The 138,004-nt window shown below is 40.3% G+C and overlaps 4 protein-coding genes and 2 long non-coding RNA genes across 6 annotated transcripts; all 6 read left to right on the top strand.

The window, feature by feature from the left end:
* The first annotated feature begins 29,902 nt into the window (after positions 1 to 29,902).
* map1b (microtubule-associated protein 1B) lies at positions 29,903 to 49,732 on the top strand. Its single transcript, XM_070850770.1, has 7 exons — positions 29,903 to 30,156; positions 32,302 to 32,403; positions 39,912 to 39,994; positions 40,876 to 41,016; positions 41,320 to 46,486; positions 46,599 to 46,837; positions 47,343 to 49,732. Exons 1-7 carry the CDS (start codon positions 29,973 to 29,975, stop codon positions 47,496 to 47,498), a joined length of 6,072 nt encoding a protein of 2,023 aa, XP_070706871.1. The 5' UTR covers positions 29,903 to 29,972; the 3' UTR covers positions 47,499 to 49,732.
* Positions 49,733 to 53,300: 3,568 nt separating this feature from the next.
* ptcd2 (pentatricopeptide repeat domain 2) lies at positions 53,301 to 56,407 on the top strand. Its single transcript, XM_070850852.1, has 10 exons — positions 53,301 to 53,409; positions 53,690 to 53,782; positions 53,878 to 54,007; positions 54,534 to 54,651; positions 54,762 to 54,840; positions 54,940 to 55,031; positions 55,143 to 55,256; positions 55,347 to 55,421; positions 55,509 to 55,622; positions 55,848 to 56,407. The coding sequence occupies exons 1-10, from the start codon at positions 53,301 to 53,303 to the stop codon at positions 56,061 to 56,063; spliced, it is 1,140 nt and encodes a 379-aa protein (XP_070706953.1). The 3' UTR covers positions 56,064 to 56,407.
* Positions 56,408 to 57,572: 1,165 nt separating this feature from the next.
* cacfd1 (calcium channel flower domain containing 1) lies at positions 57,573 to 63,135 on the top strand. Its single transcript, XM_070850802.1, has 5 exons — positions 57,573 to 58,147; positions 60,206 to 60,278; positions 61,485 to 61,610; positions 61,837 to 61,944; positions 62,373 to 63,135. Exons 1-5 carry the CDS (start codon positions 58,039 to 58,041, stop codon positions 62,461 to 62,463), a joined length of 507 nt encoding a protein of 168 aa, XP_070706903.1. The 5' UTR covers positions 57,573 to 58,038; the 3' UTR covers positions 62,464 to 63,135.
* Positions 63,136 to 63,378: 243 nt separating this feature from the next.
* LOC139219069 (uncharacterized) lies at positions 63,379 to 64,797 on the top strand. Its single transcript, XR_011585690.1, has 2 exons — positions 63,379 to 64,419; positions 64,451 to 64,797. It is a non-coding gene; the product is annotated as an uncharacterized lncRNA (long non-coding RNA).
* A 1,009-nt stretch (positions 64,798 to 65,806) lies between these two features.
* On the top strand, positions 65,807 to 66,154 carry LOC139218419 (uncharacterized). Its single transcript, XR_011585671.1, has 3 exons — positions 65,807 to 65,836; positions 65,870 to 66,001; positions 66,070 to 66,154. It is a non-coding gene; the product is annotated as an uncharacterized lncRNA (long non-coding RNA).
* A 4,397-nt stretch (positions 66,155 to 70,551) lies between these two features.
* On the top strand, positions 70,552 to 118,160 carry LOC139218855 (carboxyl-terminal PDZ ligand of neuronal nitric oxide synthase protein). The gene is made up of 11 exons (XM_070850577.1): positions 70,552 to 71,015; positions 72,374 to 72,445; positions 94,060 to 94,152; positions 94,356 to 94,414; positions 95,784 to 95,892; positions 97,113 to 97,254; positions 99,046 to 99,218; positions 101,876 to 102,037; positions 103,283 to 103,487; positions 104,841 to 105,171; positions 116,056 to 118,160. Exons 1-11 carry the CDS (start codon positions 70,911 to 70,913, stop codon positions 116,621 to 116,623), a joined length of 2,019 nt encoding a protein of 672 aa, XP_070706678.1. The 5' UTR covers positions 70,552 to 70,910; the 3' UTR covers positions 116,624 to 118,160.
* The last annotated feature ends 19,844 nt before the right edge of the window (positions 118,161 to 138,004 follow it).

Raw genomic sequence — 138,004 nt, 5'->3', positions numbered from 1 at the left:
CCTTAGCCCGTTATTTTACCAAAATATGCTATAAGAACATCTCAGCCTAAATTGTAAATTCAAGTTTTATTTTTCTTAATTGTAGTGCAACGACAGGCCTTATACTTACCATCCAGTCAGTTCCACAATTTAATGTGAATCAAAACCAAAGTGAAACATTCTCAACACGTCAATACAGACAACTTGTTAAGAAAATAAGGTTTCCAGGAACCAGTTGTATCCAGAAGTGTCCTTTTAAGATTGGGGCTTTTGTACTGTTAAACACTGAACTGCCCAACAGTACATGAAGCAGTTAGAATAGTAGTTAAAACCAGCTTGAGCAGTAACAACCATAAAATACTACCTACAAACGAATGCATCAGTGACATCAACTTTTACTTCAGTGAAGGATGAGGACCACAGGCTGTACCACATAACCTTCTTGATCTAGCTTGATCCTCGCTTTAAGCATTAAGGTGAAGAATGAACAAACTCTGCATGTGCCTGGAAAACATGATGAGGAAACAGAGGACTGCAGAAGAGTTGGACCTCTGGAAAAATGTGTCCAATCAGCAGCAAAATGAGATGCTTGTGATTCATCATGTGTTGGCCAATGCTTGTTCTGCTCTGACAGTAAAAAAAAATCCTGCCTTTATTAGAGCGATTCCAGAGTATTTCTGAGTATCTCTGTTCATCGTGCAGACTTTGGTCATGATTCATATAGAAACAATCCTCAGTAGCGAAGTAAACGCTTTGAAATGCTTCAACACGGTTTTGAGTCTTTCCTTTTCCTTTTACTCCAAATCAGTTTGACAGCTATACTTTGTTACTGTGCTGCAGTGGTGGAAGTTTTCAGATACTTAATTCCACAGTGAAAAAACACTCAATCTCAATGACTGTACAAGTCCTGCATTTTAAGTTTTAGACAAGGAAGAAAACTGTAATATTATCTGAATCAATATTTGACCTACATAATTACCTTCATTATACATAAACATATTATCAACATTTTGCTATTGTATATTTTCTATTTATAGTGCCACGAAACGTGAAAAAAATGTAATGAAAGGTTAGCAGGCAGTCAAGAATATAAGTGAATCCTTCAATAAATAATATTGTTAGACAATTAAAGTATAGGTGGAGCTAATTTTGACTGCTTTATATACTGCTGAGTAGTTTAGTCTGTGACACTGCATCATATTTTATAGGCTAATATGTTTTGCACTTTGTGGAGTAAAAAGTACAACATTTCCAAAATTTTGTTACAGTACTTGCATTTATACCTGGTTACTGTCTTTGCAGATGAAGATTTTACTTTGAAAGAATATGATCAATTTAAAATGCAAGATGGATTGTTAAAGATTACATTTTCAATTAGTAGATAAAGTAGTGAAACGTAAGTAGTTGAGACAAAAATGCATTGAGACAAGGCAAACAAAATAATGTAAAAAGACACATAAATAGGATTGCAGGTTATTCGACTGTCTTTATATAACATCAGAGATCAAAGCTGCACTTCACAATGCTTTTTTTTGTTTTTTTACAGTTGTTTCTCAAGCTTATTAAACTGCTGGGGAAAAAAAACAGACATCAGAATGAGTCAGAAAAACCATGATGATGAAAGGTGTGATCCCTTGAAGATATCACTGACACACATATTTTTTTGCTGCTTACATTGCTGCAAATGTACTTCAAAACAAGAACAATAAACACCTGTAGGAATGACTACGAACTATATGAGAGATTCAGTGTATGTACATGATTGATTCATGTTGTTTATCACAAACACACACAAAAATAGTCTGCAGTCTGCGAACAGCATCATCTAAATGTACTCTTGGCTTGTGGTAACAGCGCCTTATAACCACCGTCTCCCATCGTGTAAACACTCCACTGAGTCAGTTCACGACTTTGCAAAGTTGCAGAGCAAAACTTCAATTGATTCTAAGTCGACTCCAAATAATTTTTACCCAAACATTTGGCGAAGAAACAGAAACATCTATCTAAAAGGAAATCAAGTTATTAATTTTAAGTGGTATGCAAACGCCTTAAAAACATGAACATTGCATCATCTTCAGCGTATGCCTGAGACTCTTTTTGATGCTATATCTCAATAAACCAAGACATTCTTTTTTATTAGTGTGCCCTCTGTTGTGCTCACCAACAACAGCTGCAGGAGATAAATATCCAAATGTTTGTTAGGGCACTGGTCAGGAAGTTGATAGTGTGTCCACTGAATCAAACAGAGAATGACAGACGAATCAATTCTGTTATTTATGGTACGTAAACAAAATGTTTTAGAGCAGGATGTTAGTGTTTGTACACTATTTCAAAACGGTAGAGTGGTCTGCGGTGCCTGGTGAAAATGTGTCACGTACTCCACCAAACGCTGGTGAAACCTTGACAGAAGTACGACTTCCTCTGACCTTGGGGTGAAGTTTTTGTCTTTCACAAAGAGGAAGCGAATTAATGCAGTGGAAAGTCCCTTAATGCTGGGTTACTTTGCCCTTATTATCATATACGATAGAATAAATTGTGAATCATATTCTTAGAAGTGGGGTACCTAGTACCAACCAATAATAAAATATAAAAAAAAAGCATATTGGCCAGAATGTAGAACAATATTTTAGTGCACATGTGAATTTCCCCCTATGGGGGATCAATAAAGTAAAGTCTAAGTCTGAGTCTAGTCTAAGTCTTTATGGAAACTTCATTTAAATAGAGGGGGTTGTGCTATTTTTGAGGCCTAAACAATCACATGCTCAAAAACATCTGATATTCTTTTTGAGTGGGAAGAATGTCTCCTGCAGAGAGTGTTGCATTATGGGTTTTTTTGTAGGCTTTATGTTGCTGGGACAGCGAGTGTCCTCAAGTTTGTTTAGATTGTGTCTATAGGGTTAGTTTGACGTAAAAAAATATTTTTTCTAGCCCACTTTAACCTACAGGACTTTCTGGAGGGTTGTGTAACATGTTTTACTACATCTGAGGAAATAAACTCATGTGTTTCCCAACGTCTTTACTGCAGAAACACACAGGGAACTGAACCATCTGTCAAGCAGCCAAGAATTACTGCTGTTACAGGAGATGGGTAGATCAAAAATGCAAAAATAAGTCTGAAAGATGCTGTCTGTTAGAGAAAATAATTTTGACTTCTTCCAAGTCAAGAGCCTGAAAGGGAAGCACTTAATAGGAAACTAACTCTGCCGCTTTATACTTTTTAATCCTCTTTTAGCTCCTTGTTTCGGCTGCGTAGTTCAGTCTCAGTGCTTCAGTCAGCCTTGTTTTCAGCCATTTCTAGGAACAAAATCTCCACTCCAACACCCACTTTATGTTACCTTAGCAGCATCAAACGCCAAATAGGTAGAGTTAGTGTCTAGCTAGACAAGAAACCTACACATTTAGCAGTTAAAGAGGTTTCTCAGGAGTGTTGGACTTATGTTTCTCTTATGATCAGAAACATGACTCCAAATGAATTCTGATGTTGCCATATAGTAGTATAAATAAGTAGGCCATTCTTTGCTAACATGTTAGCGCAATCAACTTTATTAGCTTCTGGCATACGGTGACTGTTATCTGTCAATCATTTAATGCAGCTTTAAGGTAAAATATCATCCTCATCACCTTCCTTAAGACAACCCAAAACCCACTTTTTTTCCAGCAAAAAGTAGCTCCTAGATTCTGAATCATTGAAATAAGCACTTTGGTCTAGTGTCATTATTTGCAACAGGCAATTAGATTACTGTGCATATATAAAGAGAACACTGACCCATTGGCATCTGTTTTCCTTTCATGAAAAGGGGAGCCACATCATAAGAACATGGTTGGAGTTTTTTTTTTTTATTACTTTATTGTTAGTGAAATGGGAACCAGGACTGATAATATCATTCCTCTCAAAAATCAACCTCCCTCTATAATGTATTTCATATTTGCATTCTATGGCCTCTCTTTAGCACCTGTACAATGTAAAAGTATTACAACGACCAAATACCGTTTTTATACACATGAGTTTTAAGATAGACTTGAAAAAATGAAGCCACTAATCAGACTTCAAGTTGCCAAACAAGGCCATGTGCTAAATGCTGAGGTTGGATCAGAGTAAGGAAAGTCATCTTTTAAATTGTGTTCAAGTAAACAGAATGGAGTCATGTTAAAAGGAGTTTGCTTCATTCAATCAGAACTCTTACTTGAAATCATGCCTATACATGACCAATGTAGGACTATTTATACAATGTTTGCATAACATGTTTTTCATTAGTCATAGTTCTATTTTTACAATAGCGGTTTCTTAGGTTGCACTTGTCTTTCCCTTAAGGGCAGCAGCTGTCTTACTCCCCCAGGAAAATGGCCAACCAGGTAGTGCCGTCTGGTTTACACTTGATGTGGCTTTGGCACAATGATAGAGTGACAACACAATATTTAACTGTTAAGGAGCAATGATTGGCAGCAGTGAGGAAAATTCATAAACACCCTAGGGTGCAAAACAATATGCAAAACAAGAACAATGATATAAGGTCAGGGACATGTTTGCTGTATCTCTATCACTAGTTAGTCAAATATTTTAGCTATGGTAAAAGCTTTACATGCTAAAGGCATATAGATTAGGGAGGTTACACTGATGGATGATTGGAGCAAGCTTTAAAAAAAGTTTTCCTGTCTAACTTTCCAGTGTTTGGTCACTACATTGATGATGTGCTAGCATCTGGGGCAGGAGCATGACCTGTGGATGATTTCACAGCCACTTGTGTGTGGATTTTGCAAAGTAAAGATAGATCTACATGGCAGGCACCAAAAAAAAGAGAGATTAGCAAAGAGAGAGGTCATCAGACACCGCAACCTGAGAGGAAGGAAGTGTGCTCCCATCACAGAGCACAAAACAATGCAGATGTGTTAGTACACGTTGTACCACAATGCACCTGCAGAGTCCCAACAACAGGTTTAGTGAACCAATTAAGCTCCTAAAAACCAGCGTTCACTGGAGCAAATGACAGATGCACACTGTAGGTAAAAAAAAAAAGATAGTTTGCCTTTCCTACCTTTTGCAAACAAAATGGCTTCGAGGACTGAACATAAAAATGGGGAGACTCAAATGACTCAGCTCTCTGGTCAACTTCCAGTAACTGGACATTACCATGAATTAGAGTCATTCCCAGTATAACACTGCATTGCATTCCTATTTCATGATACACTTCATTTCTGTTCCCAGACGTGAAAGCGAAGAACTCCATCTGTTGGGAGCTGATAAAACAACTTGTGGTCACAGCTGAATTTTCAAACGTTATTGCAAGTATCTTTTCTGATTTTGGAAATTTGAGAATGTGGAACACATTGAATTTCTAAGTCTGAGGCATGTCTGTAGAATTATGTGACAGTCTGAAGAGCGTTTATTTTCATATCTTACACTCAAAGCGCATTAACTAATGGGTGAACTTATTCTGCCTTGTATTTGTCCAGAGGAAGAACTGATTCTACAGGAGGAAAACTTCAACTAAAAAGAAGTCCTATCCCAGCCTGGGAAAACCAGAGACATTTTTTAGCTCCTCAGGGAGTTATAAGCACCAAGTTTAATAGTCCTCACAACCTCCCCCACCTCAGTCCACTGCCCTATATCCACTCAGGTCCATTTTGTGGGGTAGGGTCACGTATGAGGCAGGTCATGTGACAAAGCCTCAGATTCTCTGGTAGCTCTATCTACCCTGGGGAACTAATCAAAACATAATAAAAAAAAAGTGTATTGGCTGCTGAAGTGCACTTGCACCTCAAACATGTGAGCTTACTTAGATTTCCATTTATGACATTTATTATCATTTTTTGGATTAAAAAGAAAAATAATTAATCGGTTCAATAATCAGTCTGTTTTCAAGTGGGAATGTGCCAGTGTACATTCTCCTTTTCTCCCCTACAAGTGCAGATCTGTATTTTGTTTATTTTACTGTTGCGCTTTATGATTATGCAAGTTTTGTTCTCACACGGTGATGAGTGCCAACAGTCTGAAAGGCTTGCAAAAACTAAAAATCCTCTTTGTTCTAAATAAGGGAACAGATCACTGAAAGGCAAGTCCTGATTTGTCCCTACTCTGTCAATTTTCGCATTCCTTCAATCAAATACAACAATATTAATGGTTCTAAAATAAGCGACTGCACAAAACTGCCAAGCAGGCAGCAGTTTTCAAATAGGAGAAGCCTAGCGCCATACATGGCTGTGGCTATGTTTGTGTGTTTACTCCAGAGAAAGTCCAACTAACAACACATCCCACACAAACTTCCCATGTCATTAGAAAGGAGTAACCCCCCCCCCCCAGGGAGTGAGGTTACTCCCCCAGCTCTATTAAGCACAGCGCAGATTGAAGGTGGAACTTTTGATATGGGTATTCTGGATTGAATCCCAATAAACATTCCAAAAATGATAACAGCAGTGGGATCAGTTGCCGTTCAAGTGATCAAAAGAGGGTCTATAAACACTGAGAGACAGCTGACGGCATAAAGTGGAGGCTGCCAGCACGCTTAAATCTTTGCTGATAATGGGTGAAACACTCCAGATTTATCAGAGATAAAGCTTTTGCAACAATAGGGTCCACCCTGGTGGATAATAAAGATATTCTGCTTTATAACAGACTGTAATTCAGTTGTTAACAGATGTAAGTGATTATTAATGTATTTGTCAAGAACTATAACCCCTCCTATGGGCATCCGTGGGATGAGGCTAGTGTATGCACAAATAATGAATGACAATGAGGCAACATATGAAAATGTTTTACTCTCATTTCTGCAGGCAATTTATATACTAATTTATCTTATATAACTTATATACTAATGTTCATATGGGGCTTATACATGAAATCAGTAGGTAAAAGTGTTACCGTTAAGTGTGGGTGATCCAAGCCACCAGTAACTACTGATGACATGCCAACATTCAGATGTGTTTGCAAGTGAAAGCATGTGACCACATAAGTAAAGTGAAGACCTACACAGACAATTGTGTCATCTGCATACGCAAACATGCACGCCTCACCCACATTACAGCGTTGCCATCAAAGTGCTGATGAAATAATGACATAACATTATTGATCTCTGAGGATGTATCATACACACAACAGGTTGCCTAATTTCTTTTGTCAACAGAATTAGAAGTTACCCAAATGATTCAGATTTTCATTTGTATATTTAGGCAATACAATGAAGATAAATAAAGGAATGATGTGAACAGTATCAAAGGAGGTTTAACTGTGAGCTCACCCATTCCTACATTTAACTTTCTTGGTGTCTTTAGACAGTCCCCTGTAGGTTTTGACCACTCAGGCTGTTGCAAAGTATAGTGTATATATATATACATATATATATATATATATATATTCAAGTTCAAGTATATATTTGGTGAATCCCAGTCAATCTTGAATTTTCTGCACTGATTAGTTTCTTATCATCATTCCTTTATAGAAGTAAATATCTTGTTGTTTGTTTTTTTAAATGAATGGTTAATGATTAACCCATAGCAGTCTGATAAAAAAAATCTAAATCCACAGTTTTTCGGTTTTTATTATACAAGTAATGCCAATTGTGTGACTATAACTAAAGGAGCAACCTGTACAAGCTGTGATATTAATGTTTAACCACCTGGAAGGAGAAGAATGCCTGCTAAAAGGATGTAATTTACCAATAATTAACCCAAAGAGTTGTCTGTAGAAAACATGTTTGATTAAAAGTGATGACAAATGCAGTTACCAAGCTGTTTTTGAGAATATTTGCTTTTTTTATTATCTTTTGAGTTGGGAAGACATAAAATGAAAAGCACTAAGTGGGACTGAAGCCAGCTGACTTGTTTTCACTGACTTGGCTTCACATTTGTTCACTGTAAGTTTTAGTCTCAAATGCTCACAGAAATCTTGTAAAATCTGCAGTTTTGGTTAAGAAAATCTAAAAGTAAGCCTACAAACCTGCCCTTCAAATGATAGAGAAACAGAAACAAGAATAAATGTAATTAGTTATTCCCACTTGTGAACAGATGTAACGTTTCTGAGTCATGACTCATTGCCCAACAACAGTGTCTCTGTGGAAGGAACATACAGCCTGTTCTGTACTATCTCGGCCACACATACTTAAAACGGAGGCGGCAGAGTTTTATCATTGCCTGCTGCAGTATGGACAAGTGGTGTGTGTGTGTTAAAAGATAAGACCCAGGAGTCCTGCAGGAGGCAAACCAAACTGTCACACAGATGTTACTTTTTTCTCGGAGAGGGACTCCTTACTGACTTCCTGGATAAATGGGAAATATGTGATAAGCACTGAGCTTTCTCTGACATCATTTTCTGCACATGTGTCTCTCTACTTCTGCTTGCTTTTAGACATTGTTTTTAATCTCCCCCAAAGTTTTTCCTCTCAATCAGTACATTCATAAAGAACCTCAGACACTTATGGCTATAATTATGTTTATCGGCTCAACACTCAGGTGCGGTTTTAACATAAGCTTTAGAGGAACAAGTCTCAACAGTTGCAAACTATTTCCCTCTGGCAGCTTGAGGAGCAATCAAGTACTTCACGTCCCACAGCTTTTACAGTATTTGTGTATGTGTGAGACAGAGATGGGGAGATGCAATATATAATTACCAATTCAAGATCTATGCCCAAACCTTTCATGTACCTTTTGTCCTATACACAGCTAAAAGTTATATGTCTGTATCATAACCTAAATTGACCCAGAATCCAACAGGCCTCAGCAGACACCAATTGTGTGAACAGCTGACCTTCTCTGACCCAACTGTTTACACTGCTGAAGCTTGGGCATCATTTTGCATGTCTTATGAGCGATGAAGCATATGGCTTTGAGCAAACATTTAAGAGGAAATCCACCCTAAGAGTAGAATTTAAATGTTATGTTTGTCATATAGTGCGGCCTTTCCCTTCGGCTAAACAGCAGAGAAACCATGGTGATGATCATGTGTGCATCTGGTGGCGATGGTGGTGGGGAATGGTTGCTAGAGGTGCTACCCCACCCGCCCACCCAGGTTAGGAAAGAATGATGGGCAAGTTGAATGCATATCTCGGCAATGTGACCATGATGGCTTGAATATTATCCCACAATGGAAAATGTAAAAAATAAATAGTTTAAAATAAGTAATAAGTAACAGAAAAAGCTAACAAAGTTAGCTAGCAACTAAGACAAAACATGTAAATGAGACAACTTTTAATTTACCGTGAAGCACCTTCTCCGTGTTTTTAGTACAAATTAACCTCCCAATTTTTGTTGCTGGGTATCGACTTAAAAATTATTACAACAGGCTGTATTTTTTTGGGGTCTATTCCTCCTCTAAATCCAGCAACAGATGTTATTTCTGAGAAAGAGTGAAGGATTTACTTAGTTGTGTTTCATATCAAAGTTTAATGAGTCAATCATTAATCTTGAGCAGCGAGTGCTGGCATCTGTTATGTTACCACAGTGCCACACCTGTCCTTTTCTGCATTCCTTGACAATAAATGCGCTCTGATGATGACGGTTGGAGTGCAAAACTCTGCTCTACATGCCAGGTAGAAATGTGTGCATGCATGTGGATAAGCGTGTTCATGTCAGCACACTTTTGCTTGTTTCATGTTCTCAGCAATTTCTCTCCCTTTCTCTTTCTCTCACTCACTAAAGTCTCGCTAAAAACTATGGAAATGTTTTCTTTTGGCTGCTTGCACCACTTAATTCCTCAGGCATGCCACCATTATTTTATCCCTCGGGCATCCTACAGGTTTCAAAACAAAATAAAATAGCTGCTGCTACCTACAAGGAACCTTTGTCTAAATAAACTGGCACTCAGACATTTCTGCATGCCAGCTATACCTTATAAAGTAATCACTTTAATTTCAGATTCTTCCCCTGGGTTTCCCGAGGCACTTGTCTTTTCACACATTCATAAACCAGTGAATACAAATAAGCGTTGTTTATCGGCCAACAAGCAGCATAAATGCAAGAACATCATTCTAGCCCATTTTATTTGACTGTTACACTCAATTTTGTAGCAAGTAAAGTAAGTAAGTAAATGTACTCAGGGGAAAAAAGAGTAGTCGTACACTATCTTTGAATCCACAAATAAGATTTTCCCCCTTGAAGCCCCACTTTTGATTACCAAGTTACTGTTAAATTATCTTAACAAAGCAACAAAAAGCTTGTTATAATGCTATTATTTTGGCATTTGCATGAATATAAAATTTAACCCAAAGTGAAGAGTTGAGACTATTTGGGTTTCTATTTGCTCAGATTTCAGTTGTGATACATAAAGATGCAGTAATATGAAATGTATGTCACAATAACAAACTTAGATATTTATTCTGCAGATAGACAGACAGATAAGGACTGCGGCCTGATAGTGACACTGGATAAAAGGTCAGAGTGCTTCCCCTGGAGACCATGAATATCCAGAGCTAATTTCATGGAATTCTGGCCATTAGTTTTCAGAAGACTTTGTTGTAAATACACTGCAGATAAAGGGGACATTTTGCTGAGAACAGCTGCCTGAGTATGGGGTTTATGAGAGCAATTCCAAGGTATTCCAAGGACAGGATATATCTGTATAGAGAGTTTTGCCCTGTCTGATCATAAAAAGTTGTATATTGGAATGAGGAGAAAGGTTTTGCCACTTTGACCTTCTGACCTCACATCCTGACATGCAGGTATGGTTCCTATTTATCTGTTCAAAGCCACGGCTCCCTGGGCCGACATTCATCTTTGACACCCATTCAAACTAAAGGAAAAGGATGTAAGTACAGAGTGTCAAGAGCAGTATGTTTTGAGGACTGTCTGAGGGCATCATACCCTATCAGTCGCTCATTTTTTCAGCTGTATTGTATTCCGGCCTTAATTCCACTTGCGGCAGTTTTCAGAGGCAGGGTATGACGTGCGAATTGTACAAATATGATTAATTATTTCAGGGGAACTTATCTGGTAAAATAGATGTGAGACAGAACTCAAACAAACATCTCGAAACCTTTTAGATTTCCTTGCTTAAAAGTTTAAGTTTAGATATTTTAGATGTTTTAGCAGGTTTTTTTGCAGATCCTGCTGCTAAACAGCGATGATTGATTCTGCGTTGTTTAGTTTTATTGCACAGTCCATCAAAATCTGGGGCCACTATCAGTGAAAAGTATGAGGAAAGAGAGGTAGGTAGGAGGAGATAGATTGAGAAGCTGGAGTGAAAATGCGGGAAGCCAAAGGACAAATCACTCTCTGCTTACATTTGTCTGGATTTAACTGAGCTTTGCAGGAATAGTCAGCAAAAAAAATTACTTTGTGCCAAAGAGAAACATTTCTCAGACAGCGTTGTGTTTTGATGTACCATGTACAAGAAGAACTAAAGTCCATACCCTTAAAAGGCCACTGGTCTTAATCCTGTTATGGTGCTTGTTATTGGTATAGTGACATCCAGAAAGCACACAGTGATTTTAATCAACACAGTAATAAAGGAGCTAATTTAAAGAAACATCTATATTACTCAGAAAACTTCAAATTTTGAATGTATGTATCAACCTGTTTTTGACTTCAGCCACGATGGCTAAAGCTTCATGCTAACCAACCATTTAGTAGTTTGTTTTCATATTTGGTGGCTATAGAAATGAATCTGGGATTTTGTTACTTTGAGTACCAACTTGTAGTCTTCTGATACAGCAATATTGATTATTGCAGCTTTAAAGAGAAGCAAAGTATCATACAGCAAAATGATGATGTGGCTGTGCTGCTGTTTGCCATTTTTTATTGCACATGGCTTCATCTGTAGCTTTAATGAGAATGTCTAGTTTTAATGAAAGATCAAAGTCAACAATCAATTTAAAGACATTTTTTATGAATATATTTTTTACTTTCTTTTACTTCCTTATATGAATTATGTAGATAAGATATTGCTCAATACAAGACAGCCATTTCATGTTCTTCGTGTATATTTTTCCCAAGGCAAGTAAGTAAGTGAGTAAGTGAAGTTTTTCATCTACAATTACAGTAAACCAACAACTCAGAACAAAACTAGCGAGGCAAAATAAGACAGATAGAGAGTGGCTACAGAACACCCACAGTGTGAGAAAGATATAGCACTACATCATATAAGGCAAATGTGTGTGTATTTCCTTGTGTCCTTTTCAGAATTGCAGGGGCCGTTGGGGCCTGCAGGCAGGGTGATGAAATATTAGCAGAGAAAAACAAAGCACTTCCTGTTTGAGGCGGCTAGCTTGCACGGGCAGCTTCCTTAGTGTCAGACCAGCTCGGCCAGGTTTAGCACGAAACTGACAGGAACGTGATGGAGGGAAAGGCAGAGCAGTATGCATTATATCTTCATCACAGATCTCTTACGCGTTGTTACAAAAACAAGCACTGGAATCATGAAAACACAGGGAGAGTGTGGTCCTGCTTCAGTGAAAGTGGACTGTGTGGCTGGCATCCATGTGTCTGTGACTGGCAGTTGAGCAGTGTGCTTTCATGGTCCATCAAGAATCTCTGGTGCTCTTTCAAAACATGGCCGCCCCCCTCTTGATTATGATTGCAACATCATTGCAAAGCTTATTTCTTAGATTTCTTGTTTTAAAAGTATCTTGATGCAAATCACCCTACTGTTCCTCCTGCTCCTGTACATGCAGCTCATGTGACTAATCATGCCTGACTTTAGATTTTTAAAAAAGCTGTTGGACTTGGCTGACCTCCAGTCATCTCATGTTGGAGTGAATGTCTAAAGAGCCCACCTGCTTGTTCTCACACTCTTTCACTCTGTTAGATTAAAGCCAGCAGACTGAGACTGTAAGACAAGTTTGTTTAAAGTTACCACACTTGCCACATGCTGATGTTTACTTAAGGGAGTAATAACGTAGATGTATCATATCTCTTCTTACATATATGTACCATGCTATGTTTTCCTGTAGTAACTTTACAACATATACATCTCGACATAAAAGTACTTTGACATTTGTAATTGTCAAACACAGGTGTAACTAACAAGCAGTATTCTGCACCCTGGCAACAGGGACATCATTCATGTCAGTGGTTACACCCATACTTTCCCTTCTTTGACAAGTCACAGTCTTGACAGTGAGAAAAGTCTTTATGAGCTCAATGCAATGGTGACAAGAGGAAATGTCAAAGAATCAATCAAAATACTGATGTTTCTACACATTCTGCTGATATTTTTTTGTAGATTTTTGAATGTTTTAAGCTAAAACTATGGCCTTATCTTACACATTGCTTCTTTAAACACCATGAGGATATTAAAGCCATGAAAAGGCTGGAAAAAACACATTAAGAAAAGATGTGAGGTAGTTTGTTTAGTTCATTCATGTGGAACTTCAAGGACATAAAAGATCTTATGTAGGTGAAATTTGATTGTGAAATTTTTGACGTGAAATGACGTCTGATTTGCAACGTGATTATGGACTTTTCATCTTTATAAATATTCAAAATCATACGGATCTGTTAAAACTACAAAAGCATAAAGAAAGACTCAATTACTGAAAAAACATGTTGGTCTGTTAATCTGCTCATTTTTTGAAGATCTAAATAGCACAGGTGAATCTAATCAGCAGGCTGATTAAATGCCAAGTTTAGGTGAGTCACTTTCATATGTGTGGATTCAGTGTTTGGCAAAATATTGTGAAGGTAGTGGGAATTATGTTCTTGCATGATTATTTGGTCCTACTTGATGGTGAGATATTGAGCCTTGACATAATTTCCTTAACCCCAAAAATTCCAATAAGAAAACTCACAAGCTGAAGAAGTAAGTGCTTAATTCAAAAAACTAAAAAGACCTTTTTTTTTTGGTAATTTAGAGCTTCTTCTTCATGATTTTATCATCTCACTCAATCCTTGTCTCTATCCTTGTCCCCCAAATGACATCCTTGTTCCAAGCAAGTTTCCTTGTGCAAATACTATTTACACAAGATCATCCTCAAGTCATACTTTACCTTCTCCCTTCCACATGGCTGCTTGTGTGTACTCTGTCCACCATCACAGTGAAACAAGTTAAATCAACAGTGTAGGTGCATCTAAATGGGTCAATATATGCCATTTGACCTGGATGACTGGTCCACTATAGTTACAGGGATGACTAGAGATTGTGAAAGCTGTATACACACACACACACACACACACACACACACACACACACCTAGGATCACATATATGGGAGCTCAAAATGACACTGGAAATTGAATTAATTGATAGAAAGCATGATAGATTAAAATGACATCCAAATAAATCACACACAAAATATAATGAATAGATTAATCGGCAATTGATTCATTTCAATGAATTAAGTCAATCTAATAATGTGAAATAAATTAAGAAAAATATTATTACGTATTTATAGCCCATTACTCTATTTACATTTTTTTGTTCCGTGAACCAAAGTTTGTCGACACGTATCAACTTATTCTGTTGCAACCCCAAATTCCTCATTTTGAGATTCATGTTAGACCATTTTTTAACATCATTGGACATGGGTCAGTTTCAGGTAAAAGGCTCTTCTTACCGGCAAAGATGCTCTTGGTTGTATCATTTGTCAACTCATTCCCCTTTTATAAATGATTTCCACCTTGCTAACCTTGTTCCCATGACCGGCTTTCTTTATCATTAATGAATTCTACGGGAAAGATTGTTGACCCTGCCAAGACTTTTATATCTTGGCAGTTTGGAGTTGTGGTTTGTTCCAGGGCACTGGAGCTACATTTCCTACTTCCCTACATAGCATGATTGACTATTGCAGCCATTATTTAAGTTTTTTTTTTTTTTTACAACATACAATCAACTCACTGGCAGTTGTGATATTGTGAGGTGCTGAGGGCATCCCTGCTTGCACATTTTGTTGAATTTTTTAAACACTAACTATTTCAATTGCTAATGAATATACCTGTAATTTTGCATAATTTAACTGCGTTTGTCTTCACTTTTGCCTAATGTACTCCCTCTCAGCTCCACCATTCCTCTTTCCCTCGTACGATTTCACCTGCGCTGCCATTTTTCTTTCCACCCTTCTCGACCACGCACACTCCACGCAGTAACTGAGCGTTGTTGCTTTTGCTTTTATTCCCTAATGTCATTTAGCATTTAGTCCTGGCATTTTTGGCCAGGACACTGGGAACTATGTCCAGGCCTCACGGACACACGACCACCCACTATTATCTCTTTGTGTGAATTGTTTCAAGGAATGTGCATGTTTATTAGCAAGAGTGGAATGGAAAGAACTGCCCCCCAATAGGGCTTTTAAAAAGATTAATTGATAAGCCAGACTTTATAAATGCTACAAACATGATGAGATGAGATAATGGTTTGTTTGCATATTTTTTATCGACAAATAATTATGACATTCATGTCTTAGGTGACGATGGGTACAGGCCTGAATGTTTCAGGTGAACAATGCTTCAAAGTTATTGAAGGTACACTTTTAGGCCACAGTGTGTTGTCCTCATTGACATCCTGAAAGTTGCTATGACTATATCACACTATATGTTTATTTCAGACTCCAGACTTCAGATTCCTGTAGTCTCAATCCCCTGGTGATACATCTACATCTGCAGAACACTGGTGCCTTCAAAGTTTTCCATCGTGAAAATCTGTCACTGTTGAAAAGTATGATAACTGATGCAAGCTTCATACAACCAAAGTGAAATCCGACCAGCATTGTCGTCCCTTGAGCCAGGCAGCTAGAATGGCTAAAAATATTGGAAAGGATTGAAGTATGAAGAAATTAGTCAAGTAGACATAAGGAAGCCTATTTTCATGGTGGCCACATCAGCTGAATACTTGATTAGATACTGTCCAGCGCTAATAGTAATTACTAGCATGGATCTTATCACCAAGAACGCTTTTATACTCAAACCATGTCACTTGGAAGTGCAAGTGCTGAAATGTCTGTGATGGTTGAGATCCTCAGAAAACTGCTGATTTGAAAAAAACATTTCAGCAGCTCCCAATTGTATTAGCAAACAGACGGAAACCACAGGGGAAGAATTGCTTTGAGTTCAGGAAAGGGTAAGATAAGAAAGATAAGAGAATGTAGAGAAGGAGGAGGAATGAATGCATGGATCATTAGCCTGGGGTAAGTTATATTGGACAAAGCTGACATACAGCCTGAGCAAGTCAACTTAGCAGAAAATAGTAGCTTTAATTGAGGAACCATGGGAAATTCTCCCAGTCCACCAGCAGTTATTCTTGATTTCTTTCCTGAGTAACATGAAAATGGTCAGCATCGTATCTTTCCGGTAACTTTTCTGTTAAAAACATGAATGCAAGTTTTATCTTCAATCATTAAGGCAAGCGGTTCGGTAAATGGGCGATAAAATACTTGACTGATCATCAGCAGACATCTTTACCAATGCTGAACCTTTTACAGATGTGGACGCGCCACAAATCTTTGAATGCTATTTGCAACAATAACCAGTCGAGACATGAAAGGGAATGTATGCCTTAGATAAATGGGGCACATTTGTGATGTGTAAGTAGAAAGGTATGTTCTGTAGATGATCTACATAATGGAATGTAGTTCAGAGATCAACAGATAAAACCACTTTCTGTAGCCCTCTATAGCCTATATGATAGAAAAGACTACAGAGGTCCAAATTGAAACTTGGACAGCATGCATCATAATCCTAAAACACAGTTTGCACAACAGCTGTATTTTGGTTATGTTTAAACTTGAAAGCAAATTCTGATGACCTGAAATGCAGAAATATTAAGGTAGTAGAAACATGCAGTTGATTTGTCTTGAACCATGAAATTTGAGGAATAAACATGTCCAGCACACAGTTTAAAGCTGCTTATTACAGCAGTACCACATGAGTAGTAGCATTACTGCTTCTGCACTCTAAAGCATTGGATGGAGGGAAGGAATCAAAAGCTAAATCGCACCATTAACAGTAGAGAAAGCAAATAAGCATTTCCCCACAAATGTCAAACTATCCGTAACTGCATTACCACAATATTGTATCGCCAGGACATCAGTAGGTATTTTGGTGACATTTTATACATTCTTGTATAAAAATCACAAAAATGTTCATTATTGCAAAATCTTGCCATAGATTGCGTCTGCCTCCTGAACTACTGTGCCTGGTTTCCATGGGAAAACAGTCAGAGCTATGCAGCACTTTGAGTGACCCCTGGCTGCACTACGTCTGTGATCAGGATGCAAGCTCTGGCGTCCCCTCCCAACCTGGGACTCCAGGCCAAACAATTAGTGTGTGATCTGTTGAAAATAAATGCTTTCCCTGAGAAAATGGATTTTCTCTGGGAAAGGTTTTCTTTGTTTCATCTGCATCTCAGTCTCAGAGGTGTGAAAATCTGTGTGGGATTCCTTCATGAGATTGCAGAGCGAACATTTAATTCCACCTCTGCAGAGGTGTGAGAGGCTCTTGGCTATGTGTAATGCCCCTGGAATGACAGATCAGGAGACAGCTGTATTGTTGCTACTGTTACTGTGCACCATATGCTATTTCTGTTCATGGAAAATACTAAACCAGTACCTAGTTGTATTGGAATATGTTTTATTCTCATAAATCCTCAAGCACAAACACATGCCGTTTCTTCCAGCTAGAGGTGTTTCAAAACAAAGAAATCCAGGGGTCTGCCTGCCATCATCTGTGAGTTCATCTCTGGGCACTAAACAGTACATGTCGCTAGGATAAACTTACTAAAAAACATCAAACAGCCTTTTCTTGCGTTTAATACAGAAGCTCCAACAATATTGTTGTCATCCATATTGCTTATTTTGGTTTTTTAAAGGTCTTGTCTCCCCAAATGAATAATAGCTGTATCAAACATTTTCTTGAGAAGATGCCCACAGCTAAATCATTGTTTATTATAATAACCTAAGACATTACTAGTAATTGTTTCTGTGGCTACGCTAATGGACACAAGTAGACCAGATGAGATGATAAATTAGGCAATTTGGTGGCTCTTTTTGGGATCAACTTGACTTAATTGTACTTAGCAGTCACTTGGTCCCATGTGACCCCAATGTGCGTGTTTGATTTTGCCCTGACGATTTCAAAAAACATTCCCAAGGATGCCTGTCCAATGGCTGTTTAAAAGCTGGCCTTACTTGGTTTTGTAAACACTCTGCCAAAAAAACGCTGTGGGTTCAGAGGGAGGATCAGTACAGTAACAGGCTGGCATCCGCGTTGGCAGAAGACAACAACACTGACCAGGCCTTACCACTTCTGCCACACAGACCAGAATACACTTAACAGACACACCACATCTGGTTCTGTCGAGACCGAAGGAAAGACAAGAGAGAATAAAGACAGAAACACAGAAATTGACCTTTGACATTTACAAACTGAAACGCTGAGAGACTGAAAGGCTATGTGACACATTAAAAACAGTTCTCTTGACACTGGGGAGTATTATTAACCACAATATCAAATAAAGCTTGCATGATACACTATGAGGACCAGGGCTGTAGCTACCACAGGATTCAGGGGACATGACTTCTTTTTTCTTGAAAGTTCTAAGAGGCTGCATGCATTTTATAATTTAGAAATATTTATAATCAGTGAATCAACTATGTGTTAATGTGAAAGGTGTCTCTTTCAGTGACAACCCCACAGATAATTATTCTAGTTCCACTTTGCCCCAGATATACTTATGGACTACTGGTGCATTATGTGCTAAATATCCCAATATTTTCCTCAGGAGTTGGTGGAGACCAAAACAGAGCTAAAAGTCGGGTGAATATTGGGAGGATATTGGTGTTACTGCGTATTGGCTGCATGTGTAAATAAGTTAAATAAGTTTTGTTTTTATGGTAATAATGTGTCAGTGTTGTATTTAAAGTATGTTTCTGTCAGCTAATGCAGGTTAAACAGATACATTAAATTACATAAATTTAAAGTTGCGTTGTGAGGAATTTAGTGGCATTCAGTGGTGACGTTACAGATTTCAACCAATTGAATACCTCTCGACAAAAGATCCCCCTAAATGCTACATTTTACACCTTTAGAGCATCTAAAGATATATTGGGCTGTATTTAAATAAAGAAAGAAAAAAGTAATAATTAAACATGGAAAAATATAATGTAATAATACAATAATAAAATATAATTTAACAAAAATACAGAATTGGTTTTGTGGGGGTGAAGGAGCTGCGGGACTTATCGGCTACAGCCCTGGAGAACCCACTGAGCAAGCAATTATTTTTCTTTCCTCATGACAAGCAAGACTTTGAACTTTGAACAGAGTCACAAGCTCAAACATCCGCTTTTTGATTTAGCTGTGTGTTGTATCGTTAGCAAGTTTTGCTTGGCAAAGGGAGAAATCAAGAGAGTTATTTCCCTCAATTGGTCTTCTGGGAATAAGGAACTGAAAACACAGAAAGACCGTGATATAACCAATATGACAAGGGAGGTACACAGTCACATAAAAACTAGTGTCACAGTTATGTCAGAAAATTGACAAAAAAAACGAGTCCTCGAACTCAACATATCATCATGATTTGAACACATTTACAAACCATCAATGTGTTTTTAATTAAACATGATTACTGCTATGTTATACTGTGTTATTAAACATTAATTACCTATTTATATGCCAGACACAGATGCTGCACAAGATGAGTAATAGTTGTTGACTATTAATAAACACTGAACTACACAACTATCTCATAAATACATTATAATAGGTTACCCTGGCTCAGATTATAGGAAAGTGTATGACTGAAGTACAAGTGAATTACAGTACTTAAAATGAGTCTTTGTGTTTCTTTTTACTCATTTAAGACTTTGAATATGCTGCACATTTTAACAGGATGATTTTGGATGTATGAAAATAATTGTTCGCCTGTTAATGTGATGCATGTGTGATGCATGTCCAGGTCTCTCAATGACCCTCTCAAGGGCAACATTACCAGTAAAGGCCGTTTGCACAGAGAGTTGTCCAGCGTTGCTTCGGTGTGACTGGGTCTGATCCAGATATTAGGCCTGAACTGCGTACTCTCACTGCATATACAAATGAAACAAACAGGCTTGTGAATCTCTAACCTGGTCTGTTACAGATTCAGCAGTACACAGGTTTGTCAATGTGTTCAAGAATCGCTTAATGTTTGTCAGACTTAAAAATGCAAGTTCTGGGAAATGTCTAATTACTGTACAGTATGTGCCTCAAATACCTGGAGAAAAACTAATTACTGTAGACTGATTTCTGTTGCCATCACAACCTGCGTTCACAAGTCTGTTCACAAGCTTTTTGTACTGTAAATATCGTCTGTCCTTCCACATTTCCAGACTGGCTCAAACTCTCCATAAACCATTCCAAATTATGCTTCTGTGACCCTGACCTATTAGAAGAACCCCAAGAATTGATGATAGTGATAAATATGTCTTCCTGTTTTTAAACTCAACCATCAGCTGCCCTGAGCATGGGAAAACTCATTAACATTTCAGTATGAACACACTTCTTAGTGAAAGCCTTCTTGAGGAGTTTTAAAGCATGTTCAAATAGAGTAACCAGAGTTTTCCATAGCAGGATAACTGTAGGCTATTTTGCAGTTCCTGCTTTTTCAAATATGTAGTGTTATATTGACAAAAAAATACTGTAGTCAAACAGTACAAGTAAAAAGGTATCCAATAGCCATCCTTAGTGGTGAGTCCAGTAGCCATCATACCACACTCATACCCATAGGTGTAGAGGTGCTTCTAATGTTTAGTTGTCCATTACTAACATTTGAGTAGAATATTAAAAATACCCCTAAGTACAAATCATAACAATTCAATAGCACCACTCGCTACAGCACCCACAACAACCATGAGTTTGAAACAACACTTCAACCAGTATTGTAGGGTGGTTGCATTATACAGCTGTGTGTGCATTGCTAATTGCCACACAAACATCTGGAGCATAAAGTAACATTGGAATGAAATTGGCAAGCAGCGCAGAACATAAAAGTTAATGTTGATTTTATTTTGATGAATATTAGCCGTAACAGCCGTAACAACCTACCAGTCCCATTGACTTTGTGTGATTTTGTGTGTGTGTGTGTGTGGTTTTGGATGAACATCAGTCGACCCGTTGTTGGATAACATACAGCAAAGGAGTCAGATAAGATGTGATTGAGCCCTTAAACTGACAGGAACCAGGACAAAGAACGACAGAGCAGAGAACAGCACAGTATGGACATGTGAGAGTTTCCACAGCAGAGTAACATATTTTAACATTCTGTTCTGGTCACAGGAAGGACCGGCCTGATAAAACGAGAAGCTTTTGCTTTTCCTTGGAAGCTAGAAGTTGTAATGCAAAAGTGAGGTCTTTATTCCAACATTTTCCTTTTATGGAAAATATTGATTGTTGATTTATGGTATTCATACGAGAATATTCAAAGGTGCAATGAGGGATATTTTCATGACTTTAATGCAAGTTAATGATACATTCCACCATTTATACAGATTATGGCAAATAAAATGCATTAATGGGTTTTATAGTGATACCCAGCTAAGAGCACCTGTCAGTATATTTTCTCCTTCTGTGCTTTGGTCCAGTGTTGGTTGAGAAAACTCTGGCAGGCAGTGCGTTTTCCTCCGGTTTATTAACAGTACATCACTAAGCCAGGTTGCCGCTATTAGCCACTCCAGCACACTGTGAGATGTCGGGAAGGGTGCTGCCATATGGGATATTGCGCTGCTGGTGCCAAGTGTTTCCACTGAGTTGGTGTCAGTGGATTTAATGTTAACCACTGTTGTCTTAAGGCTCTTGTTGAAATGGAAACAGCTAGCACACAAAGCAGAGTGCACATGTGTTGATGAAGACGCAGTAGGCAAACACATTCCCCAAGCCAAGACTTAATCATCAGCACTAAATGCTAGATATGAATATAATCTTAATTCTTTAGCTTTAGGGAAATACACTCTATGGCTTAGTAAGATGAAAAGACTATTATCACTCTCATGTCTGTTCGCTTAATATGAAGTTAACGCCAGTTAGCAGTGACTTCTTGGAGTCTTGTTGCACATAATCCCCCCCATAAAATCTAACCCCCTACACTTTGGTTTTTGTAAGGATTATACAAACTTCGTGCAATATGCTAAATACTGGGCTTTAGGGGTGTTGACAGGCAGATTTAGTTACTTTTGAATAGCTGTTTCCAGCTGTTTCCTTTCATATGTAGTGTATAACGTATTTAGTGTAGTGTAAATCATTCCTTTAACTCTCATTACCTTAAAAGTAATGTAGAATCTTAAAATGTCATTTTTCATTTGCTCAAAACCTCAAACTGAATCTCCCTCACAGATAGATGTACAGAGAGACATTCTGACAGGATACAGTAGTTTCCTTTCCTTCCTTCTTCCTGTTATGGCTCCACAGCCCCACTCTCTGGTTGCACCTTAACAAATATTGGTTCACTACAGAAATTCTGATAATTAGCACGCTGACTTTGCAGTTTAGCCTCCCTCCAATTGCTCCTGTGGAAAAAGAGCTGACATACAGTTGGCTGATAATAAAAGTCAAGTGTGGTGCAAAAACAAGACCTCACAGACTGTTCTCTACGTTTTCTGTAATTTATGTAGAGGTCACTGCCAAAATCTCTGCTCTGTGTGATTTTCAGGTAACGACAAGTTTGAGCAGTTTAAGCAGGAATCAGAGAGGAAGTGCATGTTGTAATGATTAAGTTATCAGGGTGAGGCCAGTGACATATCGGTGACTCAGAGAGATCACACATATAGATAGTTGGATAGTTATTTCGTGGGTGGCTATGAAATGCTATCCTCTGTTAAAAGCTTTAGCTGCTCACTCAAACGCAGTTTAGTCATCAGAATTTATGCTTATGAAATATCAAGATAAACTGGAAATTTGGGTGAAGCTGTACCAGTAATAACCTAGTGGTTTATAGTGGGATCAGCTCAGTGACATATGTCAGCATTTTAACAGCTAGAGAAGGAAAAAGGAAAAATAACAACATAACACGTAATTAAATAATGAGCATTACTATATATGTCATAGTTTTCATTCTTAAACAAGCACTATTCATTTACTTGATGCTGACGATGTACATTTATAGAACAATTCTCAAGTACAAATTTGTGGTACTTATATTTTTCTTGAGCATTTCAGTTTCATACTACGTTATACTTTGAAATACTGTTCTTTTTACTGCGCTTCCTTTATTTGAAAGCTGTAGTTACTACTTTACAAATATGTATATGATATAATATGTATAATACAGATCTTTTAAAAACCCATGCATTATAAAAATCTATATTCACATGGCTAAGGGGATGTAAAATGACTACTTAAATGATCTCAATCTTTGGTATTTTTGCCAAAGATTATCATTGTCACTATGTCATCACAAGAGGGAGCTGTCCATCTAATTATAGCATAGCCTCTCCTTCACTCTCATCTGCAGGATAGTGAGCCGCTGCCCACGGGGTCTAAAACTAAAAGCAATCTCCTTCACTGTATATTAAAAACAGACAACACTATGAAACTCCCTTGTTTTGCTGTGTCATCCCAGAATTTCAAAGCAATTTCACACCATCCTCACCACTGCAATACACTGACTATTTTGAACTTATGAAACCTCTGTGACAGCTGGATATTGCTCTGCTCCTTAAATCAGAGCTAATGCCTCCTGGGATTGTTACCAAATGCCATTTTACCTCTCTGCAGCCAATAATACCTTTCCTCTCTCGGTCTCAGCAGGAGATCACTTAGCAAAGTGCAGATTAGAGGGCCATGGAGGGAGTCTATTGACTTTGCAGTGACTCCCAATCTCTTCAACTGTGAGTGAAAGCCTAAAAAATAATAAAAAAAAAAAAAAGCCAAACTAACAAAGAAAACAGAAAAGCTACTAGTAAGAAAACAGCAATGTTCTTAATAGGACTTACAGAGAGATGTCTGTATGGGGAGAACAAACTGTGCTTTTCATTTGTATTGACTTCAAATTTGCTGCAAGAGGTGTGATTATTACAATAAGGCTAACTGAAATTCTAACCTGATGTTGGAACATTAACGTCTGTGCCAAATGTCATGGCACATTTAATATTTGTTGAGAAATTTCACTTAGAACCACAAGTGTCAAACTCATGGTGGGATTAAAGCCAGGGATCACAAACGTAATAGGATACATCAGATGGGAACTATCAATGTCTGTACAAGACTTTGTGCCATATTTTACTGGATATGGGAAAGTTTTAATCTGCTGGTGGCCTTCATGGAAAAATACTATGTGTATTTGATGGAAATCCATCCAATCGCTGTTGAGATATTTCAGTCTGGATCAAAGTGGTGAACAAACAGACTAACAGACATGCTAGTAGCTTGGCTATTAATCTTTAGTTAGCCGGCTGGTTAGCCAGCCTGATATCTAGGCAGCCATGTCCCTTGCCCAGCAGTCGTCCAACACAGGCACAGCATGGTTCAGCTGGTTCAGACAGACAGACACACACACACACACACACACACACATTTACACATTGCTGCTGTGCACTGTTAGGTTGTCTTTGGGAGTCATGTCCAGAAAAACAGGTCAGACATTATTATTTTCTGGCTGGCATTTTTAACTATTTCAGTGCGAGGACACACAGATGAACAGGGCACAGAGAGGTAAATCCTAGTTCTGATATACTGAATACTGCATGTCAGAACTAAGCGATATAAAACTCTCAGTGTGCTACTATGAACATTGATTGATTTGACTCTGCCTCACTTCCCCTCTGCATCTCAGTTTCTATCTCTCTCAGTCGATTGTATGTTCAGACCCACCCCCTCCCCCCAACACACACGCACACACACAAACATACACTCACACAATGGCTCGACACATTAGTGTTGTCAGCTCAGCAGAATGTGGACTGGCCCAGAGACATACCGCAGAGATACCAGAGTAAAGGACTCCTCAGTGATGGAGTTTAGTCTGTGCACCTGTGTTTTCCTCTCCAGGATAATATGTTGTCCCTGTGTTTGCTTCAGGACCTATATTCCCGAACCAATGCAGCATCTACTGGCCATTTTGCTGTTCTCTCTTGAGATGTGTACCAATTGCTGTAAAATATATTACTATGTTACTTTGCTTTTTATAGAATTTTGCAGTGACAATACCAGTATCTGTGATGTAAGTAGGTTATAATTTAAACAAAAGACTGGCTGGTATAGCTGTTGGAGAGAGGAACATGGATGTGATGGAGGAGTCAATGTCAGTGTTAAGAAATAAGATCCTTTACTAATGTAAAAGTAGCAATACTTCATTACAAGTTAAATGTCCTGAATTGAAAATCTTACTTTTTAGACACTACAAGTGAATAGGGTAAAGATTTTAACTAATACATATCACCAGGAAATGTCACAAGTTGATTACTTACATTAAAAGTATTACTCTTAGTTTTGCAAATTTCTGAAATTTTATGTTGAAATATACAATTGAGGCATTATCTAATGCAATATGTGCTCATTTGCAAACATTTCCACAACATAAATCTGAACATTGGATAAAGCCAATTCTTGTTGCATGTTTTTGGCTCAAAGTATGAGAAAAAAAAAAAAAACTCATACAGAAAATTTTGTGGAAATCAACAGATGCAAATAGACATATAACAACACTATAACAATGCGTCATATTTTAGATATTTTTCAAGCTGATCATATGTTTTGTATGTGAAATCTTCAACTCCTCCTCGACAAATAAATAGTTACATTTCACTACAAGTGCAACCCAAAGTTCCTTCATTGAATAATAAATACTTTATATTTGGGGATGTTACCGGTGTAAATTAAACCACATGTGATACCTGTGATATTAATATGCATTGCACATCAACCTTTCTCAAGGTGAACAGTTTCACTTGTCAAACATGGCGGCTGTTGGCTGTGTCAGTGTTGTATGTTGGCACTCGTATGACTTATTGGGACAGCGAAATGATAGTTACATAGTTACACTTGTGATTTTCCTGCTATGTTAAAGGTCTGTGGTTGTTTATAGAAAAATAAGGCTTAAAGTGTAGGACTACAGTAAATGTATTTAATATTGTAATTAAAATAAATGTTAATGACTGATTTGCACATACCAAATGTGCCATTATAAACATTATGTGCCAACTCTGCTCAGGAGGAGCCAGCGAGATGCAGCCAGTGAAAAGGTGTTTTACCCACAAACCCACTCTCTCTCTTGAGCAACACCATGGCAATAAGGTCTTACAGTAATTATGGCCCCATGCCAAGTCAGGGCAGATGGCTGTCTCCATGCCAACAAATCATGAAAATAAATCCTGTCATATGAGATGTTATTATGTAGCTTTACAGGTATTTATCATTAACACATTTGATTTAGGGATATTTGTGTCTCACTTACAGTTTGTGCACATACAGAACACATAATGTGTGTTTTGAAGCAATATAGTGAAGTAAGAACTTTGTTTTCATTTTCATTTACTTTAGAAAAGAAAGTGTTAAACAGTAAAACAAACAACAAACATGAAAATATGTTAAATTAAAGGTAGAACATAGCAATGAAAAGCACAAATCAGTAGAACAATGGGGAGCATACACAAATTAAATATAGCAAAATGAAAGAATATGCTTTCCAGTCCAAATTAGTTTTTTTTAAGCAATTAAAAACTGGCTATCCTAACATGGACAAATGATATATTTTGTTGATTAATGTTGAGTAGAGGTGGACCTCATGAATCACTTTGCTGATTTTAGTCGTTTTATTCAGTTCTGTTTGTAAATTCATAGTCAGTGACCATGTAGTTCAGTCACATTTTTTCAATTCAATGCATTTCAAATGTACTTCAGTACAATAGCTGAAAGCATTCAGGTCAGTGCAAAACTAGCCTATACAAGAACTGTGCATAAGATTAAGCTCAGCAGCCTTTTATGTACAACAGAGTTTTCGGATTCAGATTGTTTCTCTGGCTTTTGTGGCCTTTTATAATGCTTTTAAGAATAAAGTTAAAAGACAGTGAATTGGTCACCTGCGAGGGAAGCTCCACTGCTTAAAGCTACTGATTCAGCCAGTGACAACAGTGTATTAGTATGGTTGGTTCACTGTGAAAGAGATTTGTTGGTACATGTGCTTTTTATTCCTAATTTGTAGGAAAATAAAACCCTAATTTGACCCTTGGGGGACACCGCAGGGGAAGCCCTCCCAATTTCAACAGTGAAATCTGTATCACAAAGGTAGCGAAAGCCATGCTGAGCAGTAGACAAATCACTCTTAAAAACACTGCTACTAAGATGTGCTATGTTAGGTCAAATGCCAATCAGCAGCGTTTTCTAGCTGAGAGAGGCATGGCAAAGCAGGACTTTGATATGTGAATTTTCAAAGCAACATGAGAGAACAAAGAGAGAGCTCTAACAGAGCAGGTGCATTGCTAACAAAAGGGCAAAAGTATTTGATATTAAAAGAACAACATAACACAACACTTCCAATCAGACAAAAAAACAACAATGTGAAAAAGCAATGCAGTGTATAGGGGGTTGAAAATTATCATTAAATTTCATTAAACCATCTGTAATACAATCTACTTTGGTAAACTCAACTTTCATTAATGGTTCACATCATTCTGTCCCAATGAATACTGTTGTCTGTACGTGTATATGTGGTCTTTTGTTTCTTTTATTGAATAAATCTCTTTGGTTTCCAGATTCACCCAATGCATCATACAGTGAATCTGACCTCTTTGTTGTTTTTATAAGTGACCCGAGGCATCGCAGGATTTAATGTTTTGTAAGACCCATAAGGGTTTAGGGTTTTTGAATGATTAAAATCCATCCATGTTCATGTTTGAACTCCTGTCAACACATAGCACCATAACAACAAATCCTATGGTGATCTATCTTATCCATCAATGCCCCTCCCCAAAACAACACACACACACATTCATCCCATCCATGTATGTGTCTGGGAGACTTTTGGTGGCAGCCTGTTGTATTTTTAATGCCTCCCTTCTTTCCCAGCTGTGTGTGATGAATGTTTGATTCGTCCTCCGATGGCCCTAGGAGAATATGACCAAGCCCAGCCCACCAGGCAGGCCACAAAGGCACTGAAATATTCACATTCAAGAGCTGCTGAGTGGACTCCTGTTCCTGATAGCCTTGTTAAAGCCAATAATGCACCTGCAGTGACCCCATCCATGAGACCAAATCACATCAATGAGGCTTGCCGGAGGGAAATCCAGCATGAAAGTCAGAGTTTGCGTGTGTGTGTGTCTGTGCATCCTGTGCAGTCTCTGTCAATGTGTGACGTTTGTTCTTGCAAACGTTCTTGTTCTGTAGTTCTGAAGCCTGCAGTTTCAGCTGCTACTTTAGATTATTCTTCTGGAGACAACTGAGCACCTTTTATGTTTGTATCATAAGATAGAAGAGCTTATTATTCACTGCAAACTGCAGTTAACATCTACACATACCATAAACACACACTCACACTCACACACACGCACTGTTTCCCTTCTGATAAAGTATGACAGACTGGAATCCTATCATCTTCGTTCTTTTCATTTGCCATGCATTTGTCCATCTTTAACCCCCCTCTGATCATTTATTTAAAATGAAAAATTGCTTTTTCTCAGATGGGAGGCTTCCACAGTCAAAGAGGTTTTTGAATCTCTTGAAACTCCCTATTAGACTTTGAAGGACCAGCCTGAGTGAGATCTAAGATGGATACTGTGATCAGACATCTATGTCTACCATCTCTACATATGAAGGATGCTGATAGGGTTGGAAGACAAACACTTTATCCATATGAGGGTAAGTAAATAAATAATAATTACTCTTCTAAATTTTCTGTGTTTAAGGTTTAAAAATACAATGTGTGTTCTGTATTTTCAAACTAATTAACCAAACGTGCAAAACACTCCGATTAAGCCAACAAGAAAACAAAAATGTACAATTTCAGTTTCATCCTTATATTAGTAGTGATGTTTTGCAGCCATTAACCCCATCTACTGACCCTGAAATACACTGAATGTTCAAATTATTCTTACTAAAATTATATTAAATTAAATTATATCTATCTATAGTGTTTAGGGAGATGGTGCTGACCATTTCCTCTCATCTCTGGACTTACGTCTACTGTGAACTCTAATAAAGGCATAAAATGTCACCTTACAAATTCATTTTATGCCACTACAACACATTTCATGCAATAATCACTTCATTGTATTTGCATAATGGCACTGTATGAACAATACTGTATCATTAAAGAAAACTAAAAAAGCAGCAGTGCAGTATCACCCAGAATTAGACTAAACCTAACTTATGAACTTTTGTGTCCACCTTATTAAAATAAAGCAATCATCACATCAGAGCATTCAGTTGTAAACGGAGAGAATCGTTTCCACAGGAGCATCACCTCCTTTTAATTATGTCCTCAGAAAACAAAGCTTAAAGCCGTTTTAATGCCAAACACCAATGAAATCGGAGACTCCAGCAATTTAACATTACGCTGCCATGAAATTAAGGTACTCATAAGAGAGAGAATGAAAAAAGATACAATTGTCCAAATTGTCTGAGGACTCACAACCATTCTGCTCCTCTTGAAGCCTTTTCAGAGTCACACACCTTTAGCTTGTGTTTCAATCTATGGGATAAGAAAGAGGAAGGCCTTTACTGAGTGGAGCATACTCAGGCACAGACCAATATTATACCTCTTAAAATGTTAAAATCTAGTCAGGGGTTTTAAACTGCTCTTGGTCTTATTTTAAGTGAAAGTACCCCACATCACAATACACTTGTAGCTGTCTAAACAAGTATTTGTAACAAGGAGTCCAACACTGATGAATATATACAATGCAAAGCATCACATCTCGGTGACTTCCGGAGGCGTTTGATTCGTTGCGGATGACATCAGCTGTGGAGTGAGTGTGCGAAAACACCCCGGCGCCCTCTTCTCTCCCCGGTTACCGAATATGACACAATGTCTGCTGGTATAAAAAGCTAGGGCCACTCCTATCAAGGCTCCACTTGCATGTCTGGAGACCACTCCGGTGCTCTGCAGCGACGAAAGGGAGGAGGCTGCTGTCTGGATCCTGCGCGCGTGCGGGAGATACGAGAGAGACAGAAGAGAGGATGGCCACCCTGGTAGAATCCGCAGAAATGGAGGCTTTAGGCGGCCAAAGCAACACAGGGACGTCCCCGACATCCACCGGCGCTCCGCAGCACTTCAACGATGGCAAATTTTACCTGCTGGTTGTTATCGGGGAGATCATAACGGAGGATCACCTCAAGTGTGCCATTGCGGACATAGAGAAAGGTAAGATGGGGCTTCGTGGGGTGGGTGTAGGCCAGCGGGAGCACAACTTATCATCTTCACTACAACTTGAACAAAGATGTATACATTGGAAGTTCGTCCTATAGCTCTACAGTCATGTAGGCTGCCCATGCACCTGTTTGTGACGCCGGATTTTACGCACCGTACATTAAACCTGCGCAAATTACGCACATTAATTGGTCCTCAGTACCACCTGAACCTTATTTCTTGAGTGACTATTTCAACTACATGTGTTGTTGTTCATAATAGAGATACTGAACAGCCCCTCCCAGTAGCATCACCATGAGATGTCGCCAAATCTAGCCTGCAAAACGCATCTTTTAACCCACAGCCACCTTCCATGCCAGCCGCCCACTGCGTTTAGGCGCAGTTTAGTTCTATATGATCGTTTTACTGACACGTTAATGCCACTAGGCCCAAGTGTTGTCATTCCCACACGTGAGCTAGGCAATGAAGCTGACAGCAATGATTCAGCATAGAATCTGGACTATGCGTCAATAGTCCAACATATCGCATTTCTTTAGGATCCTGTGCAGCTGCGGTTTTTTTTCTCCCGCAGCACCTTGTCAGGCTTTATTCAGGTGCGTCAGGCTTTTGTTTGAGCACAGCGGAGGGTTCCATCCATCACTTTACAGCCAAGCAGAGACAAAGTGTGTTACAGCAGCTTTCTCCCTTTTTGTGTTGCCGTGGGAGAAAGCCTGCCTGCGCTGACAAAGCTGAATAAACGCGCCGTGTGTGTTGAGACTGAAATGGCCGCTCGGCTATGATAACAAACTAGTAATAAAAGAAACTCCCCCGTTCATCCTGTGGGAACATCTCTCCATTATCATCATCACATCATCACCATCATCCCGCATCCAGCTCTCTCATCCTTCGCCGGCTGGTGGGCGTGGCTCGGTCCGCACTGCGGTCCCTACGGAAAGCCACAAGGAACGATTTTCAAACCGAGCAGGGCGTTTCAGAATTGCTACAGCTGCTGTGAGGGCCTGCTTCTCTGGCCTGGATGTTTGTGTGTGAGAGGACAGGGAAGAGGAGAATATGGCGCAGTTACTGGGCAGGTGTTCAAATAAGTCTTTACTTTTGGGTATCACCTGATTTTAGGATCACAGGTCACAGTAGTCCATTATTCCATTCATTGTTAAGCAATTATTTTTCTTTATTAATAATGAATTCAGTAGATTAATAAGTTGGCCTTAACTATGTCAGATCTTGAGACTGTACGTTTATTCTTGACCCTAGAAATAATCAAAAACACAAGGTCCTTAAATAGCTGTTCTGGAGCTTTCGGTTGTATCACACAATCTTCCTCCGCAGATGGAGTTTACCAAGTTTTTGTGGAATTGTAGATTCCTGCGTAGTTTAAGGGCTTTTTTCTATTCTTCAATTTTAATTCTTCCAATATATTTTGATTTACATGACATTATTTTTGTTCCCTCAGTAGCTCATTGATAGGACAAAGAAAAACATTTTATCATCTTCATCACTGTCGCTCACGTGAACTGATGAACGGTCTCGTATTATTGCCACACCCTTTGTTTTCAGTTTCTAGGCCTGTTGCTGTAATACAGTTTCAGCAAACAATAGCGTGAGTGACATAAACTTTTATGTCCGCCCTTCATGTGCAGTTTACCTTACAGAAAAATACCCACTGAATTCTATGTTTTACATCCATTTTTCTCCATTCCCAGTTCATGTCATTGCCTAACTTGGCAGAGGCCTTCATTAGTCGTTTAGCCTGCATAATTTGAAGAGAGGATACCACCATGACTCAGCTCACGGGAGGCTACCACTGCATCTGGCCCATGGCAAAACAGAAACAGAGCCATAGATATTTCCTATTATAGATTTCTTTTCTCATGCCAAACCAGTAACGACTTGTTCAGTCTAAGATTTTCCAGTGAACCGGAGGCAAAGGATCAGTAAAATGGATGTGTGGTGAGGGCAAGACTTTGCGCATTTGTTGCACCTGGTGCCAAGTCCTCTGTGGAATATCTGCTGTGTGCATTGATTCATTTTCAGATAGTAGAGCTTGAACATATGTTTTTCTTCACTGGTGTCTTTCCTTTCTTCTTGCCCTTATATTATTATCTTGTTCATTTTTTTTTCATTTCTTTGTGTAACTTGCAGGGATCCGGTCATGGGACACCAACCTTATTGACTGCAACCTGGACCAGGAACTCAAGCTGTTTGTCTCCAGACACTCAGCTCGTTTCTCTGCAGATGTCAGAGGTAAACTGGAAATAAAAAGACATTTTCACTGATTGTTTCATCCCAGCAGTCTGATTAATATCTGAAAATGTATCTGAAAACAAACAAAATATGACACACACAGTTTTCCAGTGGTAAAAGTCAAGTAAAAGTAATGCTATAACAATGTAGAAATAGTCCTGTAAGTCCTGCATTCAAAATCTTAAAGTATAAAAGTATTAATATCCAGATAAACTTGAAGCATTAAAAGTAAAAGTGCTTATTGTGTAGAATACGTTATGACTACTACTGTATGATGGATGTCCATTCAGTGTTGATGGTAGATGTCGTCCACTGAAGCAGTAAATATTTCAGTGAGTGCTATACTGGCAGAGAAAGCTGAGTTATGAAGCTGTGCTGGCAGTGCCTACAATTGCCATGGTGCATTGCGCACGAGCCTTTGACCCCCAAAACCCAAACCCTTTCCACTCTGCTCTCTCGAGAGTAAGCGTCCACCACAGACAGCTCAAAAACAACAACAAAAAAAGACTGAACAAAAGCTGCCCATGCTGAAATCAATTGCAGCAGAACAGGCTGATTAGCCAAGCTGACAGAGCCTGTAGTTCTTCCTGGTCATCAGTGACTCAAATGACAACACTGGTGACCAGGAAGTATAGCAGATTTTGCAGCAGGAGCACTTTTCTCAATAAATATATAGCACACAGTGAGGAACTTATTTCTTTCAGACTACATATACCAACAACACTGGTTGGACATCCATATAAAATGTGGCAAAGTTCTCATTTAAGTGATGGGTTGTTTAATCTGCAAACTCTCCAAACTTACAAAGACATTTCTGTCTAAAACTGAATCCTAAAGACCTTATTTTTGTAAGGTAATTTTTATGTTTTTTTATGTTTTATGTTTTGTATGACAAATAAGCTGCAAAATATGCAAAGTAACCACTATCAACAGATGTCAGAAAAATACTTGGAAATAGAAATGCAAAGTATGAATATAAATTACCAACTGTATTTAAGTGTAATATACTATAAATATACTTGTGTACCTCTACACTTTTCAGTAGTGTACACTGTCACATCGCAGTCAGCTATAACCTCCCTGCGGGACACTAAGCAGAGAGGTTTTATTACCTATCCCTGGATATGCCCTCTCAGCATTTTGTTGCATGGTACTTCTATAGCTTTATTATTTGCAAGATGAGGGAGGGGCCCCATAAAGATGGAACAGATCCAGTGTGGCAGGACATGTGGTCTGTCAGTGGGCAGTATGGCCTTGACAGTCAGCAGCAGTTAGAGCCTCTGCCTGGCTCTGCTCCATATTGGATATGACCAGCAGGACTTCATACTTCACAATAGATTGATTGAGGCAACAGCTGCTGCTGCAGACTAAATCAGGTGGTTTATTTTAATGCAGTTCAAACATTCTTGTATCTAATCTAGCAGTTGGGTTTACAGAGGTGAAATAGATTGAGAGGGAGCTGAAACATAATGATTTATTTATGATAACATTCAATGATACTCTAAATCCCCACTCCCTTTCATCCCACCACGTTTTTTTTTTTTTACCATTTTCCCATCCTCCATCCTTCTCTCTGTCTTCCTCCGTGTGTGCTGTTGCCTTGCAACCCAGTACTAGATGCGCAGTTGATTCGGGAGTAATTAGTGGTGTAAAATCCCCAGTGGCAAGTTTCTGTCCATGAAAATAAAGAAGGTTGGGGGAACAGAGAGGGTGTGGGGAACAGAGAGGGTGAGGGGGAAAGAAAGAGGATGGGAGAGAAGCAAACAAGGGAGCAAGAGAGGGAGGGGGATGAGGTAGGAAAGAGGATAACATAGAGTAGGTTAGGAGGAAAGAATAGGGTGAAGATCAGTGCAGTAAAAAAGTGAATTAATGAAGCAGAGACTTTGAGAACTGAAGCTGCGTAAGCAGTAACACTGGAATAGTATTGTTCTCTTATATTCTGTTCCTCAAAGGAGGATTTTCATTGTCTTTTGAACTTTTACTACATGAACTGCTTTATGAAGGCTTCCTAGAAAACTATAATATTTAGCTTGACTTTGACAGGGCTTTTATGTTCACTAAGGACAAATCCCCTGCATATAGTTGTGCTTTTTTGTGCAGCGCTGTACTTCACATCTAAACTTGTGAATTGCCCTTGTACGTGTGAAATGCAAAATAAGAAGCCTTAAAACAACTGTTAGACCTTTTGGGAAATACTGCTATTCGCTTTTTTCTCAGAGTTACATGAGAAATATATATACGAAACCACAACCAGCAGCTGGTGAACTTGGCGTAGCAGAAAGACTGAAAAAAGGGGGAAACAGCTAGCCTGGCTCTGCCAACCAGCATCTCCTGCATTCACCAATTAACACACCATCTCATCAAAAACAGAAAATGTATTTTTGACAAGTCAAATTTTTCTTAGCCAAAAATCACAATTTTCCGTACAACATAGGACAACCTCTGTCCTTAGACTCTCGATTTGCATGAGGAAAAACTCTATGTAGACCTCACATAGAGGAGGGATACCTCTCCCAGGACAGACAGCCACGCAATAGAACAACGGTAACAGGTGCGAGGCCTGAACTAGTCGAACAATAAGCATTCATTGCCAAGGAAGCTACTGCCCCTGGTGGACAGGTAGGCATATTTTGTAAAAATTTGGAAAATCACAGTAAACAGATTGTTTGAGGACATAGAAGGTTGCTTGGGAAGCTGACATTATGTAAGGTATGAGCATTAGATTTAGAAAAATCAGTGAAACATCTTTATATGCTGAGTTTACCTTTTTGTAGTGCATTCATTGGTTAAGGCCCAGTGCTTACTGGAAAACATAAACCAGCAGGCACTGTCCGCTAAAGGAGCACAAATGCAATTATCTGCCTGCTTGATAGACGACGTGCCATCAATCACATTGCATTAGCGCACAGGAAGTCTGGACCCCACAGTGAGCAGGAGACGGGAGGAAAGAAGGGGCAAGAGAGGAGACCCCATGGTGTTTCCCTGATGGATATATGATACTTGTTGTTACGTATAGATTTACCAGCACTCTGCCTTCAGTGCAGGCAGCACTGGAGCCTTAAACCACGAATCCATTCAGTGATCAATACTGATAAAGAACTGTGTTGACATTCACGAATGAATTTGTCTGAGATAAGGATCCTCCTGATATTTTTCACAAATACGATCCTGTTGTCTGGTAAACAGTTGACCCCGACAGTCGATTCTGTAGCTGTAAATTAGCATATTGATTGATCGGCCATGCACCGATCAAGCTGTATTACCCATCATATTCATAGCTGGCAGAAGTGGTGCTTAAAACGTAATGTTAGTTAGTGGAATCAGTGCTATGAAACATGTGATTGATTGTTCGGCAGTGCCATTGACTCCATATCCAGGCTTATGTAAACTAGTTCCCTTTTTAATCCAGTTGCGTGGTGACACCGGAACAAATGACATTGAAAACTGTGCTCATGGGGCCCCCAATCTTTGCTGCTGAAAGTCACCGTGGTCAATTATCCTGTTGTGGTGGAAAAGGAAATGACAGCAAGCAGAAAGGTGCTGACACATACAGGGCACCCACATCAGCAGAGGAAATTATAATCCTTGCGTGCAAGGTCTTTTTTAAATGCGAAAGGAAGGAAGTACTCTATTTAGTTGTTCCACTGATCTATTTTTGGTGTGGTGCCATCCACATTGATGTTCCCCCGTCTGGTTCAGTCTGTGGCAGACAGGCTATACCACTCTTGCACGTTCTAATCAGCCAGAAGGAGAATGCTCAGTGATTCATGTCACATTACCCTGCCTCCCACTGAGAAAGAGATGCACCGGGCGTTAAGGATTTTTACATCGATCAAAGGTAATTGTCAGGGTCAATCAAGCTCCAGTGCACAATCTGTCATTTTTTTGATGAGTTAGCCTGGACACATGGCAATTTGGCAGGATGGTGGCGGGGATGATGGTGGATGCCCTGTTCTTCACTAGTCCTTAAAATGTACAGGCGATGGTTTTTTCTTTTTCATCAAATAAAAGGCCAGTAAGCAGGGCGTAACCCACAGAGAGACATACAAAGAAAAACACTGTGCTTTTTTATTATATTAGCAATTACAGATATGGCTTGTGTACCGTATTATCAACAGAATGAACAATAGGCTTTCATGACTGATTGTCCTCTCATTTGACAGACCACTGAAAGCACTCTGGTCATCAGTTTGAGACTGCTGCCTTCTCAGAACAAAGCTGAGTGAAGCTGGTTTCTCCCAGAGTCAACTGGTATTTTGACGATGGTGCTAGTAGATGGATACAAATCTCTACTTTAAACTGCTAATGAAATCCTCATACAAAGCAAGTAGGTTTCCATGAGGAGCTGCAATGTTTAGGACAGATGGAAATTTTGACCTGCTGATGGCGCAAGAGGAAAAGTCAGGGGATCACCAAAAAGGTCTTGATCCTCTGGAGATCATTAATGTCTATGCCAAATTTCATGGCGATGTGCACAATAGAGACAGAAAATACAGAAAATGTCAGAGGATCACCAAAAACATAAGGATTCATCATTTGGCAACAATGAATGTCTGTGTTTCTCAGGATTTAAGAAAATTGTAACCTGCTGCGGGATCATCAAAGTAAGAGGGCTTCATCCACTGGGGATCGTGAATGTTTCAACAAAATGTCATAGTCATCCATACAGTAGATCCCAAGATATGTCACTAAATTTGATTTTTCAATGTAAGCTAACAAAATACCACTTGATTCCCTCAGGTGTTTTCTGGCACGCAATATATTATTTTTTGTTTTACTTTTTCTTAAACTAAATGTTATTTTAAGCAAAATCAGGCACACATGCCCCACCCCCACCACAACAACAAAAGCAGAAAAAGAAGGTGATGCTCTTTTTGTCATTTAAGCCTCTGTAATGATTCTGAATCTATATGAAAGCTCAAAATCAAAGTCACATTAGGAATATTTTTCCCTCCAGGCTCAATCCATAAAACAAATGGAGAGCCATATGGGAAATGAGAAGAGTTTGACTGGGAAATAACCGAACCAAGAGTCATAATGTGTATCTTCACTGAACTCCCTAGAATATTAGAGGTTAAAAGTCATATACTGTATAGGAGGCACTTCACTATTAACAGCAGTGAATGAAAGAGTTCTTCCATAAGGAGTGACAGCCCTCTGGGAGGAAGTGGCAAGGTTAATGTCCATGTGCTCATGATGGGAAAAATGCTATATGAAATATGTATGGAGGAATCAGCCCAGCAGCCAGATAGCTGCTGCAGTATTGCATCTCTCTAGAGGAGGCACACAGTGTTCAATACTATGCTCCTGAATTTAAAGAACATCCAAGCAACACTTCACTGTTCTCTGAACCCGACAGGGAACATATTCTTGTTTGACGTATTCACTGAATGTTAGTGGCAGCATTCCCTTTGGCTTTACCAGAGGAAATTTGTCTAGATTAATAGAATAACACCAGCTGGCCCAAGGGGTATTCATTGATTCGTGTTTTTAAAAAGAAATGAGAACAAGGTGAAGAAACAAAGGCAGATTGTTGGGGCTGGCTGAGTGAAGCCTTATACGCTGGGGTGAATAATGATGCTATGGTACCCTGTTCATGTCCAACCCCCCCTTATACTCACAAAGACACACACAGGGGGATCAAAGTCATTATCATGATCAATCATCCAAAACCTGGAATGATTGATTATGAGCCTGTCACACCCCACTCATTCATTTTCTATATAACAGCTCTGCCTCATGAGGGGAAAATCTCAGTTATGGCAAAGTTTGGCAGACTAAACCATTTTAAATCCCCATTATGCAGACCAACTGTCCAGTTATTTCTATGCACAATTATTATGAATTACCTCCTCCCAGCTTGTCAAATGTGAATATTTGTTGATTTTCATACTGTAGTTTTCTGTAAAAGTAAATTGAATATCTTCTGATTTTGAGGATGGCCTTTTTAGTTGTAGGAAACAGCGATGGACCGTTTTTACTACTTTCTGATATTATGTAGACCAACTAATGAATACATTAATCTTTAAAATAATTTGCCTAATACTCAATAATGAAAAACAATCATCATTTACAGGTCTAAAGTCAAGTTGTATTTGCCTTTATCTCTAACATCTTTGATAAAGTGTAATATTAATTTTGGTCATTTTGATTTATCACAATGTATAAACACTGAAAAATACATGCTACAAAGAAAGAACAAAACACAGCCCAAATGAGAGCGATCACTGGACTTTCATCAGTGTGCTGGATGTGCAAATAAGCCACTGTTTGCTATACACATTCAACAAATCATCTTTATAAATTGATAATATGTCAGCGTTGAGTTTACAGTTCAATGCACCAACCCCAAGAGGCCAATTTATCAATTTTTGCAGGTTTAATTGCTGTTGATGGATAAGATTGTTTCATAATTATCCTAGAAAGGTATTGTCTGTGTTCTTGAATGAATTATTAATGAATCGCTGAAGAGAATACAATTATGCTGTTAAAATACGCTATATACGCTAAATATCACTCTATTATCGTTGCCTAAAACACAGTGCCTCAGAATCAAGCAAGATGGTGTCGTATAACAAAGGGTGATAGAGGAGTAATTTCATGCTGAAACAGGCTTTAATGCTGAGGGGTGGGATTCGGGGTGCAAGGGGTGTGTTATACTTCTGTCTCTGGAGATTTCATCCATTTTAGGGTTAGAGAGCTCTACTCTGTGAACACCATTAACATTTACTCAGCCATGATACAACTGCCAGATCGACTGTTTTTGTAACTAAATTTGCTGAGCACTGCTGTTTATAAGAACCAGAGGAGTGCAGATTCATTAGGATTTTATAATTGGTGTTTAACACGGACAGGAAACATGGTAACTTTTGATTTTCCTTTTGCTTCCAGTGGTTTGACTGTGATACAAAATAAAGTGCAGCAATTTCCCGAATAATCAAACAAGACTCAAAGTCAATTCTTTTACATTGTTAGAGGTGACGTTCCTTCCATTAGACTGCAATGCATTGTGTTGTCAGAGAGAGACTCGTTGTGGTTTTAAGGTTTTAAGCACATTTTGACTGATTTTCCACAGTTAATACACACTTGATTATTATTGCAACAGATTATTTTCTCTACAGATTATTTCCTCCATTACTCATTTGTTCAATAAATGTCAGAATATAGTGAATGCCTCCCCTCAAACCTTCAAGACCCCCAAGATGATGTTTTTAATGTCTGTTTTTTTCCGACTAAGAGTCCAAAAACTTCAGATATTCAGTTTACTATCCCATAAGAAAAAGTAAAGCTGCAAATCCTCATTTTAGAGAAGTAATGACTGAGGTATTTGGGGCATTTTTGATAGACTGACTAACAGTGTTAGCACAGTATCAACGATAACAAACAGACATGAAATTAAAAAGAATCCTGTTTATTGGCATGATGAAATTATTTATCTTTATTATTATTTAGTTTCTTTTTTTTCAGTTTCTGTTTTTTTTCCTGATATTTACTATTTTGTTTTGCAGGGCAGAGGATTCTTCACCACAAAAGTAATGTCCTGGAGACGGTGGTGCTTATCAACCCTTCAGATGAAGCAGTCAGTACTGAGGTAAAATCAACTATAATTGTTGCTGACAATCTATTATATTATTACAACCTTCTTCTCTCTGTAACTTGGTGTTTCCTTTTCCATCCTGCTTTCCAGGAGGAATGACTGCACATTTACAAAAAAATTACAGCTTGAAAAGAATCATTATTCAGCCTTGACTGTCCACCATGTTTGGCCAATTATCCACCCACTTAATATGAACTGCTATTTGTTGGAATACAAAAACGGGAGCAATTAGGAGCCCAAGGGACAAGACTAATGCCTTGTTTACTGCTAGAATAACAAGTTCAGCTTTTTATGTTTTGTTACTGCAGCAAAGCCTTTGCTACATTTTGATGGGAAGATAGACATGAGAGGGTCAGGAGCACAGATGACACGAGATTTTCTCTTGTGTCACTGCTCCTTTTCAGTGTTGCATCCACCCCCTAGCCATGTCTGCAGTCAAACTGTGCAATAATAATATCTCACAGCACAGCAGGATTGACCTGGCCAGCCGCCCATGACAGCTGATGTTGCTGAAGCAGAAAAAAAAAGGACAGAAAGGGGGAGAGGCAAGAGAAAGAGGCACGAAAGGAAACTAAGCTGAGTGGACAACAAGAGAAGAAGTCAGCTAATTAGCTAATGGATTTGAGTGACGTGAAACTGGAGATATTTCAAAAACATTAAAACATTAAGCTGATTACTGCTGCAGCAAGGCTTTAAATTCCCTGTCTCTGTGGCCAATAATATTAGTATTGTTAGCAGATGCAATCAATAAATTACTAGTTTTTTCAAGTGTCATACATGCTTTTTGCAATATTTCTTTAACCCAGTGTTCATTTACTTTCAACCAAAGTTGGTGATATGCTATCAAGGAAACTAATGTAATTTTCTTTTATCAGGTGCGTTTGATGATCTCCGACACTGCCAGACACAAGCTATTGGTTCTGTCAGGGCAATGCTCTGAAAACACTGGGGAGCTGATTCTTCAGTCTGGATCTTTCTCCTTCTTCAACTTCATAGATATATTCACTGACCAAGAGGTAAGCCAGTGCGATGATTTTTATGTGAGCACCCACATTTTCCAAATGACCAACACTGTAATATAATAATTTTTCACATGCTCATGCACACGTTGTTGCCATGAAAAAACTAAAACCTTCAGTTTTGGCAATTTTGATGTTTTACAGTAATGGCAGGCTTCCATTGTCTTTTTTGGATAAGAAAATTATGTATCTTTTAAATGCATAATGCACGGTGGTTTGCATCCCTAAAACCATCCTAGCATTGCATAATAGTCTTAAAACATACTTACATTAATGCCACTTAATTTTTCTCATGCACAGATTGGTGAATTGCTCAGCACCATTCATCCAGCAAACAAAGCCAACCTTACACTCTCGTGCCCTGAACAAGGTGACTGGAAAAACTCCAACTTGGACAAACACAACCTGCAGGATTTCATCAACATGAAACTAAATTCCACACTCATACTCCCTGAAATGGAGGGACTCTCAGAGTTCACAGAGTATTTATCTGAATCAGTTGAGATTCCATCTCCATTTGACATGTTAGAACCACCAACCTCAGGTGGATTCCTCAAACTCTCCAAACCATGCTGTTACATTTTCCCTGCTGGTCGAGGTGACTCTGCTCTTTTTGCTGTCAATGGCTTCAACATGCTTATTAACGGAGGCTCAGACAGGAAGTCATGCTTCTGGAAGCTGGTGAGACATCTAGACCGGGTGGACTCCATCCTCCTCACCCACATTGGTGATGACAACCTGCCAGGCATCAACAGTATGCTGCAGAGGAAGGTTGCAGAGCTTGAGGAGGAACAGTCACAGGGATCAACTGCCAACAGCGACTGGGTAAAGAACATGATTTCTCCCGATATTGGTGTTGTGTTTGTTAATCTTCCTGAAAACTTGGATGCACCTGAACCTAATTACAGAGTGCGGAAGAATGTTGAGGAGGCAGGGCTCACTCAGCAGTTCCTCACCAAGCTAAATTTGAGGATAGAGCCTTTGCAAAAGCCTGTTGGAAACACCATAGAACCAATCATACTGTTTCAGAAAATGGGTGTTGGGAAGCTTGAGATGTATGTGCTTAATCCATCAAAGAACAGCAAGGAGATGCAGCACTTTATGAAGCAGTGGACAGGTAGGGAAAAAGACACCACTTCCATTCTGCTGCCAAATGGAAAAGAATCTGAGTTCCCTGTCTCTTACTTGACCTCTATCTCTTCACTCATTGTGTGGCACCCTGCAAATCCCTCAGATAAGGTTGTGCGGGTACTCTTTCCTGGAAATGCCACCCAGCATCACATCTTTGAAGGTTTAGAAAAGCTAAAACACTTGGATTTCCTGAAGCAGCCAGTTGTCACTCAAAAAGCGATGTCCTCTACAATGCCTTCAACACCAACACTAAAGCAAGCTAAGATGAAGCACAGAACAGACAGCAAAGAGAGCCTAAAGTCTACCCCAAAGCCGTCACCAAGCAAAAGCATCAGGAAGGATTCAAAAGAGGAAGCACCAGAAAAGGCAAAGACAGATGCAGAATCATCTCATGAAAAGACACAAAAGACGGAGAAAAAAGAAAAAGCCCCTCTGAAAAAGGCAAAGGTGTCTGAGAAAGAATCAAAAGCAAAGGCAGAGCAAGCAGCCCAAAATGAAACACCAGAGAAAAAGAAGTCTGAAATAAAACTGAAAACTGAAAAGGTTGTTAAAAAGGAGATCAAAGCATCTGCGGAAAAGAAGAAGGAGATGAAAAAAGAGGTAGCAAAGAAAGAGGATACACCCAAACAAAAGGAGGAAAAAGTGAAGAAAGAAGAGGCAAAGAAAGTTATCAAAAGGGATATCAGAAGAGACTCACCTTTGAAGGAGAAGAAGGAAGAAAAGAAAGAGCAAAAGAAGGATGTCAAACGGCCCTCTAAAGACATTAAAAAGACATCCACTGTTGGTGAAGAAAAGAATCTAGCACCAAAACCAAAGCCTCTGAAGAAAGACAGTGCTACAAAGAAAGATGTAGGAATCCCATTGAAGTCAAAAGAGAAAGGAAAATCAAAGATGACGAAGGAGACAAAGGTGGATAGTGGCAAGCTCGCAGCTAGTGCAGTTCCTGTCGCAGTGGATCTAGAAGCAGAGAGATCTCTCATGTCCTCACCAGAGGACCTCACTAAGGACTTTGAGGAGCTCAAAGCTGAAGAGTTGGTGGAAGATGATGCGACTGTGCAAGAAGTTAAGGAAGAAGAGGCTGTGGTGATCCACCATGAAGAAATAATACAAACCAAAGAGTCACCTGAGGCATTAGAGTCTGTGGATGAAGGTATAACCACAACGGAGGCTGAAGGAGACAGTGGAGAGACTCCAGATGAACAAGTTCTTAAGGGAAAACTCAACGGCAGTGTAAGTGAGAAGTTTGAAGATGAAGGCACTGTAATGGAGGAGACATCTGAGGGAGGGGATTATGAAGAGAAGGCAGAGACAGAAGAAGTTTATGAACCACAGAAAGTGGAAACAGATAAAGATAAGCATACTCCCAGCGAAGATGAACCACGTGACAGAAATGAAGTCAAACCAAGAGATGGTGTTGAAGACAACGATGATGTGACTAATAAAAATGTAGAAAGCCTGCATATAAGTGAGAGAGAAACAGAGAAACAAAATCTGTTTGTATCAGCCTCACCTAAAGTGTCCTCACCTGTTTCTCCAGCTGCATCTATCCACGATGAAATGCTTCCAGTTGGCTTTGAGAGCTCAACAGCTTCAGATGACGAGAACAGAGATGAACCTGCTGAGGATTACACTGTCACCTCTGGCCACACTCAGTCCACCATTGAGATCTCCAGTGTGCCGACTCCCATGGATGAGATGTTGACTCCTAGGGACATTATGAGTGACGAAATCACCAATGATGAGAATGAATCTCCTTCACAGGACGTTGGCAGGTTCAGCACATCAGCATCTGGAGAGTTTGATAGGAAGAAATTGTCTCCTCTTCAGGATGTGCCTGGGCCAGACCACTCTCACAGTGATGCCACTGAAGGGCAGGACTACAACCACTCTGCTTCCACGATATCTCCCCCTTCATCACTAGAAGAGGATAAATTCTGTAAGGAGTTTCCCTCTGCAGGCAAAGCTGAAGGGTTTGCCACAGCTCAAGAGTCATGTGAAAAGTATGGCGCAGACTCAGCTAGACTGAGTTCACCTTCCACAGAATCACCTCTCATACGTTCTCCCTCAGTGGACCGGAAGGATAAGTTTGATTCTCCATCATTGTTTGCTGCTCCAATAGAACTTTCCACCACGCTGGCAGGGTGCACCAGGGCAACAGCTGATGCCTCCATCAGCCCAGATGACAAGACGTTGGAAGGAGCTAACTCGCCTCAGTCCTCTGGTCACACACCTTACTATCAGTCACCAGTGGATGAAAAAGCAGGAGCTCTACCACCTGTGTCACAAGACAAAGCAGAAGGTCCAGTAATTGTAGAGGTCACAAGTGATAAAGAGGACTCTAATCGAGATACCCCAGAGCCTGATGAGCCAGAACCAGAGAGGGAAACGTCTTCTCCAAAAAGCCCACCTACAACAGAACTGGATTCCCCAACAAAAAAGGAAAAGTCACCATTTGACATAGATCATAACAAAACTGGAGAAAACGACTATTCAGTCTTGTCCTCTGTACCAGTGACCAAACTTGAATCAGACACTAATCCTTTCACAGCTTTCAAAGAAGAGAGTAAAATGTCAATCTCAGAAGGTACCACATCAGACAAGTCAGGAACCCCTCTAGAAGAAGTGGTAGCAGAAGATACATTTTCACATTTAGCTTCAGCATCCACCGCCTCTCTAGCCACTAGCTCATTGCCAGAACCCACTACTGATTCTCCTTCCCTTCATGCTGAGGTAGGCTCCCCTCACTCGACAGAAGTAGATGACTCCTTGTCTGTGTCCGTGGTTCAGACCCCAACCACCTTCCAAGAGGCTGAAGGATCTCCATCCAAGGAAGATAGCCCGAGGCCCATGTCTATCTCCCCAGACATCTCACCAAAGACGAAAAGCAGGACACAGATGCAGGACACAAAATCCCCTGAGCACTCGACCATGTCAATAGAGTTTGGCCAAGAGTCTCCTGACCACTCCTTAGCCCTGGACTTTAGTAGGCAATCCCCAGAGCATCCATCTGTGGGAGGCAGCTCACGTGCTACAGAGAATGGCCCAACTGAGGTTGATTACAGCCCCTCAGATGGAATGGATGGAAGACCATCTGGAGAGCATAGTTCTACAGTGGAGAAGCCCTTGCTTTTTGAGGACAATGATTCAGTCCTTGCCACTTCTGCAACCCCATCAGATGCATCTCAGTCCACTCCCTCTGTTACAACCCCATGCCAAATGGCAGAGATGCCACATGCAGTGGCTGAGCAGATCGATAAGTCTCCAGTCACACCAAAGGCATCCTCTCTCACCCACTCTCCCCATTCTAGTGAGCCATCCCCAGTGCTAGGGGGTCCCCCTTCTAAAGACGGCATCAGCCCAATTTCTTCATGTGTGGAAAGCATTTCTATTAAATCTGATACACAGCAGAAATACAACAAGTCACCCTCACCTCCCGAAGCTACTTCCCCATCATCGTCTTTTACCTTTTCAAAAGAAGGGACCTTTTCCCCGGCAAAGGAGACTAATCCTTTTAAATGTGAGGATTTTACACTTGATACAAAATCCCCTGTTAATCCCAAAATTCCCTCCCCATCACATCTACCTCTGTCCTCTGATGTGTATAATTACAATTCTGCCTGTGGCTCCAGGGGCCCAGAGTCCACTAAGAAGAGCCCCTCTGCTCCATCTAAGACAGACGTTGACCTCTGCTTAGTCACTTCTTGTGAGTATCGTCACCCCAAGACAGAGCTATCCCCATCTTTCATCAACCCCAATCCTCTAGAATACTTCATCAGTGAAGAGAACGCCTTGGATGAGGAGAAGCCTCTGGCCAAGTTAGGAGGAGGGCCCCCACCCCCAGGGGGTAAGCTTTCTGCCAAGCAATGTGAGGAGACCCCACCCACATCCATCAGTGAATCTGCCCCCTCTCAGACCGATTCTGATGTTCCACCAGGGACAGAGGAATGCCCCTCTATTACAGCAGATGCTAACATTGACTCTGAAGACGACTCTGAGACTCTGCCTACTGACAGAACGCTGACCTACAGGCATGCCGATCCTCCCCCGGTGGCACTCAGGGACTCTGCTCCATCTTCAGGCCATCATGATGTCTGCATGGTAGACCCAGAGGCCCTCAAGGCTGAAGAAAATCTCAACAATGCTAATACAGATGGAGGAGAAAAGCCCAAGAAGAAAAAGCTCTTGAAAAAATCTTCGTCACCAGCCAGGAAGAGTGCTCTATCAAAAGTAAAGGACTCAAAGACTGCCTCTCCAAAGAAGAGTATCGGAGAAGGGAAAGATGCCAAAAATGCAACTAATACCTCTGCATCCCGCGGTGTAAAAAGTGCCACATCAGGTGAGCACTATTTACTTAATGTTACTATTTATATCACATTACAACTTCACATAATTAGCTTATATGTTTTTACAACTTTTCAAAGAAAAAGGTACATTTTTGCTTCTTTCAGGTACCGGCAGTGGAAAGGTATCTGGTGGGGCATCTTTGCCCAACTGTCCTCCCATGTACATGGATTTGGTTTACATCCCAAATCACTGCAGCGCCAAGAATGTGGATGCTGAGTTCTTTAAGCGGGTGCGCTCGTCTTACTATGTAGTCAGTGGCAATGATCAGACAGCTCAGGAGCCCAGTAGGGCTGTCCTTGATGCTCTGCTGGAAGGAAAGGCGCAGTGGGGAAACAATATGCAGGTAAGTTTTATTATTACTTATATGCAATAATGTGATACTGCAAAAGTAACCAGGTTGCTATACATCTGACTGTGAACCTACAGCTTTGAGCTTCAATTTGAGATTTTTTGAAGTCCTTTTAATGTCCCTACCCCACTTCCATTGTGCCAGAAGGGTTTAAATGAATAAAGATTGTAAATAGATTCATTAGTTTACAACAAATCTTGCAATGATTTATAATTCAACGGTATCTCTTTTCATTACATTTCCATTTAGATTAGATTGTAGTATATAGCAGCGATACATGAAAACAAATAAACCACAATAAAGCCTCAGTCATAACATAACATAAATACTTTAATTTCTCTGTTAAAACCCTGCTAGTAATAGGTTACTACTGAATTCTATATGCCAACATCAAAAGGAAAGAAGAGACAAAATAACAAAGAACATTTTTGGAGGTGATGAATTCTTTTGAATTGTTTGAATGCTTGAGCTTAGAAACCTTCCTCCTCTCTGATGCCAGGTCACTCTAATTCCAACCCATGACACTGATGTGATGAGGGAGTGGTACCAGGAGACACACGACAAGCAGCAGGAGCTCAACATCATGGTCTTGGCCAGCAGCAGCACAGTCGTCATGCAGGATGAGTCCTTCCCAGCTTGTAAGATAGAAATGTAGGTCTGTTCAGCATGAGATGAGGAGGCCTAGTGACCGATAATGAGAGAAATCACTATTTGATTAAGAAAACAAATCCACGTAGCATAAGGCTTAAGCAGACACTTAAACACTTGCTAAAATGATACCACTTGTTTACTTAACCCTTAAAAAATAAATATCTGCCATGAGGACTAACACTAATACAAATTAGCTTTGAGGGGGTCCATGCAAAGGACAATGTTTTCTTTATAACGTGAGACATCCTTTAGACCCTCATGGTGATTTGTAAGTATCAATAGATTGTACTGGGAGGAAATTAGAAACCAAAAAAATCAGCCAAGCCATTATTGTCCAATTATACTAACTATAGTACAGATGAAGTAATGATGTTGTTGTGGATGTATTGAGTTTCTTTTGAATCCCCAGATCAAAATATATGAGCGCTTTTCATCAATTTAACTGCTGTCAAGAAACAAAACTCCCCTGCATATTCTTGAATAACGGCTGTTATCCACACCAAAGGATAAAACACAATGTTTTCTGTCATTGCCTTAGGGAGTTAAAATGAATGTATAAGAACTGGTGCAACTAGCAGAAGACTAGGCAGGTAACACAGAAGTCTGTCCCAAAAAGGACTCATAAAAGGTTACATTGCTGAATGATGGTAAATATAAATGAGCACGAAAGAATACTCAACATTGATGAGCATTCATATGATGTCTGATTTCATTCACCATTCATCATGGGCGAGGTAAAGTGCCCCATACCATTAGGAAACAGTTTCTTTTGTTTTTGGGCTGGAATGACTTGATTTAAAACGTTTCTTGGAGGTTTGTTTATGTTGCTGATGTATGAATATTAATTTATTATGTTAGATTTAATTTATTGTGCATGATTGTCCAGATATCTTTTTAGATTGTGCAAGAGGATGTTGCTTCACAATACTCTCCCTTGCTGTTGTTTCATCTGTAAAATCTTATCATCTTCCGCAGTGTTAAGGCTTTTAGAGGATTGCTTTCTAATTCAGATTGTATGTTTTCTTTACAGATTTTAAGTTGTTTCAAAAAGAGAAAACCAGATCTTATGTCTTAAACCCCTTTTTTATGTAAGCATTGAGCTGTGGGGGAGGGGAGGGTGGCCTTTTCTCAATGTAAAGGTGGTGCAGCAGGATATTTTCATAAAACTTAAAATGTCTTGTTTTTCTAAAGCATTGTATTATAATTATAAATAGCTTTGTGGCCAATGAAGTTGTTGGAAGACCTGCATGAGTTGTTATGCATTAGGATTTTCTCTCTTTTTTTAATGGGGATTTTGCTCAGGCTTGCATTAAGAACAACAGGGCTACAGTACATAGACTAAATAAATGTAAGGAACATTGTATGAGTTTTGCAAGTTGTGCCATGGTATTGTACACTACAGTAACTCCAGCAATTTCTAATGGCACTCGAAACTCGATTCTTGGTGCAGTGCAGTGTAGATTTTCAGGTTGATGTAAAAATTTTGGGGGGCTGAGCATTTCCTGTGACAAAAGAGGTTCTCCTTTTTAGCCAGGATGGAAGAGAAACAGCTTCCAGTAGAGGCATAGTCTTGAGAGGGGCAGCACACAGAGGTGAGTGAGTGACTTGTGTGTTTTAGATGAAAGTATGTAAAACAAAATACTAGACACTTTAAACACAAAAATGACATAAACCATACTAACAGTACAGATCAACATTGACAGGCCAGCTCCTGGAAAAAACACTCAGCAAATCACAGCTCGATGATTTCAGGCTTTGGTACTTTGGGTTATTCAATCGACTCACCGAGCTCACCAGACATTTCTGAAATGTTGTCAGGTGTTCATGACCTATAAACCAGTTTTCCTGAAGGGGAACTTCAAATAAACACCGTGACTACAAACAACAAACCTACAAACTCCGAACTGACATTTCTCTCGAACTGACATTTCTCTTTTCTCTGTCCTCTTTCTCCACACTCCCTCTATTTCTCTCTCTCTGTCTATTTATCTCTGCCTTTTTCTCCTTATCTTTCTCTTGGGAGAACTTTAATAATGTTTGTCTGCAGCTGTGTGGTATATTTGTCTTGTGATCTTGCATCCTCTCTGCCCTTTTCCCAAACTCATATGTAACCTATAGCAATTAGTTTCAAGTGAAAGTATTCCTTAGTGCTTTTCTGATGTTTGTGTGCAATATTTCCTCTATCCATATGGCGAATCTGATGTAAGAGGAACCACTACTAAAGAACAAACATTCAAAAACAACCACAATAAAATCTGTTGTGAAAAGAAGGATTTTAGCTTTTTGTCTTTTTTTAAATTTATTTATAGGGCCCGGCTGTGCCATCATGTATTATAAAGCCAGTGAGTTTTTTCCTATAATGTTATATTCACAGTGGGATGACGAAAAATGACTCCATTGCTTTTTACAAATAGGTTCTTCTTCCAAACAGTTACACTTTTGTAATTCTACTCATATAAATATAAGCGTTAGAGGGAAAGTCAGGAGATCATCAAAATCAATAGGCTTTCTCCGTTGGGGACCATGAATATCTGTACAAGATTTCGTAAAGCAGTGGATCATCTATTTTTTGGACTTTTTCATCAAGTACGCAATTAAAGATGATTAAAATGTGTCTAGTGGTCACTGAATGTGCTGCAGTACTTGATTTTGGGTTGTATATATCATGGATTGATCATATAAATCACCTGCATATGAAAGTAACTGGCGTATGGTTCTTAATCAGAAGCAGGCATTCCATTAATGCGTCCCTGACAGCCAGACTGAATAGATGGGAGATTTATGGTCCCTCAGAGATATGTAGTGTGGACAGACACCAGAGGGTTCCTTTTCATGGATTGTCAAACTATTTTGTACAGACATTCACAATCCCCAGATGATGATGCATCCTACTGACCTAATGTCTTCTAGCGCCACCAGCAGATTAACATTTTTGGCTTTTAGTTACATGAACTGACATCTAGTGGTTAGGATAAAATGCATCCTAAACTGGCTGCAATCAGCTCTTGCTTGAACCAAGGACCATGCTCTGAGGCAGCAGTGCTGAGTCACCACCACTGTTTCTAATACAAAGTAATCATAAAGATAAATTGCAGCAGCTTATAAGAAATGAACAGATCTAAAAAATATGAATGGATGTATAGACAATAAAAAATGAAGGATATGAGAAAAATAGCATCGTTTTAGAGCATATTGAGCTCCTCCACTATGTGATGAACTGAATGACCTCTCAGATCAGACGCCTCAGGGAGACTGACTGAGCCAGCAGAGAGAGAGCAGAGCAGGATGAGAGGACTTGTCTCCACAATTCAACATCTTTTGTTGTTCACTGGGGGGCCACGAGTCCACATGTCTGATGTGTCTCAGCACGTGAACATGAAGCATGTAAGCCATTCTCTCAGATCTGTTTCAGCAGATATACTGTACACCAGTAAGTGGAAGGGTGTTTTATTTTCTCCCATATTGAATCACATTATTATACACAGGAAAATTAGAGAGCATGCTTGTATTTATCCAAACCCAATATGCAGCCTCAGACGTTTTATGATTTAATACAAAATCTGTCACTGACTAAACAAGCATGCATATATATGTACTTCATGAGTCTTGTTATAGCTGGAAGCTAACCTATTTCATTGTCTGTCAAGGACAGTGACTTTAGAACTGTGGCACACAGTCTGACCCAGTAATCAGTACCAGTTTTTTTTCTGTGCCAAAACTGTTCCAGTGGGGACATTTATTAATGATGATGGGACACCCCAGGCACTTTCCAAAACCAAAGGGAAGTGCACGCAGGGATAAATCAAAGAAGATGTTAGAGCTGTTATTTGTCAGCAGAACCTGGCTCTTTGGGAAATCACAGTCTGAGTGCTAAAATTATTTTGAGCAACTTAATGTGATCTACCACCAAAATAAAGCATGTATGCAATATACAGTATGTATGTAAAGACATACATTTGCAGAGAGAGAGAGAGAGAGAGAGAGAGAGAGAGAGAGAGGACACCCACAGAGACACATACACCTTACAGGATACCATAAATTATCCAAGGCCCTGAGTCTGATTGGCTGAGCAAGCAATCTCAGCTGGATGGGCTGAGATCTTGTTGCCAAGGCAACAGTAGGGAACCACCCTGTCCCAGCCCTATTTTATCTGTGCCAGAAAATCTATCTTAGGAGTTAATTTAAGAAGCACCTCGATCATTATGATGCTTTTTCCCCCCTTTTTTTTTCGAACTAACATTAGCAGCAAGTGCAAGTGGCTACAAGAACATTAGATTCAGTGAGGACATTTGCACGAGCATAGTGCACATTTGTGTATGAAAAATAACTGGATAAGACGTTATTACCATCAGATATCTGACATTATTAAAAAAAAAATCAGCTTAGTTACAAAGAGTTAAGATAAATCTAGAATGAAATGACCATAACATGACCTTCACAAAGAAAATGCAGCAGGGACCCCTTTGTAAGGATATAGGTCCTTAGTTATGTAATGCTGTGTAGGTCAATGGGTAACTCCAGGGCAGAGTTTGGTGCTCACCAACACTAATTTGAAGTGGAGGTGAATGTAAATTGCTTTAAATCAAATGATAGGCCAACTGGTACTGTAACTTTTCAAACATAACATTTGGATCAAAAATTGCTATTGTGTAAACACTTGTGAACAGTCTGGCAAAAATAACATAATTCATGGCCTTTTTTTTCTTATTTTATATTCTAATTTTGCTGTGCCAATTGTAACATAGTCAGATCTATCTAAAAAAGAAACAAAGAAGACTCTGGGGACTGGGTGTGATAGTTGTCTGAAAGAGGAGAGTTTGTCTGCAAACTGTACATACATGACAAGACCTGATTTTTTTTTTCATATGAAAATAAGCGTCATAGTATAATGACGTTTGTAATGACACTGTTATAATGTAGTGTACCTTTCTTTGTTGTTTATTTGCTCTAGGGATATATCTTCAATTGGAGCAGAAATAGATGAAATTAAACTAATTAAAATCTAATAAATCTAACAGAATATTGCATATTCACTTTTTCCTTTAAAAAATAGATGAATAAAAACGTGTGCAGAAAAGTATAACATTTTTATTACTGCAACCTAAAGAGTGAAAAGAAACAGAAATCTGAGGTGAACCTGAAAGCTGTTGGGGTCTCCTCATTCTCAGTTAAAAGGTTTATAATTAATTTCTACTGTTTCATTAAACTAAGGAAATGGGCCTAAATGGATGTTAAATCCAAGGCAATGGCAGCCAATACTGCCAAAAGGCAAATGTCTGGTTCACACACATTTATTATGCAGTATCTTATATATTTATACATGATTGCATCCCAAACTTCCTGACTACGGTTAAATCATTACACAGGTTTAAAAAGTAGTGCAACAGCACCACCTGCAGGCGAAGAGATGAACACCTTATCGTCTGCTATCAGGGAATAAAATCCCAGAGGAAAACATGTAGCAAAAAAATTAAACAGAACTTCATGTGGCGGAGTATTAATGCATGTCAATAAAATGAATGATTGAATTGAATGAATTGAAACTTTTGAAGTGAGATGACAGTACTCCTGCGCCGGATCACAGGGCGCTGCCATAATGGGAGATACCAACTGCTTACTGCATATCATAAAACTAAAACAAACTTTTACAAACACTGTCCAACTCGAATTGAAATATTAATGGGGCAAAAGTGAAGTCTGAAATGCGTTTTCCTATTACGTACAGCAAACTGGCGTTTTAGTGCTGTTTAACATGTCTAATAGCACCCCCTTCATTTTCATTTCCATGGTACAGTCAGGTGGCACTATGGCGCTGGCGAGGTTTGGTAAATGTTGTCGGTCGTTACTAAATGAACCGTGTAAAGCGGTTTACTGTGGTGTTTTACAGCCAGGCTGGATTGAAAGCTGCACCGGAGGTAAGACGAACTAAACTCGTCAAAGGCTGTCCTGTGTAACTGTTAAAAATGTCTGGTTTACAGACAGAGAGAGGCTAACATACATTAGCACCTTGTAAACAACCTACATGTGTACAAAGGTGCATTCAAAAACACTGGTTTTGTATGACCAATAGTGGGTCTACCTGGGGTTTGTTGCACTGGCTCTTTCCACTGGTTTGTGATTTTTGTTTTTTGTTACCTGACAGCTCCACTGACATTTTCTGGTTATTGGCATTTGAAAAAGTTTTTTAATCCGCAGCAAAGAGGCATTTGTTATCAGACGACGTTCTCAAACTACAAGACTTCCAGCTGAGGAAGCTGAATGTGGCTCACCGTGTCACTGGATCGAAAGGTAAAGTGGTTCTTATCACTGGCTCCAAGCTGCAGTTTGATGTCATGTGTTATGATGCCGACATTAAAAGCTCATATTTTCGGCTCAATTTACAGAAAATTACTTTGAACAAATCGGTCAGAAGATCCAAAGGAAGGACTTGATACTGAGCGATGAGCTGAAGCTTCTCCTTCACTTGTGCCAGTCTGCAAATGACATGGTGTTGGCCAGAGAGGCCATTTACAGGTACAGTACATCCTTTTATTGACAATTTCATAAAGCCTAAACACACTTTGTAGTAGAAAAGACAATTTCCGCACTAAAATCTGTTCTTATCCTCTGCTATTTCTCTGCATTGTATTTCACAAACATGAGAAAGAAGGAAATTAAGCAAAAAAAATCTCGTCAATATGGCTTTTTACTATTAGGATGTATAGGGCTGCAACTATCAGCCAGTTCCATTGTTGATTAATCTGTCAATCATTTTCTTGATTAATCGATTTGTTGTTTGGTTCATAAAATGTTGATCACTGTTTTCCATTGGCTGGGGTGACATCCTCTAATGTCTTGCTTTGTCCACAAACCAAAGATAAAACTGGAAACCTTTAAGAAGTTGAAATCAGAGAATGTGGCCTTTTTTTTTCTTCTAAAAAAAAAAAAAGACTAATCGATTATCAAAGTAGTTGACAATTTAGTCAACAATGAATTGGCTAATGGTTGCAGCTCTAATCGATGTTTTAATTACAATTATCCTATAATCTGCATTTCCAAGGTATCATGCAGAGAACCATAACTTTTCGTATGGAGAGTTCAAGTTTGGTCCCGTGTTCATGAGACTGTGCTATGAGCTGGATCTGGAGGACTTGGCTGCTGCTACAGTTACAGATAAGGTAAAACATTACATTAACCAAAACAATGACCGATGACAACAAGACAGGAATCAATACGTTTCTAAGAGCTGATTTGGACCGAAAACATTTCCTCTCACTTGTCTGAACAGAGCATGAAAGGATTCTTCAACGACGTAACCTCGTTTAACATCGCCATAGACATGTTATTCACAAAAGGCTCTTATGAAAGTGAGTGACAGATTAACCATCCAGTGTTTGTTTTTTTTTGCCTCAAATTATTATTATTTCATGTGTATGTAATATTCTGATATTCTTTAATTATTGCAGAGGCCCTGGAGGTACTTGGAACTATGAAGAACCAAGGTTTAATATTCAACAAAGACTCACTGATACTGGCTTTTGGCACCTGCTATAAACTGGTAACATATAAATTCATTTTTATCAGTTTTTTTTAACATTAAAGTCCCAACAGTTAAACTTCTTTTGAGTCAGTATTTTAAGATGTTAATGTTGTGGTTTCTGTTGATCAGAACACGGCAGAGTCCTACAGGATCTGCACTGCTCTGATAGAGGAGCAGCAGACCAAAGGACGCTTCATCCCCAGACATGCTTACTGTTTTGCTGTAGCATTAGCACTTCGACAGGTGAGTTATACCTTCTCCTCTTCTTTTCATTCATGCAGGACGATATGGAGAGTTTAAAATAATCAATTTTCTCTTTCTGTTTTGTTCCAGAATGACATTGAAAAGGCACAGTCATTGTTTTCACAGATAATGGACACTGAGAGCCGATTATGCCAGAATTTGAAGGTAAGGGTGCATCATAACTGTAGTATACACTATTTCTTGCCGTAGTTGTCCAGTGATTGATATATTCTTTTTTTTCTGGTTATTTAGGTTGTAATACTAACAATGTCAGGATCTGTGATGGAAGCAATTTCCATCCTATCTGGAGCTTTGTTGCCTAAAAGGCCATCTTTTGTAAAGAAGCCTGATTTTTCTCAGGAGACAGTAAGTAGAATATGACCGTTTGCTCAATAACTAAATTGCTACTGATCCTAAAATGTGATAGGATAGCTAAGGATGCAGGAATTAAATGTTTCAACATATTACTGCATTTCAAATTAGTGCTTTCTTTCTGGAGAAGAGTTTTTTTAGATACATTTTTCATGTGTTAATCACTGGTAAAACTGCTTTGGAAAAGTTAGCTCAGTGGCGTCTTGTGACCCGTTCCAGGTGGATTTGCTGCGCTTACAGAGTAAAGACAAACTACACATGATGGAAGTGGAGCAGATAGTGACTCTGCTCGAGCAGGCCAATCAGGTGACCCAGCAGACCCTCGATGACATGCTGTGCCGCACACCCACAGGGAAGAGGAAGCCAGTAATGGAGGAGAGGAAGACCAGCCGGAGGACTTTGAAACTACTACAGTCCACTCTGCTGTCAGAGTGAGAGAAGCTGTCTGGCGTCCCAAAGCCAAGTCACATCAGACTCTTTAGTTAACAGCCTGATATTAAGCTGAACGCCGGTCAGAACAATGCTGACTGTCACAACTGCTTTATCTACCTCTCCTTAAACAGAAGCATCATAGTCGTCCTTCCACAGATTGGATTTTTGTCCATTTTTCACAGGTCACAGTTCATATTTATGCAGCAAGCACGACAACAGAAAGCTGCTGGAAAAAATACAGAAGGAACATCATCTATATGGGTACTGATTTCCCTACAAGGATCTCGGATATAAAACAAGGATTTGGGGAAGAGTGTGTTTTATATAAAGGTGTGGATGAGTAATTAAAAATGAATCTGATATTAAATTGTAAAAAAAAAAAAAAAAAGACACTGTTTTGCTTTGATGCTGGTGAAATCGGATTCGTTTTGCCATTTTTAAAGGATGGATTCCCAGTTTTTCAAGTCTTACTATGGAAGATACACACTTGATTTGATTATCTCAGACTTCTGAACCTCATAGTAGGTTTTGAATACATTTTTGCACAAACAACAACTGGGGATTTTGTAAACTCAGTTCTTTCAGCAACACTTACTACTGCTGTGATTTTTAACCCTCTTCCCAAAATGCACCAATGTTTCCAACTCTGTAAATGGCATATGATATGTGATGTGTGTGCAACATGGGGAACAAGCTAAAAATTGGCTTTATCTTGTCCATTTATGAGAATACTTTTTTCCTCCAGATGATTGGAAGGGTCTGGGAGGATTCTACAAAAACTTTCATGCGGAGGAAAGGAATAAGAAAAAATCAGTTTTGAATTATTTCAACTGGGTGTAAAGGGAAAAGGGCATTTATTTGTCCCTTATCAACTAATTAGACGTTAAAGCAAAAATAGTATGGTGCTCTTTTTGTATTTTAATTAGTTAACTTAAAATATTTGTTGACATGTTGAGATTAATCTTTAACTTGTCTGATAACCCTTTACTACATTCTGACAGTGTTGGGGTTCTTGGAGGATTACCTGTACAGCTTCAGTGGAAGGATAGCAACCCAAAGACAATATTACACTGAAAAGGATTTGTCTCTGAAGCCTCATAATAGCTTCAAATACATTTTCAATACCTTTCAATACTAAAATAAAATAATTTTGCACAGAATGAGAGCTGTGGACTTTGTCCCCTATCACTTAAACTGAAGGTGCATTACGGAGATATCTCTCTAAAAGATCAGTATGAACAGGAGGGATGATCACAGCAAGTAAAACCTGCTCCAATGTCCACGTGGCCACCTGAATGCTGTTTTAAGACAAACTTGATAAACTGAATTTCTCCTTTAAACAAAGTCTTTAATATGCATTACTGTGATCATTACAAATGTGTAATAAAATATTAAATACAATCCAAAATCTGCACATCGGAATTTGTAAACAAACCGTGACGCACATCAGATCCGTCCCACAATGCACTGCTTACATGGGTAGAGCAGGCAGGGTGGAGAACAACGGAGCAGCTAGTTGAGCCCCAACCAAACCGGGTTGATAGTGTGTGGTTCGAAAACATCTTAAAGGGAGTTAAGGCTGGTTCTCGTCCATTTATGAGGATTCCTAGAGAGTTCAGGACGGATGCAGCGGTGATATCCACTCCTAGCGGCAGCTGGTGGCGGTGCTCTTTAGCATCAGCTAGCCGGTTAGCTGTTCCTGACTGACGGGGGAAGCTGTGTGAAAAGCCGCTGGTAACATCAGCCAGCTGGCCCCCAACACGAACAGACAAAGGAAAGAAAAGGTTTTTCTTAACGAAAATACTCAAAAGTTTTAATTACACCTGGTTTTACTGATAGGGATCGCTGTTTCGTACGGAAGACGCGAGTTAGCAGTTTGTTGAGACTCGCTAACCCAACTTGTCTCAGCTATTGTTCAGGCTGACATCTGTAAATACTGGCTCTGGGTAGCTTTAGCTAACATAGCCTGAGAAACACAATGAGCACCGAAGAGACTGCACCGACCACTAAACCCACTCCGGAGGATGATGGCATGACATGGTGGTACCGATGGCTCTGCAAAATAGCTGGGGTGTTGGGAGGAATATGTAAGTAGTTGTCAAAGTCCATCTCTTGTCTTCCTTGATTAGTGAATTGATCGGCAGATAGAAACCCCAATCCTGCCATAGCTGCATGTGTAGGGAATACAACTATTGACTGTGCGCCAGTTTACAAGGACAATTATCAAAAAAATGTATTATTTCTCAGGTAGATTTAATGTTTTGTCAGCATTCTTGATACTGTTTATTGTGTGGACTCTATTAACATGAGGGGAGAGCTGAGACAGAGCAGAAAGGGCATCTGATTGCTGTCTGGAGAGAAATACTGTTTTGATTTTGCACAAACCTCACTACAGACAGAAGCTTTGTCACAGCCCATTGTCACTTCACTGCAGCAGCCCACTGCTGGGCACTGCCTGTTTGCATGGCTTGCTCATTCCATTACAGCTTCTTATTGATAAATTAGCTGTGTGATACGAACGCACGTGGTCCCCAGCAGGTATTTCGACTCTTTTTGTCAAGAGTTCAGTGTGAGACAGGTGATTTTTTTTTTCCTGCTGGCTTTGCAGTTTTCCAGCAGCACTGCAGCCCCCCCTCGATCCTTCTCCCCTTCACAGTGACACCAGAGTCACAGCGCCTGTATCACATTCACCATTCGGGGCACTGCATATTCAATGGGCTCTCTATTATTAAGGAGGCTGGATGGCCTAAAGGAGCAGGGTATGCTGCAAAGTTCCTCCACTGTTAGTGACAGTCTCTGGTCCTCCATCCTGATGGTTCACACACACGCTTGGCTTATTTACCCTCTCTTCTTCCTCTGCAGTTTTAGCGTGAAGCATCTGTATAGTGTTGGCTCTCACACAGAAAAGATCACACTTAGAACTTACTTGGTGTTGGTGTATGGATTTGACCAAATGGTTTGACAAAACAAACCATTTGAAGATAAAAAATGGAATAATTGACACATTAATCAAAAAGGAAAATAATCATTAGTTGCTACTCTGTTCTGTTCAGGTCTGTCAGTGAGCCCGACCAGAGCCCCGACACTAGCACACCTAACCATTGTTTCTCTCACCTGTGTTTGACAAGTAACAATGCCTGTGTGCACAGTGTGTTTGTTACCTGCAGATTTTGTATTTGAAAGTGATTATTTTCCACCTGAGCCTTATTTCGCACACACACACACACACACACACACACACACACACACACACACTCAGGACCAATGGTCATTTTTAACAGATGAGCCCAACAGCAGACAAGTTCTCATTTGTGTTTATATTTTTTTGAATAATCAATCAATTAAGGCACCATAGCAGATACACCTCAGATTTCACAAGGCGTATTGCTGCGTATTCGTGTGAATACAACTGATAATCAGGTTTTTTTTTATACCTCTGATGACTGACATCACTGGTTGATTTACTACTGCTGTGTTAAGTGCTTTAGCTGGCACACTTGCCATATCGCACATTTTTCACAGCCTGTCAAAAATTCCCACATGTGCAACGTGCCATGACTATTTTCACACCTCAATGAACTTGCGCATGTTAATACTCTTGTAGTTCCTCTCATATTGCAGCATACACACATTTCAGACAATGGATAGTCAGACATTGGATTGAGGCTGGTCCCATTGTCCCTGTGTGTGGAGCACAGTGAAATAAGCACTGGAACTTTGAAAGGTCTACATTAAAAATATTAAGAATTATCATTAAATTAATCTGTTTGAGAGATTATCTTGTACATGATAAATGTAGCCTGCTTTGGTTTTGTCACAGTGTTAATGAGTGTTTCAAATTTGATATTAGTTATTAATTTCCAGGCTAAGCATGTTTCATAATAGCTTTTACATCTAGATAGGAGTGCTGAATTTTATTCAGTGTTTTTCAGATGTTTCCAAATTGTTTTAGAAATCAAACAAACATCATCAGCTTGTTGCTTTTGAAAGACATTTCTGTTTTTGCTTGTTTGCATCCACACACCATACATGAACCATATGTTGTGCATTGCTGATTTTCATGTGTTGTTTATGGTGGTGGATCTCTTAACAGCCATATGCATAATCCTTCCTATTTTGTCTTTTGTCTCGTCTAAATCATGCAGCCTGTGCCGTCTCAGGAGTGTGGAACTGTGTCACTGTGAACCCTTTAAACATTGCTGCTGGAGTATGGATGGTGTAAGTCTTAAACACTGTTACGGTCAGCATGCATAAATTAGCTCTTGCACATTCCATAAGCCAAGTCATCTTTACTGTAGATCCATTTTGTTGTTAGAATAAGGTTGCACAATGAAAGTGTTGTTTTAAACAGCCCGATAATCATTGAATCTATTGAATAAGACAGTACTTGAATTGTACTGCTGCAGACTGTATCTCTGTTACAGTTACTGACTGAGCTGGTTTCTAGTTACGTTTTACTAAACACCAACTGAAAGTTGCATGCAAACTATCGTAAATGTCAGTGATCCATCAGAGCTTCACTGTGCAGATCTTTGGTTTTTGTAATGCATATATATCTCATGCATTATGCACTCGTGTTACCTGTTCCTTCATATTGCTCTGTTAGTATGTACAGTGTTGGCTTACATTGATAGTGAGCAGTAGTCTCATATAGCCATGTGGCCACACCTACCGCTCAAGTGACGGAGATGTGGAGAAACGCTTGGCGTGACCACGGTGTGCCAAAGTCTGTACTGATTTTCTCCGAATTTAAAGCCACCTCTGCTTTGTTTTTCTTCCCTGCTAAAACTTTTATATTGTTGCTGAGCTTCAATGCTAATTAGAATTAAAGACTAATAAAAATCAATCAACCATCAAGACATTTTGCCATTTGTACTCTTTACACTTGGCAAACTTACATCATGCCACTTTTGTTTCACTCAAAGCTCAGACAAATAAGCGATAAGCACAAAATTCATCAGCAACTATTTTGATAATCAGTTTGTAATTTAAGTGCATTTTCTATCAAAAATGCCAGTAATTCTTTGAACCCAGCTTTTCTTTGTCTGTTATGATAGTAAACTGAATATGTTTGGGTTTCCAACTAAAGATGTCACCACGGGCTTTAGGAAATTGTGAAAACGCTAAATCCAGAAAATAGTCTGCATGTGAATTGATAGATGAAATATTTGTAAGTTTCAGCCTCAATTCCACTGACCAGCTCACTGTCTTGCCATTTCTGTGACAGTAAACATGAGCTCTAATGCTCCAGCCCAGTTTGAATACCTTGAATGATGGCAGCGAGCGCACCATGTGACTTTTCTACCCAGCTGCTGTGTTTGAAATTCCTCCAGACTTCCACCGTTTGAGCCAAAGCTGCACCGTATTTGAGAAGCGCACAGGATGATTCACTGCTGTGTTTGTGTCCTCTCCTCCCGTCTCAAGGTTGAATGCCTTCGTGCTGTTCCTGTGTGAAGTCCCATTCTGTTGCCAGTTCATAGAGTTTGCTAATGCAGTAGCAGCCCGCGCAGACAAACTCAAACCTTGGCAGAAAGCCGTCTTCTACTGCGGGTGAGAAGCACCATGCACGGTCTATGTCATTGGAGACGGTGCTTACTTCACTGTATGAAAAATTAAATTTTTGGAATGTGAATTTCTGATTATTATTAACATTGCATAAGCAGTTGCACATATTTTTGAGAATGTGGTTCTTTTATCTACAGCATGTACTTGACATGATTTACTGACTTTTGTTTTTGTCTCTTGCTGGCCGGCCCCCACGGTTGCTTATTTGCAGGATGGCTCTGTTTCCTGTTTTCTTGAGTTTCTCCTTTACAACCCTGTTTGGAAATGCCATCGCCTTTGCTACGGGAGTTCTGTACGGCCTTGCATCTTTAGGCAAAAAGTAAGATGTCTGTTAGTAACCAGTAATATTTGAGCTCTTAGCTCTTATGAAGCATCAGGAAAATATCAGCTGTTTTAATATGAAATAGTTTATTTTCAGTGTATATTTGAGCACAGGCTGTATTATACAGACATTTTGTAATTACTCATGTCTCTTGATGTCTTATTACTAAAAACACCCTTCGTCAGGCTCTCACATTAAATGCAGATTTTTATTATATGCTTTGAAGTTCTAACAACGCTAATGAGCCCCCATATTCATGCAAATTAACGTCTGACAAGGTCACCCATGTAATAACCTTGCAATTAAAACTGTCCTCTTCTCTCGTCACACCTGCTTTTCCTTTGTTTCGACCCACCTCTCCCTCGCCATAACTTTTTATTGCCCTCCTTCTCTCGCTTCCTTTCTTCCCCCTCTCTCTCTCTCAGGGGAGACGCCGTGACTTACGCCAGACTGCAGCATCAGAAACAGGGGGATGAAGAGAGGATGACGGGGACGACAAACGGGGCTCCAGAGTGAGGCGCCTGCCTTTCCACCCTCCACCACCTCCACCTCTTTCCTTCAGTCCCCACAGATGAGTTTTTCCTCCGAGCCCTCCGTCCGTCCTGTCTCCTCGTCCATGCTCCTTCCCTCTCTCCCGTATCCGTCGCTACATAACAGTGGCACTGGCTTTATTTATTTACTTAGAACTGCTGCGTTCCTGTCGTCCTGACCTAACAGTTTTCAAACACGCTGATGTTTGATTCAGTCCATGATTTGGTACCTGCCTTGTAAATGGGATCTCTCATTGTGGCTCGATACCGTCGATTGTAAGCTTTGTTTTTATGTTTTTCATTCCTCTTATGGGTTGTATTTATTATTAATTTCCCTTTGTTGTTAGCTGCTGCTGTCAGTTGTAAACCCTGTGTGCGCAGGAAAAATGTGAGGTACATCTTTTTTAGACCCGAGAGCCTTTTAGGAAATCCGAGTAGAAATTAATGTGATTGTAAAATGAACACTATTGACTTCAGGTTATTCAGTATGCCTCTGAGGCTGTGATTCAGAGTTGTCTGATGTGCAGCAGGGTAAAGTCTACTCAAATGACACATGGGGTCAGACTTAGGCTGTGCGTGTTGTTCTGTTATTGGCAGCACACCCAAATATTTAGCCTGCTGCATGATCGCCCTGCGTTTGATTTGAAGGACCTATTTTGAGAACTTTCTTCCATTCTTTTTGTCCATTTTTGATTGTAAAGTCCACTAAGGTGACAGTGAAAACTAGTCCTACAAAAGTTCTATTTCTATTTATGATTGAGGGTCTTATTAAAAGGGAAATACAGACTAAACATAAGATTTGATGTCCAGTAAAGACCTTTGCGTATTTCATATTTGCTTTGTTTTATGAACTTATCATTTTTAATTGTGTTGAGGACGGAACTACTAGTTGTATTGAAAGAGACTACCTGAAGTTTTTTACAATTATCCAGGCAGAGTCCCAAAATGTACCTTTATTTTGCTACATCTGCACACCAGCAGGCTATTTGTGTTACTGATTTGTAATGATATGTTTAATTGTATTAGGCTAGATTTAAATCTGATGTTAGTTGCTAAAGTGCGATGATGCATTTCAACTAAAGAACTTCCTCCAAGTTGTATTATTATATTACAATGTTACGCCCACTGTGCACGCATGACTCTGAATTGCAGCCTAAATGCATTTTTAAAGATACATAGGCATTAGGGATATTGTTAACACTGGGGAATGTATCTGGTATACCCAAAGATAAAAACAGTTCATCTTCATTTTTGTTTTAAGCTTTCATATAAACATTTTTTGTCAGTTTGTTTTAGCTCAGCTGCGGCATTCCTGCACTAAACCTAAACCCAGTATTGAGGGTATGTCATTAAAAGCTTTCAGTGCATGGGACAGCTTGTTTACATAATGGTTCCTCCTCACGATCAAGCAGCCAGTAGCCAAGTTGTGGCTGCACATTTTGCGCAACATCACGTAATGGAAAACCTGCAATGTGAGCGTATTTGTTTTCCTTTTTTTTTTTTTTAAACATCTTGTACCGTGTTTGTCTGTTAATGACTATGTGCTGTGTTTATGATGAGTCTTAATTAGCACACTCTACCGAAACCCATTCAAATGTAATGATGGGAGGTGTCTTGATTCAGGGACTAATCGGTCTGTATCCCACGCAATCATCAGAGCCATGGTTTGCCTTTGTCACTCAAATGAGGTATGCAGTGGTCCGCCATGTACGATTTGCGTTTGTGTTTTGTTGCCTTGCCTCTCTTGTGTCATCGATAATAAGGATGCTTTGGGAATAATTGTCTACACGTACCTCTTACAGCTGCTTCTATCCTATTAATGGCTGTGCAGTGGATGATTAACACACTACCACCAGCTCTCAGGTATCACACTTCACAGTGCACAGCTTACAGATACAAAGCAGTCAATGCATAGATCATAGCTATATGCTAACTAACCCAAGTATGACTATGGAATTACTATATAATTTGAGCTGATGGAAAAGCTCTTTTGAGGCATTTAAAACATGCACAACCAGTGTTCGCAAGTGATTAAACACTACATACACACCAGCGGTAATGCTAAAGTCTGACACTACACACTCTGACACTACAGTTTTCCTCAGATGTAAACAAAAACACTGCTTTTCTTGTCCACAGCCTTCCATTACTATCTTTATTTTACTATAGTAACATGCACCCAAGACTCCTGTGATTTGGTTGGTTTTACTTCTGCAGGTGTTGAGTGCACATTTTGCTGTAAGGGATATGTGTATAATGTGTGTTGTGATGTGACTCCTGATCCTGTTATCAATTAGTGAATTAAAGAAACTTGCTACTACTACCGTGGTGCTTCCTATGTTTTGTTGGTCATATGACAAAGTTTCACATGCAAAAGTAATGATATTCCAATCAGTGTTTTCATGGTAATTAGCACATGTTGGAAGTATTCAGATCAAGTAAAAATACTCTTTAAAAGGTAAGTCCTGCATCAAAAATGTTACTTAGGTATGTGAGTACAATCAAGTACTTAATGCTGAGAAATAAAAACACTTCCATGACTGTTGTACTATTATATAAATATTGAGATGATTTTATAATGTGATTCAAGCATTGGGATAAAAGTGTGGTTTTACTGTATTAGATGGTTAAGATGGAGCCACTTCTAACTCTTTTCTGTCAGACTGCACCTAATGGTTGTTTTCATTGTGGGTTAACCTGCTTATTATTTTATCTATTAATCAATGTATTGTTTATTTATTGCAATTCTGAAAATAGAGAGAAATGGCATCATCACAAAGGAAAATAAGATATTCTCACAATGGTGAAACTGGAAATATGAGATTTTTTTGTGTGAAAAATGATTTAAAGGTTTAGCAATCGAATTGCCAAATAATTTTTCTGCCCATGTTTCAGCGAGGCTTTTATATACAGTTGGGAGCTAATTCCAAAGACAAAGCCCGCCTCTCTTGTCATCACTGAGTCTGAGTGTAATATTACTCAAATAGGTGTGTGTATACAGTCTTCAAGTAAGAGAAATGGCAAAAGAAACAATTATTAATAAATATATTTTAGAATAGTTATATAGTATAGAGCAGGGTGTCCAAACTGCGGCCCGCGGGCCAACTGCGGCCCGTGATCCAATTTTCATTGGCCTGCAGGAAATTCTAAAAATGTATTGGAATGCGGCCCACACATGGAACTTGCGCTGGACTGTGTTGTACTTCTTAGTCTCACCGCTAGGTGGAGTAACTGTCTTGAACGAGGCAGCTTCTCTATAAAATGAGTAATAGAAGAAGAAATGTACTACAGGTGACCCAAAATGGCAGAATTAAGGAAAGGTAAGACAGCAAGTGAGTGTAGAAAGTTTCAGACGCGGTGTGCGATGAGAGCACAGCTAATAACTAATGAAGATCACTTTTGCATTATGGAGGAGCTGCTTGATGTTAGCAGTCTAAAGAGCACCACGACGGGTGAGGATGTTTTTGAAGCTGTGCCAGGTGCAGTTGGCATGATGGGACTTAAATGGGACGAGCTGTGTGGTGGTACGACGGATGGGGCTCCAGCTGGGACAGGTGAGCGCAAAGGAATGGCCTCGACGGTGTCCGCCGAGGGGCAAAAAGTGGAGGTAAGGCTGTTAATTCGAGCACCAGGGCTCTGGCACAGACTATTTTAAGCTTCCCTCTCTGATGCTGATGCTGGTGCGGGGGCACTAATGGAAAGGCTGTTTTTTTCTTGAATCATATTCAGTTATCAAGCAGAATTGATTTTGCCAACTTTAATCCACTAGAGGTGAGGCGATATACATCACCTCTAGTGGACTGAAGTTAGCAATATAGCTCACTTCTAGTGAGTGGCCCAGCCCTTTGTGTGTTTTTCTGTATGTGGCCCTCAGTGAAACTTTGGACACCCCTGGTATAGAATGTATAATATATTATATAGAATATATTCTAAGCCATGTTTTGAGTGGAGGAGGACTTAAAATAATATATTTTTAAACCAGTGCAGACGTGATTTGAGCACTGATTTGGTCTCTTTGGATATCGGTTAGTTGTTCTGTGTTGCTTTGAAAACTCACATACTCACATACACACGTGGACAAAATTGTTGGTACCCCTCTGTTAATGAAAGAAAAACCCACAATGGTCACTGAAATCACTTGAAACTTACAAAAGTAACAATAAATAAAAATTTATTGAAAATTAAACAATCAAAATCAGCCATTACTTTTGAATTGTTGTTCAACAGAATTATTTAAAAAAACAAACTAATGAAACAGGCCTGGACAAAAATGATGGTACCCATAACTTAATATTTTGTTGCACAACCTTTTGAGGCAATCACTGCAATCAAACGATTTCTGTAACTGTCAATGAGACTTCTGCACCTGTCAACAGGTATTTTGGCCCACTCCTCGTGAGCAAACTGCTCTAGTTGTCTCAGGTTTGAAGGGTGTCTTCTCCAGATGGCATGTTTCAGCTCCTTCCACAGATGTTCAATGGGATTTAGATCTGGGCTCATAGAAGGCCACTTCAGAATAGTCCAATGCTTTTCTCTTAGCCATTCTTGGGTGTTTTTGGCTGTGTGTTTTGGGTCGTTATCCTGTTGGAAGACCCATGACCTGTGACTGAGACCAAGCTTTCTGACACTAGGCAGCACATTTCTCTCCAGAATGCCTTGATAGTCTTGAGATTTCATTGTACCTTGCACAGATTCAAGACACCCTGTGCCAGATGCAGCAAAGCAGCCCCAGAACATAACCGAGCCTCCTCCATGTTTCACAGTAGGGACAGTGTTCTTTTCTTGGTATGCTTCATTTTTGCGTCTATGAACATAGAGTTGATGTGCCTTACCAAAAAGCTCCAGTTTTGTCTCATCTGTCCAAAGGACATTCTCCCAGAAGCTTTGTGGCTTGTCAATATGCATTTTCGTGAATTCCAGTCTCGCTTTTTTATGATTTGCTTTCAACAGTGGTGTCCTCCTTGGTCGTCTCCCATGAAGTCCACTTCGACTCAAACAACGACGAATGGTACGATCTGACACTGATGTACCTTGGCCTTGGAGTTCACCTTTAATTTCTTTGGAGGTTGTTCTGGGCTCTTTGGATACCATTCAAACTATCCGTCTCTTCAATTTCTCATCAATTTTCCTCTTGCGGCCACGTCCAGGGAGGTTGGCTACAGTCCCATGGATCTTAAACTTCTGAATAACATGTGCCACTGTTGTCACAGGAACATCAAGCTGCTTGGAGATGGTCTTATAGCCTTTACCTTTAACATGCTTGTCTATAATTTTCTTTCTAATCTCCTGAGACAACTCTCTCCTTCGCTTTCTGTGGTCCATGTTCAGTGTGGTACACACCATGTCACCAAACAGCACAGTGACTATTTGTCACCCTTTAAATAGGCAGACTGACTGATTATGAGTTTGAAGACACCTGTGATGCCAATTAAAGGACACACCTGAGTTAAACATGTCCCTCTGGTCAAATTATTTTCAATCTTTTATAGAGGTACCATCATTTTTGTCCAGGCCTGTTTCATTAGTTTGTTTTTTTAAATAATTCTGTTGAACCACAATTCAAAAGTAATGGCTGATTTTCAATGGTTAATTTCCAGTAAATTTTTATTTATTGTTACTTTTGTAAGTTTCAAGTGATTTCAGTGACCATTGTGGGTTTTTCTTTCATTAACAGAGGGGTACCAACAATTTTGTCCACGTGTGTATGTACTGATTGTTCAGTCTCTTTTAAGGCCTATGAATACCACTGTCTGGCCTTCAACCTAACACTGTGTCCTTTTCAATGACATGCTGTCATTATCTTATCCTCCCCCTCAACAGTGTGCTGTACATAGCACACTGCTTGTGACATGAATGGACTTGAAATCAGACTGTAATTATTGGAACTTGATTGCTATTGGAGCAATTGGACACAGTTAGTACTACCATTTGCTTTGCTTTTTTTGTACAGAAGATGAATTTGCAGAGGATCGAATCCTCTTTAGTTCTTTTAAAGCAACATTAAATTAAGGTAACATTTCACAAGTGCCTTCTCAATCTCCTTAAAGGGTTTTATGGCTTTTGGTGTCAAAAATGTTGTTTCTTTTTTTCTGTTATTGATGATCAAAGAACAACATCTGAGAGAGGATTTCAGGTCGCGTGCGCTTCAGAACTTGTTGGTCTTGTCACAGAAATCTTTGTGATCCAAGGTCTGCCAATGATCACATTTTCTTTATATATTGCGTCTCTGTGTTACACTCCTCTTTGCACTGTTTTATTTAGATTTTGTTTTGTTGCATTGCATGCAAGTCAAATAGACTGCTTAGATTACAGTGAGAAGTATTAATCCAATCCATCTGTGAGACTGACCTACATGTGGGTAGGATGTTTGGAGGGTAAAGGTTATTTTACATTTTGTTTAATTAATTAATCAAGTGAACGATTAACACCTCTCAACATTTGATTAAAACTGCATTATGTCAATAACCCGCCCCCACCTCCCCACCCCCCACTTCCCTGTGAGCATTATGTTCTCATCTTATTAGTTTTTAATCTTAATATTGTGCCCTTATATTGCAGATTAGTGGGATTTAGTTGTGGCACCTGACTTCTCTTTCTCATACCACGTTATTGTGATTGTCAAGCTCTTACTGGCTATGGACAAAGACTTTTCTCTTATATGCACTATTAATCTTAAAACACACCTGAAAACAGTGAAAATTTCATTTTAACTTCAGTAATTCATAGTGAGCAATCAACAGAGGGCGCCATTGACTTATTTCAGTAATATGTCTTAGTTTTAATCAAGTATCTCACCTAGTATTTAATTAATTATGCAATATATGACTACTGCCACTAGTGAAATGGGAGGACACTCTTTCTGTATGGCTGAGCACAATGAGAATCAACACTCTGTCATTTCCACTCTATGAACAGCCAACAGCCATTTATTGTCCTAATGGAGAAGTCATTTTACAGTCATCTAAACGATCTGTCACGCAGGTAGTAATGCTGTTTAGTGACTGAACTCCTGTTATCTACTAACAGACTCATTTGGCCCCAGTGGAGAAAACGGCCAAATGAGGTTTGTATGATGAATCTTAACCGTCTGATCAGCATGCCGGCTGTGTGGTGCACTTAGGAAGAGCAAAATCCAACCTGACAGATGACTTGTGTATTGAAAAAAAACAGTGCAGACAGTAGAACCGTTGCATGAGGCACAAGAAAAAAAGTATCGTAGATCTGAAAATGACAAATACACTGTTTGATTCAGGGAATGTTGTGACATGAGCAAAGATTTATCCATCCAGAACTGCTTTGAAGACAGTGGTGGAGGAAAAACTCACCAGTTTTGACTCAGTTGCTGGTGAAAATACAGGTGTATTCACAAGATACACTTAGGAAAGTAAAAGCAATGTGCAGAATGACCCTTGTCAGTATTATATCTATCTTTATTTATGTCACTGAACTGTTAAACACTGTTGTAGTTGAACAAAGTGTCGTACTGTAAAGGCTAAATTATCTATAACATTGGATCATATTTTATAAAGTGTGTAGTGTGTAAAATATTCTGGATTAGATGTGAATTAACTGAAGCAGTCCAACCAATGTATTAAATAAGTATATCTAGTGCAACAATACTGTCAAACAGCAGAACATTGTAATAGTTAACTAAAGTACAAGTCTGGACTGGAGACAGTATTTTAAATAGATCAGGCTTATGTTGTTGAAATGGAGAAGTCCTCCTCTGTCTTTCTGTCCAACAGGAATTCCACTGCCCTCTTTTCCCACTTGTTCAAACTCCCAGGCAGAAGTGTTTGAAATGCTGATCTCTTGATGGGGGACTAACTTGTGTGTGGGCTGTCCTCCAGCCTCCGGGTTGCATCATGCTTGGGAACTTTGCTCCAATGAGGGTCTTGCTTTGTGCTTTGTGGGGTTGGGGGGGAGAGGGAGAGAGAGAGAGAGAGACAGAGAGAGAGTGGGAGAGAGAGGTGCCGCGTTGCCACCAACAGCCTGGGATAGAAAAAAAAAACAAAAAAAAAAAAAAAAAACACACCCTCATCGAGCCAGAATCACCTGCGGAGAGAAACGCCGCTTCTTACGCTGGATCTTCTCCCACTCGTGGCTTTGGGGACACACATCCTCCACCTCCACGTTGCTGCTAATCTGGAGGGAAATCCTTCAGTGTTTTGTTAAAGAGGAGGAGAAAAAGGGGGGTGGGGGGTCGCTTAAATCTGTCCCCCTTGAGAACGGGACCTTTGAAGCGCAAAGCACCAACAATGGACTGCGTCTCCACCGGGAACTCACTCCTGGAGCTGCGCGCTGCACACGCGTGGGATTGTAGCGTTTCACAGCCAGACGACACCTGTCTGTCCGCCTGTTAACAGGGTTTACTGTGTGTGTGTGTGTGTGTGTTGAGGGGGTGGGGGTGCAGGTCGTCGGTTTGAGCCCGCGATGCCCGCCAGGAACAGGTACAACCTGGTGGACGACGTGGCCGACTCGAGGGTGCCTCTCCACAACGAAGAGGCGTACCAGCATGGGATTTATTTCCAAGCCAAGGTGAGACAAACGGCCATCCTGCTCATTTGTAACCGCACAGGCCACTTCAGATCTGTAGTTTGGGAGCGCAGGTGCACCGGAGCCTTTCAGCTGGGATCCATCGTGAAGTTTGAACCCATGTGGACTCAACAGCATGCATGTTTTGTAATGCTGCAAGTCTGGTGGCGAATCTTAGTTTATTTGTGTCAAAATCCTTAAAAACTCCTCCTTAAACACTGAGGTAGCTGTCCTTATGTTGGATGCTCTAAAGTGAACCTCAACTGAGTGTGTTTTCAGGTTTTTTCCACAAGGCATTGAATTATTAACCTCTGAGGGAAGCAGCTAAGACAGTATTCAGTTTTTAGAGGCTCTATTCACACACACCAATCTGTAACTTTATATCCTAGGCTGCCTGGGCTGGTTTGTATTGCCTGGACTGTAGCTCTTATTTTACAGGAAACAGCAAGGTGTTTGAATCAAGGGAGTGGTACTGGTCCAAAGTTCAGCCACATGGCTGCACATCGTCATCGATATTTCTTTATTCCACTTGTGAACACATTCACATAGTAAACTCATGACACGAACCGTTTCTCACTGTTGAAGTACAAAACTCTTTATGGGTAAGACTGCGATGGGACCAAGAGCGCACACAGAAAGATGCACGAAGCCACATTAACTCTCATCCCTCCATCCTCATGTGTGCACATCATACAACTGAAGTTTAAGAAGAAACCGCAACATCTCAGTGAATGACTAAACTTATCAATATACCATGAGGTGCTGAACAAGTGAGATAAAGTGAAAGTGTCAGTGTTACTTCTTTTTACGCTTTCAGAGCATGCTCGCTATTTAAAATAATATTAAAAACAAGAGCAGCACAGTCCCTAGAGCGCCGTAATTACACAGCTGCAAATGTGAATATATGCAAGCCACAAATGGCTTATTAAGAAGGCAGAAGGAGTCTTTTATACAATGCATTAAACACATTTTGTGCTAAATGGAGAAGCACTAGCTTGCCACATTTAAATGAAAATGTTAATCTCTGCAATGGAAAACTATGTAAAACAGTTTTACATCCATGTGAGAATTTAGGTTGTTTGGTTTGTCTTTCTGTTTTTGTTTTTATTTTATGTAGTCTGAAGAGCGAGCATCACTATGTGGGCTTTTGCCCTCATAGAAGTCTGAAAAGAATCTTATAAATGACCTCACTTTGGTGAGGCTGGAAGTGAGTAAGTGCTTAGTGAGAATAGCCACTGATTTCATTTAATTGAAGTAATGTCACTGAGGTTTTTTTTCATGTGTGATTATGGAAGATTAAGTGTGCAGGATGATATCTCTGACTCTGGTGCTCTTCCAATGCGTGTGATTGTTTACCACAGTACGTGGGGAGCCTCGACGTGCCCAGGCCCAACAGTCGGATGGAGATCGTGGCAGCCATGAGGAGAATCAGGGTAAGATCCAATCACTATATGTCATGAGCGTTAAAGAGCAGAAACACACACTCAGAAACACACACCCTCTCTCTCGCTCCTCCTCAGTCTTCAGTTCTGTGGTGATTGCTCCATGATGGAGGACAGAAACTGCCTTTACAATAACACAGTAATCACTCGCACAATACAAAGAGTGAGCGGCTGTCAGATGAAATTTGTACTGAGAATGTAGTGACGCATGCACTGGCTGCACAGCAGAGCACGGATCCTGAAAGCGGTGCCGGGGGGGGGGGGGGTAGTGTTGAATGAAAAAGCAATAAGAGAGAGGTGGGTTGCATGGCTTTCTTTGCCTTCTCTAGTCATGTTTGTGAGAGTTGAGGGGCAAAGTGTGTACATGCGCAATGTTAACGCTGCCTTTGATTAAGGTCAGACTGTGACTTATTATTATTGTGTTGAGCTGATCGTTTATTAGGATTCCACAAATCAACCTTTTTTCTTCTTTCAGTTCATTTTTTCTCTCTCTATTTCTCTCCATTCACTTTTCCCACATTGTTATTCACACTATAATATCATAGTCAGGCTTGATGGGTTATATCAGTAGTGTTGCTGTGGGGATCTTGTAATCATTTTCTCCCTCATTGTCCCAGCAGGGCAGCATTTTCCTCCAGAAGCTAACACAGAGTTGTATCAGACAGCCAGGGTGGTTCAGTAATCTAAGTGTGACTCACTGGAGTAGCTTGGTTCAGACATGACAAGGCTCTTAAGTCTAGCTGAGCTGGGTGAAGATGCAGGAAAGAAATGTGTGATTTCTTTTTTTTTTGAGCAACTAAAAGCCATAATGCACATTTATCCTCTAAAAAATGCATGTTTTGAGCCACAGTGTTCAAACTTTTTTTTTTTTTACCATTTTGGGAAATCCAGGACTCTTACTTTGTTTTGGCTCCTGTAGTGTAAAAGATTGTGTTTGTGGGTGGCTGCCGTATCACTTTAAGTGTGAAACTGCGTGTGTGTATGATCAGGCGAACCCAGCTGTTAAAAGAGATATTTTAGGCAAACTAAACCCATCTACAGAAGTAGGTCTATGGAACAGAGACAAAGCCAGGCTGCTTATGAGTCTGTGTCTGTGTGTGAATGGGATGAGCGTGCAGATAGTGCCTGTTATTTCCTGCAATTCCCAAACTGGCAAATCAATAAGGTTGTAAAGTAAACATGATCATCGGGGCGATACACTGCAGGCTGAGGCAGAACATAAAACAGCGGGTATAGGCAAGCACATGCTTTTGATTGCTACAGGAAAAAGATTAACTCTGAAAATGATACATAACACTTAGTCGTTTTTACATCAAATCTAGATCTCTACACCAGCATCTATTTATATCTCCGTATGTACACACCGTGCATCATTAGCGCTTACTTATGTCTGAGTGTGTGCTCATATGTGGATGCGTACATGTTGGGTTTGAGTATTTCTGTACATTGAGGCCCCCTGGGGTGCAAAGAAAGCCCTGAATGAATAATAAATGAGTTAGTGTATTTAGGTTGTAACTCACAGTCTGTTGTATAGAATATCTTTGTTTGAAAGGCTAATGAATGAAGCGGAACACTGCTTCGTAGAGTCCCCGGTGACTGTGAACGTAAAGAATCTATAAAAACATACAGCCTCATTTATTAATTTGTCATGTATATTTAATGTAATCCCTGCTGACAGTGGCTAAAGACATGTAGCTATTTAAAGGCCTGTGTTTTTACACTGACCGGTGGATGACCGTAGTTTTTGTGTGTCATGTCATGTTTGCAGTCGAAGCTCTAAAAATAAAACAGAAGAGAAAAAACACACAACTTTTACATAACAGTAACCACAAGTGGCAACTGCAAGATAATAAGTAAATTTCCCTTAATTTTCTAACATTTCCTTAAGTCAGTTCCTCAAAAGATGTCAGTCGGACATCATGGTGGCCCAGTAGTTTGAAGTTAATTTATTTGACTTGAAAGGAATGTGCTTATTTGCATTCTTGCTGAGAAATAGGTCTGTCCATAATATTTGAAGCTATAGCCAGGAAACGGTTAGCTTAGCTTATTGAAGTGTTTCTTCCTTAAATCGCCGCTTGTTGCTTGGTAACCTCGTCTTGGCGACAAGACTTCAGGAAGTCACTGCACCCAGCCAAGAAATAGTCCCAAACCCTAACCCACACATTAGACCAGAAATACCCCTCTTCAGTTGCCTGGATCAACCAAGCTTTAGATGTGCTAGTGGATGGATGTTATTTAGTTTTATTTCCAACTGTGTCTGGTTTTTATGCTAAGATAAGGTAGCCATTGCTCTTTTCATCTAACTGTTGTCAGGAAAAAGAACAAGCATCATTGGAACAACTGGAACAGAAACACAAGCTGGAAAAACAAACATCTTTTCTGTGACATGTTAAAGTGCAGCGTAACAGGAGGCATAAAGTCAGCCAAATATCTCCGGAATGGGTTTTGTTATAAAGTATGTCTGATGCTGCCTCGGTCTCGAACATACAGGAAAGTATTTTTTGCTTCTTTTTTTGGTTGAACCCTCTCACACTGCGCTTACACTGTGTGACTGCAAACACATGAGCATTTTAGAGGGCAGGCGCGTGCATTCAGGGTTGGTTGCCAAGTCAGATGTAATTAGCTTTGTGTAGCCGAATATTGACTGGCCTCCCTGACTTTCTCCTCATCTCTCTTCACAAACGCAAAGGCCTTGTCTTTAATTTAAAAGCTCAAACCCCTTAGCAGAGGGACTGCACAGGGACTCCACGGAAGCGGAGTGTGATTAAAGAGAGTGAGGAATGAACTGATGGCAGCGGGAGAACGACTCGAGACGAAGTCCTGGAATGGAGAAGGGGTTGCATGTTGGCTGGCTGGCATAGCTGCGGTCGTTTCATCTCCATCAGCTAATCTCTTTAGTCTTGGTCGCTGGGAGGAAACAGGAGCAAACAGGAGAAGGGAGAGAGGGAAAGCTTACAAGACAACCCGATCATCCCTGAACAAACAGGATATCTGGGTTTGACAGGACGGAGGAGCTGTGCTAGTTGAGTCAAGTCGTCAGCCGTTTTGCAAGCACACGCACACCTGCCATTCCCACAGCGAGAAAGTGAAAAGACACAATTTTGTACCCTGTGGATCTTTTCAGAGTTGTGTTTTGTTCAACCTTCTCCCATCATGGCTGACCGATCTTCCTGTGTTGGTTTATAAGAATTTGTTTCATTCAGTTTGACCAGTGGCATAGAAACCACCCCAGTGGTGTACACACACACACACACACACACACATATTCATACAAACTTGTGTGTGAGTGTGTGTGTGTGTGTGTGTGTGTGTGAGCTCCGGTGCTCCATAATAGCGAGACCCCTTGCATTCTAACAACCTTCGCAATTGATTAAGGAGGCTGAATGACAAAGGCTGACGTTGCTTCATCCCACATGGAGAGGGTTTGGTGTAGTCGTCCACAGCTCACTGCCTCAGAAAAGGATATGTGTATGTGCTGGAATTTCCTTGAGAAACAAACACGCACTATTTACAGGAGGCCGCTGTCTCTCTACAAAAGGAAACAAGTCGAAGGCTATTCTCTCCTCCTCACCCCTGACTATGTTTCAGTCTTTCAGCTCTCTCTTACTCCCTCAACTCCAGCCCCCCTGTCTCTCCACTGCTGTTTTCTTTCCATCCCCTCACTCTCCTCCTACCAAAATAGACTGTCTCAATTTAGCCCATCTCTGCCATCTACTCAGTGCTGACAAGAATAGATTTTAGGCTGAGGGCAGGCTTTGCATGCTTCCCTTTGAATTTTGATCGTCTCTAATGGGATTTTAAGCCTCCCTCACATGTCCATCAGGATGCAGCCTCCTTCCTCAGACTGCCAAGAGTCTCGCTGGAAATTACATGGCTCCCCTCTCTCTGCATTTGTCCCCGTGTCTGTCTGGAGCATCTTATGAAAAGATCTCTGCCGTGCGTTTAAGTATGGGTCCGTTGAGTCTGCATCTGTCTTTGGAGAGCACGCTGAGCTGTCATGATTCAGTCAAGAGCAGATGTTTGGCCGTCATGGGGGATGCTGTGAGAAAACGGGCACTCCGGATCCGTCAGAGAATGCAACAGACATTTTTACACAATCTTAGTTTTACTTTTTTGTGTCTCAACGCTTCGGGCTTTACTCAAACTGTGGACAGAAAAACAGTTTTAGATTCTGAGAGGCAGTGACCGTTATAAAATGGTAAATTAGTAAAAAGTGGAATGCAGATATTGGCTTAACATCTTTCAGTTCCAGGTGTTGTCAACAAAAACTCATCCAGCATGGCTAAGGCAAACCATGAGGGTTCATTATTAACCATCATCTCTGTTTCTTCCTCTGTGCTCATGTGACCACCTGTTCCTCACTCATACAACAAAGTGGCTAAATATAAATACCTTCCACCAAAGAAGCAGAAATGTTCATATTTCACTTCCTCTAGCTATACTTTCTCTCTTTCTCTCTCTCCTTTTTTAATTCTGTATGGTCAGATTTCGGCAGCTAGCCATAACAAATGCGTCCCCATGCCTGAAGGCTACAGAACACTCAAAACACTCACAGATTAGTCAGAACATCCCATTATGGATGAGGGTGAAATGCACAAATGAGGCGTTTCAATCTATATCTACAGTTGAGCCAAAGTTAGATTTGAACACGGATGACGATCAAACAACATGACCACGGGGAAAACTGAACTGGAGTCAGGACTCAACATAAACAATTCTTAATTATCAGTGACTCACATTTTTGCATAAGAATTACACACCCTGCATGTCCCAGAAAACCAGAGAAATGAGAGCACAGCTTAACTGCAGGGGGGGTTACAGATCTATAGCAAAGTGGGGGCGGTTAGTCGGGTGTTCTGTGTGCACTCACATGTGTGAATGTGCTGTATTTAGGGAAGCATGACACATATTGGGGGGGGGATTGTTTTCACTTTGTATTCATGCCAGCTTAATGGCAGATGTACAATACCATACTAAGTGACCTATATGTTTACTGGATTAGATGTGATTTCAGCTTTGAAAGGGTGCCCTTTGTTTTTCAGTCCCCTAAACAATGGGGGTCTCATTCTTCTTGATCAACAGCCATTTTTAAAATAAATCATAGTCTGTCGTACTTAAAAGTATATTTCGTAAGAGTTTGCTGTTGGTCAGCGGCACAAATTGGCAGTTCAAAATTCCCTAGTTAAGTTGATGCAAAAAGAGCCATGCAGACTGACTTGTCTTACTTGTCTTCATGAGTGAATGCGCTTTCAGCGATTTCATTGAAATGAACAGATTCTCCATAAAGTTTTGTCATTCAAAATGTGACTAAAACTGGACATTGAAATTGAAACATCACCACAGTGAAATGATTTTCTCTTCATGCTAAGGGAGGAAAATGTAATGTAATTTTATTTAATTATTTTGCTGTATTTTATGCTTTGTTCCTGCTTGCTTGGGCACTGGTGCGTGGGGTGGATAAATATGCTGAAGGGACAGCAGGTCTTTGCTCACATGGATGGACAGACAGGGGGTAAGTGGTCCGTGCCTCTACGACCAGCATCTTGTCGCACGGATACACAAACACAGGCTTTTATGATTTGCCCCAAGGCTATGCCATGTCTCTCAGTGCCACATTTAATCAAGTCCCATATACTGTGAGCTCCCCATGCACACCCAAAACAAGCCATCCTTAGGAAAACAGATTTCTAAAGCCATGAGCTCAATGCTACGGCGAAGCCCGAAGGCACATTTTCTTCATTGGCATTTCCTGACTGTCACTCTCTGTAGCAAACAAAGTAGGGCCAGTTGTGGTTTTTAATGGATACATGAAAATGGTGTGGTTCTAGACTTAAAAATCATTATTATAGTCATTTAGACAAAGTCAGATAGGACTACAAATGTCACAGAAACTGATCAGGGCTGACATTTTCAACCAGGTCAGCTGTATAAACTATAAACCTAGTATTATTTTTATTCCATTCTGACTTGTCCAAGCTTCTAGTTACATTACAGTGAAAAGGTCCCTGTAGAGCTCATAACTAGAACCTCATCTGAACAATCATAAAACCTGCCTGTTATTGCTGCCTGCTACAAAGCCTAATCTCAAGTGCAAACACAACCAATGTCAACAGACCAGGAGCTGGACATGTGTGTAGATGTGTGGTGTGGGTAGTGTTTGTGTGGGTGTGTGCCTGCACCAGCTTATCTGCTGTCATGTGAGTGTATTTGCATCAGGGTGCTCATGTGTCCTTGGGCCTGCAATGAATAAGATGAGAGAGTATATATGAGAGGCGTACAGGCGTAAAGAGTGGGCAAAATGACAGGCTGCAGAAATGACCACAGTGATTAATCGACACCCTTCTGACACAATCTGAAAAAAAATTGTTTGGTTTTGAATAAAGCTCCTGTTAATTTCATTCAATAAGCTGTACAGATAATTGCAACTTTATTGTTAAGTTAAATTAAACCTACTCCTGATCTGGCTGAGAAATGGGGAACTTCACCCTAAATCAACTCCCCTTGTACTTTTATTATATGAAAAATTACATACAATGACACACGTACAAGTTTGGTCATTGTGTCCATATTTGGTAAAAGGTTATTCTGCGATCTGTAAATGTACAAATTCGTCTAGTCGTCCAGATTTTCCCAACAGGATGATTAGATTTGAAATAGATAAGAATTGCATGGATCATCTCTTGTTGAATGGTTACAGTTGAGTTCTCGCTCCCTCTTGCTATTATTCTGCAGATCTCAATTAACCACAAATGTCAGGCCGCTCCTCAGGTCTCCCTGGCAACCAGCTCCGCCGCCAAAACATGTCAGTCTCAGCTCTCATCAGGTTTGGGAGGGGCTCAAAGTTTGGAGCAGATGGAGAAAGTAACCCTACGGGTTTGTCATGAATATATGTGATGACAGTTGCACATGAAAAGCATATGTAGCCATGTCAGTATTTCCATTCATTTTCACTCAGTCTACATTATATAAGGTTCTCATTCTCTGTATTACTTAAAATTAACATGTCAGGTTTGCAAGTTGTGCGTCTCTGCCTGGAAGCATTCTGTCTTAGCATGAGTAGGCAGATAAACTAGGCGTATTGTATTATCGTTTGTTGGATAATGTTTGAGGAAAGTGCTGCAGGCTTTTGAGCTGGCAGATAGGCTGCCCTACTTCTAAATGCTATTTGGAGTTGTGTGTGTGCAGTTGTGTAAATGTGTGTTGTGCAAATTCATCTCACTTCTGTCATCTTGTTCCAGCGTGCTACACGGAAAGCCTCAAGGTCTCGTTCTCCTGCTCCTATCGTTCAACCTCCTCCTACAGTCTGAACCTCTTTTGTGTCACCACCTTCATCTGTCTTTGTTTGTAGCTACATTGACTCTGTGTTTTCCTCCTCTTGTCTCAAGTCTGAACTGCAGACTGTACATCACGATGGACAACATGACAGCTCCCCAGATGCGAGGCCACGACATTTCGTATTGCCCACTGGTGGCTGGCTGCAGTGTAGCTCATAAACTTCTCCCCCTCCATGTTAGCAGATGGGACATTGGCGAAACTAAAATAAGACAATTGAAAATAATTTTACCCAGAGATGGTCACTGTCACTTTTCTAATAAATTTGGTTTTAATTAGTTTTTTAATGCCATAAAAAGTAGTGTAACGTCATAATTGACACGTCTTTATCTTAATTCTTATACAGTAGGAGGAAGTGGAGAGGCATCGTCCATTACTATATACAGTCTTCAGTGTAAGCATGCAGGAAGAGAGAGCTCATTAGGGCTCAACATATCAAAGACCAAAGAGCTATGCTGTGGATCCTCAGGGAAAAGCCCAGACCTGTTCCAACCCATGCAGATCCATGGTCTGGGGGTGGAACAGGTGCACAGCTTCAAATACCTGGGGACGGAAATCGACACCTGTCTTTCCTTTGGACCACATGCAGACACTATATACAAGAAGGCTCAACAGCCACTCCACCTACTCAGGAAGCTCAGATCTTTTAATATCAGCAAGGACATTTTAACTCTCGTTTACAAATCACTCATTGAATCCATCCTCACCTATAACATATCAACCTGGTTCAATTTCCTCACCATCAAACACAAAACAAATCTCTCCCGAATAATAAACCAGGCCAGCAAAATCACCCAAACAGCCCAACTCCCTCTGTCAGAACTGTATGGACGCTCAGTGATGAGGAAAGCCACCCTCATCACTGAGGACCCCTCCCATCCCCTCCACCACTCCTTCATGCTGCTGCCGTCAGGCAGACGCTATAGAACCCCACTGGCCAGGAAAAACACTTACAGAAAATCCCTCATCCCCTCTGCAATAGCTGCCCTCAATAGCACAGGATAGACTGCACTGTGTTTTTAGTCTACTTTACGTGTTTTATTCGTTTTACCTGTTGTGCTGTGTTTTTTGATGTGTGGGGGTGTCTTTTAATGCCTGAATGTGGGTTTTTAAACCTTGTTTTTATAGCCGTGACAAAAGAAAATTTTCTGTTTTTACCTGAACAGACAATAAAGTTGAATTGAATTGAATTGAAGCAGTTGGGGAGCTCTGAGATCAAGTTGATGTTAAATCGCCTCTGATTTCCTCGTGTCAACGCCCTTCATTAAGCAGTAACATGCATCATAGCATGAATTTGGCATGGCACGAGCATGGCTAGTATCCCATTCAGACACACTGAAAGGGTCAACTTACTCCAGCCAACCCTCCTCCAGACCTGGGCATGAATGGGAATCCTACATGGCTGCCACCCAGCAGCTGGTTGTAATGATGAGGGCCACAAGCATGATGTAACACTTACTACAAATATTGGGGATGTAGACTTAATTCGACACACACAAATCAGAATGCAAGAGAAACCTGACTTTTAGATTATGTAATGCAATTCCATGGTTAAGTAATATATTTACATGTATTTGATATTAGCAATGCCTAATTAAAGATGCGTAATAATGACACATTTATTTATGATGCATGTTGATAGTATATTGCACCGTACACAATATGCAGAGATTTGTTGGTTACAGTAAATTTTACAATATATGTCATGTTGTAGTAGATATATGTAAATGTGGACTGTGGAAACGTACCCACTGTACATGAGGGTCCAATCTACTCTTTTGTCTTTCTGCCATCACTAAATCCCTCATTTTATCTGGTGAGTGTGACTGATGTGTAGTTCATGTATGCTCTTGGGAATCCAAGACGTGTCAATAGGATTGTGTTTGTTTTAGTCTGTTGGGGACACAATGGCTGCTCCCTGTTATACTCTAATTGGATAAATGATGTGAGCAAACTGCAGCTGCTCATCGTGACGACTCTAAACTGCCTCGGCACTGCCGTCCACACAGCAGCTAACAAGATAACGAGGCTAATGTGTCCGTCACTCGTATTAACAACATGTCCCTACCTGCTAAACTCTGCCCGTTCATTAATGGACATTTGCAGCAAAGGTTCTTAATAGATTAAATAAAATCAAAGCTGTATTTTCAGATGTTGATATCGAATAGAAAAAAAATCATGCTATGCCATTTACTTCAGTATTTGTTTATATAACACACCACTCTGCAGTGAAAGTTTGAGAAACTGCTTTGCTTTATTCATTGTTATCTCCACTTGCATCAACCCATCAGGGCAGAAAAACTGAATGGATAATGAGGGAGGAGACAGCCCATAAGCTGCCTAATCGTATGCACTGGAGGCATTAGCATATTTTTGGAGCAGAATCTCAATTTCCCAAACGCTGTACTTTTTTTTTTGTACGTTTTCTTGTGCTTCCTTTTTGAATAATTTGATCCCAACTGGATTTCAGTGTAATCTTTGCCTTTGACTGGTCTATTTTTTCACTTTCTGTGTGTGTTTTGGGGTTTTGTTAAACCCTGTGCTCCTCAGATCTTCTTTCTGCCGTCTTATCTTTATGTCTGATTGTCTCGGTCTCCCCTCGCCATCACCTGCATCAGATGCATCAAACTAGCACAGGAGAGTGTCGTGACTTCCCAACATTATCCGGGCTCTGTTATCCCAGCTAAAAGTATTACTGAATGACCTCTAGCAACCTTTGGTCACGGTTACAGTGGATGTGAGACAAAGGGATCTCTGACAGTACTACACCAGCCAGAAATCCCTGAAGGTTTGGTCAGCATCCACAAACTAAATGTCCTAAAAACACTACAAATGCTGCTACTAGCCTAATACTTACATCCTGGGTTTGTCTTCTCCGAGCATAACTGTGTTCCTGCAGCAGGCATTAATGTAGTCTTTGGGCTTAGATTTATCATACATCATCATACATCAACAACATTCATCGTCCCTAGAGGATGATTCTTGCTGACTTTGGTGACCCCCTGAATTTTCCTCAAGTGTCACCATGAGGTTTATATTTGGTGAAGAATCTCAACTATAAATTGCATTAAGTTTTGGTACAGACATTCACGTTCCCCTCAGGATGATTTGTAGTAACTTTTGTGACCCTTTTTCATCCAGCTTCATCGTTACCTTAAAATTTTTATTTATAATCAAATACCAACTAAACCCAAGATGGTGACCTGCTAAACATCAGCATGTTAACATTGTCATTGTGAGCGCACTAGCATACTGATGTTAATGAGTACAGCCTCGGAGAGCCGCTAGTGTAGCTTTCGACCCCTATCCCTCTTTCTGAATAATATCACAAAGACAGTGCAGTGATCATCTCTGTTATCACATGCACACTGAACACTGCTCGTCTCCAGTAAGTCCTTTGATTCTGCACAAAAGGCATTCACTGCTTTTGATCCATTTGATTGCTTCTAATCTGCTGCAGTGCATCACTGATGGTGAATCACAGAGCCTCAGCGATAAGAGGGCCAAATGAATAACTTTGCTGTTTTTTTTGTTTTTTTTTTTTATTTCATTCATTAATTCAAAGGGGATATATGTGAGAAAAAGCCATCCCCTCTCATTCGCTCGACTCCATGTTTTAGTAAATGTGTGTGAGAACACATCGCATGCAGGGATCTGCTGAACATGTGACCCGCTATCTAACGCTAGATCTGGGAATAAGATGTAGAAGGTCGGAGCAGAGCATGCAGGTTGTGCTGTTGTGGGCTGTAAAAACTCACACAACGGTTGTCATGTCCTCCCACCAGCAGATTTACTTTATTTAGGATGTTTTATGTTGTTTTGCTGTTTATTTGGCAGGTTAGTCTGTTTAACTGCACGTTAGCATGTTGTTCAGCTAATGAAGCTCCGTTTTCGTGCTTTGGAGACGGCAGAGGTAATGTGGGATTTAGTGGGCAGTACCTGCTCAGGCTTGTGGGAGCTGACCAATCAGAACGTTTGGGAAGAGCAGCATGTATTAGAAAAATAATGTGAGTCAGTATGAAAAAAATGTGGGTTTTTTTGTTTGTTTTTTAATATAACAAGATGTAAACATATTCCAGTTGGACCCACAAACACAAGTATGAGCATAATATTTCTCATTCAGCACTTCTCTTGGGTGTGAATTCACATTTACCTCGGCAAGTGGAAAGAAGCAGAAAACTAGGAAAACAGCAGGAAGTAGAGTGGTGGTGACTGTCATCAATCAGTGCCATGTGGTGTCACACGTTGCCCAACCTGCTGTTGTCAGACAAATTGTTGCCGGTGTAGTAGCCTGCATAAGAAGCTGTCTCAGTCCTCTCAGACAAGGATTTAAGCTACTCATGTTTGAGCTTTATGAAAGCTCTCACACACCCTTAAACCCTTTTTCAAGTGGCTTTTTTGGGGCATGTCTGCATCTCAGGCACAGATGGTGCCCTTGATTGACACCCCACGTTTGCCCCCCCGAACCCTGAAACAGGGTTAACATGTGGTTAAGCAGGCAAGTCGCTTTTGGCCTCAAACCTGACATTGTTTCATTAAATGGTTCATCACCTACTTTATTGTTCTCCCTGTTTTTCTTTCATCATGTATCTTTGTCACACCAGCTGCAGGCTCCCCAGTGTCCTGTCCATTCACATATGTGTTTTTCCTTTGTGATGGCAGACATGTAGAGAATTTGGCAACAGATATGTGTGACAATCTGTCCAGGGTAATAATACACACAAGCCATTCCTAACAGATTCTAGGTCAGCATTAGTCTCTCATTATTGCACTGGAAGAATTAAATAGTTAACCCTCCTATTTGAAGTTATTTAAAAGATATAATTATCTTTAGAATAGTGTAGGGCTGTGATGATTATTAATTGATTAAATGATCAGTTAATGAAGATAATAGTCTATGAAATGTCCAAAATGATGAACAATATGTCAAAGTCCAAGATAACAACATTAGATGTCTTGTTTTGTCCAAAACCCAAAGATATTCGGTTTACAAGGATATAAAACATGGAAAAGCATCAAATCTTCTCATTGGAAAAACTCCAACCACAGAATGGTCGGAGTTTTTGACTGAATAGATTAATTCAGACCCCTCAAGGTGCAGAATCTGCTGCTATCCTAACTATTGGTCATCATGTTGACTACATGGCAGCACAAACGTGTTTTCTCAGTATATGGATGTAGATAGGTGATGCCCCCCCCTGCAGGGATTTTAGGGTCTGTGATCTGACAGCGTGCGTTCCAGTAATCCTATTACTGTGACGGCTGCTTTGCTAGACTTCTGCATGGGACAGAGCCGCGCTCAGCATCTCTGCATCATCATGGTCCCTATATTAACCTCTTGCTGTAGGATGCTCTGTTGCCCAAGTGCCTAACCTTATCCCTTCTTCATCACCTTAGCATGTACACACTTAGACAGTTTGTTTTCACTCCTTGTTGATCGGTGAAGCAAATGTACCAGATCAGTCTAGACGCATCAACTGAAGCCAATAAAACTTCCTAATACTCTTGGCTGGATGAATCCTAAATGATACCCAGGCAGTGTTGCTTGTTGAGCCAGTGAAGCACTTTATAAATGATATGCAACTATTTACAAGCTCTAGAAAGCAGCAGCATGAGTCACCGGTTCAGGCCAACTTACGGTGTAAGTAGTTTGTGTTGAGCTTAAAGCAATAGCTCTCACAAACACACATGCACACATACAGAAATTACAACCTAAACCTAAATCAGTACTTTTTTTCATGTTTATAATTAAACATCTAAAACATTCAGTCTTGAATATTAAATTGTGTCTGAGAAGGTTTGTCCACATAAAAGTTTACGTCTACTCCTTCCCCCAGTCTGTGACGATGCAATGCAATACAGCTCTCTGTGTATGTGCTCTGGAGGTTTCAAGTTCCCACATCACACTTAAGTATGTTAAGATATATACTGGACCACAGTTGGCTTCCAATTTAGATCTTATTCCCTCTGCTATGCTGCCCGCTAACACACACATCACAGGACAAAGTGGGATATTTAGGCTTAATGCTATGGAACATAACATGTCTTTGACAGTGAACCCAAGATCTTCCCATTGGACTGCAGTACAACAGGACATGTATGAGTGAATCCCCCCCCACCAGGACCACACCAGTGATCTGACATATTGTGGCTCGTTTTCTTTCATTACAGTTACTTGTGGCTCAGATTTGCATTTGCATTAAAGGAGACAGTGCCACCGTGTCTTAATGCAATAACGTGGAAGAGGATTAAGATGATGTTTTTGTCAGTGCTGCCTGGAGTCTGCAGGTGTAGTTCTGCTTTTGCACCATTTCCAGATGTTAGGGCATCTGCTTGATTCTCCCCATCTTTTTTTTTAAACATTTTGATGTCACAGATGAGATTCAAACTCAGTATTAGCAGTTTGGATTAGAGTTTTTCTAAGTTATGAAATAATGTTAACTATTACCTTGTGAATATTCTGGGACAGTAAATCTATTCCTTGTGCTGTCTTCCTAAGTGCACATGTGGATGTCCCTACTTTCTGTGCGTCCTTGAGTGTTTGGCATGCTCAGGTTGTTCCTTTGTATTTCCTCCATGTCCCATGTGACTAACCCTGAGTAGCCGCCGTCAGCGCTCTGGGACTGCCTGTCCTTTCACTGTGCCTGTCAGCGAGTCACTCAGGCGTGGGTCCTTTCTCACCGCAAGGGCGCCGACACTCTAGGAGTGCCTGCCTGGGCTCGCACTGAGGCTTAGCTGCTTCCTCTGACGAGCCTGCTTCAAATGTAGCCGATTCCTCTCCAAAGGTACAGATTGACTCATCCCGCATCACATGTACTGCTTTTCTTATTTAACCTTGCTGTGCTGCTTTAATTTGAGATGGAATGACATAGTGATCATCATGACAACCATTATGTGAACCCACACGGTCTGATATAATGGCTACCCAGAGTTTGGGGAGGTTTGGATTCCTTTCCAGTCTCCGTCTAGACATATTAGCACAGGCCCCCGATTGATCAGTTTTTGTCTGTCAGCCTTTATAAACACACTTGCAGTGTAAGTAATGAAAGTCATTTATCTGTAAAAGTCACAGCTGTAGCTCCCAGATGGAGCTAGTGCAGTGTCAGTGCCAGCTGTGAGTTGCTCATCTCTTCCAAGATTTTATTACTAATCAAGAATAAACATGCTGAAAAAAAGTTTTAAAGATTACAATGAATGCACAACAGAAAAGAAGCCCTTCAATCAAAACTGCTCGAAACTCTACTTGAAGAAAAAAAAAAAAAAAAAAGTTCACAATAAAAGCCTCACTCGTTCTACGCCTTTGCAGTAAATTCCTGTCTTGCGAGCAGCCCTGCTGTCGTGCAGAGATCCCCGTTAAGCAGCCCTTTAAGCGGGCCGTTTCCTGTTAGCACCCTCCCCTCCCTCATGACCAGACTGCTGCTGCTCACTGGAGGCTGCCAACAGACTGGAGCCCAGGAGCCAAATCCATAATATCTGCACTCGGGCGGAAACCACTCACGTAGGCACAGACAGGCACCAGCAAGCATCTAAATGCACACACACGCAATTTTGTCAGCCTATCTAGCTCTTGTATCTTATTCTTTCTTTCATTTTTACACAGCGCACACAAACACAAACTCTAGTCCATTTCTGATCTAGGCCAAGGTCGTCGTCCGTGGCGACTGTGGAGGTGATTGCTCCCTTATCACACTCCTGCTGACTAATGATGAGATGTGCCAGTTCGCTCCGGAGGTTTGGGCCTCTCCAGCATCATGGGAGTCACTCTGTCCTCCCTATTTGGCTGAGAGGCCTGTCTGAAAATACCACTCACGGGGAGAGAGACTAGTTGAGCAACAGTGAATAAAGCTCCAATTCTTTGTTCAACTAATGGGACATTGTGAGAAGCAGCTGCTTGATTGCCAACACACGTGATTTCCCTTACAAAAAAAATTAGCAATCGCAGTTGGGAGTTTAACATAAAATAACTGTGCTAATTTTATTTCTAATTGTTTCCTGCTACGTTGATTTCCAAGAAGTCTCTTTACATGTTGCATGCCAGGCTGTTGTCCAGCTGTTGTTTCTCAGCCCAGTTCTGCTCCCAACAGTCATCTCTTTGTCTACCGAATTGGGGGGAAAAAAAAGCAGTGAAATTCCTTGGAACTCCCCAAATCCTGAGAATTGTAATGAAGGGGTTGCTAGGTTGCAATCTATAGGGCCTATTGTGGACTCCTGTATGGATTCAATGGTACATCAATGACCCACAATGCACCCCCCCGCATTCCACTGCTTTTCAGGATCGACGAAGGGGAGTGGGGGTTGCCCAGATTTTCTTATTCCACGATTTGGTTTGCAAAACTTAAATCCTGCAAATGTATTCACTCTAGAAATATCCACGAGGAGCAGCAGGAGGAGAAAAAAGGTTCTTTTCCAACTTTTCCTTTAAAATTTCTCTGAAGTCAGACTTGAAAGTATGATGCAAATAACATTGGCTGAAGGACTCGGAGGCCTCTCATTAAGAGGTTGTTGACAGGTACCTTTTGGAGCCAGGAGGTTTTGTTCATCGTATCTGCAGTAGAACGACTTGCATGCAAAGACTGAGTCCTGTTCCTGGACCTGCAGTCCCTCTAGGAAGACGGACGTCAGAATCATAACACTGGAAAACAGAAGAGTCTCTCACGTCCTCTGGGACGTCCCCTAGTTTGCCTTGAGACCCGAGCCTCTTTATCCCTCGTGGTACGTAGGCAGGGTTACATTTATCACTCTCACCTAAGCTATAATTAAGCTTTAATTAAACTTTAGTCATAGCTGATCATTCATGCCACAAAAAGAAACCGCTCTGAAAAGGTCAGGTTCTGTTGTCTTGTTAATACAAACGGAATGACCTTTTCTCTCCACTCTCTCTTGTTTGTCTCTGTTTTAATAAATGTTTTAAAACTGGGATCAAAAATTCTACTGAGAGCCAGCTTTCCCTTCCTCATTTTGAGCACATAGCAACAGCCATCGCTATTCTGTCTGACATGTTCATAATAGATTGCAGAGAGGAACGCTGGTTGAAATTTGTTACGCTGTCTGGGAAGACTGATGAGTCTGAGGGCTTTTAATGCACACATCCAGACTGAGAAAGATTTTAAATAAATGCTCTCACTCTGGGACGTTGCTGTAGCACTGCAGCACTCACAGTCAGCATCACAGACATAGTTTTAAGGTGTTAAGACAAATCTTTGAAGAGTGCATCTTAGAATTTAAAGCTCAGGTCCTTTGCATAAGTCTTCAATCCACACATTAGTCATACACTTTTCATTGCAACTCATGTATTATTCCCTAAGTCTGTCTTCCTACATTTCTCAAAAATAATTCAGAAAGTTTCAGAATCCGTAACAGCGGACTAAAGTAAACGCAGATCCTCTCTGGAATATTTTCATGCCTTGCTAAAAGTTTTCTAACCTGACATGTTGTGCCTTCGGGGGAATTTGTGTCATGAGCTTTTAATTGTTTGTTCCGCCGTTGGTTGCAGGAAAACCATAACAATGCAAATGCATTAAAAGCTTGAATATTTCAAAACACTTTGCACTTAAGCAAAGAAAATATAAAAATTTCATACTTTGAATGGAGTTGCAAAATCCCATTTTGCTTCACCAGAATCCTGACATAAACTGTGAAGTCAGTGTTTTGACGCTGATGTGTTAGTAAAGGTTTAAGTTAGTTAAGTGGCTTCACTTTGCAGGTGTGTGTTAGACTTTGTAGTGTGTAGGTCATCTAAGTATGAAAAGTGCACACACACACACAACCACACCTTGGACCAATCTCTGCCATAGATTTATATTGACCATTTTCATTATTTATCAAAATGTAAATCATTTTTTGATTAATTCTTTGGTTATGTGAAATGTGTATAAAAATATAAAATAGTAATAGTGATGCCCGTTACATTGACCAAACAAGCTCTAGGTTACCATTTGCTAGTAAGCTGCGCTGTGACTACCCACACGCTTTATTTATTACTCTGAAAGTTTACCAGTTTAAGTAATGACTCAGTTAATGTTGTGGGTATATAGTATTGCATTTAATAAATATGTAGACTTAGTTGCTCAGATGCTGCTTCTAGATGACCTTCACCTGAATTAGTTGGCAAAAGATTCAAATAGTCTAAAAGATGTGTGACAATCTCAATCCATCACAGCTGATTGATGATTCGGCCAGATGTAATTTGAAGGATCCTTCAAAATCGACTTTGATAGATTTGGTTCTGCCCAGTAGGAGGGACAAAATGACTGCTTCTGGAGTTTTTGCACTTGGTCTTAGTGACCACTGTCCTCTAGCCTGTGTTACAAATGCTAGACTGAAAAGCTCTAGGGACGTTATCAAAAGAAATGAACAGGCTTTTCTTAGTGACCTTGCTGATACCTCTGCAATGCCATTGGAATATTTTATAAATTAATCATTTGCTATCATTGATAAACATACTTTAAAAAAGGGTATAAGATACTAACCCTATATAAAACCCTATATATAATCATCATTCTTATGTTAAATGCTTCAGAAATGACACATCAGAGATTTTCCGTGCTTTACTGCCAGTGGGAATCTGTTTGATATGGTCTGCTCAGGATCTGCTCTCAGTAGCAAGCCTTTGGCTCCTGTGCCCTCCTTAAACTGCACCTCTCAGTTCACCCTACAGGCCTTCACTTCCTCTTTTGTTAAGGAGGCACCTCAAGCTATCGGTTTCAGGAGAGCAACTGGGGCGGATAAGACATACCCCTCTTTTAAAGCTCTGTGCCCCATTTATTGCTGAACAAGTCACATATCTCTTTAATCTCTCCATCTCCACTGGAGTTGTCCCTCAGGTCAGGAAATCTGCACATGTAGTCCCACCACATAAGGGTGGTGATAAAAAAGATCTTAATAGCTATCGGCCAATTTCCAAAGTGTCCTTGCCTGGACTCATCAGTTAATCAGCTCAAATCATTCCTCTCAAGAAATTCTGTGGTAAGTCCAGTTTCAGAGCTAAACATAGTACATCTATTACTTTGGTTAGAAATTATATTGTATCAGCTGTTGACAAAGGGAAATATTGTGCTGCCCTCTTTGTCATGCTGGACTCCTATAGAGGTTATGTGATGTTAGTGTGTTGTGTAAAGTCTCAGACATGATATCAAATAGCTAATACCAAAAGCTCACAACTCAGGGGACCAAAAATGGCAAAAAAAATGAACGAGATAAGTAGAAGAGTAAGATAAATAAATTCATTTATTTATTTCGTTTTGTCATCTTATTGGAGGGTAAGGAAGAAAAGGCTTTTCTGTATTTTCACAAGTTGATTGAAAGGTAAAGAATAAATAAAACACATTGTTTCCTCACTCCATTTGACCAAAAGCATTGTTAATTTAGCATTCATTTATATTTTTGTCTCACTTAGGCATTTTGTCAGGCTTCTTGTTGGGCAGGTTGATGCCTGAAATCACTTCACTTCATCAGCATACCTCACTGGAGGTAAATAAAGCTCAGCTGGTTTTTAGGTGTCACAACTGGACGCTTGCTTTTAATCTCAGAACCTTACTATTTAGTTTCTCCATTCCTCCTCTTTAAACCCTGGCTAGCGTCTCTGTCTCTGTGGTGTGTTTCCTCCTCTCCCTCTCTAAACCTATTCTCCTTTTAATCAGCTCTCTCAGGACTCGGTTCTGTATAATTAGAGAGTGAAACTTTAATCACCATGGATCCAGGGCAGGGAGAGCGGGGCATTTCGAAAAGACACAAGCATAAAATTAGCACGAAAGAAAGTATGGAAACTCGGGAAGGAATGCGACAGAAATGTCTCAATTTAAGTCAGACTGCGTGCATTCACAGGCAGTCGGGACAGATCCTGGTTTCACACAAGACAAATAAAAGCCAAACTATCTCATAATCATGCCTGGTGGGGCTTGACTTGTTCATAATGTTCAGCTAATTGTTCCGTAGCAGCATTGTGTTGCTGGATGAAAAGGTCACAGTTTGCAGTAGGTCGTTATATAACAGCAGCTGTCTCCTCACCACTTCTCCATCTGTCTCCTCCTATTTGCTCACCTTTCCCTCATCTTCTGTTGTTCAGTGTTTGTCGTTGTACCCTTGCCTTGTCTCCATACTGGGAGTTTACCCTTTCCTTTTTAAAAACACGCCATGCTCTCCTCTCTCCCTTTTGCTTATTCATCATGCTGAAGACCATTTACTTTTGCTGTATAATAACATTTTGGTAAACCGTAGACTGGACAATTATTCCTCTCAGGGGAAACTCTGGAAAGTGGAAAAAAGGAAAACTGTCCAAATCTTTTACTGTTACCTCAATATCTGTTCATGGGCACGTTATGTAAGTTTTAAAAGCCAAGATTTAGATGTTTGAGTGACTATTTCAGTTGAGTTTGAGAGGGAAATATGGCAAGAAGGTACTAGCTAGTGAAGACCTGTGGCCATAGGAGATATTTCCATCAGGAGTTGGTAGAGACCAAAAACGGAGGTAAAAGACTGTTTGCTAAGATGTTCGCCTCAGAAGCCCACAAAAGGCCAAGAAAAAAATTGTCACACAATACCATTTGTTGGATAGTTTTCAGATATATTTAAGGATTTTTTCTGCATTTTAGGAAACATGCTTATTCACTTTCACATCAAGAATGAGATGAGGAGATTGATAAAACTCATCTCTGTATGCATACTGTATGTCTATGTGACGCTAAAGCCAAGAGACAGTTCTTGAAGACAAGAAGCAGGAGAAAACAGCTGGTCTTTATGCTAAGCTAAACTAACAGCCAGCTTCATGTTCAACAGACATGGCAAATATGGATTTTAGAGTTGTATCAATCTTCTCATCAAATTCGTGGCAGCAAATTAAAATATTTTCCAAAAAATGTCCATCCTTTTTGTTGGACAGTTAGGCTAGAAAGCTGGTTTCGACTGCAGGTGACTTGTACCCCGCATTGCTTATATACTTGACCACAGCAGGGAACTAGCTTTAAGGCTCAAGAGTCAAACACCCACGTTTTGTAACAGCTGAAGGTCTGTGGCCTGACAGTCCCACTGTAGGCCTCGATGGCTGGTACCTAACAAGAGCCGAACCCTGCTTCCTGTTTAAAAGTAACACTGATTTAAGTCGACAGGCCAGACTTGCTAAGTTCCTCAGCAGAGAGCCCGGCCAGCCGACGAGGTGGAAACATGTTATTCACTCAGTGCGGACACATCTGTTGTGTACCACTCAGCGAACAGAATGGAGACAAACCCACATCCTGAGTCTTTTACTGAAATGTTTTTACTTCATTTAATTTAGCTGGTGTTGTTAATTTCTTGTGCCCCAGAGAGGCATAGACGTGTTTCAGCTGTACATTTATAGCACAATACTTATCAGCCATGTGACAGGAGCTGTCCACGGTATTTATGAGCATTAATGACGTAAAACTGCCCACTTGTAGTGCTTTTAGTCAGAATTCACCTTTTTTTCACATGGGTAATTTGGCCTAATGGATCTCAGCTCTCATTACAGTCAAGATGATGTTAGACAAACTGCGTTGTTTATCTATCTCTTTTGTCCAACATCTTAAGTGTCCTTTCTTTTCCCACTGGCATCATAGAACTGCAGAGAAGTTCCTCTGACTTTCCTTGGCTACAAGTGTTCGACAGACTATGTCAGTGCTCTTTTTGTGAGCTGCCAAGCTATTAAAGATGCTGATATATTAAAGTGCACTGCAGATCATGTTTTAATGCAGACAGATTGTTCCTACCTAGGCCCTTTCTGTAATTCTGTAAGCATGCCAAATGTGCAGCAGGACGTACGCTCTCACTGCAATGAAGTGTGTCTGTGTGTGTAGTGAAACAATGACAAAGCATGTGCTTGCACAGGTGAAATAGTTAGTCAGTTAATCAGTTGTCACAATTCCTAAAATTACCTGGTTTCAGTCTTTCCAGTGTTCAGCCTTCTTACTTTCCTTTGGCTCATATGACACTAAATGGAATATTTTTGGGTTAACAATTGTTTTTCCGGTTAAATAAGCATTTTGTTATTTGGTCATCTTGGGTGTTGTGAGCTTGTGACGGACATTTGATCAATAAAATATTCTGAAGATCAATTGATAATGCAAATAATGTTAAATTACAGCCCTATTATGATTTGCAGTCGGAAGGTGTGTGCATGTACATGCATTTTTGTTTACTTATGTGTAATCAGATGCAACTCTGTCTCTGACACCTGAAAACCTACAGTATACAAGTTTAATTCACTATGCAGTTAATGGCTCTTGTGATCTGATGTGAGTCTTTTTTGTCCGTTTCCTTAGTATGAATTCAAGGCCAAGAACATCAAGAAGAAGAAGGTCAGCATTGTGGTGTCTGTGGACGGGGTCAAGGTGATGCTGAGGAAGAAACAGAAGGTAAGTCGCTGGTGACAAACTCTAAAAGGATTAAGAGCTAACCGTTTTCCACTGGATTCACCACATAAACACAACGGAACAGAAAAAAGTATTTTAGCTGCAAAAGAGATTTAAAGTTGGATATTAGTAAAAATAAATGTAGAACTTCTCTGATGTTAAGTGCTTTATCAGTGCTCAGTCACAGTCATTTGTCTCATACACAGAGAAAAGAATGGACATGGGATGAGAGCAAGATGATGATCATGCAAGATCCCATATACAGGTTAGTCACACCTCTCCATCTCTGACGATTCAATATGTCCATGCTGTATATAAAACGCATATAAAATCTTGCTATCTTTGCCATTAAACTGTCTGATACTCACCTCAGTCCGTTCTCTGCACTCAGCATGTTCTTGTTAATCATAGTAATTACTGGAAGTATACTGCAGATAATATATACTATATGGAAATTAGACCCTTCAGTGTGGCCTTTGTGGATGAAGCTGCGGCTCGCTTTATAGGCCATTCTATGTACTTTACCATGCAAGACTAATTTGCTTGAATGTCCTATGCTGCATACACCAAATGCAGTCACATTCATATGACAGGATAATGAATAATCTATAGCTTGTGCATGTAGTTGGTAGAGCATATGTTAGTATACTTTCAAGTATGTAATTTTTCCAGGAGAGGCATTGTGCTCTCATATCATATTCACAGTAATCTGCTTTTTAAGTCCATCTGAACAGTCAAGTTTCACGTTGTTTGACAAAATATCCCGGCATGTGCAACTAAGGAAAGATGCATTCATTAGTGTCTAAAGATCCCATCACCTTCGCTGTTTGCATGGTGACGGAGCTGTCAACCAATCAACAGGCTTGTCAAGCTGTGAGTCACTGCCAGAATTAAACAGTATTCGTACTCTGCTGTATGAATTGAAGTGTCAAAATAATGCTTCCTCAGGTGCTGATAAGAGTGCAGGTTTTGGTGAGGAGGGTTGAGAAATGATTGAACATCAGGAGTGTTTTTGGCAAGCTTAACACAAGCAATTAAAGCTAATGCAACATCTCCATGGAAGTGGAAATCTTAGCAGTGGAAAAGAGTGAGCAGCCTCTTATAAGTGTCTTAACATTAAACATCTAACAAACTTGTGTGTGTGTGTTAATTATGTATATATCTCAAGGAGGATCTCATTTGGCAAAGCTGCACCTCATCAAGGGACCGTGTGTGTTAAATATAATTATCCTTGCATGTCTTTCTGTGTGTGGGTGTGATTGTACAGTGGGGATATACAGTACTCTCCGTATCATGTGACTTTCAGTAGTAAGCGGTCATGATTTGTTCGCGTGGTTCCCAGTGGAGATGTTTTTATAGCAGCAGAGCTACAGATAGAGATGCAGGTCTGACCTTTGCTCTGCCAGTTCACTGCAGTGTTGTTGCAGTGTTGCTGGCAAAGGACAGAAACAGACACAAGGAGGATACAGTGGTGCAGCGGCGTGTGTTTATATAAAGTATTATACAGTAAATATTCTCCTTTCATTACATCTGCATTAGGTCAGTAATAGCTTTAATGTTTAAATGTAATCTATCATTAGGAGGATAGTGACAGTGATAAAAGGTGTATTTTAATTCTGCGTCATGTTTTCCAGGATTTTCTACGTGTCTCATGACTCCCAGGACTTGAAGATCTTTAGCTACATCGCAAGAGATGGTTCCAGTAATTCCTTCAGATGTAACGTCTTCAAGTCAAAGAAGAAGGTATGACGACAACTCACCTATGACTCTCCTGCACGCAGACATATGCAGCTGATTACAGATCTACACTGTGATCCTTTAAGAAAGGCTGAAAGACACTCCCATGTTTGTAAGCTAAACTTGAAGCTGGAGTCAGCAGGTGAGACTGAGAATGGGCTAACAGCTAGGCTCGCTCTGTTCGGGTATAAAACAAATCCTCCTACCAGCACCTCTAAAGCTCACGATTTTATATATGTCAGAGCCAGGCCAGCTGTTTCCTCCTGCTTTCTGTTAGGCTGAGCTACCTATCTCTTTGCTGTAGCTTCATATTTAACAGACACAAGAGCGATAATCAATCTCCCCTCTAACTCTCACGTAAAAAAAAATGATAGAAGAAGTATATTACTGATAAAGAAGTGTTTATCGCTAAACACATTTCATACACAACTTCTCGTTTAAATGAAATTAAACTGACAATCAGCAATCGTACGGGAAGAAACCCATCATAGAAGAAGAGTAAATACCATTTTACCAACTGCAGCAGCAGTACACCACAATCCAATGCAGCCACATTACTTTGATTAGATTGCTTTTTTTTTACCTAGAAAAACCTGTGAGCTCTCTTTGCTCCTTGATATAAATTCCCTACAGCAGGTGTTAAGCACACTGTGGGACATACCACATGTGGACCTCAATGTGATTTGCTTCAGTTGTTTCTGTGTCCAGTTACCTGTGACTTTTGTATTCTATTTTTCCATTTTTGTCTTGAATTAATTTCCATATCATGTCTGCTCAGTTAATCAGTTTTGGTGTTACATTACATTTCTGGTGGCTTAGTTAATATCAGGTGGCTCGGCACTGCAGATCCATGGCCTGCAGTGAATACAGACTAGATGCGCTCGAGGACAAGGATTACGGCTGCATATTTTAGACAAGCCTTTCTTTACTGAAAAGAAAAGGCTGAAAGTTGTTGCTGCTGCCTCGGCTCAGAGGTCTGGTGTTATCAGTTAGCTCCAATGAGAATTGCTCCACAGAAGTGATATTCTTAGTCTGTGAACTGGAATTATTCAACTGCGTACCAAGGATGACTGACAGTGTGCATGTTTTCAGTGAAATTACTTGCTTTGGTGTCTGGTGGAGTGGAAAGTCTCATACACTCCAGGTATTCTTGTTGAATACCTGCGCTCTAACCTCCGCTTATCTCAAACTCCGCTCTGTCTCTGCCTCCTCTCTTTCCCTGTCAGACGCAGGCCATGCGGATCGTGCGAACAGTAGGTCAGGCCTTTGAAGTGTGCCATAAGCTCAGTCTGCAGCATGCCGAGCAGGACGCAGACGGACAGGCGGACGGAGAGAGTGACAAGTCCACAGAGGAGCCCAGCAGTCAAGGTGAGGCCTACCTGGAAGACTTCACTGTTATCTGCTATGCGCAGTGTTGCCTTTGCAGGGTGCATTCAAATACACACAGACAGACACATTTTAGGCCACATACTGTGGCTGATATTCATGAAGTACAAAGTACTGTGTACAAAATAGTGAAATTATAATGATATATTAGAATAAGGTTTGTAACATTAACGATGAAATACTGAGTTTTTTAATCAATCAATCAATCTTTATTTATATGGCGCCAATTCACAACAGCGTTATCTCGAGACGCTTTACATGAAGAGCAGGTCTAGACCAAACTCTTTAATTAGAGAGAGACCCAACGATTCATGAATTCAAAATTAAGGATTCAAGAATTCCCACATGAGCAAGCATCTGATATTGTATTATATTGAGCAACAGTGGCAAAGAAAAACTCCCCTTTAACGGGAAGAAACCTCAAACAGACCCAGGCTCAATGTGGGCGGCTTCTGTAGGGGTCTGCGTTGGGTGGAGGTTGGACAGAGAGAGAGAGAGAGAGACAACACAAACAGCAACCAACGTACTAGCAGTGACTATAGCACTAACAATAGGAATGTGACTAACAGATCAGCAGTATGATATTATTGAAAAACATGACGAGTGGCCGACGATCCGCAGCAGTGATTCATGAACCAGAGAACCACATCAGCAGGACCAGGACCAGGATCCACAGGAACCTGAGAGATGAGAAAGCACAGAAAGGCTCCAGGGAAGATAGCAAGTTAGAGGCAGACATTTGGCTGACATGAGACATAACGATGGAGAGGAAGAGGAGGATAGAGAATAGAGGAGCTCAGTGCACCATAGGAGTCCCCCGGCAGTCTGAGCCTATAGCAGCATTTAACTGATTTGTTTGCATATTGTTCTCTGTAGTCTGTTTGTACAGTTTAGTTTCTGTTTATCAAACACCTGCTGCTTGTCTGAACCTTCCAACTGTCAGAGAGCCAACATCTCTTGGTGGGCCATACAGCAGAAACACAGCACAGCACTAAGATGCAAGCATTTAACTACTTCACTAACTTTTTCTTGCTTCTATTAGAAGACATATATTTTCTGGATTTCTTTTTTTTTTTTTACATTTATGCCTTTATTGGTCATCTCTCTCCTGGCCAAAGCTTGACCTTCCCAGTTTAGTTTGATTAAACGCCTCTTTACGGCCCAAATGGAACCATCGAACCTCACTAGCTTGTTAATTCAGGGCAGCAGTCAAACGGCACCAACACGTGTCCGGTTTCACAGGAATGTAAACGGATTTAAGGGACAACTTCAAGCTAATGTGGATTTGAGTGTTTTTTCCGAGGCACTCATGTGGGTTGGAGGGTAACGATGGGAACGACTCCCACGATTACAACTTTGATGTCATTGGACAACACAAGAGGGTGACTGCCAGTGTGACCAATAATGAGTGTAATTTGCACGGTGATTGAAAGGCACTGAGCCACAGTTGTGTTGGAGGCAAAGCATCATGATCCTGTGGGGGTAAAATGCAATCTGTGTGCCTAAAATAGAATTAATTAAGGGTTCACAGTAGTTATCTAAATGAAAGCATCCACATTTGTATGCTTTTTATCGACTCCTATGCATTTTTTTAACTCTGAAGATGAATATATCAGAGCTTTCAGAAGGGTACATTCCACAAACTTACTGTATTAACTTACATTTACATTTAAAGGAATAGTTGGGAATTTTGGGAAATAAACTTATTCGCTTTCTTCTAGATATTTAGATGAGAGGATTGAATAACACAACACTAATGGGCTTCTTTTACAGATCGTAAACTGACAGGAGCAGAGCGAGGGGAGGAAGAGGAGGAAAGCAAGCATGGAGGAAGACGAGGCGGAGAAGATCCCACAGCTGGCGCTTCACTGTGTGAAAAGGCAGTCAGTGAGATTCTGCAAAGTCTGGCTGAGCTGAATGTGGTCAAACCTGGGCAGACCATCATAGTAAGATACTGCACACACGCACACACACACACACACACACACACATTGAGCTGTAATTCTACAGCTGTCATAGCTGTAGAATTCAAAATCTACTAAATAATTTCAGAAACTCTTGAAAAGAGAGGACTCAGACATCAGAATAACTGAACTTGCAAACTTTGTATTTTGTGAAAAAAGTGAATAGTCAAATTAAATCATTTAGAGCAAGTACAAAAGAGCGCCCTGGACAAACAACGGGGATTAGCAATTAGTTATCAGGAGCACACATTCACAGGTCATTCACATTTCTGTCTGGCTGATGATTGGCTGACTGAACATGCCGCTGCTCTCTCCCTCTCTCTGAAAACAAATCCACAGCCACTATGAGCAAAAATGAGTGCACATTTTTTTAGTCCCAAGCCGGGAACGTTAATGTTGCAATTGGTGTTATATTTTTAGTGTCTGCCACCACACAGATATTGCAAATCACTGACCAGCTAAACCTTACTTTTGCTAAACATAGGGGCAGCCTCACACTCACAAACTCACATCATTAAACCGCATTGTTACATCAGTCAGTTTCCATCACAGTTGAAGTGAAAGTTCCCTTTCATTACTGACACCAGCAGCAGGGGTGAGCTAGCAGCAGCATCCACATTTTAATGATTACAGGTTTGTTTGCAGACTGCTTCTGACTTTGCCTCTGCTTTGATTCATTGCTTTGGCTGTAGTGGTTTTGATGCTATTATCTAGGTGTAGTGTTGCCAAATGGCTCATTGAACTAAGCAAGTACAGTACAGTGCTTTGTCATCTACTGCAGTACCTGATCAGATCACTGAGCTCTCAAAACGGGCAACAGATACTGTATTTATGAAATAACCTGGTCATTCTTCCAGTAGTAAAAATACTGCTTTTGTTTCTCTGTGTCTGTGATTTGGCAGACTTTAAATCCTTATGGAACTGACGATTATCTTTCCAGTATATTTTGACAGAGAGAAGATGAAAAGATGCAAACATGTGGGCTTTGGTGTGTCATGATGCGTTCCTTTGGATTTGTGAGCAGAGTTAGAGTGGGAGACACAGCTTTTATCGTGCTGCTAAAAGAGAGAGAGTGGGATCGGAGTGGGGAACCTGAATATTTCTGCTAGCTATGAAAGGGGGATACCTAATCCTAAAAACCCAGTCTGTTCCCTTTGATTCCTGAGAAATGCCACCATAATCCCATTGAAGGGTTCACGAACATCTGCTCTATGGAGATAAGCAAGGAGTGAGGGATGGAAAAGAGAGAGAGATGGAGGAAGGAATAATCTGAATAACGGTAAAAAAAAAAAAAAAAACTGTCCAAAAGATACAGACCGCACAAGATGCTGGCTGTGGTCGCCAGCAGGCAAAATAAGGCTGTATTAACAGCCTTATTTAACACAAACACCTCCACTGTCTGTGGTGCTGACTTGTATTTTGAGGCCATAGTTTGTAGGACTGCTGCTAATGATTTTTTTCGTTATCAGATAAAGATTTTCTCTATAAGCTTTTTACTATGAACATAAAAGTTAAAAATTGGCAGAGAATACTGTGTAGGGAGCCCATCACTCAGAGTTAGAAGTTGGCTGAGAAAATAGGCTTTCAGGTCCTTTTAAAAAAAAAGTCACTGAAGGTGTGTAAGCTTTAGCATTGGTGAGGATGAATAATTGTAATTAGCGTATGCCTTGCAGAGCCTATAACTGGCAGCAAGGTGAAAGGTACAATCCAGTTTGTGCCTAAAGAACCAAACTGTTCAAATCTATCAATAATAGATCATTTATTTATATTTTTTAATCATATATGTTTGATTTATTTCAAATAATTTACTTATTTAGGGAAGCTATGTAGGATATTCTGTGGCGGAGACCCCTCTCATTAAGATGCACCCTTCAGTTGACTTCAGTTGAGTGTCCTGTACTCTACAGTGTGCTACCCTGCCCTCCAGTGGTATATAATGGGAGTTACAATATATCACGTACCCCTGCACCACTGGAAAGTGCGTGACAGCAGTATTATATTTGCAACTGTACAGAAAGAAATGTCGTGTTCTTGTGTATGATTCGAGCATAAGTTCTTACTTTCACAAACACTAAATCCATCTTGGTCAATGCTGATATCCCTGGAGATAGAAAAAAACTCTGATACAGAAATTGCTCTGTCTGTACTGTTTCAGAGAGAGAGGGGGGGGGCTGAAGTGAAAAGCTGCTTAGGGAAAATTTTTTGCTACCAGAGATCAAATGGAAAATCATCCAAAAATCCAGGGAGGAAGATAAATGGAGACAGAGAAAGAGAGTGTATGGTATGATAATGAGCTCAGGGATTGTGCCAGTTCTGGTGGAGAGTTACATTCGGGCTCCAAGGGGCTCCAGATCAGTGGGTCCCCGTCCTGGTCTCAGGGATTCAAAGACTGGGTGGTTTCTGTCCTGCTGGCTCATTAATTGCATTCATCTGGTGTCCAGGGTCTAAAAATAGCTCCTATTGTGTGGGAGGATGAAAAACTGGCAGCACTTTAGGTCCTGAGGGCCAACATTGAAGTCCATTGTGTCTTTGGTGTTTTTTGGGAATTACACCCACCACTCTAGCTTAAAGTGTGTTGTTTTTACAAGCATTCTCCTTCCATCCATAATCCCTCTCTGTCTGTGTTTGTGTGCGACCAGGATTTTGATCGAAAGTCCCTCTTCACTGTGACGTCTCAAGGCGTTACTCCCAGCAGCTCTTGCTCTCGATCTCTCACTCCGCTGGCATCACAGCACTACCTGCAGCTTCTTCAGCAGCAGCTACAGCAGCAGCAGCAGCACACACAGGTGGCCGTCGCTCAGGTAAGAATACAACTGTGTACAGATCGTACACTGCAGGCCTGGCTGAAAACACACTATGACAGTACAAATTCAGATTTAAAGCTGAGACAAACTGTTATTTTCATTGTCGATTAATGTGATGGATTGTTGTCCATGAAATGCCAAAAAGCTGTGAAAAAATGCCCGTCATAACTTTCTAAAGTGCGAGATGATGTCTTTGAATGTCTCGTTTTGTTCCACCAGAGGTCTGAAGCTCCACTCGGATTTTCTATTCACTTTTTCAACACCTTCATTAATGAGATTAACATTTTTTATAGGCTTCCATTGACGGGCTCATTTCAGATGAGTAGTCTTTCTTTAGAGAGGGGAACCCAGTAATCAATATTGAATAAATTAAACTTGATACTCACCTGTTCTCAGTAAAACCCAGTGGCATGTGACTCTTATATTTACTCAGTAGGCCTAGCTGAACCTGACAGACTGATCCTGACTCGTGTTGTGGATGTATTTGATCCAATATGGTATGAATTGTTAGCCTTAGAATTGACAGTGGCATTGATGACATCCGGTTCTGTCACACAGCCACATATTTCAGTCAGCTTGTTAAAACCTGCCATGAAATCTAGACTTGTAATGCTTTTTCTTAATAAAACCAGCAGCAGCACTCGTGGAAAAACTTTGACTGTATTAATACACACTCTATTACACACATCCAGTGAGAATTGTTTTGAACACTGAGCAGAATAGAGACCGATGGAGGTAATCTTCATCTTGGCAACCGGTTCATAGCTCACTGTATGCCTTTTAATGAGAATCCTCCAGTAGGGGGCAGCACCAACACAGTAATGGACGGACAGTCAGTGCAGCATGACAAAATACAAGCAGAGCTGAGATCAAGATGCACATTTGTAATGAAGCATCTCAAGAGATTCATGAAGCCCCCGATTGATAACATCTGAGGAACTTAAACACATGTGCATATTTACTGTAGTATTTCATGTCTGTTCCGTTTGATTGTACAGCCATGGCAAAAATATCTCGCAAGTTAATGATCTACATAAATAGCCACCCTAGTATTACTTTCGGATTCAGTTTTGGGATTATACATATGAACCTGATTATGCATGATTGAGGTAGTGGAACTGAAGCGTGAGACAAAAAATAACTATTCAAACAAATATTTAAATTGAAGTTGCGTTTAGATTTTGGATTTAAATCAAATCAGAAACACAAACAAACACACCTTGGCCTTTGTTTCCATTACAGGTGCAGCTGTTAAAGGATCAGATGGCAGCAGAGACTGCCGCTCGGATGGAGGCTCAGGCTCGTGTCCACCAGCTGCTGCTACAGAACAGGGACTTGCTGCAGCACCTGGCCCTGCTCGTGCAACAGCTGAAAGAGCTGGAGGCCCGCTCCCCAAAAACGGCACAACCGGGGCAGCCACAACAGGAGCCTCAAGCTAACGGGCACAGTAAGTGAGCGGAGGGGTGATGGGTGGGAGCACTGTTGTCCCTCAGGTGGATTCGTGTCAGGTCAGATTCCCCGCGTGCTGCAGTCCTTGTCGTTGCTCACTCCCCTGTTGACCAGGAGGATGCTGTAGTCATCCATGACAAAAACCCATGATCCCTCACTGGTTTCCTGTCTGCAAACATCATCAGTGGATGGGACAGAAGCACAGCTGCCAGGGATTGAACCCTGCTCTAGGTGAACGCGAGTGCTTCCCTGTCATGCCTCCTTGGTGTCCTTTAATTGAGCATTTCGCTTTTATCTCCATTGAAGAGAGAAAACAGTGTTCGTTTAATAGACTGTTTGACTTGCAGATGCGGGTGATTTTTAAAAAATTTTTTTTTAATGTTGAAGCTGCGTTGATCACAGTATCAAAGGAGGCACGGATGATGAGGACTAAAGATAAAGAGAGAGGAGGAACAGGAAAGACAGCAAGTTAGTGCTCAGACATGTTTTCGGGTCGCGTTTAGAGGATATTGATTTTTACAAAAGCATCTATGAAGTTTCAAAATCCCATAAATGAACGTTGTCTCGAACGCACAAAAAAAGTATTTGCAACTGCAGCCGCTTACAGGAAATGTTTCAGAATGGGATTATTGATCTCACTTGATGTGATTGTTGAGATTCCACATGAGCCTGCATCATGTTGAATCCACGCATCAACCCCACATTGCGTTAAACACCCTGTGCTGCACAATGAGTCCAAACACCATGTTTTTATACACAATAGCATATCTATGCTAAACGAATAGCAGATTATGAAATCACAGTGGATTTAAAACCATTCTGTCAGCATTATCTCATGCCCGCAGACTCAGTTAGAGTTTTGATTGTGTTGATTTGCACGTGCGCACACACACACACACACACACACACACACACACACACACATAGGCACACTTCCTCCCAAAAGAGGATTTTTTGAGGAGGGTTGTGTTTACAGCAGCTAACATATGGTCAGTCTTGCCAAAATAATAATGAATAGCCACACACACAGTGGGCAGAGCTGTGCGTGTGAGTTTATGTATGAGTCTGTGTACATATCGAATGTGTTTTTACGTGTGTGCATGACACATCATGTTTCACGCTTGTATTAATCATGTTAGGCCTTCTGATAGAAATGCTAATCTTGCTAATCTCAGACATGGCTGGCCTAAGTGCTGCCACGGGCACACTGCCAACTCCTCCTTTCAATAATGAGAGTCAGCACTCAGAGAGATCTTTAGAAAAAGGAAAAGCCAACAAGTTGGTTGTCGTTTGTTGTTCTCTCTTCTTGTTTTTAATGGTGGCATTCTGTTGATTTATCTGTCTGTTCCAGATGGTCAGCAGTCATCATGCAGCTCAGTTTCTGCATCAGCAAAGTCTCTGTCTCTGAATCTGAAGAATCACTACAACCAGACCCTGGATCAGCTCATCACCTCCACACCTGCGTGGCCACTCCAAACCTCACCCCTCTCCCCCACCCATGTGGACTGCGCCGAGTCCTACTTGAACCTGCTCAACCTGGAGAACAGCACCAAACCAGACACAACAGTCAACGGAGACCTGGACCCCTTCATCAGGGCCAATGGGGCAGCGGACAGCAAGGAGAGCTCGTGCAATGAGATCGTCCCGTTCACGTGGAGGAACTCTGCCAACATGGATGAAAAGTAAGACGACTGTCCTCATATTTTTATTACAAGGAGAGAAAATTAGGGTTGTTAGTACTGCACCAACACAAAGAAAGTCAGTCCACTGATGGCGTGTAGTGTAAGCAGATCATTTTTCAATGAAGAACATCTGTATATGAATGGATAAAGGAAAGTGTCAGTGTTGGAATATAAGAACAATTACAGTGAAAAATGTTTTTCTTTATTCTTTGCCGCTATTTGGGGGATAATAGTGCTCACACTTTGCATGATGCTTTAGGGGATGTACAGTAAAGAGGCAGTAGGCCATGAAGTGACTTAGTTAGCTGCGGGCTATTAGCAGTTTGTGTTTGCCGCGTCATGGGATTACTTTGATACTGAGGAAAACTTAAAAACATGACGATTGTCAGGCAAGTTCTGGAGTTGAAAGGAGTGTCTTTTTCTGTGGTTTTTAAGCAGATTTATGGACATTTATTGGCCATGGACACAGATTTAATGATGTCCTCAGAAAGTGTAAGTCACACTGAATCTAAAAATATGGGTATCATCTGTGTGTTCAGATCTGACAGAGTTATGACTCACAGAAGGAGTACAGATTTTGACAGTCAGGAGCTTCAAGAGTTTTAAAGCACCTTAATTGCCTCCATGAGCTGTGTGTAACACCCTCTGCCATAACTCCAAAAGTTGACCGTGTTGGTAAACAGGATTAATCAGCCAAAACTTCCTGTTGTCCTTGCATAAATTTAGAACTGTTATTTTTGTCTCTGTATGGAGAAAACAAACAAGATATAACGTGTCAAATAATGAGCTTTAGAGGTGCTGGATTTGCAGATTCTGTTACCTCGTACAGAGCCAGGCCAGCTGATTCCAGTCTTCCAGTCTGCTAAGCTAAGCTAAGTGCCTGCTGGCTGCAGCATCACATTTAATGGAAACACATGCGAGTGATATCGATCCTCTCATCTAACTATGCCAGAAAGCAAATTCTTCCCCAAAATGTCGAACAATTGCATTAACGTGCATACACATTCCTCATCGTGGCTCCGGTCACTCTATGTTTGAGCTAACCAGGCCGCACAGTGACACACAGCCCGTAGCTTTTAGTGTTATTAGTGGAGAACGGCTCAACTCAGCAGAAACAGCCTCCAGCTAATGAAAGTGTGACTGTAATCAGGGGATTACAGCACACGGGGAGAAAAGGGTTGGGGTCAGACAGACAAACAAACAGGGGATCAGGTTTGAGGTTGAAAGAGGGAATGAGAGAAACATCCCAGAGAAGCATGTAAAACTCCATCTGCTCTAAAGTCTTAAGCCAGTGTTTCTATTGCATGAAATAACTCATTTTGAGAAGCCATTAAGATACATTTCAAGAGTAAAGACAGCATATGGAATTATTTTCTTTGGAATAATATACTGTATGCTGAGTATTTTCCAAGATGTTTGAGTGTCTCGTTGTCACAGACTGGCACATTTTTATCTCATGAAGTGCTTTCCCTGCTGTACTTTTGACTTAAGTCAAAATGCTCTGGCATGCAGCTTATACACATGCAGCCCTTACCTTGAATGCATATATGAAGTCACAGCATGTAATTACTTTTTAATGAGCTTTTTAATGAGCTTTTAATCTCCTTTAAGCCATCACAAAGACCAGCTATAGTAAAAAAATAGAAAACATTTACTACATAAGATCAAGCAGAGCTCTCAAGCAGGAGAAACTCACTTCCTTTTATCCCCCTCCTTCTCTCGCTCATCCTCTCTCACTTCATTTGTCTCATCTCTTGCTGTTTTCTCTCTCTGAAAGCGATCCACAGCGAAATCCCCAAGGACGGCGTGTTAAAGTTGATTTCAAAACAGACAAGAAGAGAAAGAGCTGGAGTTGACTCGGCAGCGTAGTGTGTATTTGGCGTGCGTACGCATGTTGTAACTGTGTGTGTGCTTTGTTTTGTGCATGCTGCTTAGCTCCCTACAGCCAGGCTCACTTCCTGTGGTTTCCTATAGCACGCTCCCAGCTCCCACCCCTTCACAACCTGAAACACTACACGATGTTTTTTTTTTTTTTTCTTTTGCTTGAGCATCGGAAAAGAATTTGAAGAAAAGACAAAAGGGAACTTGAAATCCCTTCCGAAGAGAGGCATCATGTTACTGTACATATCCATCTGCATATAGTTTCATTTGGGGAGTGTGTTGTGCGCCAGACTGATACCCCCCTCCTTCCCTTTATTTTTGTCATTATATAACAACCAGCATCTCTTTTCTGTCTGCCTGTCATCCTCCTGAGCTTCTCTGTCCCACCACATTTTCTATTTTCTGTCTCAAAGGCTTCTCTCAAAGACACAGTAGCTTAGAAATATACCAAGCAGGGCTTTTTCTGTTTTGTTTTTTTCTAAAGTGACTCTCCCCTCTCTCTTTCTGTCTTATTGGCTTTGCCTCCTCTCATCATCATCAATGTAAATACTAACCAGAAAGTCATGCTGGGTTTATCCACAGATGGCGTGTGAAACAATGAAATGTTGATTAATTTTTTGGACAAAAAATACGGACAGCAACTCTGCAAAGAAGAGCTATGACCTTTCAGCGTTTAGAATCGGCAGTATCATGCAGCTTATGCAGCTCAACTCCTCTATATCTTTTAATCTCACTAAAGCATAGGAAAAATAAGAAAAAATGAGGGTTGGAGAAATGGAAACTGCAGCTCCACTGTGTTTCCCCCGCCAAACTCCTTTGCATTACCTTTGGCACAGCCAGACTCGTGTACCCGCCCTCCCCCACCGCACGGCAAATTTTATTGCTTCCATTTGCTTTTGTTTTCTGGATTTCCCCAGCGAATCAATGTTTACAGCCTCAGTGGCCTTATGTTATGTTCTGCGAACAAGCAGACAGATATTCCTCTGCCTCCTCTCTCACCATCTCTCTCCCCCTCGTCCTTTCATTCTTCGTGCTGCCAGCAGTGACCTCCCCTCGTTTCAAGTACTGGTCTTGCAGGGCAATGGAATTTGTTAACTTCACATTATTAGTGCAGTTTTACTTTAAATCACACAGGCGTTATCTCCCAATACGGACCATATCCATGTGTGCGCTCCTTCCGGGTGACTCGAGTCCTATATGACCACTGCTGGCATACCATACCAACATTAGATCTAACCACGGAGTGAGTCAAGCTTTACACAACAGAGACATTGAAGTAGGATGAAAACAGGATGTGATAGTAGACTTAAAATACACTTTGTGGGCATAACATTGAACTGTGTTATTTGCAGCTTTTGAGTCATCAACCTCTTTATCTGGCACACATTAAGCGCTATTAACAGGCTTTTTGCCAAGCAAGTTTTCATGTTACAAGGAATTTGCCTTGGTATAGTGGTGCATGATATTAAAGATAGAGGAGATTAAGAAAGTCGAAATGAAAAACATAAAACAGTTGTAATTGTAAGTCAAGAAAGAAATGTAAAATAAGAAATATTTACAATACAGAATATCAGATATGATAATCAGATATTAATAATAATATTTTGCTAATTAGCACCAAATGCAAAGTACAGCTGAGGCTGATGGGGAGTCCATTAGTTTTGTGGGTATATGACTTCGGGGGGGTTTGGTTATAAATAAAAGTATTGGACAGTTTGAAAAGTTGAGCTGAGCCAAAGAGATTACAACTCATCCTGAGGGGATGATGAATGATTGCATCAAATTTCATGGCCAGTTCTGCCCAAAAGTTTTCTTTTAAGAGATTTCATTCAAACCCACAAATGGTAACCACATGTTGGTACTAGAAAGAAAGTCAGAGGATCACCACAGTCAGTATTCAATTCAATTCAATTCAGTAGGGTGCATCGTCTGGGGAACATGAATGCCTTTTTCGAAAATTTCATAGCTGTCTATCCAGTAGATGAGATATTTCAGTCCGGACTGACCAGCAGACTAACACTACTGTCCCTAGAGCCACGCCGCGAAAACTGCAGCAATGCCCACACAGAGCAAACAGAGACACATATGGCGACCAGCTTATATGAACAGCCAACTATATATTATTCACCAGTGAGTCATGTTTTCCTCTGGCATGGTATAGACTGCTTACTCTCATACTCTTTCTGTCTGAAAGGATTATATGTTGTATAATCAAGTTTCCTGACCTATCTGGTGATCTTTCCTTCCCCTCTGTCCTATTTTGTTTTCCCTCTTCATCATTAACATCCTCATATGCGTGTCAGAGCCGCACCGGCAGCCTCGTCGGCCTGTAATTTCATTGCAGTGATGTGTTCAGAGTGTAATGGACGATGTTTGTAGGCGTTTAGGTGGAGCTGGTTTTACACACTACTATGCGCTGCTGTTTAGAGGTTATGTGGTTTTATGTGTGTTCTCAGTGTCAGGCTGAATGTGTCTGTCGAGCTGCTCGACCTGTCAGTCACTGAATAATAATTCACAGGGACTCTGTCAGATAGAGTTGCTTTTTAGAATACAATTGCTTGAATTTTTAAGTTTTGCAGACACTTAGCGGTTCCAATCATACTCTTGCAGACTCCCACGTTCCTCCACCTACATGCTTAAACATCCCACACAGACATCTCACACACACACATACACACACACACACTCAAGTGGCTGTTGTGTGTTAATTTCTTAACAAAAGCAAGCTTCTTGTGCAAATTCTCTCGGGAGTTTAAATCTCCTACTTGTTTTCTTGGTTGCTTTGTGTATGTCTGTCTGTCTCAAAGCCTGAAGTGTGAAGGATATTACTGGTAACCTTCCATTCAAAGACACGACTAAATAGGAAGATAGAGATGTTTTGCTGACTCACATGTTGATCTTCAGCGCTCCTACGGGTAGTTTTTGAAATGATAACGTGCTGCTATTTGCTATTTTTTTCATGCTACTCTCCTGATTGCCTGTTTTGATGATGTTGAAGTAAATAAGCATGCTGTGCTTATGAGTCATATGTGTTGCAGACACCGTGGGGGTGTTCGTTTTGAATTCCAAACACCTTTGCTGCTTCGGTCTCCATATTGATTTTCGATTTAATTAGCCCAAGAATAAAGACCCAGCAGTGAACACACATCACTGACACTAAAAAGTGAAACCTTTAAGGACCATCCATGTTTTCATCCACTAACTAGACTTGTAGACTTCTTGAGATTTATCTCTTACTTTCCATGCAGCCATTGGTTTGCATTTATTTTAGTGAAAAGCACAGTAACTCACCAGGCTAGATAACCCATTCCAGTGAATTTTGTGGCAGTGACTTTTATTACCATCCTGTAGTGATAATGCAGTAGAAAGTTCTTCTCAGGACACCCCCGTGTTCCCGAGGTGGATAGATGAGAGGAACTATTTTGGGCACCTCCGTTTCCAGAAGTCCCATATATTTTCTCAATAGATGCACTTCCACGCCTTGGTTGGGTATGAATCTCTCCAGGTTGAATCATCAGTGCAAAACATTTACAGCTGTGCAAATACAACTGCTTCTTTGATTTAAAAAAGACAAAACAAAAAAAAGTTATACATGCCTGTGTACAAAAAATGTGCGTTGCAAAGTTTACTGTTATGCCCAATTAAAAAAATCATCCAAATGATAATTAAATTTCATGCTATCAGCAGCGATAGACAAAGATTTTGCTGTTGAATAAACAATAAAACAGCAAATTTTCAGCTTAACTCAAGTCAAAATTCAAAATTAAATTATGGCATGGTGTTTCACTCACAACTTTAAAAGTCTAAGCATTTTGTGTCCACAAGCGCTCTGATTTTTTTTTTTTTCTCCTCTGCAGCTGTGGCCAAGGCTCATGGATATTACATTTTAATATTCAGAGCCTTCTGCCATGCCAAACTGATGAAAAAAATACCCAGAGGTCTTAGAAGTTGAAATACTTTGAACTGGTGACCATAACATGAACCTAGAATTGTTGCTCTGTCAGGGAGACTTGTGTGTTTCTATCATATCTCAACAGTGAGGATATCGTTAAAAGAAAATGCTTTCAATGGGAATTCAGAATGGAGGGGGGGGGGCTGAAACCAGCAAACAGCTCCTCTCGCTCCACAACAACATTGCTGTTTGCCTCAGTGTCTGTTTGGATGCTACCACTAGGCACACCGGAGTGGCTTTAATAGGCTAAAACATGCAAAATCACTGGTGTGTGCTTTTAAAGGCTTTATAAATCCCTCACATAGCTCCCTGATCCTCTGTAGTCTAACTGTTGCCTCTCTTTGGTACAGGTGCGAGGACCCTCTCCTGCTCTTTCTCTTCCTCATCTAACCATCCCCTCATTTTCCCGTCAGTCTGCTCAAACAAACACCCAACGAGCAGGCGCTGCCTTAAACCCACAGCTCATGCGTTCCATCGTCCCGTCCCCATCCCTGTCCCCCTCATCGTTCGCTGCACCAGCCTGCCGCTCCCTAGGAGCCTGGGGGGGTTCTCTGCCACTGCCTAAGCCCCCTTCCTCTCCTCCTCTTCCTCCTCCTCATCTCCTCTGTGCTCCCTTCTCCTCCCTCTATGTGAGTATTACTCATGACTACCAGCATGTGGAACCGGTGTCTGTGGCACAAGCATGGGACTGGGCATGTGCTGAATGAAGAGTGTGGGTGTTCGCTGGCTCGTATGTGGGTCTCACCAGGGATTTTTGTGCTAATGACTGCATAAAAACCTCCATTTACATGCGGATGTGCTTCTGCAAATTCATAACCACATTAGCGGTTATGATTGAGGTAATCAGCGAGCCACACGTGTCTCATGCATGGTAGCACTGTTTTCTCCACACTTTGCTGGACTGTGAGCACTTCTTTTGTCTCTCATACTTTTGCCAAAACTAGAAGAAATGTTCCTGTCAAGATTTGATTTTTTATTGTCGGTGGAGGTTTCAGCCGAACAGTAAAGCTGTCAGAGCAGAGGCAGAAGAGACGTACCTCTTGATGTACCTGTCTTACACTGACTGTGTTACACCGGAGTTTGTGTGTATATTTATGTGTGTGTGAGTGTGTGTCTTTGTCATGTGCATGTTTTGCTTTAGTGAGCCTTACCAGATCACCTTCTTCCAGGTTGAGAATGTGATAAGAACAGCCTCAGGCAAAGGGAATCAGAGGTCTCACATACTGGACTGTTTGATGTTTTATCAGCAGCCTGTAGAAAAGCATAAGGAAAAGCATAAGGGAAATCATTTGATAGTCGTTGAATAAATAAACTGTTCTAGAAATCCTTCAACTAATCACAACAGAATTGAGAATCACGTGAAAAGGATAATGTGAATTTTGTCCTGGCAAATGTTGCTTTACAACCACAATTAAATGCACCAATTTAGAAGATGTGAAATAATGTGGTTTCAACTGCATGAACCCAAAAAGAGAATGTGACTCAGTGTGATGCATTACTTATATCTATACTTATATATGTATCACACAAGCACATTTTCAAGTGTCTGTGAGTTAATTTTCATTCCACTCTGAAATTAACTGAAACCAGTGACTGCCTCAGATGTTCTCCTTCAGCGGTAATATGAAGGACACATGAGCTGACGTAAATGGTCTGATTTGGACAAGCTCCTAATAATCTCATTTAGTGTGACAACTGTTGTGCAAAATCATGGTATAATGAGCGCAGGAAGGTTTGCGCATTGAGGGCCATTTCATTATCAAAGGTATGATTTCTGTCTGTGCACCAGCACCTACTAGGACTAGAACTACTGCACCAAAAGGTTTAGTGTGGAATATTTTTAAGTTCCATGTCCTGGAAGTATCGTTCAATCACTGTTTTCTAGTCAGACCAAGTAATCTGTCTAATATTTTACAGCTCTCAAGAGCATTAGCAAAGAAAATTTTAGATTACAGAGTAATTATCTAGTGCGTACAGGGTGTCAATAAAATAAATATTGGGTGCCTGTATTCAAGTACAAGGAAGGAAGACTTGGGGTGGAAAAAATAAGGAGTTAACAATTTTGTGCTCAAGAGGGACTTAATGAAATGAAATGAATTACACAGCAAGTATTTCTCTAGATTATATTAAACTAAAGTACCTGTTTAGAATGATAATATAATAATGTGATATATCAAATTTAAGGGTACATTAGTAATATTGCTTGGTAACAAGGTAAAGGCTATAGGATAGCAGTCTTGATACTTGAAACTGAGTACTTATTAGTATTAATATTATATATCATATTTTTATTATTAGTAGAAGCAGTAGTATTAATTTTTTTTGCATCATAGTCTGGGGAAAAGGGAACAGAACACTGGGCTCAGTCTGGGAAGAAGTGTGTATATAGCTTCTACATAAACCATAATAAAGTTTGTAGTTGAATAGGTTATGGTTTTAAACTGTGGGTTGTTAAATAATGTTCACCACCTTGTCACTGTCCTGACAGTGTAGTTACAGGGTATATTAAAGTTCATTAGAGGTTGTTTTTTTGTGGAGGGGAGATGGTTTGATTCCATTTCATGCCATAGCTGTTGTGAAAGGACATAAAGTTTAAGTCTGATGCTACACTATTTGTACCTTGTAATTATTCACTATGTAGTGGGTATTTCAAAAAGTCCCTACTGTGACCCCCCTGTTTCTTTTATTTCTTCATATGTATCTATAGGAGCCCAGTAAGTACATCCTTGGTACCTACGATGAAACAGAATTTCCAAATAAAATAGACTAGAAAAGAGAGTCTAAAGGAGAGAGACACCAGCAGCTGAGATGGCAGATGGGTTGAGTGAGACCGGAGCAAGATGAATGGAGAGACATAGAAAGAGTAATAAAAGAGAGGGATAGAAAATGCAAAGAACAGACACAGCGAGTAGAGGGAGGTGGGGCAGTGGAGTGGAGAAGGGGTGACAGAAAAGAGGAGTGCTGAGTCAAAGTTATGATAATGAGACTGGTGAGGGAAAGAGGCGGCCTGCCGCTTCATCCAGCTGCAAATTCATCTCCACAATTGGCAGCGCACACGTTCAAAAATAACTGCACGAGAAACACAGCTGAATCAAACTTTTAAATTGGACTGTTAATCTTTACAAGCCACAAAGAAACTATTACCCCAGGAAAGAAAACAATACAGAAAGTATTTAAGGGTTTGATTTTGCTTTAGAGGGAACAATGTGAGCCACTTAATCATTCATTGTTACATCCCTAATGTAATTTCCTCAAACAAAAACTTCTAGGAAAAAAAAAAAAAAAGTTCATCACCAAAAGTATCAATACATACAGATTTACAGCATAGTCAATGAAAGTAAGGTGTGCAATTAAAAACATTTGTTACTCACCTGTGGGGTAAATCCCAGCAGCAACATTTAAAGTCTCCATGCAGGCTTAGAATAACTATTGTCTGTCCCGTAATATTGTGCATAGTTAGCCAACATTTTACTTGATTTAATTTTCTTTTCATTGTATAAATTGTTGATACAAGCAACAATGCTATTATTGTAGCTTTGCTGTGGTTTTTTGTGTGTTTGCAAAAATTTTAATTTGTTATTTAGAAGGAGGGAGAGGGGAGGCTTCTTATAGGAACAGCAGTTCTTAAAGCTAAATGCTAACAACAGCTCACAATGATGGTGTTTAGCAAGTATATTATTAGCCTTATATACCATCTTAATTTACTACGTTAGCATTTGCTAATTAGCAGTAAACAAACGGTACAGCAGAGCCTGATGGAAATTTCTTTAATCATAAAATTAGAATTGAACAAATTAAAATTTGACTTGATGGTGCAAGATAAAAACTCAAAGGATCACAAGTGTTATCACGATTTATCCCGAGGGGAACGTGAATGAAAACTACAAATGTCAGCATCATGGTGACGTTAGAGAAAAAGTCAGGGGATCATCAAATCATTAGGATTCATCCCCCTGCAACCATGAATGTCTGGACCAATCCATCTAGTAGATGCTGAGATGTTTCACAGGGTAAGAGATCACCAAAGTTGGTAAACTTCATCCAGTGTGGATCGTGAACGTCTGTACAAAATGTCATGGCAGTACATTCAATAGCTAAGATATTTTTGTCTGGATGAAAGAGGTGATCCCTCTGACCGACCATCCCTACCACAATCACTAATAAAAGCTCGGAGTCTTGACTTTACGCTTTGGTGCTTTGGGTTCTTCCCTGTTAGCACGGGAAACGGTGGATAATTATCTCTGGGGTTGGTTTCCCTGCACCATTACACCCAGTCTGTCAGACTCTGTAGTTGTCAACACCAACCTTGTATAGAAGCAGAGACAGTAAATACATCAGCAAGTCACATAAGTTCATTACTGAGACCAGGATTCAACCATAGACCTGATTTCACAGGAGAACGAAGTTAACAGGCACCAGTGTAATGTAGATGGGCGGAGTCGGGCAGGAAGCGAGGCTTGTTAGCTGGTGTGTGTCAGGACTCATTTTCCAAGAGAATGAGTGATTGTGTGTGGTTTTTGCGCACTGGTGCTTGTCACGGCATTTCTGGTGCACAATCAGGGAGACTGCAGTGTAGCTATTTCTGGTGTGCGTATGAGGAGGGGGGGGAAGCCTGCAGCTCCTTTCTCTTGCTTCTTTGCCCCCCCCCCCCTCTCTCCTAGCATTCTTTTTTTATCTTTGGCTCTCTTTTTTTCCCTGTCTCTTTATTTTCTCAACAGGGGAGCTGTGGGATGGAGATAAGTCCCTAGACAGCCAACACAACAGAGAGCTTGCAAAAAAGAGAGAGAGTTACAGTCTTGTGTAGTAACAGCTTGCGTCAGAGTACACTCGGGTTAATGGGGTATAATGTGACTGATGGAGAGGAAAAGTGGTTTGAGGCTTATTCTCGCACACCTGCTTGGTAGAAAGAAATGATTATGCTGAATCTGAATGAGCCAAATGAGAACAATGACAGAGTGCTCGTGGATGTGCTGTACATCTCTCAACATGTTAACCAATAAAGGCATTTTGTCAGACTTCATTAACCAGTGCCTCTCCTCTCTCCCCGGCAGGAGTAAACAGATGATCCCTAAACTTGATCCCCCTCCGCCCTCCATGAACCGGAAGCGGGCCAGCAGGACCTTGTCTCCGGCATCAGAAGTCACAGCTGTGTCCACGCCAGGAGAGGTCACTGCTAACGATGCAGCCCCCAGCCGCAGCAGCAGCCTGTCATTCCCAGACATCACCCCCAGCTCATTGTCATCAGCTGATTTCCACTCGCTCAGCAACGGCGAGAGCAGCTCCTGCTCGGCCAGTGAGGACTCGGGCGTGCGCTCCGAGACCAAGTCCCTGCTGTCGCCGCTGCGCGACGATGACGATGACCCATTCGGGGACCGTGGGACGTTTTTAACGGCCTCCAGTGGCTGTGACAGTCCCCTGGAGGAGCGATGTGATGCGGCTCTCTCGCCCTCTGAGCCGTACCCTGCTGAGCCCTCCACCCTCGTCTCGCAGTCGGACACCTTTGAGCACCCACTGCCCTTCTCCTCCCCTCTGAATGATACTTGCCTTCACATCAGTTTCTCGGAGGATGAGCTGCTGGAGAGCAACCAGGAAGACCCTAACGTCCCACAGCGGAGTTAGGAGGATGAGCTGATGGGCCCATGGAGACATTTCACTATGTCCTTCAATCAGCTTTTAATGCAATACTTACTGTCAGACCCTCCTATGTTTGCACTGGGCTCCATTTCAGGACCTTTAATTATTCCGACCACTTGTGACACAGTACAGACGTAGCAAATACCAGTTACTGAAAGATAATCTATCGTATAAATTATTAGCCAATGGACAGATTTAGTATTTTTGTAATGAAATTAATGATCTAATTTACTTTTTAGTGACTAGAATGTTAAGCAGAATACATGTAGCAATTCTTGCACTGTTATGGTCACACTTAATTTACCGTAGAACTCAAAGCCGATGAGGGAACACATTATTTTTGCTAGTGGTCAACATTAAAACGTTATTTTGTATGATGCTTCGCTGTGGTGCAAACTGTTGCGGGAAATGGCATTTTCTGCAAATGTCACAGAGCGATATGCAGTGATTACGCAAATGTTGATGATGTTGGGAAGAGCCTTACCTTCTGTAAAGCACCTGATGGGATGATGGGTGCAAAGAAAAGAACAGGAAAGTCAGATAAAGGAAAAGTGGAGGATAGAAGTGAGCAGATCTAGTTGTTTTTTGGTATATACACATCCATTTGTGGCTGTGTAGAATGTTCTTTTATTTTCAGGGTTGAGTGGATTTCAGGATGTTATGTGCTACTTGTATTTCAAGGTTCTCAGACAAATAGGCCTTGCAGTGCTAGAAAATTAAGTGGAAGAGCCGAAAGGATTAGGTTTTCTGTACGCGATTGATTGGGTAGGTAGCGTGGTTGTAATACAAAGGATTTTAGTTTTGAGAAACGGCACAGGAAGAGAGGAGACACAAAAAGTCGACACAATGAGCTAACAGACGTGAAAGCTTTGAGCTCTGAGTGAGGGGGTCTCATAAATTGAGTCAATGGAAAAATAAGTATGGAATCAGAGAGGGCATTAGAGAATGACAGCTTGGATTATCATTGTCCAGTCTCCACCAATAGAGACTTACAATGATTAGTGGATTAATCAATCAGTAGATCAACAGAAAAATCATCTGAATATTAGTTTACGTTAGTTTTTAGGCATTTTAGGGGAAATATTTACTGGTTCCTTGAAATGTGAATATTTCCCGAACATCAGATGTTTTTCCAGATATTCAGTAAACTGAATATCTTTGGATTTTGGACACACTTTTTAGATTAAACAATAAAAGAATGGAAAAACATATCAAATTGATTGGTAATAAAAATGATCATTTGTTACTGTTCAAATTCCCTATTTTCCCTACATGCATGTGGGAAGACTAAAGTACCTAGTAAAGTGTTTTACTAACACTCATGTAACAGGTAGAAGTGACAATAAATGGACGTGAGAGGAAAAGCAGCTGTGGTGTGAGGAGAGAGGTGGTGCAAAGGTGCAGGTGCAAATGCAAAATGCCTATAGGCAAAGCTTTTAGCACCCAGAAACAAGGCTTTTCTCAACATCACATGTGGCAGGGAGTTATAACAGCAATAATAACTGGAAGGAAAAAAATAATAAAGAGGAATAGATGAAGAACTTGAGCATTTACCTGTGTTTTTTCCCCACATATTGTTATCCACAGTACATTTGTATTATAAGCAGAAAACCAGCTCTTAAAGAAAATGATTGCATATGTAGAGACTCTACTCACTTTACTGTTTAAATTACCAGTCACTGCATTATTCTGTTACGACACACATTTTCTTTGTTAATTCTTGTAACATAATTTTACCCACTGACTGTGGTGAATACACTGTGGGAAAATCTGGCTCTCAACTGTAAGGTATTAACATGTAGTATTTAAACAGGTGCAGCTGAGGAAATCATAACAAGCAGGTCACAGCTGGATTTAAACCACTGACTAACAATGCAACCACAGGCCCATTAAAAGAAGAAATGCTTCATCTCTCTGGTTCGAATGGGAACGAGCATAGTCTGCTCTTCTCCGCTCTTTTACGCTGCACTCATTATGATTCTTACATTCACATTTGACATCGAAGGTTTGCATCTCTCAAACTCTTTCACACATGTGCAACATTTTCGAGGCTTGCTAAGACTTTCTGTCATCTTCTCTTGAGTTGTTCTGCTCCAGGGGTACATTTGGAAAGCGAGCTGTTTCTTCTCTGTTGTCCCCAAGCCTGCGAAGCTCGCCTCTGCAGTGTACACTGTCAGTGTGAGGCAGGAATAGGTGACTGACAGGCTTAATGTGTTCAGGGCATCGGTTGGATGCAGTAATGAGAATGGAGGCGAATAGGAAATCCTTCAGCTGTAAGATGTTAGAGCTTTTATTTCCCCAGCGCCGCTCTGATGCCAGGAGTACAAACACCACCTCTGGTCCAGGCTAAACAAGAGAATTGATGTGTAGTGGCTTTTATTAGTGGCACTGGAGCCCATTTCTTCCTGTGTGCCTTCACGTCCTCCTTCAACTTGGAATTCCCCTACTGTGTAATCAATAATGCAGTATGTCTGTGTAGCTCAGGATAGCAGCCAGGAGCTGCTCCCTGCTATCTTGTTCTTTCTCTCCAGAGAGGGGGCCTCCATGAGGCTGTTCAATACCAGACTGTCTGATCTACGATCAATCCGACATACCTGCAAAGAGCCAGATCACAGCTTGATGCAGACTATTAACCTTGGCTCTGTGGCTTTGGACGGACGTCGTCCTTTATGTGCACATTCACACTGTTGAAAAGTCATTAGTCCTTTATAGACAGGAGTGAGCCTGCCAGTGATCAAAGCTTTGTGTGTGAGGCTGATGATCACAGATGGGATGAACTCGCATCATATGCCCACTTATGTTAACAGCTGCCAGTTAAAATGAAGAAAGGACGGCAGATTAGGCTTTCTTGTTACTTTTAGAGCTTTAAGAAATTTCCCAAATCATTAAAAAAATGCCTCAACAGTCTAATTTTGTTCTATTGACATAATAGTAGAAATGTGCTGTGAAAGATCAACATACCATGATTTATCAGGTTTCAGGTTCTTTCACCTTATTTACAATCTGCATTTATGGTACTGTACATCACGGTACCACATGAATAAACATTTAGGTTTAATTGGTTGTCTGGTTATCAATTATTACCAAGCACCAAAATCTTCTCAGGTGTAGGTGAAGTAAAAGATACACCTGGGCTGAGGGCATCACTGTGTTTGTCATATTTCTTTTTGAAGCTGTATTGTATTTTGAGGTCAGTCTAGAATAGGTTTACATGGTTTAATGTTCAAAAAACATTTTTTTCTTATCATAACAGACAAGGCTGCTGCAGCTGTTTCCAGCCTCTGGCTGAACGCTCCGTTTGACAAAAACAGAAACAATCTGCTGCTTCACTCTTGCTTCCAATGTCTTTGTATCACCAGAAGCTGGAGTGAGCGAGGAAAAACAATGGTGGACAGCGAGGTGGATTCAGGAGGAGGGACAGATGGCCTGCTGAAGGGCTGGAGGAGGTCACATGATCAACAGAGCCCCATCCTAAGGGGAGCCAAATCTAAACAGAGCATTTTCACAAACATGATAATACTGCACTCTGCCTTTGGATAGTCCTCAGCAAATCTGAGGGAATAATGCATTATTACACATTAATATATTACCATATTCATATTTTTATTGGTATAAACATAATACATTCATCTACAACATAATACATTTGAATGTCTGATTTTAAGGAAGCTTAACCGCATTAGTTCATGTGAATTCTACTAGTTAAAAGCTGAGTTGGCAGCCTTTTAACTGGTTTTGTTTGTTTTTCTTCATTAGCTGCCTCATTTAATTACGTAAAATGATAAACAGAACTACCAAGATGTTGGTTCAACAAGATTGAAAGTTTTCTATTACAAAATGTACTTTCAAAAGTTGCTGTGTGTTTTGCCGTTGTAGGGCAGGTTTTGGTTCATGCATCTTCCAATTCAACAAAATCCTTCTCTCGTCAAAAAGGCTTGGCCTATTTTTATTTTTCAGACCGAGCTGTGCACCCTTAGACCCCAGCAAGCAAACTGCAGGATAAAGTAAGAGAGCACTTCTATTGCAATAACTCCTGTCTAAATTTTTACATCTACATAGGAAACCAACACCTAAGCCAGCAGAGATCAGAGGTCATATAAGTCTGGAGTCCCTCCTTATCCTTTCCCACTACGCACAATGCACTCTCCACTTTGTTTCTTGCATTTGGTGTACTGGTATGTGAAACCCAGCACAAAGGCTTCAGACACAGTGGAGCGTCCCTCTCTGGCCCTGCCCAGCTAAAGGCTTGTCTCACTGTGTCATGGCTTTATTAGGAAGACAGTCATCTCAGATATGTAAACACTAGTGTCAGGCAGACAGATGGAGCTGGGAATAAGAGGAAACAGAGGTTCATCCGTGGAGACATGCAGCAGCCAGAAAGAGCATGGCTGTCATGGAGCTGATAGGCATTTCCATTTGCCTTTTTAAAGTCTGAGACAATGGGCGAGCTCTTAAATCTTCAATGTGACATTTAGATTTTTCTGACATTTATCCTGTTTCATTTTATGACAGGAGTGGTTAATGCTGCATTTATTCTCTCTATCCTCTTCTGCATGTGACATTGTCACTGAAGTGAGTACACAAACACACAGTTTATGTCTTCTCTGTTTGTCATTCCTTTTTATTAGCTCGTATCAAGCTCAGTGTCGGACACGCTGGTATAAAGTGATGTTTAGGGTCAGTGTGTTGCTTGGGGAGCCTATAAGGCACCTCTGAGTGAGGGCTTTAAGTTAGAGGTGTCTGGAGTTAGGCCCTGAAGAAGATACAATAACCCCTGGGTTCAAACCATTTCTTTTCCACAGAAATGTTTTCCTCTGCAGTCGAGTGGAGGAGAAGCACTACTCAGGGTACCCACTCTGTACTTTGCAACCTGCTTAAAAAGGTCAGCTACAATCGAAAAGCCATGAAGCTTTTGTTTACACAGATCTAATACAAGTGGCCATGTGGCTGGAAAAGTGATTTTTGCTTTTCTTTTTTTTTTTTTTATGATAATGGAGGTTGTCCAACGAAAGAAACACTATCTCAATATGTTCAGATAGTTGACAAGACCTCTGCAGGAGATATTGCTTAAGAGCTACTGCCTGGCCCGTCCAATGTGTGGCTTTTAAGGGGTCGAAGCCAAGGTCCTGAGAGAGAAAGATGAGCAGGTGGGTTGAAGTGTGTGATGTTCCCATTGGCTCCTAAAGCATCCAGCTGCAGTATGCTGATGTAAATCACATCTGTAGCAAAGCGGCAATCCAGCCTGCTTAATCAGTCTTGAGGAGAGGGATGTTTTTGGAAATATTTGCTCTCTTGCAGAGAAAGATGAGAAGATGGATACAGCTCTCATCTGTCAGCTAAATAGAAGCTACAGGCAGCCAGCCAGACAGTTTAGCTCAGCACAAAGACCAGAAATAGAGGAAATAGTCTGCCAGCACTTCTAAAGCTCACAACTTGAAACAACAGTTTTGTAAGAGTTGTGTGCAGATCCAGAACCAGTATTAATCTTTTGCCACCCACTGCTCCCTACAGAATGTTATCACAATGGAGCACTTACTCACATTGCCAGTGTTACATTGCCAGTGTTCATGTTACATAAACGTGCACGTATTTATGAATCAAACTTTTGAATTTTTTTCTTAAGTTTGACATTTTAGGAAATACTGTCTTGCTGAGAGTCGGATCAAATTTGAGGCAACAGCCAGGAGATGGTTAGCTTTGTTTAGCAGAAAGACTTCAGGAAGTTAGAGTGCCCAGCCAGGGAATAAGCTGACATATAACCCTCAGTTAAACAAGAATGTGCCAATTTGAAACTTTGTTTTTTTTAAGGAATTGAACAAACACATTATTAAATACTGTATATGTCTTTCCCAGAACTTCAAACTATTCCTTTAACCAATGATAGACACATACTCACTCAGTTTCTCACTGTCAACAAAATGCAGAGGTTAATGCATGGTGGAAGTAATAGTAACAAAGTGTAGTAAGAGGATGAAGTCGTCATGGGATAGGAGGATAAATAAAATGTGCAGATGAAAACTGCAGAGAATGATTGAACTTATGTTGTGTAAATAACAAAGTAAACAGAATTTTGTTGAAAGTAAAATATCCAGAGGCAGTCCCAGGAATATGATAATTGATGGCTTTGCACAGAAAGCAAGGAATATGGAATTACAGCATAATATTATTTTTGGCAGCTCTGACTGAAAGGTGCTGTGGTTTCTCCCAACTGCTGAAGGCAACGGGCAGCAGCTTCACATCTCCTCACAGACGATCAGAGGACAGAGGGAGGAGCACGGAAGATTACTGCATGTTCTGGAGGAGTTAACATGGGGTCGGAGGTTTGGCACCCTTTGGTCTTTGTGAGCACAGATGTGGTATGGTGCAGAATAGTAATGTGTTGGGGTTTTGTGTGTGTGTGTGTGTGTGTTTGAAAGCCTGTCAGCTGCCTGGAGCGGTTTAACGCCTGGGTCATTAGAATAAGTGCATACTGCTGTACTGTAGGTCCAAGGGAGTTTGTTCGACTCTGATTATTTTTTCGTCTGTGTTTTCACAACCTTTTAACCTTCACCAGGATACAGGAATGGCTATATGAGATATGTAAACTTTAATTAATCTTCTCACTTCAAAACATAAGTGGAAAAAAATTCTCACACCCAGCAACTTGCTCTCACTGGATGATTTATAAAACAGCCTATAAACGTTGCACACCACAGCCACCAAAATATTCACAACTCTTGTTATACAGTCCTCATTTGATCACTCCACTAGCTTACGGCTTTCTGTATTGTCACTAAACCTACATCCTTGATTCGCATTTTTAATATTGTTAGAATCTTCAAATCTCTAAATCACAACCTTATGATAACCATTTTAGCTCCTCGTTAATGTACTTCACAAAAATGTCTTCATGTTAGCAGTATACTGACCTGTTCCTGAAAACCATGATGATCACAATGATGCTCTTTTCTAATTACCCACAGGCCTTATTATCATGCAAGTATTCAAATAATCACAAAAACCAAAAAGATAACCATTGTGCCCATTTCAAAAATCTTTGTTACATAAAGCCTATTAGGGGAACTATCTCATCTCAGCATTTCTTCCTTACCATTGTTCCTCTCAGTGTGAGGAAGAATGAGTGTAATTTGTAAGAACAATTTTACCTGTTTCCCTTGGTTTCTCTGCTGTAGTCAGACCATCCAAGCAGAACAAAGCCTTTATTAGCAAATTCTCCAATGATTGTTTTCACCCATGGATTTGTTTTAATTTTAAATGATTAAAATATAAATTTTTCCACCCCTCACACATTTCCCTCAGTCTTATTTCATGTGTAAATGTGACTTGTTTAACTTGGAACAGTTTGAAACCAGCAGTGCATACTAAACACCACACTAAACCTAATGTTCACCCATCAGCTCCCAGAGTTTTGTCACCAGAGATAACTTTTTAGTGTGTTACATTGACACATTGTAAAGGCAATCGTGTATTGTGTAACTTTTTACTTACAGTTGAAAATGTGTTCCTAAATATACTGCATTTGTCACACCCATGCTTCCAAACTGAGTCTCCACCCCATTTCTGTCCTGGGTGAGAACAGTTTCAGCACAGTTTCATTTCCTCTCTGTGCTCAAATTTTATGCATGTCTTACAAGTAGAGACAGAAAACATCACACCTACCAGCAAAGTACTGTGAAGGTGATCTGTGTGTGACCACTTCATCCATACACTGAATTTCAGTCATTACAGGTTGCTCAAAGGTCACTTGTAGTGATGAATCTGCAGAGAATTATCACCTAACTCTGCACTTACCCTCAGCTCCACTAAGCTTTATAGTTTAGGGCTTCAGAAAGCTTCCAAAGAGACTGATATAAGTTGGTGGAGAGTAAAACAGAGCTAAAACAACAGCTAATATTGGGCTTATATTCATTTGGTGGTGAGGAACACAATTCTATCTGTAGCATGTGCCAACCATTACCTTATTACATTATTAGTATAAGGAACAAAGTCCTGTACGCAAGAGATCAGACAGTTATGTTGTATCTCACTGTCACTTCAGTTTACACTAAATAAATAAAATGACATTAAGTAATTTGATATTGTCTCTTGTTTTGGCTTCAAACTCACAAATCAAACTGTGTCTGAAACTCTAAATGGGGGTTGACATTTCCTCATCCAAGTCGCCCATTTCTATTACGACCTTTATAGCCCACAGAGACCAGCAATACAATTTCAGCTAACCACGCTCCATTTCTATCAGCTTTCCTTTTGTTGCCCCCTCTCCAGCCTCCCTGCCTCAGCACAAGTGTAACCACTCTGTGTTTGCCTTGGTGTTGCTAATGTGTTTCAGAGACTCTCATGGTTACCAGCAGAGTAATACTCTAAAATAAATACTAAAGGAGCATCCCCTCATTGATTTTCCAGCAGTGAACAATAATTTCATCAAGATCTTCTGTGTTTATCTTTGTGTATGTGACCTTGCTTTTAATCTGCCATCTGGACAAAATGCTGGTGGATCAGCCTCCATACAAATGGATGGTGGGTGAGAACTGCGACTGCTCTTTGCAATGGAAGAAAAATAAATGTTCATAACTTCCTTTTCCTTAAACAGCTGAGCTACAGTTCTACACCACGCTCTCCTTTTAAAGTAAATTAGTATTTATAGTATAGTATGGTGAAAGGCACGGAACTTTCATTTATCTCTTTCATTCTTACTTTAATTGCACTGATTTTTAGGGTAAAGGTTTATGTAGAAAATTAATACCGTATTTCCATTAGTTGGTCAGGAGTTAGAGAGGTTTTAAGGAAGCATAACTGTTGATGTGGTTGGGAGATGTGGTTGCTGGTGTTGAAGAACCTGGTGATGGTAAAAGCTTGTTCATGCAGTGAAAAGGCCCATTTTATCCATCCAAGCGTGCTACATGCACAGCATTCCCATGAGGTCCCACTAATGCATTTGCGTGTCCCCCTGGAGTCTAAAATCACAAAGAAATAACAAAAAAAACTAAAAATAAAAAACATTTGAATATAAATTTTAACAACTAATCGTAAACCATCCAATATTTAACATATATTTAACAAGATAAGACAAACAAATAAAACAATCAATCTTATAATGTAATATATGACAGGGGGCATTATTTCTGTATGGCATGTTAAAGTACATTTTGAAGAGAATACCTGTGGAAACTTCTTCCCTCTCTGTGAAGCTTTAATTGGCAGTTACAGATTAGCTTTAGATGAGTCGATGCTGGTCAGAATCAGTCACATACATCTTCACTTTCCAGGCAGACACCTGCCCAATACTGAACAGTATGACCAGGCTGTGCTCACTGAATGACTGTTTAAGGTCTGCAGGTTTATGCCCTCCTCATTATACTAAAGCATGAGTCAGCATTTTAAGCCCTCTCCCCTGCCCCTCCGCCTCCCTGTTCATTAAATGAGATACCTGTCACGTCTTATCAGACCCCATGTGCCTGGTCTTTATATATATGTGTGTGTATGTGTGTGTGCCTGCCTGCCAGTAATAATATCAGTGACACAGAGCGGTGAGTCAGTCAGTATAAGCTCACTCAGCGGTGCTGCTTCAGCTCTCTCCAAATCTGATGCGTTTTCACACTCAATTTATTTCATCACATCCTGAGGGGAGATCGGATTTGACTGCAGCAAGAGGGGCATCTTTGGAAGACAAAGAAAGCTCCTGCTTTCTCTGTGATTCACTTACACAAGTGAAGCTTTTTACCTTTTGTTCAGTCTTGTATGTCTTCTGATTGTGTTGTCCTTGCGTATATTGTCTGTTTAATCAGCAACCCCTGGCCACACAGTGACCTGAAATACTGTAGAGCTGTATCAATGAACACAGTGAACAATTCACGAATGCGATTATTCATTTCTGTTCTAATATCCTGTCAAATAGCAGAGGAAACACCTCATCACCTTAAACAAACAACACACTGACATAATCACCGGGTCAATAGTACAGACGCAATACATAATTTTACCATCGGTAGAAAACCATTGGGCCTCCAATCGAACCCAAGACAAAGAGCTGACCCAGTGTTGGCTCTTAAATTAGTGACTAGTGACTGTCATAGTCTACTATCGCTCTTTTCAAATGTGCCATCGTTTGTTACTGATTAATTGCAATACATTCATATTTGTATCCTTTGCAGTTTTAAATGTCATATGAACAAATAAAAATACATTTTTGACAGTTTTAAAGAACAACACTACAGGTGAATAAGGTAAAACGGTTTAACTAATAGATGTCAGCATGAAACTTTTAAAAAATCTTTTAAAATGATATATAAATCAGGCTATGAATGATATATGAACAGAACCCCCTTCAGAATATAGATAGGAATAACACTGAAAAGTCTGGTGTATATAAGTGCTACTTAAGTGGACATTTCTGACTTAGAGTCTCATTTTGAGAAAACTGAAGTAAAAACTATAAATATAAATACAGAATGCGATTTAAAGGCACATGACCTCCTACGGTCACACTTTTGTAATTGAATTCTTCCTTTATGGAGATGAATCAGATTATTCAGAGTATAGTGACAAATTGATTGGAGTGATGCTGAAGCAGCATGCGCACCACTCTCTGGAGGGACACATAGCGGGAAAGCATCACGTCGCATTTGCAGCACTCAATCTCATACTTGTCACAAAGGAAAGTGTGCAAGGACACACACACACACACACAAACATACATTTCGTGTCATAAACACAGACACACACTCGAGCCAAGGAGAATTGATTTATCTATTTCAGTAAGATTGATTTATGTCTTTTAATTTGTCCAGTTTTTTTATAGGATGGGGGGACTGTATCACCGAAGCAACTTTGTCATGTTGCCAAGCAGCAGCCACACAAAGCCACATTCATTCACCATCACCACATCAAACGCCACATCAGCACATAATGTTCTCATGCTGTTGTCTCGAAGCATAGATGAGCCTCCGAGCTCTTACTGCAGCTGTGTTTTGCCTGCCCCGCAGTGTCATCAGCCCATCAGGCTCATACAAATGGATGACTGTTCTTTGACTGCCACCTGTCCCCGACCTTGAGGAATCATTTAACAGGTCTGCCGTCTCATTTATAAGAATTCTCACTCTGACCCTTTCTTGCTCCTATTGCTTTTTGTCCTATCCTCTTATTTACGTTTTTTCTGGTTTTGTCAATACTCTTTCCCACTAAATAAATACTCTAAATATTCCCTTCCTTTACCCCCATCACCTCCTATTCATCCACATTTCAGTCAACTTTTTCCCCTAAGTTCCTCCTCTCTCTCTCTCCCTGTGTGCGTGCCTTGAACGCATCTCTAACACACCTGTTTGCATGTCCCCATGTGGGATTTCCTCGTTAGATTAAGCTGTAATTGGCGGAGGCAGATGTAACCTGAAAGGCAGAACATGAAGGCTTAATCTGTTTACTCTAATCAACTCTCAGAGCCATTTCACTCAACAGTACAACTACCAGGAGTGCACATATTCCTCTCATGTGACACTGGGAATGTTTGATGTGGATTCAGCTGCAGAATAATATGGAGAGTAGTCACATATCAGTCCCTCACTCTGCAAACAAACCTTTCATCTAGTTGTCAGTGGTGCAGGAAAAATGACTTTTTATTGCTACATTAACACACTTTGAAAACTTAATCTGAAAATGTTCATAAGATGAGAGAGTGGATAAAGTTACACATGACATGAACACCTTGTACCTCAGAGTTTTGTTTCTCTTTTGACTAAAAGGTGCTTTGTTCTTGTAAAAACTCTCATGCTTGAGGTAAAAGGCACCCAGGGGAAATATCATCCGAACTATTGCCTGAGCCCAGGGATCTTCTCAGGCTGCAGTTAATATTTGCAAAGTTTTGTGAGGTTGACTTTTTCAACTTTTCAGTTTAAGTCAGTCAAGTGCACTCTTAGTTCCACCCACCCAGTGTTGTACAGCTAGTGTTTGTCACTCATTTTGATGAGCTGTCCTCCTTAAAACATTTAACTAGACTCTAGCTGCATCTTCTGTTTATAAAATCTCTGTACGCCTTCTAAAGCTTAAATTCTCTAATTTCTTACTGTTTCACACCAATTTGAATAGGAAAATGCTTAATATTTTTTATTATAATTTTAGTGTAGAGGAAGTTGCATGTTGCATTTCCACTCTTTATGATACTGAACCCATGCACAGTGGTGCTCTAAGCTAAATGCAAATGTCATCATGCTAACATGATGATATTTAACAGGAAGGTTGTTAGTTAAACAAATACTTACTCATGCACTGAAGTACTGGACAAATTAAAGTAATGACCTGATGATGAAACTAGGTGAAAAATGACCAAAGTTATTACAATTCCTTCTGAAGGTAACATGAATGTGTGTAACAAATTTCATAACAGTCCATCCAGTAACTTTAGATATTTTACTCAAAGACACATATGTGGCTTTGGATTCATCCTCTGGGGGCAATGAATGTCAATACAAAATCCAATCTCTATGCATGGGTGTTATCAAATTTAAGAAATAATCATTAGTGAATACAATCATACTGGACGTCTTTGCAGGCAAATTCCAGATGGTATGGACATAACTGAAATTGTTTTATTGTTATTAGGCTACTTGGATGCATTTATATTATTGAAGTATACCACCCATGTTTTAGTCATTGTGTAAAGAACAGATGCTCACCACCTCCGCATCACATGTTTCTGGGAGTGTTACTAAAATAGAAAAATTGACATCACCGCAACTTTATAAAGGCTACAAAATGATGTTAAATCAGAAGGTTTATGATAAAAAAAAATTCTCTTATTCTCTTATTTTGAAAGAAATATAAATCAATGACTCATTGGATCCTTGCATGCACTGTACACACACAGGGGAAGAGAGACGAGAGTGCGACTCAGCTGAGAGCATGAGGAGCCGTGTGTAATGAAAGGATAATAGATGAAAACCCTGTTGTTGGTCTCTCTACATTTCTTCTTTTGTCTTATCTCTCTGGATACCTTCACATCTCTCCAATGTGACACAGGAGATTATTCTCTCGTCCTCGTCTTGTATTATGTGAATTCAAAAAGGATAGGACAGCAGTATGTGTGTGTGTGTGTGTATGTGTGTACACTTGGCATGGGTTGTGGTCTGTGTGAGAGAAAAAGCAAGTATGTGAAGAATGAATGAGTAACCACATACAAAAAAAGTATGTAATTAGAAAAAAATGTTTGCCTTATTTCAGATGAAACAAGCATCAAATTTTGATCAGTGTATAGCAGTGTGTCACTATTAAGACAATTTTCCATCAGCTCAGACACATTTTAACCATATTCTATTAATTATTCTTACTCTTCTGTTCTTCAGAGACAGGGAAGTGGAAAAACAGAGACTGTGGTTTGGGTGGTGTGTAATGAATGGGTGGGAGCACTTCTGTTGGTGGTTGTTGTTCTGCAAGTTTGTCTGTGTGCCTAAGATTGGCGAACTGATGTGGCACATGCATCCTTGTGTTCAAGGGCAAAGTAGTATCCTCAGTTATGGTAATTGCAGAATAATAAAGAGCATCCATCACACAGTGACGTCGATGTAGAGGACAGATCTGATTGTCAGACCATGCTGCATGAGAGGTCGAGCCCGCTGCTTTGACTGGAGTGACAGTTTCCACCCAGTCTTTTCCTGTGTGAAGAGACACACTTATGCTCCCAGCTGCCTCTTGATTCTGTATCACGTTCGCATAACGCAGACTCATTTTGACTCTTTCATGTCAGCGTGCAAGCTCTGTAGCTCTCCTGTCGTGCAAGGCGCAAAATAACTGACCAAACAACTGACACATAAGACGTCGGTAAAGATGGGGAATATCTTAGCATTCTCATGAATGCTAATTAATGCTAACTAGAAATGCTAACAAGGTAGCAGCCAATCAATGCAGCTTCTGGTTGTTGGTGGGTGCAACAGGCTCAGTGTCTCTGCTTAGCACATCAATAATGGTGTTGGTCAACCTTTATGTCTCCCTTTTGACTTTATGTGTCTGCACTAAGTTACATCAGTGAGATTATTAGATTACTGTAACTAGAAACAATAGAGGCAGCAGGAGAACAGAGACTTCAATTTGCTCCACATTTTTTCATCTATGAAGAGAGGCATTTTTTAAGATCTCTGTCTGTGGATGCCAAACAGGGGGCGAGTGGGAGGGATAAGAGGCTGAGAATAGAGGTGACAAGGGACAGAGAAGTGAAAGAACAATCAGTATTTTCCTTTGTTGAGGAGAGGAGAATATAGTGCACAAATACTACAATAATACTCTCTCTATTCTCAAATCTGTCTCGTTTTTAATATTACATCTGTAGCCCCGTGTACACTGGGGATGAGGGGAAGCCCTTCAGCTACAGCCTCTCTCAGGTGATTGACACCTGTGCTGAGTGGGATTCCCTGCCTGTGGCGAGTGCACCTGCTCACCTCACATTCCCGGGAAAGCAGCCATACCCCACCGTTCCTTTTGTCCATATGCATGTGTGCATGTGAGGGTGAACACTTACATGAACACAAAGACGTGTGTGCATATGCAAACTGTTCCCATCTGCTACATCTGATACACCTAAATGCCAAAAAATACATGTTTTTCATCTTGGAGCATTCATTGGTCAGTGTGGCATTTAAGAGGAAGGATGTGATTATTAAATGAATGCATCAGACAATCTTAATCTCTGAGAGACACTGTGACACAGAGACATCATGAATAAGTGGCATCTGTTCCTCTGATCTACCCATAGCCCCAGGAAGCCATCAACAGCCAGACAGGCTGGAAAGAAGGAAAGAGACTGATTTGCATAGCTGCTGCTAATAATGACTTGTTCTACATATGAGAGTTGTCATTTTGAATCATCCCATATAACTGTGCATTGTGTGCACTGGGTCATGAGCTTATGTAGGCAATTACAGGAGAGATATATAGTGAGCCAAGAAGATATTGACAAGTTAATGTGAGCAAAGGGCAAGCCTGAAGACACATGATACCTGGAGGCATTTATCCATTCAGTTAGTCATCCATTTCTCCATCTGAGGGATTTCCTCTGCAGAAACACAGCACCTCATTTAAACGTGCATATGTTAAAGGAGGTGTGGATGACCCTATCGTTGCATTTCAATTACCATGAAGATGCGCACTGTGGTTAATTTTATTCTCACAAACACCGTTCTGCAGCTGTAAATACTTGCAACAAATGTGTATTAATCCATGGCTGAAAATAGTCCCAACAAAGGCACTATTAACTCCTATTTAAGCATTTGCTGAAAATTACCCAGGTGTTTTAAGAGATATTCTAAATAACTTTTAACAAGACAAGTCCAGTCTACAGCCACTCCAGCACCTCTATGAGGCTATACTTAGTACTTACTTTTGCAGGTATTTGGTCATAAATCGAAGTATTGGACAAATTGAAATTTTGACCTGATTGTGGGGCTTGATTCAAAGTTAAGGGATCACAAAAGTTATTACAATTAATTCTGAAACTTTGAACATTGTCTTTGCCAAACTTTATGGCGATGCATCCAATTATTCTGTACACATTTGACTTAAAACCACAAATGTCAACTTCACAGGGGCACTAGAGGAAAAAGTGAGACAACCATCGAAGTCATTAGGATTCATCCTCGAAAGACCATGAATGTCTTGTTGAATATATCTTGTCAATCCATCCAGTAATTGTTGAGATAATTTGGTCTGGACCAAAGAAGTGGTCTATTCATGGGAATTTTTCATAATATGAAGAATATCTTGGCAGCTGTATCAAAGATTTCAAATGTGGATTCAGAAAAATTTCCAGTCTGTGTATCAACAGCCATATTGATATATTTCAGATGTAGCCGCTGGGCGATGGCAGGCACAAATCCAGGTTACCATCTTAATTTCGGCTCTCTCTTATCAATTCTCCTGGAGGGGAAGCAGTTGAGTGGCACCATCTGTCCGCTCAACTCCACCACTCCTGGCAACCTCAACTCTGATGAGCTGAGAGTGGCAAAGAGTGTTACTGGCATCCTGACAAGAAATACGTGAGTGTGTGTGGCTCTATGTGTGTGTGAGTTTGTGTGTGTATTTGAGCGTGTCTACTTGAGAGGTGTCATTATGATAAGCTACAGTATGAGTCAACCTATAATAGGTAGAAGGAGGAAGGAGCCAAGGCACATAGAGACCTGCAGAAAGAGTTTGCTCTAGATCTGCAGTGAGTCAGCAGGGCTCCTCATTCGTTAGGATAAACTCCAACATAGTTACAAAATATTTTGTTCCACAAATACAGACTTGTACAGTTCTGCTTATATAGACCAACTCTGCTAACCAGAGAACACATACAGCTTTAATGAAAAAACAACCGCACTTTACATTTGTATGTTCTTTTTCTCAGTTCAGCACATGCAAAACACACATTTGAGTGGACAAATCTAACAGATGCAAAATAGATACGTGGTAGCATCACACACACATATATATACACAGTCATTAAGTCGACATCTGTGATCACAGACCACCAGACTGTAATTGCTGTGCCCCATTATGCAGCCTGCTGCTGATGAGAGTTCAGGCTTTAACTGACTCTCAAATAGATTCAAGAGGTGGACTTAATGTTAAGAACACCTGCGCGACATAATCCAACACAATGGTCCTAACTGTGTGAAGTATTGATGTTTAATTTCAATTGAGACTGTTCAGAAAAGTGATGATTTAAGTCAATACAGTCATTTTTGGGCTGTATTTTGCAACCCCATGTGCTAGTAGTAAAGCTTATTTCTTGTTTCCATTTAGATCATTAACTCAATACATGGCTTTTCAGTTAGTTGAGTTTACAGCTCAAGGCGTTAAATTTACAACCGATATTCAGTGTCCTGAGAGGATACAATGACAATCCTCAGGCTTCCTTTAGCACCATCATCAGGTTTTCATTTATCCTTTCATATACCTCTATCTACCACATGGATTTACATAAACTTTGATACAGGTATTCATTTTGCCAAGATCCTCTGACTTTTCCTGTAGCACCACCATGAGGTTCACTTTTCTTTGCTGAAATAGCTCAGCAACAATTGGGTGTGTTACATTACGTTTGCCACAGACAATAATGGTCCCTCGACAATGACCTGTAATAACTTTGTTCTCCTGACTTTTCATCTCGTTCCATCATCCATTCAAAATTAAATTTTGTACTCTGGTTTATGAGTAAATAGCTGCCAAATGACATTCCCATCAGTCTCAGCTGCACTTTGTGTTTATTTCCAATTAGCAAAAGCCAACATGGTGAACCTGGCGAATATCATCTGCTAAACATGCTAGCATTATCATTGTAAGCATGTTAGTATGCATCTAGCTAAAGTACACCTACATAGCATGGCTGTAGACTCTTGGTCTTATTTATGTATATACAACTGTAACAGTAAATACATAAATTCACCATATTTTAAATTTACATTTAAATAACAATTTGTAGTTATTATGTCTCTTCTCAGAGAGTCAGATCAATGACATAGAAAATAATACAAGAATTTGTGGTGGGTGGGTTTTCAGAATTAAAAAGTATTAAATAGTATTCTTAGAGACACAGTCTTCCAACAATTATTTATGGTGTAAGAGTTGCTATGGTTTTGGGGGGCTTTTCCCTAATTTTAGCTTCTTGTAAAGACAATGAAACTGTCTGAAAGGTATGGAGGAACTGCAACTCATAGACATCTGAAAGACAAGTGACAAGGTTGGCGGATTAGCGCCAGAAAAAGGGCCACTCTGGGTAAAAATAAAAACTCAAGCACTTTCAAGATGGCTGGCCTCAGTTAGGCAGACACAGGTGCAAGAGAAGTGGAATAAAGATGTTGAACATGTGACTAGCAACCAATGATTCCTCATAAATACATTTCTGAATGGGAACAGAGATGGTTATGTGCACCCTTGGGACAACTGAGATTAGATAGATGGATGAGAACATTACAATTCAGAAGCAGGCACAGCCATTAGATTCATCTACAATATGAAATGATCCATAAACATGACAGGATTATTTTGAATCCCATTTGGGGGTGCTTAATCACCAAGTGAATAGACAGATGCTAAACATACCCCTGAGACAGCTGGAGAATAAGTGGACAGCAAATATCTATACTGTGTTTTGCACATGTTACAAGAGGTCAAAAATACTGAGCACCGAATGTTTTTTCTCCTCAGCAGATGGTTTAAAAGATTTCATTTTTAGACTTTTCATCCTTCAGCTGATAATGGCTTTAAAGTAGCCTGTCAGCAGCTCCACCGACGTATGACATGATTGTTTTCAGCAGGGATTTGAGAGCAAAAGACGTCATTATTCAGATGATTCTTCGTGCCTTCCTGGATGATTGCTTTGATTTTGCATCTAAGTCAAGTTTCTGATTGTTGCAATCAATTTTTGCCAAAAAGTGAAAATCGATGGGAGGTTTTTTGTGAGCAAATTTATTCGACTCTGCCGAGCTGATGTTCATGACCAGAGGACAAAGATGATATATGGGAACAAAAGCGTGATGGATATGTATGGTCAGTTCCAGCACTTAATAGATCTTCCTCTGTCGATTTCTGTGTGATCATCATGTCAGTCTGTGCAGTGACTTCTCTGATGGCTTGTATGATCTTTTAAGAAGAAGGAAGGCGTTAGATATTTGACTGTTAGATTGTGTATGTGTGTGCATGTGTACATAAGTACCAGGCAGCAGAGTGAAAAGGAAGTAAACAAAAGTTTGTCCTTCATGATGCCCTTGAAGGCCTTTTCCTCAGCCTGAATGAACACCGTCAACCCCAGCGAAACCCCTGCACCTGTTCATACACAGCTACATACAGACCAGGACACGCACACACACACACACACACACAGGTGATCTTTAGCTGACAGCTTCCTATGAATTTAAATAACAATTAGGAGAATTATCACTTTGTAAGAAACTGCAGCGTGTTAGTAAAGTTTCTTTTAATTTTCATAATTTTAGGTACAGTTCAAAAGATTATTGGGACAAAGAAAGGGACAGTGCATGTTCAGTGATTTATTCACTGGAAGACAGACATCACAGTTAATAGGAGCCCTGATTGATAGTGAGCAGCTCAAACTGCCAGAATCTCATCCATCACGTACAAGAGTAAAGCCGAATTGTAGATGAGTAAAAAGCACTCACTAAAAACCAGCATTCATAACTGATGAATACATTTTAAAATATCACAAATTATTAACAGAGTTTGGCGCTTCCAGCTCCAGAAACTGGGTGTCATGAGGAATATGTAATTTGGCCGCGTTTCATTTCAGTGAGTGGAACAAATGTTGTGAACAAATCTTTTAAATTGTTTATGTGTATTTATCTATGAAATATACAACACATGCATATCGGATCTGTCAGTTTTATTTACTGTTACAGTCCCTTGTCATAGGGTTAACATTAGTGCTCCTGTACGACACCTGAGTGTGATTAAACCTCTGACTACATCGCAGTTTTCAATTGCTTTTAAAGACTCTATGCTTTACACCCTAGTGATGTCATGCTGTGATGTCAGTGGTGAGGAAGTTGCCATCTTTTTTGACCTTACTTCACCAAACCTACCAAACCACTCTAAGAGCTGTGACCGAATGATAATACCTACCGCACTCAGACAGACATGTGTGAGCTGAGACAATGCAGAAGAAGGACGAGGTCCTAGTCTCCCTTGGAACTATATAGGATTCTCAGTCGCTGCTGAAAACCCACCTCTTGTCAGTGGCCTTCAGTTTAAGTTGAGCTTAACATCTCAGTTTCATCTTCTATTTTGCCACTTTTCTTTCAATGTTTTGATTCTCTGGAGGTTCAAAAGTATGAGCCCTTCACACTGTTATAATTTTCACATAGCATATTGCAACATAGCAACATATTTCTAGGACAATATTACATTTAAACCTCTAAAATGCCTTCAAATGAATCAATCTGAAAAGAACAAAATCACTCTTTGGATGAACTGCTCAGAAAATTTCGCCACACAAAGGCCATGATCTGAGATGCTTCATCGCTCACATTTAAGTTATCACAAGCCAAAGATTTAGATTCAAGATCAAGAGATTCAAAGCATTTATTGTCAAGTGTACAGTGCAGAAACGGGTTTCCCTGTACAATGAAAATCTTACTTTGCCATCCACACTGAATGCCAAAGAGTAAAAAAAGAAGAGGATAGAATAAAATATAAAAACCTATAAATATAAACTACTATTGCTAAATAAACTGCTATTTAATCCTTCACTTCAGGTTTCAGAGAGCAATGGGATCATTTACCTGTGACTCAAGCTAAATAACAGCTTCTGCCTCTGTATTACTGTGGAAAGTATGCTTCCTGCAGTGGCATTTGGCACTTGCTTCTCATCTCTGTACACTGCTGCCCACTGAGCCTCCTCAGGGGATGTCAGGCTGCTGACACGGCCCTCACAGCCAGCCACCAACACCCCCTCTACCCCCGAAAAACCCTGCGACCCAGAGAGATGTGCCAATGTTTCCTAAATGTCACACACATTGTATTTTAGATTTGGGTTGCTGTGATCTGCTGGCATCAGACCCAGTGTCAGTGATAGACTCACCTTAGCTGTGGTTTGGCAACATCTCGTGGCCCCGCTCCCCTCCTTGCTCTTTCTTTATTGCTCAGGTCAGCAAAACACCAATGAATCAGTACGTTTACAGGCAACTGAGACAGGAGGTGAAGAGCTATAGAGGAGGCTCCATATTCGTGTTGCTAGGTTGTCCTTTTCTTTCCCTCTCACCAACACTATCTCCATTAGCTGCAGGTTAGAGGGGATTGGTTAGATGCAATTATTTAGTTTGACTTCACAAACTTACTTTGTGGCATGCTGACAGTGCAACAGAACCCCTTTGTTCAGCTGAATACTTCAGACAAGATGGGGTATACAGACAACCATTCAGCACTATAAAGCATCCTGCAGAAACAGACTCTGCCACAGCAGGCTGTTGAGAATTATTGTTAATTATTGTATTAGTGCTTAACAAGTTTCTTTCTTCCTGCTATCTGGTGTGGGCCCTCTAGAGTGTTAGCCAGCAAAAGTAGAATAAGGATTTTTTTTGTCATCAGCTCTGAAAGGAATAGTTTGATAATTTGCTGAATCTGCTTGTCCGTTTTCTCACAGAGAGTCAGATGACTCTCATGTCTGTACGCTTAATATATAAACCTCACGCTTTTGTAGCTGTTTTGTTTTGATGTTTTAAATATTGAGGAGCTATTAACTCCCAAATTTCCTGCCTGTCTGTAATGAAAAATTCAAACTCCTTCAGGACACTAATGTGTACAAAATCAGGTGTTAGATAATGACGACATTTTCACAAACCAGGCACTGGTGCAAACACATGTCCCAAACTAACAGTTGGTACAATCCACCAT

This window comes from Pempheris klunzingeri, chromosome 19 (genome assembly GCF_042242105.1).
Source record: "Pempheris klunzingeri isolate RE-2024b chromosome 19, fPemKlu1.hap1, whole genome shotgun sequence".
NCBI lineage: Eukaryota > Metazoa > Chordata > Actinopteri > Acropomatiformes > Pempheridae > Pempheris > Pempheris klunzingeri.
This window is presented reverse-complemented; position numbering and strand designations above follow the sequence as displayed.

What these genes read in the sequence shown, in the direction of transcription:
- LOC139218855 (XM_070850577.1), top strand. Translation starts at nt 70,911, where the DNA reads ATGCCCGCCAGGAACAGGTACAACCTGGTGGACGACGTGGCCGACTCG. An exon ending in GGATTTATTTCCAAGCCAAG is followed by an intron (nt 71,016 to 72,373) that starts GTGAGACAAACG and finishes TGTTTACCACAG; the next exon opens with TACGTGGGGAGCCTCGACGT. An exon ending in GCCTCAAGCTAACGGGCACA is followed by an intron (nt 103,488 to 104,840) that starts GTAAGTGAGCGG and finishes TGTCTGTTCCAG; the next exon opens with ATGGTCAGCAGTCATCATGC.
- map1b (XM_070850770.1), top strand. Translation starts at nt 29,973, where the DNA reads ATGGCCACCCTGGTAGAATCCGCAGAAATGGAGGCTTTAGGCGGCCAA. An exon ending in ATGAAGCAGTCAGTACTGAG is followed by an intron (nt 39,995 to 40,875) that starts GTAAAATCAACT and finishes TTCTTTTATCAG; the next exon opens with GTGCGTTTGATGATCTCCGA. An exon ending in TGTAAAAAGTGCCACATCAG is followed by an intron (nt 46,487 to 46,598) that starts GTGAGCACTATT and finishes TGCTTCTTTCAG; the next exon opens with GTACCGGCAGTGGAAAGGTA.
- cacfd1 (XM_070850802.1), top strand. Translation starts at nt 58,039, where the DNA reads ATGAGCACCGAAGAGACTGCACCGACCACTAAACCCACTCCGGAGGAT. An exon ending in GCTGCTGGAGTATGGATGGT is followed by an intron (nt 60,279 to 61,484) that starts GTAAGTCTTAAA and finishes TCCCGTCTCAAG; the next exon opens with GTTGAATGCCTTCGTGCTGT. An exon ending in AAAGCCGTCTTCTACTGCGG is followed by an intron (nt 61,611 to 61,836) that starts GTGAGAAGCACC and finishes GCTTATTTGCAG; the next exon opens with GATGGCTCTGTTTCCTGTTT.
- ptcd2 (XM_070850852.1), top strand. Translation starts at nt 53,301, where the DNA reads ATGGCGCTGGCGAGGTTTGGTAAATGTTGTCGGTCGTTACTAAATGAA. An exon ending in CTGCTACAGTTACAGATAAG is followed by an intron (nt 54,652 to 54,761) that starts GTAAAACATTAC and finishes TTGTCTGAACAG; the next exon opens with AGCATGAAAGGATTCTTCAA. An exon ending in CTGATTTTTCTCAGGAGACA is followed by an intron (nt 55,623 to 55,847) that starts GTAAGTAGAATA and finishes GACCCGTTCCAG; the next exon opens with GTGGATTTGCTGCGCTTACA.